Source organism: Chiloscyllium punctatum, chromosome 29, assembly GCF_047496795.1.
Source record: "Chiloscyllium punctatum isolate Juve2018m chromosome 29, sChiPun1.3, whole genome shotgun sequence".
In the NCBI taxonomy this organism is placed as follows: Eukaryota; Metazoa; Chordata; class Chondrichthyes; order Orectolobiformes; family Hemiscylliidae; genus Chiloscyllium; species Chiloscyllium punctatum.
Window position 1 is genome coordinate 76,346,207 of NC_092767.1, and position 121,896 is coordinate 76,468,102.

A 121,896-nucleotide genomic window follows, 5' to 3' on the forward strand; every position below is an offset into this window, starting at 1 on the left:
TCTGGGTCCTCTGCTGTTTGTAATTTTTATTAATGACTTAGATGAGGGAGTCGAAGGGTGGGTCAGTAAATTTGCAGATGATACAAAGATAGCTGGAGTTGTGGACAGTGAGGAGGGCTGTTGTCGGCTGCAGAGGGACTTAGATATGATGCAGAGCTGGGCTGAGGAGTGGCAGATGGAGTTCAACCCTGCCAAGTGTGAAGTTGTCCATTTTGGAAGAACAAATAAGAATGCGGAATACAGGGTTAATGGTAGGGTTCTTGGTCAGGTGGAGGAACAGAGGGATCTTGGGGTCTATGTACATAGATCTTTGAAGGTTGCCACTCAGGTGGATAGAGTTTGTAAGAAGGCCTATGGAGTATTATCGTTCATTAGCAGAGGGATTGAATTCAAGAGTCGTGAGGTGATGTTGCAGCTGTACAGGACTTTGGTTAGGCCACATTTGGAGTACTGTGTGCAGTTCTGGTCGCCTCACTTTAGGAAAGATGTGGAAGCTTTGGAGAGGGTGCAGAGAAGATTTACCAGGATGTTGCCTGGAATGGAGAGTAGGTCGTACGAGGATAGGTTGAGAGTTCTCGGCCTTTTCTCGTTGGAACGGCGAAGGATGAGGGGTGACTTGATAGAGGTTTATAAGATGATCAGAGGAATAGATAGAGTAGACAGTCAGAAACTTTTTCCCCGGGTACAACAGAGTGTTACAAGGGGACATAAATTTAAGGTGAAGGGTGGAAGGTATAGGGGAGATGTCAGGGGTGGGTTCTTCACCCAGAGAGTGGTGGGGGCATGGAATGCGCTGCCCGTGGGAGTGGTAGAGTCAGATTCATTGGCGACCTTTAAGCGGCATTTAGATAGGTACATGGATGGGTGCTTAATCTAGGATAGAAGTTCGGCACAACATCGTGGGCCGAAGGGCCTGTTCTATGCTGTATTGTTCTATGTTCTATGACACTACTCTGTGCCACAAGAGCCTTGAGTGGTTTGGTGCAAACAGTACAGGGTACCAGTTGGATAGACATTATACCCCCTACCACTGCACCATAAGAGTCCCCAAGAACCTCAAGATACTTAGTTAATAAGTGATTTCCACCTGTTTATACTTAGCCTTGACAATGTCATTAACAGAAGTAGAGATATGCTTCAGATGAGAAAAACCTGAATGTTTCCATTAACCTTTTTTTTATGTCCAAGTTATTTTTATTTATTTAAAAAGAGTAGATAGGAAACGCTAAGAGCATTACATCAACTTTGAAATTTGCATCACAGGGTGGTTAAGAAGGCATTTAGCATGTTTGCCTTCATTGCTCAGACCTTTGCATATAGGAGTTGCGATGTCATGTTGGGGTTATACAGGATATTTGTGAGGCCTGTTTTGGAGTACTATATGCAGTTCTGTTTGCTCTGCTTTAGGAAAGATATTATTAAATTGGAGAGGGTTCAGAAAAGAGTTATTAGGATTTTGCAGGGAATAAAGCGTTTGTGTTATCAGGAGAGGGTGGATAGGCCAGCACTTCTTTCACTGGAGTGTAGGGCTTTGAGGGATAACCTTATGGAGGTTTATAAAATCATGAGAGCCATAGATTAGGTGAATAGCAAGGGTCTTCTCCTTAGGGTTGGGGAGTTCAAAACTAGGGGATATAGTTTCAAAGTGAAAGGAGAAACTTTTTAAAAAGTCATGAGGGACAATGTTTATACACAGAGAATGGTTCAAGTTTGGAATGAACTGCCAGAGAAAGTGATGGATGCAGGTGCAGTTACAACATTTAAAAGATTTTTGGATTAGCACATGAATGGGGTTACGGGGATAGGATGGGATACTGTTCAGAGGTTCAGCGCAGAATGGACTGAATAGCCTCTAGCTGCACTGCTGGATTCTATGGAGATGGCATGGTGGGCACAGTGGTTAGCACTGTTGCCTCACAGTGCTAGGGATCCAGGTTCAATTCCAGCCTCAGGCAACTGTCTATGTGGAGTTTGCATGTTCCCCTTGTACATGTGTGGGTTTCTTCCAGGTGCTCCAGTTTCCTCATATAGTCGAAAGATGTGCAGGTTAAGTGGATTGGCCATGTTAAATTACTCTTAGTGTTCAGTCTAGATGGACTATCCATGGGAAATGCATGGTTACTGCAATGTAGTGGAATTGATGGGCTGAATGGCCTGCTTCCACACTGTAGGGATTCTATGTAAAGGAAAGGTTTGGAGACATATGGGCCAAACACAGGCAAGTGGGATTAGTTTAATTTGGGAACATGGTCCACATGGACCAGTTACACTGAAAGGTCTGTTTCTGTGCTGTGTGATGCTATAACTCTCCACCCCAATCTTATGCTCATGTCCATACACTTACCTGCAGAGATCATTAGTTTATAATCAAGAAAAGGAACCATGATATACACCTTCTTTCTAACAAGTGAAGGTTACTAGGTCAGGCTGAGGAGAATATCAAATTGTAGTATTGTTAAGGTGAGAGCATGCATCTCCCAGGTTTTTCTTCAGTGCAGTGTTATATGACAGCTGGTTTTACTATCAGCTGTGTTTTTATGCAAAACACATAGCCTACCTCTGTAAGAACTTCTTGCCCTGGCCAACCTTCTTTTATCAATAAACATTATCAGATTAGCTAGTCATTAATAGAATTTTATGTGTTGCAGATATTTTCCATCTCACTTGAAGTTTGATAAGGAACAAAGGAAATAAGATATTTATGGAGTCTGTCTACATAACAATTACAGTTAACCATTTTAAAAATGCTTTAAGATGCGAAGTCTAATTTTGTATGAATTGGTATCACTCTAATTTCTGAGAAGTTTGTGGGTTTCATTCTCACACCATAGTTTGGATTCTTTGTTGCACCAAAAGGTTTAAAATGCCCACATACTCCAGAAAAGAGGTTACATTGACTGAGTCCATTTCACAGAATTAATTCTGAGACTGCAAAGCAACTTAAAGTATCAAGTTTCTTTATAAATGTTCTTTAACTTTTTTTTAGTTTTTGAGAAATTTTAAAAGTATATAAGGAATAAACAACCTCCAAAGCATTTTTAGAACAATACTCCCATTAGAACGTTTTTTTTAAAACCTAGGAACAGAGTGAAACCCAGATAGTATGTGTCTTTTGGAAAATAGTATTTTGGACTAGGTTATGCAAATAATCTTGAGACATGAAACATGCTAAATGTAGCAAATTTTGGAGGGTAATGGTGAGTTAGAAGCTGTGGTTTACAACCCCTCCATCACTGGGGTTTTTCATGCTTCATGTCTGGATCTGTTCTGGCTTTCATTAATAGAGATTGTTTGCCATGATCAGTCAACAGCTGTCATTGTTATGGCATCATTATGGCTATAAAGACAAACTAGGTGGACAGTATGTTTTTTCACTCAGCAATTGCTATGACCCAAAAGAGAAAGGCAAAACCACGCAAAAAAAGTCACCTTAGAATCTCAGTTATGCACTTCGTAGCAGCCATTTCAGAAACCTATTGCTGGAGACTTGAAAACAAAACAATTGGCATGGAGGATACAACAGCAGGAAATATAATCACACAATTCATACCAAGTAGCAGGCTGCACAAATTAACATAATCTTTATAAAATTATACTTCAATTCTGTTAGCCCTGCCAGGAAACAGTATACTTGGGATTAGGATGTGAAGATGCAAAGTGAAAAAGGGAAAATTTGAAATGTTTGTACCTTGGCTCAATGATTAGACTCCACTTCAGCATTAATTCTGTACTGGAGGTCATATTATAAATACAAAAAATGTGTTATTTTAATTATTTATAAGCAAAGCCTAATTGGACCAGAGTAGCAAAGCCTAATTTGGACTTCGTAAAAGATGATTATTTTTAAAGAGTGAACTGTCCTGCCTATGAATACTAGGTCTGAAAGCAGAGAAAGTGAGGGCAATTGTTTAATAATTTTGTGGCTTGCAATATCTGTTAGAAATGCCCAAAATACTTCAGTAAAACTAATTATGTAATGCGGTGATTTTGAATAAATACAGCAGCCATTTTGCACACATTAAATCTTCACACAGTGTAATGAAATTAATGGCAGATTAATCAGTTTTTGTTTATGGCATTGGTTGAGACAGGAATATTAACATGCTAACCATACTGCTTAATTTTAAACATTCTCTAATTTTCATTTTTATATGCTTGTCAGCTCAGTGTACTTTTTTTTAAACCATTGTGTCAGAATGCTATGGGTTTAAGCTCCACCTCAAAAATTTGATACCATAATTTAGACTTACACTGAAATGGCACTGAAATATAGAGTAGGTGCTGACCTTCTGGTGATACATTAAACTAAATTCCCGTCTGTTTTGTGAGGTGTGTAAACAATTCCCTGTGCGCTGGAAAATGTTAATACATCAAACATTACACTGTACATGAAAACATAAAGGGTGGCACGGTGGCTCAGTGAGGCACTGCTGCCTCACAGCGCCAGGGGCCCAGATTCAATTCCAGCCTCAGCCGACTGTCTGTATGAAGTTTGCACATTCTGCCCATGTCTGCGTGGGTTTCTTCTGACTGTTCTGGTTTCCTCCCACAATCCAAAGATGTGCAGGTCAGGTGAATTGGCCATTCTAAATTGCCCATAGTGTTCAGGGATATGTTAGATGCATTAGTTAGGGGTAAATGTAGAGTAGTAGGGGAATGGGTCTAGGTGGGTTACTCTTCAGAGGACCAGTGTGGACTTGTAGGGCCAAATGGCCTGTTTCCACACTGTAGGGATTCTATGAGTTTGGTCGTTGTTTTGTTTCAGCTGTGAGAGCTTACAGTGTGTAACTTGACTGTTGCACTTCCTACATTGCAACAGTGACTATGCTTCAACAGTTTGAAAGGCAGTTTTGGATATCCTGAAGTCATGGATGACACAATTTAATGCAAGTCTTTTCTTCCAAAGACTTAAATGAGGGAGATGGTGAGACAAAATAATTAGGATGAGAGATCCAAAAGATAGCAGTTCATTATGGACTAGAGATAATGGAAAATTAAAGGGTCTATGGTTGAAGTTGAACAAGATGTTGCCACCTTTCTTAAAATTCAGCTGTAGGAAATTGCTCTCATTTAAGACAATATGTAGAAAAATCAAAAGCTGAAAGAAGATAATTTCTTTGCTCAGAACCACTTTCTCATATTATATTTGTTTAATTCTGGAAATTTTAAAATGCCTCTGATATTCTTGCCTGTACTATTCCACGTTTAGGTTAAAATTCTTATTCTAATTCAGCTATCAATTTTTAAGTTATTTTGCATTTATTTATGGCCTTTTGTCCTGTTTTGCTGTGCCACATTTATGAAACAATCTTCAAGATGTAACCTAGCCATACAACTTAATATTTAAAAACCACTTAAGTTTTTCTCATCTGTAGACTTATTTTTCCACAATGCTCTTCCCCTTTAGGCTTTGGATTAGCCTTGTTGGATGTCTCTGCATGTATCTCATATCTGCTTCTTGTAGTATGGTGAATGGAACAATAGAGTAGGGGACTGTATTCTAGATAAGATCTAATTTTTACATTGTGAAGCCCAATATGGCTTCCAAAAACTTACACTGTACTATCTGATTATATCTCTGAGTGTTCTATTTGCCTGGATTTACTCTGGATCCTTTTTTCATGTCTCCATTTTTCAGTCCATCTTAATTCTAACAGAAAATGCTAAATTTAAAACAAAAACCTTTTTTTTAAAACAACCTGTTCAGAAATGTTATTATACACCTCTGGAATAGGTGAGACTTGAATCCAGGCCTTGAAAAGGTAGGGATACCATGAATACACCACAAAACTCATGAGAAAGTGCTTCATACTTATCAGTAAAGTATTTCAGCTGCTAATTTTCTGCCTAATTATGCAATCAATTTGAATCATTTTATACAATCCCATGGAGCTGCTGAAACAAGAGCTATCATTTGAAAGATTGATTTGAATTTCAGGAGATGCCTTTTGCAGCAATATTCTGGCCAAAAAAAACTGTTCAATCCGAAAGGATGCCAACAGTTTTAAGTGTCATCAACAGAAAGGGGTGAGCTCCTCATTCTCACTGCACTCTGGCTGAACAATTTTCCTCTGAATCCCTATTGGCTTTTTGTATTTTGGTGACTATGTAATTTGGCAGTCTCTAGTTATGATCTTTCCCACAAAAACAAACATTCTGTTTGCATCCTCTGTATCAAACCATCTCATAATTGTAAATACTTCTACCAAGTCAGGCCTCTCTTTTTCAACACAAAAGATTTACAAAGATGTTGTTAGGGTTAGAGGGTTTGAGCTAAAGGGAGAGGCTGAATAGGCTGGGGCTTATTTTTCCTGAAGCATTGGAGGCTGAAGGGTGATCATAAAGAGGCTTATAACATCATGATGGGCATGGATTGGATGAGTAGCCAAGGTCTTTTTCCCAGTGTGGGGAGAGTCCAAAACTGGAGGGCATAGGGTTATGGTGAAAGGGGAAAAATTTAAAAGGGACCTAAAGGGCACCTTCGTCAAGCAGAGGGTGATGCATGTATGGAGTAAGCTTCCAAAAGAAGTGGTAAAGGCTGGTACAAATACAACATTTAAAAGGGATCTAAATAGGTACACAAATTGGAACGATTTAGAGGAATATGCGCCAAATGCTGATAAATGGGACTGGATTAATTTAGGATATCTGTTCAGCATAGATGGATTCAGCATAGACCAAAGGATCTGTTTCCATGCAGAAGCCTGAGCATCCTACCCATCCACACTCCAGCACATAGCGTGTGCTGCTTGACATCAAGGCTGCATCAAGAGTGGCAGCAAGGCACCTTAGCAAGACTGGAATCAGTGAGAATCAAGGATAAACTCTCCACTGATTGGAGTCACACCTGGCACATAGGAAGATGGTTGTAGTTGTTGAAGGTCAATCAGTTCAGCTCCAGGATAGCTCTGCAGGAGTTCATCAGGGTAGTGTCCTGGCCCCAGCCATCTTAAGCTTGTTGATGCTTGTTTGAGCTTGGCAACCACCAGCTGCTGTCTGAGTCCTGCAATTGCTGGCTGCAACTTGCTGGTATGTGCAGAGAGGAGTCAATTCTTATAACCTGACAAGTTACTTTTTTAATGTATTAAACCATGCACTCATTTCTTATGCGTTCTATTACAAACTAGAGCTTATATATTTTCGCACAAATTTAATTAACAGCCTATTTATACACCCACTCAAGTCCTCTAACACTCTGAGTAGGGACCAAGCAAACATTACGACAACAGATGAATGGGCACCGCGCAACAATCACCAGACGGGAATGTTCCCTCCCATTTGGGGAACATTTCAGCGGACAGGGACATTCGGTCTTGGGTGAACATCCTCCAGGATATGCAACAACACAGAGTGGCCGAGCAGAGGCTGATAGCCAACTTCAGTACCCATGAGGATTGCTTCAACCGGGACCTTAGGTTCATGTCACACTATAGGTGACCCACTACACTATACACACTCTCACACACACAAGCACACAAACACACACTCTTACACTCCCACAGACCCTCTCTCGTGCACGAGCTCTCTCTCAGACACACACACATACCCTGCCCATACTCTCACCCACCCTCACAGGCTTATACTCCATCACACTTGCTCACACATGCTACCAAGCATGCACACATACAATCTCTCTCTCTCCCTCTCTTCTCACACACACACACACACACACACACAAAGTCTATGGGGTGAATTTGCATTTGCAGAATTGTATTTGCAGATACATTCTATTTTTGCTGGTGGTCAATGCAAGCAGTCAATCCATATAACATTTGATAAATTCTTACTTTGGAAATAGAACCAGTCTGACTCAGGATTGGGATACAGACAGACTCTAACTTCACACCTTTAATACATTATCTGCACTGATATGTCATTTTTTAAAATAAAAACCTTTAATAAATAAAAACTTTTTAAATAAAAAGTTATCTCGAGAATGTGACTTAAAAGAAGTTCTGGGATTTACATATTAATGAACTGAAACCTGCAACACATTCTAAAAGATGAAAGACTTAACAGCAATCTAGCTTTGTTTGCTATATCATTTTAATTGCATGACACTAGAATCTTTTGCTATAAATTCTGTGTCTTATGATCCTGCTCCACTAGTTACTTGATGAAGGAGCAGTGCTCTGAAAGCCAGTATTTCCAAATAAACCTGTTGGACTATAACCTGGTGCTGTGATTTTTAACTTTGTCCACCCCAGTCCAACACTGACACCTCCACATCATGACTCTGAGTAGTCATAGAATATAAAAGATCTGGATAACTGTTTGGCTGCTGCTGAGGAAGGCTGATGCTGGCCACACACTGCTCTCTCTCCCCACATCTCCCTGATGCAGGGTTTTACTTTTGCGATGGTGAGTCTATAGAGTTGTCGTTGCGTGTATGCCTCGAGGATCTTCTTTTATTCTCTTTCCTTATTTTTCTTGAGTTGTGGTGTCTTTTTTCCGTTGGCTTGGGCTCATCTGTTAATTGCATGTCTTTGCCTTATTAGCTGCAGACCAAGGAGCTAGGTAGCATTACCTCATTGCCACTTGTTCAAATAAGGCTTCTGCATTACTTCATCTTTCTTACTTTTCTGAAGAATATGGTTGGTACCTGGAGTTCGGTAATTCTCAGTTCACAAACTGTTTTCCCCTGTGTGTCAGCAGTTTTTTTTAATACTGAGCATCCCTAGCCCCTGTCAATGATCGGCACTGCTGTGTTCTGCAGCCTCTTGGCTAACATCTCATTTTGAGGAGTATGTCTCTGACTGGTCCTCCATCTCTTTCTGTGCAACAGCCTCGCTAACAAACTGCTTCATCAGTGATCTTCCCTCCATAATAAAGGTCAGAAGTGGGGATGTTTGGTGATGATTACATAATGTTAAGAACACAGGAACAGGCTCTTTGGCCCACCATAGGCGCAAATAAGGACTGCAGATGCTGGAGATCAGAGTCAAGATTAGAGTAGTGCTGGAAAAGCACAGCAGGTCAGGCAGCATCCCTCATTCCTGATTAAGGGCTCTTTCGCCCACTATGTCTGTGCTGACCATGATGCTGTTCTAAACTAAGTCAAACTGACTACACATGGTCTGTGACTTTCTCTGCCTGTTCACATGTTTGTGTAAATGCTTCTTAAACTTTGCTTCATAACTTCTTCTATGGCCTCCCTGGTAGCCTGTTCCAGGCACCTACTACCCTCTGTTAAAAAAAAACTTTCCTTGCACATGTCCTTTAAACTTCCCCTCTCTCATCTTAAACCTATACCCTCTAGCATTTGACATTTTCACCCAGGGATAGGGACTATGACTATCCACCCTATCCATGCCCCTCAATTTTATATACTTCTATCAAGTCGCCGCTCAGCCTCTGACCCCCTAGCGAAAATAATCCAAGTTTGTCCAACCTTTCCTTGTTCACCACCATTCACAACTCCTCAGATATTAAAGCAGTCCACATTCAAGATCTGAACAGCATCCAGGTTTGGACTGACAAGTGGTAAGTAACATTTATGCCACACAAATGCCAAGCAATGACCGTCTCCAATAAGATCCAACCACCGGTCTTTAATATTCAGTGGTGATACCATCACTGAATCCTCCACTGTCAAATGTGGGGTTTACCATTAATCAAAAGTTCAATTGGATTCACTATATAAATATACTGACAGGTCAGAATCTGGGAATACTGCAGCAAGTAACTCACCTCCTGACTCCTCAAGGCTTGTTCACCGTTTAGACGGCACAAGTTAGGAATGTGATGGAAATCTCTCTGCTTATCTGTACGAATACAGCTCAAACAACATTCAAGAAGCTTGATATCAAAGCAGCCCACTTGATTGGCACCACATTGAGAAGCATCCACTCCCTTCACCTCTGACACTCAATAGCAGTAGTATGTATTATTTACAAGATGCACTCCAGAAATCCACCAAAGACCCTTAGACAACACCTCCCAATACCGCAACCACTTCCGTCCAGAAAGAAAAGGGCAGCAGATATATGGTAAAACCACTTGCAAGTTCCCCTCCAAGCCAATCACCATTCTGACTTAGAAATATATAACCATTCCTTCACTGATTCTGGGTCAAAATTCTAAAATCCCTCCTCTCAGGCATTATGGTTCAACCAACATGGACTGCAGCGGTTCAAGAAGGCAGCTCACCACCATCTTCTCAAGTTGAGATGGGCAATAAATGCTGGCCAGCAAGTGGTACCTACAAACCACGAGTGAATTAAAAAAAACTGTGACAGACTTTGCGGATCCAGCATTGGATTACAGTCACCTCAGAGCCCATAACAACAGAAGAGAACAAAGTCATCCTCAATTCTGAGTGACTGCCTAAGAAGAAGATGACTGATGAAGTCCAAAGCAATAACACTATCTTAAAATAAGTAAATAATATATCTTGTGAGTTGTTTAGGAGGGATGGGCATGTCATTGTACAGCAAGATGAAGTAAAGGTAGATATGGACATTAAAGATATTTAGAGTAGCCACAGTTTGAAAATAGTGTAACAGGCTCAATAGATGAAAACTTTTAACACCACAATGATGTCTCAGATCATAGTTGTTGCACTTTATCCTCTGTCTGATCTCAGAGATGTTGCTATTTAGTCTGAGACAAATTGCTATGAGACAAGGGAGCAGGAAAAGAATCCTGCAGCTATGCTTGCTGGAGGACAAGGGTCGACATATTTCTAGTGTGAGTTATTATTTCAGAAAGATTTATTTGGACACATCTTGATTATGGCCAGAGGTGGTGCAATATCTCAGTATGCAACCTGTCAAGGCTCTGAGGAGAAGGAGCAGGCAGTTAACCCTGATGGTTCACACCTGGCTTGTGTATATCTTTTGTGAAATTCCATCAAATGTAAAATAAATATTACAAGTTGTACTTTCTGTTCCTGTCACAGTATTTATTGAAGCAATTTTCACAAGCGTTAATTAAAATATGCAGTTTTTTTTCTAAATTGTCGACCAACTTCCACGACTCACACCTATGCTCTTAATTCATTCCATGCTTCCACAATTGTCAGCCTCCTTTTAAAAAACATTCTAATTGTGTGAATCTAAGCAAGGCGGTTAGTAGGCTGTTTAACCATTGAGGGTATCACTTTTTTTTCCTGATTAAACTTCCATTTGACCTGAATGCCTTCTCACTCTTTCCAGGAGAATCATGTGGAACAGGAAATCTGCCCAAATTTTGCCCCGTTTCTAGTAGAGGTGTCTGTATTTTTGATGCTCTACAGCAATAAGAAAGATAACTTTAGTATATCCAAGAAAACTTCATTCATTCTTACTTAGTTATAATACAGAGGACCCTTAATGCATCTCTTTGTTGACTGCAATTCTGCATGCTGGTGTCATTCTTTCCTCCATTTAGTTCTGATTTTGTCCACTCATCTATTCCATCTTTGTCCTGACTTATTCTTTTGATTGTGACCATTTCCATTTTATTGTTGCCCACACAAGACACTCACTCTCTTTTCCAATAATCAGACATTCTCAATTTCCACTGCTTCACTGCAACTAAAAGTTTGCAAGATATTGGAGCCTGGTTTTCCTTTAGTTCCTGATTCAAATGAACTAATTCTTCACTCTGTCCAACTGATTCTAAGGGTCCTTTGACTTAGCCACATTTCAAGAGCTGTAATCCTCTTTTGATCACCCTATTTAGGGCCCTGTTCTCACTCTCATATGATGCAATACTGCAAACCAGCGATGTTGCAAAATGCTTTTCCGAGTTCAGGCTGATGTTAGATGAATGGGAGCATTATCAAACAAAATTTGATACCTAGCCACGTAAGAGTATTCGCACAAGTGACAAAAATCTCGATTGAGAGGTTGACAGTAAGAAGCAATTTCGGAGAGTTAGAAGTGGAGAGATCTGGGTAGAAATTTTAGATCTTCGAGCCTAGACAGACATGCCAGTAGGACAATAGAAATAATAGATGTAATAGAATTTGAGAAATTTGAAATCTCAAAGTAGTCGAAAAATTTGGAAAAGTAGGGATGGACAAGGCCATTGAAGAATTTAAATAATGACATTAAAATTTTAAAATCAAGGTGCTGCTGGACTAGGGGATAACGTAAGCCAGTGCTTACATGTAATGCATATTGATTTATGGGTGAGCAGCACTGGATTTAAATTTGACATATCAACATAGTATTGTCATAGAGAGAGTATGAAAATCCCAGTGTCACCAAACAACTGACATTTATTGACAACTAAAACTTTATCTTTCAGCAATTTCATATTTTAGGTGTACCTTAATTTCCTCCACATTGGAGATTTCATAGCTGCATGTGGGACATTTGTTCATCTCTTGTATTTAAGTATTGAGTAGTCCTGATGAAGATTCGGTTGATGTTAGGTGCAAATTGATACATCTCCCAATCTCGCCCAATGATGTTTCATATCTCAACTGTCAGAGAAGCTTTGCCTCCAGTCTGACATTTCCAATCCCAACCTAAACAATCTTGTGACCCAGTCTGAAGGAGTTCATGGATGGGATGTGTCCAGGACTAACAGTCCTAAATCTGCTGAGATTTGTGGAATCAAATCAAAGTCTTTTCATTGACATTGCAGTGATGGATATCATGTTTCAAACAGGCATCTATTGCTCCAAAAGCTGTGAACTGCAGTAGAAATAGGCCAAAGAGGTTGGGCTTCAGGACCCCTTCTGAAAAGATTACTGTACAAGATTGTCAAAATATGTCCACCCTGTGTTATGTGACATGGTCAAATTGAAAAAAAAGGTTTGGCATTCCAAACTATGTATAGATCCCCAGTGTGCTCTCCACCCATGTTATTCAGTCAACCAGCAGTTTTGGTCTCATTTTCTAAGGACCTGCTGGGACTGTGGTAGGCCAAGGATGTGGTATTGCTTGGGCTTGGGAGTAATTGGCCACCACACCCCTCTACCACACAATAGGACTTGTTTAGGGTGGATAGAGTCTCTCCTTAGAAGGTCCCACAAAATCCCTGGATTCTGCCAGAAGGGCTTCAAGTTTCTGACCCCTATGAATTAAGTCCAAAACAATATTATACTAAATAGTAATCATATTTTTCCTCCAACCATTAGGAACAGAATAGTGGCTATCCAAACTTGTTAATTACTTCTGGGAAAAAAAGTTGATTTCAATTGGTTAGTTTGGGATAGATTCCAGAATGTCTGTATGTTTCCTTTGGAAAGTCGTGGAAGTTAATCCACAGTGCTGTCTGGACTCACTTGGCTTACTTCTGCTCCTAATTCATATTTTTGTATGTTTAAACCTGATTATTTGGAATATGTACTTAAGAAGTTGGATCCCATTTTTTAATCTTACACTTCAGTATAGTACTGAGGAAGCGCTATATTGTTGAAAGTGCCATCCTGCAGATCAGATGTCAAGCGTTTTTGCCATCATTTTTTCCTGTGGTTAGGTTGAACATTTTCAGATTCTAGAATTCTGTCCTGGCCAACATTCTTCCCTCAAGTGGTACCACAGATTAATTGGTCAATCATCTCGTTGCTGTTTATGGACTCCTGCTGTGTATTAAAGTGCTGCCATGCTTATCTACATCATAGAAATCCCTGCATTTTAAAGGGAGAACCCTGTGCTTAAAATTTATCTTTTTTGATTTTTTAAAATTTACTTTGTCTAATATTTCCTCTTTGGCTCAGAATTCATTTTTTTAAAAAATGATATCTCTGTAAGAGACATTTAGGCAGTTTTATACATTAAAGTCAACATGAAAACAAAATGGTTGGAAGCTTATAAAGGGTCTGAGTGATGGGAGCTATGGCGGAAAATGTGGCAGAATTGCACAAGAAGTCCAGCAAGACCTATCTCATGGTCAAAAGCAACTCTACGCATCTTTTAAGTAAGTTCTGATGTCGAGGTACAATTCTTATTATGTGATTTTTAACTTCATACATCCCAGTTCATCTCCGACACCTCCAAATCAATTCTTATTAGGCAGCAGCAACCTGCCAGTTAAGGGGGTTTATTGCTGGTGAATAACTTTATTAACTGTACGACTCACCTCATTAACATGCAACTTCCTATTTTACAACTTGCAGCAAAACAAATTAGATGTCAAGTAGACTCAACAGAGCGGGTACCCACCCAATGACTTCAGCTTGTTATTTTCTCCAGAGGATCTCCATGTTTGACACCAGGCATCAACATCTGGATGTAGGTTTGTTCACTGAGCTAGAAGGTTCATTTCCAGACGTTTCGTCACCCTACTAGATAACATCTTCAGTGGGCTTCCAGGCGAAACAATGCTGATAATTCCTGCTTTCTATTTATATGTTTGGGTTGGTGATGTCATTTCCTGTTCTTTTATTTTCAGCGGGTGGTAGATGGGGTTTAACTCGATGTGTTTGTTGATAGAGTTCCGGTTGGAGTGACATGCTTCTAGGATGTGTTGTCCCAGTTGAAGTGGTGTCCTTCCTTAACTGTAAATAAGGATACTAGTGAGAGAGGATCATGTCGTTTTGTGGCTAGTTGATGATTATCTATCCTGGTGGTTCGTTTTCTGCCTGTTTGTCCAATGTAGTGTTTGTTACAGTTCTTGCACAGCAATTTGTAAATGACATTAGTTTTGCTTGCTGTCTGTATAAGGTCTTTCAAGTTCATTAACTGCTGTTTTAGTGTGTTGGTGGGTTTGTGGGTTACCATGATGCCAAGGGGTCTGAGTAGTCTGGCAGTCATTTCCGAGATGTCTTTGATGTAGGGGAGAGTGGCTAGGATTTCAAACACATTGAGTTAGACCCCATCTACCACTCCCTGAAAAAAAGAACAGGAAATGACATCACCACAGGAAATGACAACACGAACACAAAGAAACCCAAACATGTAAATAGAAAGCAGGAATTATCAGCAGTGCTTCGCCCAGAAGCCCAATGAAGATGTTACCCAGTGGGGTGATGAAACGTCTGGAAATGAACCTTCTAGCTCAGCAAGCAAACCTACATCCAGAATCTCAACCTGAGCTACAAATCTTCTCAAAACCCGCTAAGGCATCAACATCTCAGGACACGCTCCATGGACCATCCATACGCATCCTATGTCCATAGACATTGAAATCCAACATGTGGTAGCCTTTAAGAAACCTCAAGGCACATCTTACAGTAGGTTTCTGCACTTCAGTTCTGCACCACAAAGTGCAATGACAACCATCATTATAAGGCTGCAAAAAGGACACTTTAAGCTCAAGGATGCATGTCTGGTCTATACATTTGCTGTCCTAGCACTCACTCACTTTGACATTCCCTAAATGCTCACAACAACCCTGCCTTTTCATACCTGCCTCCTCTTTTTGTGCATTGCTCCTCTGCCAGAGCTCACAGTATTGCTCTATTTCCTATGTTTAGTGCATACATAAAGCCAGGAAGCTTATGATGGCTGTCAGTAGGGTTCAATCAAGCGAATGGAGATGGCTCTCACTCAGGAGTTCCTGGCACAGTAAGTCAAATGCAGCCTCTACTACCAGTCAGGGGCTTAGACACGGTCAGACAACTGCTTGGAGTAGTCAGAGTCAGGATCCTCTTCATTTGAGAGGGGAGGAATTGAATGTCAGATGCCCACCACCTGTCTTTATTTTTCCTGGATTAATGGTGCTGGAAGAGCACAGCAGTTCAGGCAGCATTTTTCCTGCCTAATTACGGGCTGTTTTCATACTGAAATGAGAAAGCGAGACAAGAAATTTAGGAAAATGAAAGTGGGTGTCATGGCAGTTACTTTTAATGCAGATGAGGACATGAATTGAGTGAGTAGGCAGTGCAGAGAGCATGCACAGATAGTGGTGAAAGGGGTAAGGATGGCTGACAGAGATTGAGAGAAGCTGTTGCAGGCCATGGTGAGGGTGATGGAGCATAACTCTTAATGGTAGGTGGGTACAGTGTCAGATATGGATTGAGTGTAGGGTATCAGAGAGAAAATGGTGGTATTTAGACTGGAAGAGTGAATAAGATGATTGGTTTTCCTCCTACGTTGCTGCGCGTTATTCCTTGTAGCTGAGACCACACTAATCCACATGATAATCTCGAACTACTGTGGCATAGTCTGGTGTGGTGGCCTCCATTGTCAGTCCCCTACATATGGACATCCTGGGTTGCACACCTCATCCAGTAAGACCTCCAGGTCCCTAACCATAAAGAGAATGGCCAATTTTCCCTTGGCTGCCTTTTCCATGGGAAATATTAGGAATTGTGCAGAGCAGCTCTGGACTAATATTGCTTACCTAGGTGCACAATAGTTGTTTACAGATGGCACTGATGCCATGGGTACTGGTACTTTCCAGGATATCCTGGCAGTAGCGAGTTATTCTGGATACAGTGAGTGGTAGAGTCAGGCTAGAATTGGGCAAGAAGAGCACCCTAAGGGAAGAGTGAGTAGTTAATGTCGCAGGTTTGGTAAAGTACGGCGAGAGATCTTGCTAGGCCTCACAGAGAATATTCCTCTGTGAAGCTCACCAAAACTGACTCTACACCAAAAAACATGAGATTGAGTCTTTTGAGTACAAAGCATGTCTCTGCTACACATGACAAGGGTAAACATTTTGGGTTGTGGGTTGGATCCCTGATGTTGGAGTCAAATTGGGAGGGTGGGGGGGTTTATAAACCCATGCTGTATGGGAATTAATTACCCAGTAGTGACTTTCCCTGAATTGGCCAATTAGTGACTGCAAGATCAGCTTGTCATCCAGGTAAGAATAATAGATAGGACAATAGAAGTGTTCAGGTCCAAAAGGAACAGAAACCTGCAGTTCAGGTAAGAGAGAGAGGATGCTTCCATCTTGAAGCACCATCCCTTCAGCTTCAAAGTTTTAAATTAAAATATGCCCTCAGTAGCAGGGTCATCATGTGGATTGGTTCCCTACAAGTGCAGCCAGGCAAGACTGGAAAGCCTCAGAGCCTGTCTGGAATACTAACCCAGTCTGCTCCTGAGATGTCATCTCCAGGTAGCTGGCCTATGTATTTTTTAAACTAACCTGTCCAGAAATGTTATTACACACTTCCTCTGCAGATGGGACTTGAACCCAGATCTCTTGGCCCAGTACTAGCAATAGTACAACTATGCCACTAAGTCCCAGACAGCTTGTCCAGACAGATGCTGGAAAATTCCAGTTAGCCTCTGACAATCTATCTTAATAGGCCATTTATTTAATTGGCTACTTGCCAATTGCAAGTGGATAGACCTGCTGATCACCATTCCCATCTCCGGAAACATGATATAGGAGCAGACGGTACTGCCAGACTGTCAAACTAATTTTCCATTCTCCATTCTTGACTCTATCTTGGGGCATAAATCCTGTCTGAAAAACGTGTTGCTGGAAAAGCGCAGCAGGTCAGGCAGCATCCAAGGAGCAGGAGAATCAACGTTTCGGGCATGAGCCCTTCTTCAGGAAATCTTGTCCAAAATTTCAGCTTTGTTTCAATTGTACAGTGATCTCACCTGTGTCAGAAGGTTGTGATTTCAAGAGCCTTTAGGCACAAAATCTAGCCAAACACTTCCTTTCACCACTGAACCACCCAATTTTCTCAACTAACTTTTTCAAATAACATTATTTCTCTTGCTGATGGGCAGACCACCAACGTTTTCTAATTAAATGTTAATTTCTATTAGCACAATAAGAACAATAATCTAGATGTAAAGGATATATACAGCAGTATTTAACTCTGTGCCAAGTTTAATTACATAAAAACAAAGTTTACATTTTTATGATTTATAGAGATTTACAGCACGAAAACAGACCCTTCAGTCCAATTTGTCCACACCAGCCAGATATCCTAAATAAATCCATTTGCCAGCATTTGGCCCATTTCCCTCTAAACCCTTCTTATTCATATACCCATCCAGATGTCTTTTAAATGTTATAATTGTCCCAGCCTCCAACACTTCCTCTGGCCACTTATTCCATAAAAGCACCATCCTCTGCAGGAAAAGGTTATCCCTTAGATCCCTTTTAAATCTTTCCCCACTGACCTTAAATCTATGCCCTCTAGTTCTGAACTTCCTCACTATGGGGAAAAGACCTTGTCTATTTACCCTATCCATGCCCCTCATAATTTTTAAAGTTTCTATAAGGTCACCCCTCAACCTCCAATACTCCAGGGAAAATAGCCCCAGCCTATTCTTTCTCTCCCTATGGCTCAAGCCATTCAACCATGGCAGCATCCTTGTAAATCTTTTCTGAACCTTTTCAAGTTTCATAACATCCTTCCTATAGCAAGGAGACCAGAATTGCGAGCAGTATTCCAATAGTTGCCTCACTAGTGTCTTGTAAGCTGCAACATAACCTCCCAATTGCTATACTCAATGCACGACAAAAAAAGACAAGCATACCAAAAGCCTTCTTTACCATCCTATCTACTTGCGGTTCCACTTTCAAGGAACCATGAACATGTACACCCAGGTCTCTTTATTCAGCAACACTGTCCCTTTCCCCACCAGTGTCAGCACCTTCAGTCCTGCTGTCTGGGAATCTTTCTTCTTTCCTTCTAATCTTTAAGCAATATTTCAGAGCTTATTTTTGTAAAACAGGTTGCTAGCCACCTTTCCTAAGTCTCCCACCATGAGTTGACATCCATGCCTTTTTTAAAGTAATGGCATATTTAACGACAATGAATATCTTGTAGTCTACACTTAGATTTTCTATTTTGGTCTTTAGTAATGCTACAAAAGGACCAGTCAATACACATTTTTCCCATAGCAGTTCAATAGGCAATATCTTAATGAGTTAGATCATTTCTTTCTGGTGCTAAATTTTCAATTTCACAGCTTCCCATAATGGAATTGGAACTTACACCTGCTAATTGCTGGACATTTGTGGGAGTCAGTGGCGTATTGGTAATACCACTGTGACAAAGGTTCAAGTTGCACCACAGGAACAAGTGAAAATTAAATTAAATTTATTAATAAAATCTGGAAATGAAAGCAGTTTTTGAATAATGGTGGTCACAAAACTACCATTGATTGTTTGGTTAATTAATGCCCTTTGTGGAAGAAAATTTGTTGTCCTACTTGCTTTCACTCTGGAGTCTGATCTAGGTCAATCCAATATGGTTGACTCTTAAAGGTCATCTGAAATGGCCTAGCAACTCAGTGGTATCAATGCTTCATAATCAATCAGAGAAGCCTTGCATATTATTTAAATGGAAACAATGCCCTCTTGAATTCCCCAGCTGAACTTGCCTTCATCGCACTTCCAGGTTGTGCATTCCATTAACTGCTCACTGTTTGAAAAATACTTTCCTCATCTTGCATTTGCTTCTTTTGCAGAGTACTTTAAAACATCTCCTCAGGTTCTCAATCTGGGCGAGAACAGTTTCTCCTTATCCACTCTATTCTAACCTCTCATGATTTTGAAAACTTCTATCAAAACTCCTCTTAGCCTTCTCAACTCTCAGGAAAATAGCCTTAATATTTTCAATCTTTCTTCATAACCGAAGTGTCTCATTCACGGAACCATTCTGGTAAACCTTTTCTATACTCTCTCCAATGCAAAAAAAAGGAATGAAAGAGAGTGGATCATCTGGCATCAACCTGGTCACTGGGAATAACAGTGTACACTTAGAATAAAGGATTTTGGAAAGTCAACAGCTAACAGCTGGGGGCTTGTGCCAAACTAGGGACATGGTCAATCCGTATGATATCGTATCAAATCCAAGAGAGCACTGTCACCTCCTGGGTGCGCTCATGGCTCAGGATAAATATCCTCCAGTGGTGACATTGCAGTGCGGTAGATAAGTGGGATCCATGTCATGGTCCACAGTAAAACAAACATCCTGCAGATTACCATCTACTGCACCCCACTTCCTATCTCAGCAAACGAACCAGTGTCCTTCATGTTGAACATGTACTGGAAGAAACATCAAGGGTGAAAAAGACCAAAAAAAATGAATGTGGTCAAGTTTCAGGAATTCACAGCGATATCTCTCATTGTGTTACGAGATCTGTTCTACAATACACAGTGGAGCACTTTAATCTTGCTCTGATTTCCACTGATTGCGACCAGAATTAATACTAGGAAGAGGTGAGATGATAAGATAGTATAAGGGGAAAAGAGGAAACTCTGGTTAGTGGATCCAAAGCTGTCAACCCATATCTAGTTCATGGTACCCAACGTGAAGTTATTTATAATAAGGCTTTCTGAGAACTAAGGATTATCTCACACGGTGACATGTATGATGTTTAATAGGCTAAAAGATATTGGATGAATGGAATATCTAATCATGAGCACAACTCCGAGTTGAGCATTAGTAAAACCTGGCCAGTCTTTGCGATGGGCACTAAAAGCTCTGAAATCATTTGAGAGACAATCAATCAGATACTGTAGTAGAGAAGATAATGCTTTTCTAGTGAACAATGAGCAACCTAGGTCAAATGACCTCTCTTACCTATGATGACTGATAACATGAAGCAAATTTTAGCTGAATGCAGGGAAACTCAATGGAACACAGTGTAAAACTGACTGGTGAGAAACCAGCCTTACATCACATCAGTTTTCAAGGTGCCGGTTAGATTAAAACCGCTTCCATGTCCCAGAATTGGATTAATTTACTTTTAACTCAATTTTATCGCTTGATATCAATCTTTCCTCTCACTTTCCTCAAATTCACCATTATGCAATGGGGAGTTGATTGATGGTTATTCTTCATCAAGTGTAATGCAAGGTTCTATCATGCCCACCCAAGAATTTTATATGTTTGAATAAAGTCACCTCTCATTCTTCTAAACTCTTATGAGTTCAGGCCAAACCTAATAACCTTCTCCTCATGATAAAATCTCTCCATACCCAGTATCAACTAATGAACGTTCTGTGGACTGCCTCCTATGCGATTATATCTTTCCTTAGATAAGGGGCCAAAAACCATTCATAGTAATCTAGATATGGTCTAACTAGTGCCTTGTATACTTTTAGAACAAGTAGTACTATTGGTTGTCTATCCTAACTGCCCTTGAATGTATTGAGTCAAACACATCATTGTGATTTTGCTAAAAATGGCACATTTTCTTCCTTAAGGGATATTTATAAAACTCTATCTGGTTTTTGGCAATCAAAAATACTTTTACACTGGAAACAAGCTTTCAATTTCAAACTTATTAATTAAATTCTATCTGCTATTATGTTGGGATTTGAATTTATGTCCTTAGGCATTTGACTGAGCTCTGGATTTTTAGTCAAATAACATTACAACTACACCATTGCTGCCTCATAACAGCTACTTAGAATGGAGGATGGACATTAATGGTATCATAGCAAACAATAACAAATTGGGAAGGAGTTAGAAGCAGGATTAGGCTATTTTTCCCACTGAGCCTACTGTGCCATTCAATATCGTCACTGATCTTGCAGATGGCATCAACTGCACTTTCCACCTTGTCTATCAAAATTTCCAAATGTACATGCGTGGTTATTGACCTGTTGATTTTTCATGTTCCCCCGACGAGGATGAGGAGGAAGAGAGCAATTTCTTGTTACTGATAGATCAACCAGGATTGAAACTCTTATATGCAGGGCACAGCAGCCCAAATCCTTGCTTTAACTCATTCTCTCTGGGGCACATTTTATGATGCGATGCCTGGCATTGAAGCTAATTTCAATATAGTTGCAAATTCTCTAAATGTTAAATGGCTGCTGCATAACTTGATCAATTCTGCTGGTCTTAGTGTTAATCCTAGTGAGATGGCGCCCCCTACTGCACATTTAACTCTAATATCAATTGTCTTCTGTACATACTGTATTTACAAGACAAACTTGTACAAAATGAAGGGTGCATGAACACCAAGCAAAAGATAGAAGCTAGAAAAACTGACCAAAGGAATAAGATACTTACTCTAACTATAGGAGGAAAGTGAGCAACAATACATTGAGAATGCTTTGTTTCTTTGAGTGACAGGATAGCACCTCTTTAGCTAAATCAGCCCATCTGTCTCGTGACCTCCTTTATCGTTCATATTTCCTTAAGTTTTACAAAGTCTGGGCCTACTACTTATGGACAGGTGTGGGTATTCACTTGTTCATACCCTCACCATAGTCAATTCATCAGCTTCTCAGCTATTTTACCCGATTTGCTGATGCCCTGCAGAACATTAAAACAAACATTCCAAATAAGGTGACTTTCTTTTTGTCAGAGGATCTTAAGTACTTGGCACTCTCTTCCTCAAAAAGGTGGTGGAAGCAAAATCATTGAGTATTTTTAAGGTAGAAGTGGATAGGTTCTTGACAAGCAAGGGGTTGAAAGTTATGGGGGTTGGCAGGAATGTGCAGCTGAAGTTACAATCAGATTGGTTGTGATCTTATTGAATGATGAAGCAGACTCGAACGCCAAGTGGCCCTATTCGTGCTTTTAACCTGTATGACTTCAGAAGCTGTGGTGGTTCTCTTTAAAGGATAGTTGTCATGAAGGGATTTGATGAGAATGTTTAAAATCATGAATAGTTTAAATGTATTAAATAAAGAGAACTTATTTTCAATAGCTGAAGAATCAACAATGAGAGAGTATAAATTTTAGATGTTTAACAAAAGAACCATATATAACTTCAAAACTTGGCTTGGTCCCATTTTTTGAATTAAGCAAAATAAACATAGCCAAGTTGGAATGCAGTTCCAATTATAGAGGAAAGGTTCTGAAGAAGGATCATTCAGAGGAAGGGTCACTCAATCCAAAATGTTAAATCTGTTTGTATTGTTGGAGAAGAAGTTATACAGGCAATCCATGAGTTACAAAAATGTTTCCTTTAGGATTCCATTCGCAAATCGAAACACAATGCAGGTCAATGGAAAGCAGCTGTTCATAAGAAAGGGAAAGACTCACATGTTAGGTCTGAAAATTACAACCATGTACAGGATCGCATTCACATACAAACATTTGTAAATCAATCATTCATAAATTGGAGATCCCTGTAATTCAATATTGAGGTTAGCAATCTGTTCAGCAGCTTTAGATGAAGCAGAGGGAAAGGTTGGATGTCATCAGGAATAGATCTCTCAGGACAGGAGTTCATTATGTGGGCAATTGTCTGCCCTAGATGGCCACATTCACAACTTGAACTGTTTCTCACCTTCCTCTTGAGGAGCAAATGACAACTTATCTCAATAAATAAAACATTCAAGGCTAAAAAAAGTATATTTTAGTGGCTAAGAGCAGAGCAGGTAATGAATTTAAAAACTCATCTGATAAAATCATCAAAGTCTGAGGTTATCCTAACAGAGTTCAATATCTCATGTAAAAGAATATCTAAGGAACCAGTACTGGAACATCACAGACAATGGAATGTGGAGTTAGAGAGTCACAAAGTCATTTAGTACAGAAATAGGCCGTGCAATACAAACAATCCATGCCGATCATAATCCCAAACTAAACTAGTCCCCCCTGCCTGCGCTTGGCCGATATACCTCCAAATATTTCTTATTCATGTACTTATCTAAACGCTGTCACTGTTACCCATATCCACTACTTCCTCTGGAAGTTCATTCCAAACACAAACCACTCTCTGTGTAATAAAAGTGCCCCTCATGTCTTTCTCCACAGCCTGTTTTAAATGTTTCTTCTCATTTTAAAAATATGCCCCCTCGTCTTGAAATCTCAAGATCTGGTAAATCTCTTCTGAACCATCTTCAGTTTAATAATACAATATTCTTCATATTTCAGGGACGCCAGAACTGGTCACAGTATTCCAGCAGAGGCTTCACCAATGTCTTGTACAACCTAAATCTAATGTCCCAATTCCTATACTCAACGGTCTGAGCAAGAAAGGCAAGTATGCCTTTTTAACCAGTCTATCTATGTGTGATGCAAACTTCAAAGAATTATGTACCTGAACTTCAATGTCTCTCTCAAACACTGCCCAAGATCCTACTATCAAAGTTTGTGAAAAGAGTTGTAGCACGGGTGCTCGTTGTTGTGGTTCTGTTCACTTAGCTGGGAATTTGTGTTGTAGACGTTTCGTCCCCTGTCTAGGGGACATCCTCAGTGCTTGGGAGCCTCCTGTGAAGCGCTTCTGTGATCTTTCCTCCGCCATTTACAGTAGTTTGTCTCTGCCACTTCCGGTTGTCAGTTCCAGCTGTCCGCTGCAGTGGCCGGTATATTGGGTCCAGGTCGATGTGCTTATTGATTGAATCTGTGGATGAGTGCCATGCCTCTAGGAATTCCCTGGCTGTTCTCTGTTTGGCTTGTCCTATAATAGTAGTGTTGTCCCAGTCGAATTCATGTTGCTTGTCATCTGCGTGTGTGTCTACTAAGGATAGCTGGTCGTGTCGTTTCGTGGCTAGTTGGTGTTCATGGATGAGGATCGTTAGCTGTCTTTCTGTTTGTCCTATGTAGTGTTTTGTGCAGTCCTTGCATGGGATTTTGTACACTACATTGGTTTTGCTCACACTGGGTATCGTTCTGGTGAGTTGTTGTCTGAGAGTGGCTGTTGGTTTGTGTGGTGTTATGAGTCCTAGTGGTCGCAGTAGTCTGGCTGTCAGTTCGGAAATGCTCTTGATGTATGGTAGTGTGGCTAGTCCTTTGGCTTGTGGCACGTCCTCGTTCCGTTGTCTTTCCGTTAGGCATCTGTTGATGAAAGTGCACGGGTAGCCGTTTTTGGCGAATACATTGTATAGGTGTTCTTCTTCCTCTTTTTGCAGTTCTGATGCATTGCAGTGTGTTGTGGCCCTTTTGAATAGTGTCTTGATGCAACTTCTTTTGTGTGTGTTGGGGTGGTTGCTTTCGTAGTTCAGGACTTGGTCTGTGTGTGTGGCTTTCCTGTATACCTTTGTGGTGAATTCTCCATTCGGTGTTCTCTGTACCATCACATCTAGGAATGGGGGTTGGTTGTCCTTTTCTTCTTCTCTAGTGAATCGGATTCCTAAGCACTCAATCATAGCTAGTCTAGTTGCCTGTATCTCAGAATTCGCCTCGACCATGTTCTCTTTTTCCAGTGTGAATACTGATGAAAAGTATGCATTTAGCACTTCCCCTATCTCCTCTGACACCACGCACAACTTCTCACTCCTATGCTTGATTGGTCCTAATCTTACTTTAGTCAGTTTTTTATTCCTGATCTACCTATAGAAAAGCTGAGGGATTTCCTTGATCCAATCTGCCGCCGACTTCTCATGTCCCCTCCTGGTTCTTTGCTCTCTCTTTTGGTCTAACCTGGGTAACTTGTAACTTTCAAGCAAGCACCCTAACTGAACCATCGCATCTCATCCTACCATAAGCCGCCTTCTTCCTCTTGACAAGAGATTCAACTTCCTTCGTAAACAACGGCTCCCGCGCTCGACAGCTTCTCCCTGCTTGACTGGTACATGCTTATCAAGGACCCAAGGTAGCTGTTCCTTGAATAAGCTCCACATTTCAATTGTGCTCATCCCCTGCAGTTTCCTTCCCCATCCTATGCATCCTAAATCTTGCCTAATCACATCATAATTACCTTTCTCCCAACTCTTGCCCTGCGGTATATACCTATCCCTTTCCATCACTAAAGTAAACATAACGGAATTGTGGTCACTATCACCAAATAGCTCACCTACCTCCAAATCTAACACCTGGCCAGGTTCATTAGCCAATACCAAATCTAATCAAATTCACAAAATGATAAATACATTTTGCTTGAACATGTTGAACAAATTCTTCACCATCTAAACATTTAACACTATGGTAGTCACAGTCAATGTTTGGAAAATTAAAATCACCTACCATTATAATCTTATTACTCTTAAATATATAAGATCTCTCTACATATGTGTTCCTTGATTTCCCTCTGACTATTGGGAGGTCTGTGTACGATCCCTTCAAGATGATCATTCCCTTTTTATTTCTAATTTCAACCCATATATTTTCACTGGACAATTTTTCAGAGATAGAGTAGAATAGAAATATCTTCTCTAGTTACAGCAATAATGTTTTCCTCAGCCAAAAACGCCACTCCCCTTACTCTTTTGCGTCTTTTTCTATTCATCCTACAGCAGCTGAAACCTGCAACACTGAACTGCCAGTCCTGTCCATCCCTCAGCCAAGTTTCTGCAATAGCTATGATGTCCCAATCCAATGTTCCCAAACATGCCCTGGGTTCACCAGCCTTACCTGTAAGACCCCTTGCATTGAAATAAATGTAGTTTAATTCTTCAGTGTTAATTTGCTTTCCGACTTGCTTTCGACTTATCTTTTCTAATTAATTTTTTGGATTCCAAACCATTCTTATCTACCTTTCTATTTACTGCACTTAAGATCCCTCCAACACTCTCTCTAACAGTTTACAGTCTCCCTTAATAGAATTAGCAAATCTTCCCACTAGGATATTGGTTCCTTTCAAGTACAGGTGAAATCCATTCTTTTTGAATAGATTAGATTACTTACAGTGTGGAAACAGGCCCTTCGGCCCAACAAGTCCACACTGCCCCCCCGAAGCGCAACCCACCCATACCCCTACATCTACCCCTTACCTAACACTACGGGCAATTTAGCATGGCCAATTCACCTGACCTGCACATCTTTGGAGTGTGGGAAGAAACCGGAGCACCCGGAGGAAACCCACGCAGACACGGGGAGAATGTGCAAACTCCACAGAGAGTCGCCTGAGGCGGGAATTGAACCCAGGTCTCTGGCGCTGTGAGGCAGCAGTGCTAACCACTGTGTCACCGTGCCGCCCAGGAAAGAATAGGTCTTTCCTGCCCTAGAAGAGATCCCAATGAACCAAGAACCTGAATTCCCGAACATTACACCATTTCTTCAAAGTTAAAAATCACACAATACCAGGTTATAGTCCAACAGGTTTAATCGGAAGCACACTAGCTTTCAGAGCACCAGTCCAACACCGGCATCTCCAAATCATGACCATTTCTTCAGCCATTGATTTATCTCTTTCATCCTTTCATTCTTTCCCATATTTGAACTTAAGTTCAGATCCAAAGTGGCAGCAGAGTAGGACACTTCAGATGGAACCCGCCTGCTCCGTCCATTTCTTTTTCTTATATTTTCTCTTGTGTATTTTCTTCCCTTCAAGTCTCTTCTTTCGTCTCCCTGCTACGGACTCCTGACCTCAGGGTCAGTACAGATCTGACGAGGAAGTCTCCCAACCTGGTGGAGTGATCTCCTGGCCTGTCGTGGCACATTCTTGGCCTAGCATGGTGGTCTTTCGGCCTGGTGAGGTGATTTCTCAGCTTAACATGGCGATCTCTCAGTGTCCAAGCATTGCAGTCTCCTGGCCTGGCATGGAGGACTTTCAGTGGTACATAGCGGTCTCTCAGCTCAACATGGATTTCCAGTCTCAAAGTGACTCCTGGAAGTGTAGTGCCACCGTGGTTAAGCTCATAAGAAAGAGTGTAATGTTTGAACTTTCAGCTTTATTCCTTTATTTCTTACTTAAAACTAAAAAAGTGTCACTGTTCAATAATTACTGTAATGCTTAACTTTTTACTTAGTTCTTTCATTCTAATTTGTACTAAGATTGTGTACCTAGCTACTTGTACATAAGATGGCACCTTGTGTGACGATATTATACACTTTTCACTATACTCCTGTACATTTATACTTGAGTACATGTGACAATAAAATCAAAATCAGCTTGGCACCAAGAATTACTGCTTTTGAGGTTCTGCTTTTAATCTTCTACCTAATCTCATATTCGTTTGTAAAGCCTTAATCTTTTCCCTGACTATGTCATTCCTACCAATGTGTACAATAAATTCCAGTTTCTCACTCGCCCCTTAAAACATTTCCTGGTGCCAAGAAAGCAACACAATATCCTAGATTCATGCTCACTGCCACAGAATCTCCTACCATTGACTGGTGAGTCCCCTATAACAGTTACTCTTTTAAATTGTGTCAAATCTCACCTAACATAAGATTCATTCTTAGTGCCCAAGATCTGACTGTCTTTTCTATTTTCCTCCAAATAACTATCCCATTCAACAGTACTCAAAAACAAGTATCTGTTTGAAGGAAAAGCCACTGGAGGCTTCTGAACTACCTTCTTAGCTTTCCTGACAGTCATCCATCTATCTGACTGATCCTGCAATGTAAATAATAATGTTAATAGTATAAGGACCAATTAACAGAAAACAAGCATCTGAAGCACCATTAACTATATGAAGTATTGGAGAATAACTTTATTTTAAAACATTTGGCTTTGTATCTTAGGTGTTTCAGAAGTGAAACTTTCCAAGTCAATATCCAAGCATTTCTTACTATACTCACAATCTCTGGTTCAGAATAGACGCAAGGATAAAATTTCTTCTAAACTACTTATCCATTCAGTTAGCGATCCCATCAAGAGTGTTTATTATTTTGCTGGTAACCAAAACTTGCTTGTAAATTTGAGCTACATTTTGTCTTGGTCCTCAATTCATTTCATCTCACCCCGGAGGTCCATTGTTCACAAATGAAGAATGCAAAACCAATCTTACTATGAATTCCAAGGATTTATTTCAACCGTCAGTTGTAATTGTGGAATTCCTCAGAATTAAACAAATGTCTTGAAATGCTTCACAACATGTCTGCATTGTAGTATAGAATGACTGAAGTATTACAGCAGAGGTGGAGGTCAGTCTATTATTTCTGCTCTGGTTCTTTATATAATCATTAAATAAATGGACATAGTGCCTTTCTTCTACCTTTAACCTATACCCTGCATGTTGTTGAACTTTATCTTCTATTTTCTCACTATCAACCACCCCACTTCTGCATTCCTCTTGGCTCTCAGTTGTATTTTCTTTCTGACATTTGTCATAACGAGACTGTTTCAGTTTATTTGTCATCATCAGCAGTTTCTCACAGATAAGGATGACTCTCTTCCACTCTCAGTGGCTGTACAGACCAATGCAGCTACCACAGGCTCAGTTACACTTGGTGCTCATGGGAAGCGCTGGGTGGGTCATTGGTGTGGTCGCACACCCCTTTCATTGCTTTCGCCTAGCTTCCATTTTTCCTGAAGGCAAGTCTGGAGGTGCTTCCCACATGCTCCTCCTCCACTTTGGATAGTCTTGGTCCACGGATTCCGAGGTGCCTGAGGGAATGCCACACTTCGTCAGTGAGGCCTTGAGGGTATCACTGAAGCACTTCCTCTATGGACTTGGGGTTCACCTGCCATTTCAAAGCTTGGAGCAGAGAGCCTGCTTGTGGGATCTCATGTTGGTCATGTGGTAGACATGCCCAGCCCATCATAGCAGATCAAGGACGGTCAGTGCCTTGATCCTGGGGATATTGGCCTGACCAATGACATTGGTGTTAGTGCATCTTTCTTCCTAGAGGTTTATCATTTATCATTGAGCTTGGATGACTGAAAGGTGATCGTATAGAGGTCTATAAAATCATGAGAGGCATAGATAGGGTAGATAGCCCACAGCTTTTCCTCATGGTAGGTGAGTCTAAAACTTGAGGGCATAGGTTTAAGGTGAAGGGGAGAGATAAAAAAAAGGTTCAGAGGGAAAACTGTTTTACACAGAAGGTGGTGAGTGTCTGGAACGGGCTGCTAGGGTAGTAGTGGATATGAGTACAATGTTATCATTTAAGAAACATTTGGACAGATACATGGATGGGATAGGTATGGAGGAATGTGTACCAAACACAGGCAAATGGGACTAGATAAACTGTGTGAAAACTGGGCAACATGGACAAATTGGGTCAAAGGGCCTGTTTCTGTGCTGTAACTTCTATAATTCTGTACTGTCTGTAATCCCTTTTTTAATCCAAGAGCTCTAGAGTCATTTGTACTACCTTTTTCTTTTTGAGGGAATAAACTTTAATTGTACATGTACCATTTCTTGTTGAAAGGTGGCCCATTGTTTAATAATAGTTATTTTCTCACTCCAACAATTTCTATATGTCCTACCTAGTCCTTCACTATATTCCTCAAATTTCAATGCTTGCAAGTTTCATATGACCTGCAATATTTGAAAACGTTCCCTGCATATAAAGATTTAAATCATTTATCCATATCTGGAAAAGCACAGGTACCAATACTAACCTCTGACAAACCTTCCTCCAACCTGAAAAATATCATTATTCTGTTTCCTGTTACTCAGCCAATTTTGTATTCATTATGCTATTGTCCCTTTTATTCCATTATTTGTAACTTTTCTCACAGATTTGTTGTGTGGCACACCACATCCACAGCATTATTCTCAGTGACCTTTTCTGTTCCATCTTCAAAAACAAACTCCATATTAGTTAAACTTGATTTTCTCTTTAGAAATCAAAATATTTTTCATGTGACTACTAATTCAATCTTAAATTCTAGTTTCTAGAACCTTATTCACCACTGAATTTAAACTGTTTTGTCTATTATTGCTAGGCTTAGGGCTATTTTAAATAAGGGCATAACGTTTGAAGTTCTCCAGTACTCTGGAGTTTAGAACCTGAAAGGTTACAGCCTGTACCCCTGCAATTTCCACTCTCACTTCCTTAGTGCATTTCATTCAACTTGCTTTATCAACTGCCATGTGTATATCCAACACTATTTCCCTATCAATTTTAAACATTTCTAGTGTAAGATTTACCTCCATTGTCACCATGGCCTGTGGTAAGGAGAGATATAAAATATTAATTTAATACTTCAGTCATTCCCTATGCTTCCCATTGTGTTTCCTAATCATCCCTACACCTCTATCTACCAAACTTTTTATTATCTATATGCCTCTGGCAGACCTTGGATTCTTATGTTGTCCATCAGTCTTTTCTCATCATCCCTCTTCACTTGCCTGATAGAGGGGTTAGGAATGGGTAAAGAATACAAGAATTCGATAGGAGCCTGTGACAGTTAGGAGAGATTGAATGACAAAAGAAAAGTCAATACAACCCACAAGACAGTAATTGTTCAAATAAAGAAATGGAGCCAGAAGAGGTGAAAGTGGGGAATACAAGATCACTGTTAAACCCCACCATCTAAAACAAAATTAAACAGAAAACTGGGAAGGGGGGGGGGGGGGGGGGGGGAAGCATCACTACACTCAAATTTTTGAATTTAATGTTAAACCTAGCAGGTTACAAAGTGGCAGCTGAAAGATAGATGTACATTGAGCTTCATTGGAAAAATTTCATAAGTCAACCACAGCAAAAAAAAAAATCAGAAATCGCATGAAGAATTAAAACAACTGGTCGATGCCAATGTGTAAGATCCCAAGAACCTCATATCACCCCTTTCCATCTCCCCCTTTCAGAATATTCCTGTCTATATTTCTTTTTATTCAATCACATGATGTGGACATTTATTGGTAGGCCAGCATTTATGGAACAGCCCTAATTTACCAGAGGGCAGTTAAGTGTCAACCACATTGCTGTGTCTGGAGTTACATGTAGGCCAGACTAGGTAAGGATGGCAGATTTTCTTCCTTTAGGAACATTATTGAACCAGATATTTTTATGACTTTCAACAGTGGTTAGATTGACTCAGTGTATATTTCCCACTGCCTCAGGAAAGCAGCCAGCATAATCAAATATCCTTCCCACCCCAACTATATATTCTTCTATTGGACAGAAGATACTAAAGTTTGAAAACATGAATAAACAGTTTTAAGAAGTTACTTCCCAATTGTTATTAGACTCATGAGCTGATAATAGAGTTGTGCTTTTTCTGCACCTTCTCTGTAGCTGTAACACTATATTCCGCATTCTGTTCTACTACCCTGACATACTTACGTATGATTTGTCTGGGGAGCACACAGTACAATACTTTTCACCGTATCTCAGCACATGTGACAATAATAAAATCGTAATTGTTGTATTATGCTAGCTTTTAATGAAATTTTTATTGAATGCAAGATTGCAATTTTCAGACATAAGATTTCAACCCATGTGCTCAGAATATTGTGTCACTAAAATAGTAATCCCGACCAAGACACAAACTTCTTTTTAAAAATTCAATCACAGGATGTAACCACCACAGTCCAGACCAACATTAACTGCTCATCCCTAGTTACCCTTGAGAAGATGGTGGTGGTGACCTGCGTTCTTCAACTGCAGCAATCTGTGTACGTAAATCCACAATACCTGAGAGAAAGAGACAGTTGCAGGATGTTGTTTCAGCAAGACTGAAGGAACAAAAATGTAATTCCTAGTCAGGATGGAGAGTGACTGTTTGGGGAACTTGCACCACTGCATGTTCGCCTAGTTACCTTCTTTTAAAAAAGTATGATCCATAACTTGGTTCCAAGTTCCACATTCTCACCACTCTCGAAGTGAGAAACTTCAATGGATCGATTAGCGAATAATCTTATATTTAAAATCACCAGTCTGTTCTGCTTCTAAAGTGGAAACATTCTCGTTTTTTTCTCCAAATCTTGATTAGGCTACCTTCCAGCCTTCTCTTTTCCCCAGAGGAAAATAATTCATGCTTTGTCCAATTTTCCTGAACCGTTACGATTAACATGAATGTGCTTTTTTTTTTGCATTTTACCCAATTCCTCTTTTCTCAATAATAGAAAGCAAAAGGCGTCAAACTCACATGAAAATAATTAACTTACAAATCCATCACTCTTGACTTCACGTGTAATTATAGCATCGTGCTCATCCAGGATAGGGGGCAGCAGCGGTACTGAAGCGCCTACTAGGTCTGCTCTTGGTATATTTAATCGTCGGCGACACTTGGACCACCTAATGTTTATATTTACGGCGTGAAGGAGAAACTGTTCTCCAGTTGATTCGACCAATCTTTTGTCAATTAATAAGATTGACATCGGCCTACGACACTAGTCACAGCATCAATGCGGTAAACTGGCGAATTCATGTCTAAAATATCAAAAACAGGTATCTCTGATTTCCATCCTTTAAGTCTCCGATTCCCCTGCAGAGAGGAGGCTCGTCAGGATGAACCTCCCTCGAATTTCTTACTATTTGAAACTTAAGTGACCAACGCACGATGATATTGAATATAAAAGAGAAATGCAGGAGGTTTGAAAGAGCAAAAATAAACATAAATCGTTGGAGAAACGCGGCAACATCTGTAAATGCCGAGTCCAGGGTTCCTTCAGAAAAAATTGCTGTACAAGATGTGGGGGGAGAGCTTTAGCAATCTGGATTTATTTCTTTCACCACCTTCACAACTGAATTTTGTGAACAGAGTTGGGGGGGTTAAAAAAAGGCTCGAAGGTGCTTTCCGACTCCTCCAGTCGATGCCTTGCTCTTTTCCCGCTCGTGTAGCCGCCGTTGTATTTTGAACTACCGTCGCTCGCGGCTCCTCCAATCGCAGCTTCTCCTCCCCTCCCCCATCTCGCCGTTGGGGGTCCGCCCAGGTATTACCCCGCCCACCTGGCACGTGCGGGCCCACAGACTGTCCCCCGAATTATTTTGCCGCGTTTTTGTTTGGAGCCGCTCGCGGCGCTGCCGTTGCCGTTTGAATGCTCGAGCTCGCAGTTCCAGGGGGATAGGGATGTACAGCACGGAAGCAGAACCTTCAGTCCAACCCATCCATGCAGACCAGATATCCCAAACCCAATCTAGTCCCACCTGCCAGCACCCGGCCCATATCCCTCCAAACCCTTCCTATTCATATACCCATCCAAATGCCTTTTAAATGTTGCAATTGTACCATCCTGCACCACTTCCTCTGGCAGCTCATTCCACACACGTACCACCCTCTGAGTGAAAACGTTGCCCCTTAGGTCTCTTTTATATCTTTCCCCTCTCACCCTAAACCTATGCCCTCTAGTTCTGGACTCCCACACCCCAGGGAAAAGACTTTGTCCATTTATCCTATCCATGCCCCTCATAATTTTGTAAACGTCTATAAAGTCAATCCCTCAAGCTCTGACGCTCCAGGGAAAACAGCCCTAGCCTATTCAATCTCTCTCTATAGCTTAAATCCTCTAAACCTGGCAACATCCTTGTAAATCTTTTCTGAACCCTTTCAAGTTTCACAACACCTTTCCAATAGGAAGGAGACCAGAATTGCACACAATAGGCAGCATCCAACGAGCAGCAAAATCGACGTTTCGGGCAAAAGCCCTTCATTATTCCTGATGAAGGGCTTTTGTCCGAAACGTCGATTTTGCTGCTCGGTGGATGCTGCCTGAACTGCTGTGCTCTTCCAGCACCACTAATCCAGTATTTGGTTTTCAGCATCTGCAGTCATTGTTTTTACCTTGCACACAATAGTCCAACAGTGGCCTAACCAATGCCCTGTACAGCCGCAACATGACCTTCTAACTCCTGTACTCAATACTCTGACCAGTAAAGGAAAGCATACCAAACACCTTCACTATCCTATCTACCTGCGACTCTACTTTCAAGGAGCTATGAACCTGCACTCCAAGGTCTCTTTGATCAGCAACACTCCCTAGGACCTTACCATTAAGTGTATAAGTCCTGCTAAGATTTGTTCACCCGAAATGCAGATAAATACCTAACATTTATCTAAATTAACTCTATCTGCCACTTCTCAGCCCATTGGCCCATCTGATCAAGATCCCATTGTAATCTGAGGTAACCTTCTTTGCTGTCCACTACACCTCCAATTTTTGTGTCATCAGTAAACATACTAACTATACGTCTTATGCTCACATCCAAGTCATTTATATAAATGATGAAAAGTAGTGGACCCAGCACCAATCCTTGTGGCACTCACGCCCAAAGTCCGATGTGGTTTTAAAATTAGACAGTGACCACCGACATTGCGAAAGATGTGAGATGCACGGAGAAAATGGGTCAGTTTAAATTTGAAAATGGAAAATATCAGAGCGTGTCTGCTCCGGTTGTCAAGCGTCTATCTATTCCGACCTCATTTTATATCATGGGATTAGAATGAGTAGATACTGAATGAAGTGATTTTTAACTGAACATCAAATAGAGCAAAAACAGAAATTGCTGCAAAAGCTCAGCAGGTCTGACAGCATCTGTTGACACAAATCGAGAGTTTGTATTACCCTTGTTCAGAGCTGATGGTAGCTAAGAACTTTTTTTTACAGAAGACAGGGGCACGATGCAGAAGATAGAGGTAACTTGACATCTCTATCTCTATTTCGGGGGTAGACTGGCTTCCAATATTCACTACAAACCCACCGACCCACAGTTATTTTGACCACATATTCTCACACCCTGCTCCATTCTCTCATTTAGTCCCATTTCCATCACATCTTTGAAAAAAGGGCTTCTGAAATGTCCACCTTCTTCCTTAAACGAGGATTCCCCAGCACCATAGTTTACAGGGCCCTCAGTCATCTCCCACATTTCAGCCCTCAGCCCCTTTCTTCCCTCAACAATGATTGGGCCCCCCGACACTTCACCTACCATTCCACCTGCAATAGCATCCAGAGGTGGCCATTTCGCTGGAGCACTGCAGCAACCATGAGACAGAGATTTTGGCCAGGGAACTAGGTGGTGTGTTGAAGTGTCTGGCAACTGGAAGTTCAGGGTCCTTTTTGCAGACAGAACATAGGTATTCTGTGAAATGGACACTCAGTCTGTGCTTAGTTTTCGCAATGTAGAGACCACGTTGTGAACAGCAAATGTAGTGGACTAATTTGAGTGTCGTACAGCTTCACCAGCAGGATGACAGAACTAGACACATATTCCACTCCCCTCCCTTGTCAGCCTTCTGGAAGGAATATACTCTCTGGCATACCCTGGTCCACTCCTCCTTCTCTCCCAACATCTCCCACAACTTCATGACATCTTCCCCTGCCAACACAGAAGGCGTAACACCTGCCTGTTTATTTGCTTCCTCATCGGTATCCAAGAAACCAAACACACATTCCAGGTGAAGCAGTGCTTTACACGCACTTCACTCAAACTACATTTGCTGTTCACAACATGGTCTCTACATTGTGGAAACGAAGTATAGGCTGAGTGTCCATTCCACAGAATACCTATGTTCTGTCTGTAAAAAGAACTCTGAGCTTCCACTTGCCAGCTACGTAAACGCACCACCTAGTTCCCTGGCCAAAATCTCTGTTCAATGCTTGCTGCAGTGCTCCAGCGAATTTGGAAGAACAGCACCTCATATTCCCCTTGGGAACTCTACAGCCTTGTGGACTCAATATCAAGTTCAACGATTTTAGAGCTTTGAGGTAGCATCTCCCATGCCCTTACCCCAAACTCCACACACCAGCCTTGTTATCACATAGACCGCTATTACTCACAACCCATTGTTAGCCAGTTATAGTTCCCAATTGTTGCTATTCATTCTCCTAGGCTGATCGTTATCCACTCTTTTGTCAGTCCAGCTATTAAGTTAAAAAATCACACAGCAGAGTTATAGTCCCAACATGTTTATTTGGAAGTACAAGTTTTCGGAGCGCTGCTCTTTCAGATGGAGTAGGATCATAGGATACAGAATTTATAGCAAAAGGTCATAATGTCATTCATTGAATACTGAACAAACCTAAATTGCTGTTAAGTCTTTCATCTTTTAGAATGCGTTACAGGTTTAGATTCATTAATATGTAAATCCCAGAACTTCTTTCAAGTCACATTCCTGAGATAACGTAAGGTTTTATTAAAAAAAGGTGACATCTCAGCTAAGACAATGTATTAAAAGTGAGGTTAGAGTCAGTATGTTTTCCAATCTTGAGTCAGTCTAGTTCTGTTTCCAAAGTAGGAATTTATAAAATGTCACATTGATTATAAAAAATATTGACTGCCTACAGGTTGTGTGCTTTTTGAACAAAATAGGTATCAATAGGTAACAAAATAGATAATATATCATATCAGTATATGACACTATGATCTTTTGCTATAAATTATGTGTCCTATGATTGTACACCAGTAGCTACCTGACGAAGGAGCACAAGCTTGAATGCCCAAATAAACCTATTGGACTATAACCTGGTGTTGTGTGATTTTTTAACTTTGTCCATCCCGTTCCATCACCGGCACCTCCACATCAGCCCAACTATTCTTCTCTCTCTTTGGCCCTATGTCCACCCATTGTTTAGTCCTTAAACCCTCCCACCACCCTACCTTCTGCATTAAAATCAACTTTTTCTTAGCTACTATCAATTCTGACAAAGGGTCATTGGACCCGAAAGGTTATCTCTAATTTATTTCCATAGATGCTGCCATACCTGCTGAGCTTAATAAGCTGTTTTTGTTAATGATTTCCAGCATCTGCAGTTCTTTCAATTTTTACCAAATAGAACAAACTAGAAAGACACCTGATAATTTCTTCACTTGTGACATTTTTGGCAGAAGCTGTCTCAAGAATTGATGTTTTCAGTCACCAGTATTGTGTACCTTATGAAGCTGCCTCATCCCAGAATAATTTGATTAGCTACATGTCCATCATTTCATGATGCTAGAAGATTAACAGAAACAATAAAATAATATTTGAGAAAATTGGAATGGGCATTTGGGATAAACATGTCTTTTTGTTTCTCCAATCATCATGAGCAGGAGAAGGATTTTTAAAAATTGAGAAAGTAATGTCTGGGGAGGTCTGTGTTTGCACACAAGTGACAAAGTGAGTCCAGAAAAAGAAATTTCATTTCTTTGGTGATTACTGAAACTAAGTCATTGACATGCAGCATAGAAGTAATCAGTCTGCCTAGTGTATATTTGCCAGTTCATTTGATCCTATTAACCCTGGCCTTTTAAATATTTGTTTTTGATTATTTATTTACTTTTTGCTATTTGTTATGTATTCTGCTTGTCATTTTTGATGGGACATTCCATATGCTAACAAAACTTTGCTTTAAAATGCTCCCAATTATCCTATTGTTAATTATCTTAGTTTTATGTGTTCTGGTTACCAATCCAGCAATTTCATTTTTCTTATTTGCTTTATAAAAAGTCTGAATAATCATGTAACACGATAGACTATTCATTTCTCATAATCTTCTCTGCTGTAATTGAAAGAAACCTAGTATTTCTATCTGTCCTTTTATATAATCCCCACCTGATTCAGAATCAATTACCTTAGTGCAGTCCAGGGATTTAAATGGAGACTCCTAAATAAATTGTCGATGTTTATCCTTGATTTGGGCTTCAGTGTTCCATCTCCTTTCAGCTAATTCAGAGAGTTGAGTCAGAGGAGTTCTGGAGCGGCACGGTGGCTCAGTGGTTAACACTGCTGCCTCACGTCACCAGGGCCCCAGATTCGATTCCAGCCTTGGGCAACTGTCTGTATAGAGTTTGCACATTCTCCCCGTGTCTGCGTGGGTTTCCTCTGGGTGCTCTGGTTTCTTCCCACACACCAGAGATGTGCAGGCCAGGTGAATTGGCTGTGCTAAATTGCCCATAGTGTTAGGTGCATTAGTCAGAGGGAAATGGGACTGGGTGGTATACTCTTTGGAGGGTCGGTGTGGGCTTGTTGGGTCAAATGGCCTGTTTCCACACTGTAGGGAATCTAATCTAATCCAACCTTTATAATGAGACCAATGGTGGTTCTGCTTGGAGTACATTATACAGATTTTAAGAGTGTACACAGTGGACAAATGGGCAATAAATATTCTGTATTGGCCCTGTGAGCATTCTTGATTTTGTGTGTTGAAATTAGAACATGTTCTAAATATGTTTATTTGGTTCCTAATTTCACCTTCCATTCTTATGAAGTTACAGTGCAGCTATCCATGATCTTAACCATGACTCAACCACAGCAGAATATGTTAACTTCACTTGTTTGAACCCATAATGGATGCTCAAAATCAAAGGCCTTGTGAACTGGAGCCTTATTGCGTGGATCAGGTTAGTGCATTGTGTGGAATATGTGAACATGGGGTCTGTTAGCTCAGTGGACTGGATGGCTAGTTTACATTGCAGAGTGACACTAACCACGTGAGATTACTTCCAACACCAGCTGAGGTTACCATGATAGAGTCTCCTTCTCAATCTTTCCCCTCTTTTGATTTTTTAAATAGATGGGGAGGAGAGTTCACTCATTACCTTGACACTTGCTGGTCTTAACAGATTTACTATCTTTAAGTTCATGATCTGTCTGCTTTCTAATTGAATAGGCTGAGGTTGAGTGCTATTCCTGCTCCCTTGTGATCTGGCAAAATAATAAGGGAATGGTAGTAGAGGCAAGGTTATGCCAACTTTCATTTAACAATTGGACAAATCTATATCTTTTCCTTGTTTTTCACTGGAATGTGTGTGATCTCCACTTGGCAACATGTTGTTTTCAGTAAGTGATTGCTGTGTTTCAAAGGAAAATATTAAAATCACTGTCATAGAGTCATACAGCATGGAAATAAACCCTCCAGTCCAGCCATTCCATGCCAAAAGTAATCCCAAACTAAACTAGTCCAACCTGCCTGCTACTGGCCATATTCCCTCCAAAACTTTCCTATTCATGTGTCTATCCAAATGCTTTTAAAACATTGTAATTCTACATGCATCCACCATTTCCTCAGCAAGTTCGTTCCACATGTGAACTACCCTATTAAAAAAAAATGCCTGTTATGTCTTGTTGAAATCTCTGTCCTCTCACCTTCAAAATATGTCCCGTGGTCTTGAACTTCCCCATCTTAGGGAAAAGACACCTGCTATCAACTCTATCTAAACCTCTCTTGTATTTTATAAACTTCTTATCAGGTCACCACTCAACTTCCTATGCCACAGTGAAGAAAGTCCCAGCCTTTCTTTAAGACTCAAACCTTCCATACCTGGCAACATCCTGGTAGATCTCTTCTGAACCTACTCCAGCTTGATTATATCCTTCCTGTAACTGGGTGACCAGAACTAGACACAGTATTCCAAAAGAGGCCTGACAAATCTCCCGTATTATCTCAACATAATGTCCCAACTCTAATATTCAAAGGACTGAGCAATGAAGGCAAGTGTGTCAAACACCTTTTTAACCACACTGTCTATATGTGACACAAACTTTAAAGAATTACATACCTGCACCCCTAGGGCCTTCTGTTCTACAACATTATCCAAGGCCATACCATTAATTGTATAAGCCTTACCCTTGTACTGACAGAATGGACTGACAGAAGAGACACAACAAACAGTGAGACAAAGTATCGTACCTCTGATAACAAGGAAAAGATAAACACATAACCTCAACACCAATGAGAGGGAAGCACTGAAATCACTAAGAAACAATAAGAACATAATCATACTACCAGCAGACAAAGGCAGAATGACGGTCATCCTAGACAAAGCAGACTACATCCAAAAAGCGCAACAACTACTTACAGATACCAACACCTACCAAAAGAGGGAGTTTGACCCCACCCCACAGCTCACCAATAGGATAAACAACACACTGAGGAACCTACAAAAAAACGGACACATAACCAGGTTTGACCTAAAAAGAATGAAACCTGAAAGCAACAACATTCCCAGATTCTATGGACTACCTAAAGTGCACAAACCAGACATCCCACTCAGACCCATAATATCACTACCAGGGACACCATCACACAAACTGGCTAAAGAACTACAGCAGAAACTGAAACACCTGATCAGCGGATCCAGACACTCTATACAATCAACACAGGAATTCTTGGACATCATCAGAAATATACATATAGACAAGAAAGAAACCGTGGTCTCATTCGATGTAACGGCACTGTTCACCTCTATCGACAAAACCCTAGCCAGTGAAACAATAGCCAACCTGCTGGACATACAGAACAGACAACAGGATGTTGAACCTATCAACAAAGACGGCATACTCAAACTACTGGACCCGTGCCTCACAACACACTTCACATTCAACAACCAAATATATGAATAAATCAATGGCTCACCCATGGGCTCACCCATCTCTGGACTCACAGCAGAAGTGGTAATGCAAAGATTAGAACAAACAGTCTTACCGCAAATTCAACCCAAACTCTGGGTCAGAGATGTGGATGACACCTTTGTAACCATTAAAAACACAGAAATAGAGAACACACACTGGATCATCAACGCCACACTCACAGGAATCCGATTCACTAGAGAGGAAGAAAAGGACAACCAACTCCCATTCCTAGACGTGATGGTACAGAGAACACCGAATGGAGAATTCACCACAAAGGTATACAGGAAAGCCACACACACAGACCAAGTCCTGAACTACAAAAGCAACCTCCCCTACACACACAAAAGAAGTTGCATCAAGACACTATTCAAAAGTTGCATCAAGACACTACTGCACAACATACTGCAGTACACCAGAATTGCAAAAAGAGGAAGAAGAACACCTATACAATGTATTCGCCAAAAATGGATACCCATGCAATTTCATCAACAGATGCCTAAGGGAAAGACAACGGAACGAGGACGTGCCACAACCCAAAGGACTAGCCACACTACCATACATCAAGAGCATTTCCGAACTGACAGCCAGACTACTCATAACAGCACACAAACCAACAGCCACTCTCAGACAACAACTCTGAACGAAGGACCCGATACCCAGCATGAGCAAAACCAATGTAGTGTACAAAATCCCATGCAAGGACTGCACAAAACACTACATAGGACAAACAGGAAGACAGCTAATGATCCGCATCCATGAACACCAACTAGCCACAAAACGACACGACCAGATATTCTTAGTAGCCACACACGCAGATGACAAGCAACATGAATTCGACTGGGACAACACTACTATTATAGGACAAGCTAAACAGAGAACAGCCAGGGAATTCCTAGAGGAATGTCATTCATCCACAGATTCAATGAATAAGCACATCAACCTGGACCCAATATACCAGCCACTGCAACGGACAGCTGGAACTGACAACTGGAAGCGGCAGATTCAAACCACTAAAAATGCCGGAGGAAAGATCACAGAAACGCTTCACAGGAGGCTCCCAAGCACTGAGGATATCACCTAGACAGGGGACAAAACGTCTGCAACACAAATTCCCAGCTCGGCGAACAGAACCACAACAACTTTTCTATTATATACTACATATAATGATCCAGAAATGTATATGCAAGGGAAAATATATCTTTGAGAGGTTTGCATGTTACTCAATTCACTTAAGGTAATTTTATGGCAAACTTTGTGCTATGATAATTATAGTTCTTCTGAAGTATTATTTTGCATTGCCTTTAGGCCCCAGCCACTGTGTATTACATCCCCAACTTTATCACTGCTTCAGAAGAAGACTATCTGCTACAGCAGGTATGTTACTGCATTTTGATTCTCCAACAATGACAAACAAAATTAAACTTAATAAAATTAACTGATATTGATGAATGCAAAGAGACATATGTATAATCTGTCTTATTTCACATTGTTGACAAAACTCATGATTCCCTCCGGCACCAAGCCTCAGTCGAGTTGGCAGGGTGGTTAACCTTTTAAGGACTGTTCTCACTTAGTGTCATACATGCGCTTACCAGGAGGTTCCCGAGAATAAAAATATGATCCCCTTAAGTATACTGAGGCTGTTGTAATTTCCTTATGGCCATAGTGTTTGAGAACAAACAAAAATTTGCAAAATCCACAAATTTATCTTGTTAATTTTCATATTTCATCAAAATATAATTAATTAATGCAGAGAGAAAATGTAAGACAGTGTGTTGATAATATTTGTCCTAGTACTGATCTTTTCTATGGTTTCTCTTAAATTTCTCTTAAAATCCTTTCTGGATTTTATTATTTTTACCCTGTGGTAAATGAGAAACCAAAAAAAACTTACTTGAACTAGCAAATGACCCGCATTCCTTATTCTTGTTCTGACGCTGTATGATGAGTTAGCCAAAGGAAAAGGCCTCCGAATAGTTCCAGAGATTTAGGGGAAAGGATAGCAAAGATGATTCTCAATAGGAGTGAAAGTGATAGGGTAGTTGTCATGGGGACTTCAACCTTCCAAATATTGACTGGAAATACTTTAGTTCAAGTACTTTAGATGGGTCACTTTTTGTCCATTGTGTGCAGGAGAGTTTTCTGACACATTATGTAGACACGCTAATTGTGGAAAGTGTAAAAATAGATAAATCTCCTGGGCCGGATCGAATTTATCTTAGGATTCTCTGGGAAGCCAGGGAGGAGTTTGTCAAACTTTTGGCTTTGATCTTTATGTCGTCATTGTCTACAGGAATAGTGCCAGAAGACTGGAGGATAGCAAATGTTGTTCCCTTGTTCAAGAAGAGGAGTAGAGACAACCCTGGTAACTATAGACCAGTGAGCCTTACTTTGGTTGTGGGTAAAGTGTTGGAAAAGTTTATAAGAGATAGGATTTATAATCATCTTGTTAGGAATGAGTTGATTAGGGATAGTCAACATGGTTTTGTGACGGGTAGGTCGTACCTCACAAATCTTATTGAGTTCTTTGAGAAGGTGACCAAACAGGTGGATGAGGATAAAGTGGTTGATGTGGGTGCATATGGATTTCTGTAAGGTGTTTGATAAGGTTCCCTATGGTAGGCTACTGCACAAAATACGGAGGCATGGGATTGAGGGTGATTTAGCGGTTTGGATCAGAAATTGGCTAGCTGAAAGAAGTCAGAGAGTGGTGGTTGATGGCAAATGTTCATCCTGGAGTTCAGTTACTGGTGGTGTACTGTAAGGATCTGTTTTGGGTCCACTGCTGTTTTTCATTTTTATAAATGACCTGAATAAGGGCGTAGAAGGATAGGTTAGTAAATTTGCGGATGACACTAAGGTCGGTACAGTTGTGGATAGTGCTGAAGGATGTTGTAGGTTACAGAGGGACGTAGATAAACTGCAGAACTGGACTGAGAGGTGGCAAATGGCGATTAATGCAGAAAAGTATGAAGTGATTCACTTTGGAAGGAGTAACAGGAATTCAGAGTACTGGGCGAATGGTAAGATTCTTGGTAGTGTAGATGAGCAGAGAGATCTCGGTATCCATGTACATAGATCCTTCAAAGTTGCCAGCCAGGTTGATAAGGTTGTTAAGAAGGTATACAGTGTGTTAGCTTTTATTAATAGAGGGATCAAGTTTCAGAACCATAAGGTCATACTGCTGCTGTACAAAACTCTGCTGCACCTGCACTTGGAGTATTGTGTGCAGTTCTGGGCACCGCATTATAGGAAGGATGTGAAAGCCTTGGAAAAAGTTCAGAGGAGATTTACTAGGATGTTGTCTGGTATGGAGGGAAGGTCTTACGAGGAAAGGTTGAGGAATACGAGGCTGTTTTCATTAGAGACTTAATTGAAACATATAAGATAATCAGAGGGTTAGCTCGGGTGGACAGTGAGAGCCTTTTTCCTCGGATGGTGATGGCTACCACAAGGGGGCATAGCTTCAAATTAAGGGGTGATAGGTATAGGTCAGATGTCACAGGTAGTTTCTTTACTCAGAGAGTAGTCGGGGCGTGGAACGGACTGCCTCCAATACTTGTAAACCTGCCAACTGTACGGGCATTTAAATGGTCATTGGATAGACGTATGGACGAGAATGGAACAGTGTAGATTAGATGGGTTTCAGATTGGTTTCACAGGTCGGTGCAACATTGAGGGCCAAAGGGCCTATACTGCATTGTAATGTTCTATGTTCTATTAACCTCAACTGGTTTGAAATAACCTATAGCTGTGGGAAAATAACTGACCACCTAAGAAGAAAAACAGCATGGAATCTTTTTACACAGTTTTGATTAATGTAGAGAATAGGTGCATTATATAAATAAACATTTTGTATTGTGAGATTGTCACTCCCAAATTATTTGGATGACTTGAGAAGTTGAAAACTTTGCGCTTTTCGCTATCTTCATCTGTGACTTCCAGGTTTACAATTCACCGAAACCCAAGTGGACTCAATTATCAGGAAGGAGGCTGCAGAACTGGGGTGAGTATAGACCTGTGTGATGTGAGCAAGTGTGCATAAAACCCTCCTTTATTATATATGGAAGTGAGAGTAATATTAAAAGGTGTGGAAGCATGATGGAATTTGATATATTAATCCTTTTTCAACATAACAAGATGCCTTAGCCCTTTGCATTGGAATTTATGAAAATAATTGTAAGTGTAACATAGGTGTGCACATTGACTGTTGGGTGCAATTCATATGAAGAGGACTATGTTTACAGGTGACTTTAACTGTTACTGTAAAGCCTGATTAATGTAATTACCCCTTGAAGGGTGTCACTTGATTCACAAATAGAGCTCATATGCTTAGACAGGAATAAACACTTACACTGTTAAGTCCACATGTAATTGGAGCCATTTTCCATTTACAATTCACATGAATATGGAAAACAACACAGGTTGCACTTGGAACAATGAGTAGCAAGCTCAACCTGATAATTAAATTCCCCTTGAACCCCCATGTTTGCTTCTTCCTTGCACTCCGTTGCAAGCCCATCAATACTGAGCTTCCACACACTTTGAATTTCAGCTTCACCTTCTAATGATATCTCCTGATTCATAGCCCCACAACCTAATCATGCCAAACATTGCACTGCATTGTCCCACTGTTAACACTAGGGTGGTTGTGACCATCAATAACCCACCCCATGAAATAACTGCACAAAGCTAGTATCCCATCACCAGGTCAACCTTTATTTCTTTGTGTACAAAGCACTGGCTGTAACTAACCAGCCCTGAACTGAGGAGATTCTAAATCTCCTGGTTATATTGGTCAGCCAGGGCTCTCTTGACTGGGGTTGTTAACCTGAGCCAATCAAGGATCTTGTTGTCAACAAGATCCAGCTGATTCCAATCACTACATCCCTCCCCCACTAAGTCTGGGGATGTAGTGATTGGAGTCAGGTCTTTCTCTTGTAGCCTTTCTTGCGACATTTTCATCCCAGATTTGGTTCTTCTGACTCGGACTCTGACTCGGGCGGTGTGTACGACCATAACCTGTCTCTTGTGTCAGGAGTTACCTGGGAGAGTTTCCTCCTCTTCTTCCAGCAGTAACGCTATCAAGGCTGCATCCATCTCAGTCTTGGGACCTGACCTTGCATCAACTTTCCTTTGTGCCCATACAGGGCCATTTTCATGGTTCCATCACCAAACTTCTTCCCCTGAATTAAATTGTTTCTCTCACTTGGAGGAGGCATGTAGCCGACATTGAAGTTCCTGTTGCTGTTACCCCCTACAAAGTCTGGAAATATCAGGTTTAACCTGGTACAGAGTCTTCTTCCTATTGGCAACTCTGTTGGAGCTATCCCTGTTGTTGTGTGTGGAGTGGTCCTATAATCAAACAGGAACTGGGACAGTTTGGTATCAAGTGACACTGTAGGCTGCTTATTTAAACCTGCCTTCAACATTTGGACAGCTCTTTGCACCAGACCACTGGACAGTGGATACTATGGAGCTGTCCTTATGTGCAAAATGCCATTTGATTTTAGGAAATATTCGAATTCTGTGCTAGTAAATGATGTCCCATTGTCTGTGACTAATACTTGCAGGAGACCATGTAGTCGGATGACCCAGAACTATAAAGAAAATCCAGGTATGACTTCTACAAAGCCATCAGTGATGCCAAGTGGCAATACCAGACAAATATAAAGGCCTAGATCAACCATACTACTCCTGCCACCTGTGGCAAGGCCTAAACAACATTACAGGATGTAAAATGAAGCAGAGCAAGATAGCGAACAAAGACACATCCCTCCCTGATGTGTTCAATGCTTTCTATGCTCAGTTCAAATAGAATGCCTGCAGTGCGGTGCAACCTGCCCCGACAGCCCTGGATGCACCTGTGCCAACTGTCACTGCTGCAAACGTTAGATTGGTCTTCTTGGGAGTCAACCCAAGGAAAGTGATGGGCCGGATGGAGTCCCCAGCCAAGCACTCATATCTTGTGTGGACCAACTGGCAGAGGTATTCACCAACATCTTTGACCTCTTACTCCAACAAGCTGAAGTCCCCATCGACTTCAAGAACACCACCATCATCCCAGTACCTAAGAAAGCATATGCATCGTGCCTTAATGACTACTGCCCTGTACACACATGATTGTTGCCGAATTCCAAACAAGTGCCATCTACAAGTTTGCTGATGATACCACTGTGGTAGGATGGGTATCAAACAATGATGGGTCAGAATGCATAAAGGAGATAGAGGGGTTGGTGACATGGTGCTATGAGAACAACCTCCTTCTCAACATCAGCAAAACTAAAGAACTGATTGTTAACTTCAGAAAGAAGGGAGAACATGCGCCTATCTGCATCAATAAAGCTGAGGTTGAGAGGGTGGAGAGTGTCAAGTTCCTAGGAGTGACAATAACCAACAACCTGTCCTGGACTTTCCACGTAGGTGCGATGATCAAGAAGGCACAACAACACCTCTTCATCCTTAGCTCAGGAAATTTGGCATGTCCACAAGTGCCCTCACCAACTTTTGCAGCTGCACCATTGAAAGCATATTGTCTGAGTACATAATGGCCTGTTATGGCAACTGTTGTGCCCAGCACCGTAAAAAGCTACAGAAGGTTATGTGAACAGCCCAGACCATCATGGAAGCCAACCTTCCATCCACGGACTCCATTTACACAGCCCGTTGCCCTGGAAAGGCTGCCAACATCCTCCAAGACCCAACACACCCCAGCAATGCTCTCCTACAACCTCTTCCGTCAGACAGAAGTTGCAGAAACTTGAACACACACACACACACACCAGCAGGTTCAAAAACAGCTTCTTCCCTGCCATTATTAGACTGACGAAAGGACTCTAAATAATGCTGATCTTACTAGGCACTAGGCAAGATCAACATCAGTAAGAACAGTATACCTCTATCCAAGTGTTTTGTTCACCCCATGATCTGTATGTCCTTGCTTACTATGAGCTGTGTGTACTGCTCGTAAACAAAGCTTTTCACTGTACTTAAGTACATGTGACAATAAATCAATCAATCAAAGTGTAATGCTGCTGCCAGGACAATGAAAGGTATTAGTGCCTTCTAGAATGCAGGATTGAAATGCAGAACTGTATTGCAAGTGGGGTTGTAACATGTCATGAAGGAGTAGTGATAGTAGCGCATGTCCTATGCCACCCTCACAGACAGGGTGTGCGGGTGGTTACTGCCCAAGGAGCATTGCCATGAAATGTGGTGATTGCTGTCCAAGATGAAACTCCAAAGGAACAAGCAGTGAGCTGAGGTCACCAGGTATCCGTTCTGACTTCCATGTCATGAATTCTGACTGTCTAGTTTATCTCTGGCATGTTGAAGAATTGGAAATTGAGATTGGGTAATAATGGCAAGCTAATGATTTTAAATAGACTTCTTGGCACTCACCAGCAGGATTTTCATCTAGCTGTTCAAATTTTAATAGCAGTATCAGTTTTGCTTTTCTCAATATTGAGAAACAAATTTCTACCAACCTTGCCATATTTTCCCAAATAATTCACCAATATCCACATCATTCAGGGGCAAGGAAGATTCCATCTTATGTTTAAGCTATGATGGTGAGAGTTATCGAATTTAGATGATGCAATGTTGCTATAGAATTTCATCTGTAAGTAATGAGTAAGTGCCTTTGGAGAATGAGGAAGAAAATAATATATGAAAATTGAAGTTGCTGGAAAGGCTCAGCTCAGATCTGAGTTCAGTTTTTCCAGCAATTTTTGTTTTTGTTTCTGATTTCCAGCATCCACAGTTCTTTCCATTTTTATATGAAAATTGAATTTTGTACAATTGTGGTTATTGTTAGTCAGTTTTCCTGATCTCTTGCAGGTGGTTTACCTCACTCAAGGGGAATGCTTGCTGAAAAGCTGCCCGACTGGCTGGTTAAATATGCCCAGAAAATTTCAGCCCTGGGACCTTTTGCAGGACAAGTTGCTAATCATGTGTTGGTTAATGAGTACAATCCTGGTGAAGGAATAATGGTACTGGTATAATACAATAATAATTGGCTTTTGTTGAACAATGATAATAATTATAGTTTGTCTGAATCCCTTAATTTTAACTATTATAACACTGCTCAATAACACAGTAACACTGCTCAATAAAACAATTCAGGGAGTGCAGATGATGCTGGAAAGTATCTGCCATCTATCTTTTTCCACTCTTATACTCTTGTACTTGCTTTTTCTTTTACACTCTGTGTTTCTCTCCAGCTCTCTTCTTCCATCCTCTATCATTTCATGCTCATTTTGCTCTTTATTTTTAATTTATTTCTGTTATCTCTGCTGGTTTATTTCTTCCTTAATATCTCTCATATTGACTCATTTTCTTTGTTAATTTAATTGTGAAACTTCTTGGAAGAATTTACTTTGAAAGTGCTGTATAAATGCAAACTGCTGGCAAATTACTCTTCATTCTCTTGTTCTCTCCAGTCTCCACCTATCTCATTCTCCTCCCCTTCACGCTGCTGTTCACACCATTATAGATACTGGGTAAAAATTTAAGATGTAATCTAAATATTGGACAGAGTATTAAATTTAGTTTTAAGAAAAGCACTGACTAACATTAGCTATTTTACCTGACAGCACCTTTGGAACATTCTTCTATATTAAAGGTGTGACACAAATGCAAAGTTTTATCATGACAAGTAAGCATAACAATCCTTGTTAAAATTATCAAGCTGTCGATTGAAATCAGATTCTTGTCTTTATAGCCTCATGAGGATGGGCCTTTATACTTTCCAACAGTTACCACTATCAGTCTTGGCTCTCAAACTCTATTAGATTTCTATCATCCCATTGAAAGAGAGGATGAAGAGGTGAAGGTTAGTAATTTTAATTCTGATTTATACAGTATTGACATGTTTTTAATTAATGCAAAGACATTTTTGTTTTTTCAAATTCCATTTCCCATTGATTGGAGTGCATGACAAGAGTGTTGTTGGGGGAATTGTGCAACATGACTCAATGAATGGAAAAGGAGTATGAAGGTTCTTCTAGAAAAATGTATCTGCTGGTTACCTCTGATGGTATAATTAATGATGGATTGCACTGATGGTGTAGCCATCATCTTGGCTGTAAATAGGAGAATTCTCAGCCCATTTCTACTGGGCAGCTATCATTTTTGTCATTGCTGGCCTGAGCAGATGCTGCCCAGTATGGGGAAGCCCTGGCTGGAAAGTGAAAACAAAACATATATGAAATCTCCATGGATAAAATCAATCTTCTGTTCAGTCTAGCTGTGACAATAAACTGATTAATGTATTTTACGTAAAGGTAGGATATCAGCATAATCAGATACATGCGACAGAGATATAATAAGGGCTAAATCACTTGCTTCTTGAATTACCCAAGATAACCCACAGAAGTACCAGTCTGAATGTTTATTTAAATATAAAATGGATGTCAAAGAAGCATTACTTAGCCAATCATGTCAGTACTGGTTCCAAAGCTTCATCTGGAGCTTGGAAATTTATTTCTCAGCTCTTTTTCTGAATTCTTTTCCAGTCTTTAAAATACTTATTCAGTTTTGTTTTAAATGGTGCTTATCATTTTCCCTGTACAGCCAGTTGTGAACCATGACATGTTCTATTAACTTTCAACATGTAAAGTATTTTTCAAAAACACCCAATTTTTGTTTACAATTGCTTGAGTAAAGCAGGAAGTAGATTGTTTGTTGAAGAAATATTGCTGTCCCATTTAAAGAGAGACCTGAGTTGTTCATCTCTTGCCTCCGCATCTCTCTTGACAGCTTTGACTCTTTTTGACTGTCATGTGTGATATCATGAGTTGCCTTCTTGAATGTTCCTCCAAGTTGCATCCCTTTGAGTGAATGTCACCGATTCTTTTCATTCACTTTTTATTGAGGACTGTTACACTACCTAACATCTTTCTTGAGGACCATTAGACAAAGCTTTCAGCAGTAGATGGACTGAATTAGGAACATAGTTGGGAAATGTGTTGAAGTGTAAGCAAACGGTTTTGGTGATAAGGCAAATGTGAGATTGGAAGCTCAAGTCAGCATGAAGGATGCAAAAGTTCTGAACAGTCTGATTCAGCTTTACTGTGGCCAGAGAAAACGATCGAGCCTTTGGCTAGAAAGTTATGTTTGTGGTGGTGTGCGAAGACACTGGCTTCAGACTTTTCAATCTTTAATTGGAAAAAACTTCTCATTCAAAACTGGCTGTTAGATGAGCAAATGACAAATTGGAGACCGTGGAGGGATTGAGTGAAGTAGTGATCAGCTGGTGTGCATATCAATGATCAAATTAATCTGTCATTACTTTTGGGTGGGAGCAGAAGTAGGTCATTAAGCCCACTGAGTCTGCTCTGCCATTCTATGAGATCATTGCTAATTTGATAATTCTCAACTCCACTTTCCTGCCTTTTCCTCATTCCACTGGATTTTTTTGCTGTTTAAAAAGTTCTATCTATCTCATGCTCAATGACCCAGCCTCAATAACCTTTTAAATAATTCTACAGATTTATTACCCTCAGAGAAGAAATTTTTTCTCATCTCTGACTTAAAGCTGCAACCTCTTATTGTGACACTAAACCTCATGTCCTAGACTTTCTCACAAGGGCAAACAACTTTTCCACATCTACCCTGTAAAGTCTCCTAAGAATCTTGTATGCTTCAACAGGTCAGTTCTCATTCTCATTCTTCTAAGTTCCAGTGAGTACAGGCCCAACACAGTCAATCTCTTCTCAAAAAAACTCAATCAAGTTGGTGAGATATGATTTTCCCCACGCAAACCCAGGCTGCCTGTAACTAACAAGTCAATTTGGTTCCAAATGTGAATAACTCCTGTCTCTCAATATCTGCTCCAGCAGCTTCCCCATCACTGACATCAGCCTCACTGGCTTGTAATTGACTGAAATATCTTGGTTTCCCTCCTTAAACAAAGGAACAACATTGGCCATTCTCCATTCCTCTGGAATTTCACCTGAGAGCAGACTGGATCTGTTAAGATACCAACTATTTCCTTCCTTGCTTCCCACTGTTGCCTGGGATAGATCCTACTCAATGACCCTGTGATTCCATTTGGCCCTATGGACTTATCTACCTTAATGACACCCAACACTTCCTGCTTCATTATGCTGACTTACCTGAGAGTATTCACACGCCTTTCCCTAACCTTAACATCTCATTACTCACTAAGGACCTTACCGATTTCCTCTGGCTCCACATGTAACCTCCCGTCTTTATCCTTGAGTGGACCTACTCTTTCCCTAGTTTAGATTAGATTAGATTCCCTACAGTGTGGAAACATGCCCTTTGGCCCAACCAGTCCACACCGACCCAGATCTATCTAATGCACCTAACACAAGGGGCAACTTAGCATGGCTATTCACCTGACCTGCAATTGTTGGAAAGCTAACTATAAGCAAATTAGGCAAGAATTGGAGAATGTGGATTGGGAGAGGTTGTTTGAGAGTAAATCCACATCTGACATTTGGGAGTCTTTTAAGGACTGGCTGATTAGAGTGCAGGATTTGGGAACCACGGTTGATAAGGGTAATTATCAACTGAATTTAAAAAAGGAAGCATACCTAAGGTCCTTGCAACTAAAAATAAAGTCCTTAAAGAAGACAGAAGAAGTAGAAAGGAGCCCAAATGGGGAGTTAGGAGGATTAAATGGGGCTATGAAATGTTCTTGGCCAGCTGCGTTAAGGAGAATCCCAAGGTATTTTACACATATATTAGAAGAAAGAGGGTAAGGGGCGACATGGTAGCTCAGTGGTTAGCAATGCTGCCTCAGGACCCCAGGTTCGAATCCAGCCTCGGGCGAATGCCTGTGTGGAGTGTGCACATTTTCCCTGTGTCTGCGTGGGTTTCCTCTGGGTGCTCCGATTTCCTCCCACAATCCAAACATGTGCAGGTCCAGCCTTGTCCTTATGTGTAAATATCCAAAAATGTGATCACTATTCCCAAAATGCATTTCTACCAACACCCACCCTACCCCCTCCCCCCCCCCCCCCCCCCACAACTGAAACTTTGATCGCCTGGCTGGGTTCATTTCCCAACACTGTGGCAGTTTGGCCCCTCTTTCATTCGACTATCTACATATGGTTTCAAAAAAGCCCTCCTGGACACACTTAACAAATTGAAGTTCACTTGTAAACTTTCCTACTTGTCATAGTTCAGCCATTGGTTCAGGTGAATTTATTAAAAGAAAGGCCAAGTCGATCTCGGATTTCATCGTTCATTCAGTTGGGATTTCTATCTGGATTCTCTGGAATTTTGTGCCTTTGAAGAGAATAAAGTTCTGATGAATTAGAGTGTTGCTGCTCACGATACTGCCTCATATATGAATTTATCAGTTTGATGAAACACTGATGTCAGTAGAACCAGATATGTGTCCAAAAGAAAGTCAGTCCATTAGCAAAGGTAGGAGAACGTCAGGACTGCACATGCAGGACATTCCTGATGATGAAACATCGACTCTCCTACTCCTCGGATGCTGCCCGACCAGCTGTGCTTTTCCAGCACGACACTTTTGACTCATTGGGAGAAGTAGGAGAAGATTACAGGGGGAAATAAATTAGACAATAAGTTTCCTTCACATTGCATCTTATTCCTCCACCATCGTTTTACAGGTTTATTCTCCTCAGACCGAAGAAAACCGTTATCTTCTGTCTCTTCTTCTTGAACCACGTAGCCTTCTGGTGCTGCAAGATGACATGTATGTGAAGTATCTGCATGGCATCAGGCCAGTGAGAGAGGACATTGTCACAGAGAAGGTTGCCAACCTAAAATCATGTAATGCAAAACTTGGAGCGGTTTTAAAAAGAACTACAAGAATATCCCTGACTATTCGTTTTGTGCCAAAGGTTTTAAAAACCAAGATATTGCTGGGGAGGAAGTAATGGCATTTTTTTGTATTTAAATAGATTGTAGTATCATTTTATTTGTCTCCTTCCTGAAAATCTAGCTTATTTCATAGAATATAGTTGGAGATGTACCTCTGTATTGGTGCCTCTTTCAATGGATTTTCCTCACACAATAAAAAAAATCCTGTCAGTTTGTTCTGTTATGAAAAGAATCAATATAGTGTGATACTGCTCTTACTATGTCCTGACATCAGTTGCAACATCAGTCCCTGAGTAGTGGCGAGGAGCAAGAAGTTTTCCCCCACCTCTTCCGATCTCTATTGCCCCATCCTTCCACCAGTGAAGCCAGTATTAATAACTTTACTGTTAAAATAACTTCGCTCTTCACAGGCTCTTGCTGATCTGTATATTTAAGTTCCATACCAAGCAAGTCTGTGTCTCAGGTGATTCAGGCACTGTTAGAAATTGGTAAAGGGAAAGCTACATACAACTTTCACAATCTCCTGAGTTTTAAAATCAATAAAAGAATGTGTGTGTATTTTAATAAAATTGCTTTAGCTATTGCTGTACACAGTGCTTGCTTTCTAAATTACAAATTAGGACCTGTATATTGCATTATGCCATTCGTAATCAGTTGAAATGAATAAATTCTACATTATTTATTCTGGAAAATATCAGTAATGTTTGAGCTGTGATTATGAAAATGGAGTGAATAAATGTAATTTAGTTTAAACTGATTAAATACACACATTATTTAAATTTTAAGGTGTTTTGCCCCACCAGCCAATAAACCACTTCTAATCAGTGAGATATGAATTTCCCTTCAGTCGATAACAGGGTTGAAGAGAAAGTTCTGCAGCAGAATGGTCAAAAAAAGCAGTTCCATTCAAGCAAGAGACTCTCCTGGATAGATTCTCATTCCTGGAAGATTTATCAAAAAAAAATTGAAATTTGTTTGCTGCATTGTGTTAAAACTAGAATTCGGTGTGTTCAGTTCAAGTTGGCATTAAGTTTTAGATTTTCTTTGAAATCCTGACACTCCTGCTTGTCTTATGGTGCCATCTTTAAGATACAGACAAGTGAGCAGGTCATAGGGACACAGGAAGGTACAAAGTTCTGTCATTGGACTGTCCATATCAGGTAGTCTTCGTCTACGTGATCGGAACACTACCAAAAATCTCAATGCCTCCAGGACAAGGTAGAAAATTAATTCAACTAATCTTTATTTCTGAACACTGTAAGTAACATTACCTGAAACAAAAACATGCTTGGATATTGGTTAAAGATAATATTTAGTTTGGCTGTGAGTCTCCTTTCAGTAGATTACTGACACTTATGAATTCAACCTAAAAGCTTCAGAATAGGTTTTTGTATGAGAATCCCAGAGCATCCAGACATCATGAGTTTGTACTTCAGGCTGAGTTAAGGCTCTTACAGGAGGGCAAAACGTTGAAAAATAGACATTTTACAGTATTTAGCAAATGAAAAAGAATGATGCATACCTTATCTTATGAGAGACTTGTGAGATGCTTTCCTATCCATTTGGAACATATTACCAAGAATTGGGAGCCTGCCTTTCTCTGATTGTCTGTTTTTAAGAAACCACATAATGAGCAGAACACCTAAAAGACTATAAAGTAGGGTTATTTCTGGGTTATTTAAATCCATGGTGATGGAATGCAGAAAAAATCCAGTTGGAACAATAAAGACTGTAATCTGGTATCAATACACAGACAGCTGTGTGCTGGTGATGAAGAAAAAAAATAATTTTCACCAAGTTAAAGCAGAGTTCACTTTAGAAATAGCAATGCTTGGCACTACTAAAGATCCACCAGAACAACTGAGCCTTTACTTTGCTCAAATCAGAAGAATTAACAACTCAATTGAAGAAGCAATAAAGCCGTTCAGTGAAACAAGTCCATGATTGTTGAAGGGAGTTGCTGTTCAGACTATTTGTACAGATCAGAAATATAGGGAAACTCTGAGCCAGGAAATGAGTCACCTTGTGGTGCTTGTGCGCGCCTGTTTTGTTCCATTTTGGGAAATGCATGTGGCAACTTAGAAAACTTGCAAAACGTAAGCTGAAAAAAAAACCTGACAACCCAGAAAAAGGCCTGATTGTCATCATGTGGCTTTGTAACTCAAGCTACTGATGAACCCAACATTCCTACATAAAAATGTGAAAAGCTGGGTGGATCTAAAAGTTGAAGCTGTGTCCTAGGTCGCAAATATCTAGGGGATCTGAGGATTTTCAGTCTTTTAGTGATACTTAAAGAGACCAGCCAGATGGTCATACCAGAGGAATCTAAATATTCACTCTTCACAGTTTACAGGAACTTCATGGTTTTAATAACTAAATAGAAAAATTATGTTCACTGTAAATGGGAGTACAGGATTCTTATCACAGCTAATTTTATTCCACTATTTCATTTTTTTCCACAAAAGCCTCAAATCAGCAATTGAAACAAATGATTTTTGAAAGCAGGACCAAAGACAGTATGGCCTCGTCCTTGAAATACTGAACCCTCCTTTTGAATAATATTCCATGATAGTGATTTTGTGGCATTTTAAAAGTGGCAAAATTTATTTTTCAGAAAATAGCTAGAAAAAAGTGTCAAGTTATAATTTCTGAGTGACTAAAGTCTGTTATTTTGAGCAAAAGTAAAGTCACCCAGACCATAGGGCTGCTCTTTTATTAGAGAGAGAGAGAGAGACATCTGCTGGTGATTTAACCTGAGGGTCACCATGCCTCAGGTGAGAGGAGAGGCTGAGAAGAAGAACCGAACTACAAAGATATTTTTGATGAAAAAAGTATAGTTTTGAAATTTTTAAAGTGCTTCATGGTAACCTCATCCAGTGCAGGAATTGAACCCACACTTTTGGTGTCATTCTGCATTGCAAACCAGCTGTCCAGCCAATTAAAGGTACTGAAGATTTGGACTCATTCAATGTTTAAAGGAGATGGAGGATGAAGTGCAGGTGGGAATGATATTAGAAAAATTAAATCAAGATTAAATAAACATGAATTATGAATTCAGTTGTGCTAGGAGCCAAACTCAAAAGATGATTGAAAAAGAATTAAAAGGAACACAATAACAAAACCACTTCTCATCTATTTTTATTTACAGGCTGCTTAAAAACAATATTCACCATTACAAGGTACTGATCTGTGGCACTCAAAAATATTCATTAATGCAAAATATACTGCTCTTGAGATTCTAAAATTAGGTTTGTGAATCATCTTTTCCTGGTATCATCTGTTAAAATATTTTTCAAGATCCTAGTTTATTTAACGAGAAATGGCACAGAATTTGTACACATGGGGTTTAACCAGGATCCCACTAGTAGCTGGTGATATGTCAATATCCTTGTGATCAGTAATAGAGTTGAAGACAAAGTTCTGCAACAGAGTGGTCAAAAAAAGAAAGAGTTCCATCCGAGCCAAGGATGCTCCTAGACACATTCTCTTTCCTGCAAAACAGAGATAGTATTGAAAAAAAACTTTAAATTCTGCTTGCAGCATTCCACTATCGATCAGTTACAATCATGAAAATTGTGTTGGATTTACTTCTTTGACTTCTCCACTTGAGATTTTGTACTCAACAAAGTGAGATCAATAGTATTTGCATCAAACATTCCATTTAGCAACAATAAGTTGCTTGACAACAGTTATGTAGGAACATAAAAAATAGGAGCTGGATATGGACATTTTGTCCTTCTGGCTTGTTCCACCTGTCAGCAACATCATAGCTGATCTCCCATCTGAACTCTACCATTTTGCATTACACTCACATCTTTGACTATTGCAAAAAAAATTGTTAGATTTTCATCTCGTGCTCATCAGGACAATATGTAAGAATTACCAAAGTGAACAGAAAACAACATTTATACTTCGAGAGAAGATTGCTGATTGATTGCCAAGGAGACTGCTGATTGGTTGCCAAGTTGACTGAGATTGGTAGATGCTTTGTTTAAAAAAATGTATGGTGTAATAATGATTGATAGTTAATTGCCAAGCTTTGTTAAATTTTAAACCAAGCAAACTGACTGCTTAGTCAAGGCAGAAATTTATCCAGAAAATGGCTGTCAACTACTTTATTGAGCTACAGGGCCCTTGTGTATTAACATATGGAGTTTCTGTTGCTACAGGGCCCTTGTGTATTAACATATATAGTTTCCGTTAGATGCAAGTGCGTCACACTGTTAGCCCAACTGCAATCATAAATTTGTTGTCAGCATAATTCTTTGTGCATAAATGAATGTTTAATAAATAAAAGCAGGAAGTGTTGAGAAATTCAGCAAGTTTGGCAGCATCTGTGAATTGAGAAACATAGTTAATGGGCAAATATTCCCCTGAAAAACATGGGCATTGATAAGTCAGTTGGAAAAATAGAGAGATAGGCAGAAATGAGATTCTTGATGTTGAGAAATAAAAGATTCTCCAAACAAGTTTTCAGTGAGACGAGAACCTCACTAGTGAGTGACAAGATGCCTACTTGGATATATTCATATTATTACTGAATCTTATTGACTTCAGGTGCAGTTTCCCATTCTGCCACCTAACAAATAGAAACTAGGTGGAGACAATTTCTGACTTTAAAGTCAAAATGGGTACACGATGACTCCAGGTCTTTACTTTGGAAAGCAGTTACCAACATCTTTGGGCGTTCTTCATGGGCAATGACCACATGCACCCCATCCATGTAAATTGGCATGGGACATATACCTCACTGTACCACCATGTCTCATTTCTGACGCACAATGTGGATCTGCACCTCCTTGCTTCTTTTTAAGGCATTTTGGCACCTTTTATTGTAATGCTGCTGGCAGGACACTTTAAGCAGGGACAGGCACCAACCCTGCAAAATGGACCAAGGTGGATCTCATTTTGCACCTACTTGTATGCACTGAACATTGCCTTAGCTTGCCTTTTTGCACTTTGACCCCCTCAGCCAGAGCTTAGAGGTTCATATTTCTGTGTAGCCTTGCCACTTTTGTGCGGATGCAAAGCTAGGCAGATTATCATGGTTGCCAGCAGTCATCAGTAACAGCTTGGACACGTTACTGTATAGTTTCATGCTGTATCAATCTCATACCTGCACGATGTGCCAGCAGTGTACAACAGCAAACACTTTCCACATGCTTCAGCCAAATGGCCATCTCTCAAAGTCTAAGCAGGGGGGAATCCCAAAATTTCACACAACCAAGGAAGCCTTCAGTCAGGAAAACCAACAAAGTATGCAAAGGGCATTGTCCAATATCAGTCCAGTGGTTTGACATGATGTTGTCCTGTAGGGACAGTCAAGGTCAAAGGTTTGTTGCACTACAGTCCACGCCACAGTCATTCCTGCAGATGTAATGCAACCAGTCCAAGGAGTAGTGGAAAGTCAGTCAGGGAACAACACAGACATCATTCTTCAAAAGAGAGGAGACTGTACCTGCAGAGAATGCCATAAAACTTTCACTTTGTTTGAAGCATCCATTTTCATCAAGGAAGTGATTTGGATTAAAGGAGTCTGGAGTCTCCCACTGGCTGGTGGCTTTCAGAACGGAGGAAAGTACAGTAATCACAAAAGTGCCCTAAAATGGAATCATTATAAGATCAGACAATGCAACAACAATTTACATCAATATTCAGTTTAAGCCCCATATAGAATGATATTTTAAAGTGCTAATGATGATGAGAATTTCAACCATCGTCAAATATCTCTTACTTTGGATCACTTTGTTATTATCAATGGTTCATTTCAACCTCAGGCACTGAAAACAGAGGAACTAGTCACTCACCTTGTGTGTTTTTGTGAGGCTGGTGCAGAATGATGTGCATATTGTCACTAAATTTCTGAAGTAATTTCTTATATGATGGTTTAACAGCCAAAGGTATCATACAACCAGGAATGTCATTATATAGATTTGATTCTGACCTTAGGAATCAGGTATCCTCTGAATTCTACATCTTTTGTCGCCATATGTGGAATATTCATAGGAACAATGTCGATGTATCGCTGAACCTCATGAATGACAGCATCTGTGTAAGGCATTTTTGCTCGATCTTCAATAGCAGGTCTTCGATAGGATCCAATCACCTCACAAATCTCTTGATAGATTTTCTCTGTGCGGGAACGTAATTTAACAATCTATTTTAGAAAAATGTATTTACCTTACAAGCACCTCCAACTTCAGTCTTCTGTAACACTTCATAGATTGGTCTAAATTGCAGTATTTCACTCCCATTTCACAGAATAGTCTCATCCAATCACAAATATTGATTGTTTGCAAGCTAGTTTGCTTTTCTTTATGTAAAAAGAAAACTATGGGTTTAGCCATTGACTTCAGTCCAAGACTAAGTCCACTAAGCTTTTCTTTTCAAAGTTTTTACAAGAAGGGAGGATCAAAGGCTAAGTAACTGCTGATTTAAGGTGAAATATGATGAAGATTTATAATATTTCATTATTGTTTGAAAATTTGGTTTAAGGGAACAGTTGGAACAGTTACTGGAGATTTAACATCAGGATTCTCATCCAACTTGAAACTTTATCGCATGATTCTCTGACAGGCAACAGAAGATCCTGATAGATGGGGTGATCCTGATGTTCTGGACCAAACTAAACCCCCTTCAAAGATATCATGGAGATAGTCAAGATCCTTTAACTTTTATCTTATTTAAAGACAAGTGTAAGGTGTTGTGTTCCAGATGTAATTTGATTGGTGACACTAGTCAGCTTTAAGCAAAACACACTTTATTCTTACCTAACAGTTAAAATACAAACAAACGAAGGAATAATTGGTATAACTTTAACTCTGTTGGAAAACTTAACAAAATAATAGATTATCTAACTTCTAAACAGCAACTGTTCCAAGATAGCAACATCCCACAAACACACCCTTGGTAAAGTCAGCAAAACAGATTGTATCAAAACCCCAACAACCGAAAGCTAAACTAAAAACCCTGGTTCTGTGGGAACCTGACTCCACCCATTCATTCCGCTTTTAGCGTTCCAACTTTTAAAGAAGTCCCAAGGCCTTACAAGCTGTTTATTGTATAGCCATAGACCAGGAATCTTCTCCCAAACTTTGAATAGACCAGGAAGTTCTGTACCTCTGTCTCAAACCTCTCAAAACAAAAACAGGAGAGAATACATCTGAGAAGGGGTGTCTTCTTCCCAGAGGACTGGAAGAGGATGCCACAATACCAGACCCTGACAGCCTGGACTGAGGTCAGGACCTGAGTTGTGAGGACTCTAAGGTCTGGAGGAGTGGCCAGCAGTATCACATGAAGGTCAGTAACCTGTTCCCCTCTGTCAGAGTAAGAGTCACATTCTTCTCTCTGTCACTTCATTTTCTCTAATCTCTGCTATTGTACCGCCTCTCACTGAGGCAAATGCTTTGACTTTAACATGTTCCCTCATTTGTTGTTGCTTCCTTTCTCCTCCTCCCCCCCCCCCCCCCCCCCCCACCGAAAAATAAATCTTACCCTGCATGGTAGCTCCAATGCCTACTCAGTGCCCAGGATACCTTAACGTTTTTTGACTACCTGCATAAGTACCTAACAGCCATGCCACCCACTTGCTCTCATTCCAGGAGAAGACAGTAGAGCAGACAGAGGCCAGACAGGTTCCTCACTCACTGTGGAGAGATTTCTATCTCTCAGAGAAGTCCAGATCGCTCCAGCATGGATGCTAAATCATCAACGTCCCACCAACCAAAAAAGTACCATTCTTCATAACACAGGAATGCTCATGATAACCCCACTGTCTCCTTCATTGTACACCATTTCTACTGGCTTTTTCAATCTTGTGTCAAGCAGGTACCAGTAGAAGGTACAACCTCAATGAAGAAATAGCTGATTCTATCAGAAACCACCTCCTTGGTCTCTGAGGAAGACAGCACCGAGGCCTCAGAGGAAACATCAGTAAGGCTGTAGCCTGCAACCCTCACCAGCTCAAATATGATACCTTGATGGAAATGTTATGCTGAGAAGGTTTGGGAGCACAAGCTGGTGAGCACCTAACTGCAACAGCTCTGCAGCTGGCCAAGGAAGAAATGCCCCAGGATGCTTACACTTGAGGATTACACACCTGCTCAACCCTAGGTAGAGGATTTTGTGGTGTTAGCAATCAAAGATTTCAGTGATATGTACAGGAAAGAACAGGAGTGGCAGATAGGTATGTGGGAGGCAATGGCCTTCATAACCCAGAGTCAGCAGGAATGATGCTCTGCCATTGACATCTCGCAGTCTCTGGAATGCAATTGTATGAATCCCTTGAAGTAGGGGCTGCTTTGGACACCCTGAAAATCTATTGCAAAAATGCGCAAACTTGCATTCAATTACCTTGGCCTTTGGTCCTCAAGACAGGAAACATTGAGACAGGAGGACAGAGACCCTGATTTGCACTTCAGTGGTTCTTCCTCACAAGGACTGAGAGGTGCAAGAAGGCACTCATGCTAGAGGAAGAATCACACACAAACGTCTCAGAAGTCTCCTCTCAGACACTCCAGAGGTGGCCAGGCTGTATACCACTCTGCTTGTTCCTCTCCAACTCTTGAAAGTAGAAGATGGGGAGCATCCATCTGCACCTCCTCAGCATGTATGGTCTCAGCAAGACCTAACACAAAAACCTCTGGGGTTGCCCGACCAAATCTCCAAGGTGAACAGGCTCAACTGTTGAGCAGAGCTGCATCCATCCCAGCTGCAGAACATGGGTCAACAGCAAGACATAATGGGAGGGAAAAGAACAAGCAAACCTTTTCAGGGCACTTTGGTGACAGCGTACTTTTACATAAGGTATCACTTGGAGTTAAAGAGTCATAGAAATGTACAGAACTGAAACAGACCCTTTGGTCCAATCATCCATGCCGACCACATATCCTAAATTAAGCTAGTCCCATTTGCCAGCATTTGACCCATTATTCCTCTAAACCCTTCCTATTCATACATCCACCCAGATGCCTTTAAATGTTGTAATTGTACAAGCCTCCACGACTTCCAGTGGCAGCTCATACCACACACACACCACCTTCTGTATGAAAAGGTTTCCCTTAGGTCCCTTTTAAATTTTTCCCCTCACACCTTTAACCTATACCCTCTAGTTTTAGTCTCTCGCCTTCCTGGGGAAAAGGCCTTGTCTATTCATTTTGTCCATGCCCCTCATGATTTTATAAACTTAGAGAAGGTCACCCCTCCACTCAGAGAAAATAGGCCCAGTTTATTCAACCTCTTCCTATATCTCAAGTCGCCCAACCCTGGCAAAATCCTTTTAAATCTTTTCTGAACCTTTCAAGTTTCACAACACCCTTCCTACAGTAGGGAGACCAGAATTGCATGCAGTATTCCAATAGTGCCTTCACCAATTTCCTGTACAACCGCAACATGTCCTCCCATCTCTTATACCCAACTCTCTGACCAATAAAGGCCAATAAACATACCAAATGCCTTCTTCACTATCCTATCTACCTACAACTCCATTTTCAAGGAACTATGAACCTGCACTCCAAGCACTCTTTGTTTAGCAACACTTCCCCAGACCTTACCATTAAGTATATAAGTCCTGCCCTGATTTGCCTTTCCAAATTGCAGGACCTCACACTTATCTAAATTAAACTCCATCTGCCACTCCTTAGGTCATTGGCCCATCTGATCAAAGAATGCAAAGTTCCCTGAGGTACTTCTTCACTGTCCATTACGCCTCCAATTTTAGTGTCATCTGCAAACTTACTAACCATATCTCCTAAGTTCACATCCAAATCATTTATATAAATGACAAAAAGCAGTGGACTCAGCACTGATCCTTGTGGCACACCTCTGAGCAAAGGTCTCCAGTCTGAAAAGCAACCCTCCACCACCACCCTCTGTCTTCTACCTTAGAACCAATCCTGTATCCACATAGCAAGTTCTCTCTGTATTCCATGTGATCTAACTTTGCTAACCAGTCTACCATGAGGAACTTGTCAAACGCATTATGGAAGTCCATCAAGATCACACACATCATTCTGGCCTCATCAATCCTCTTTGTTATTTCTTCAAAAAAATTAAGTTAGTGAGACACAATTTCCCACACACAAAGCTGTGTTGACTATCCCTAATCAGTCCATGCCCTTCCAAATACATGTAAATGGTGTCCCTTCCGATTTCCCTCCAACAACTTGCCCACCACCGATGTCAGGCTCACCAGTCTATAGTTCTCTAGCTCTTCCTTACCACCTTTCTTGAATTGTGGTACCATGTTAGCCAACCTCACCTGCGGCTATCGAAGATACAAATATCTCAGCAAGTGGCCCAGCAAACACTTCCCTAGCTTCCCACAGGGTATTAGGGTATACCTGATCAGGTCCTGGGGCTTTATCCAACTTTATGCGTTTTAAGATACCCAGCACCACCTCTTCTGTAATATGGAGATTTTTCAAGATGTCACTGTTTTTTTCACCACATTCTGTATCTTCCATATCCTTCTCCACAGTAAAAACTGTTGCAAAATACTCATTTAGCATCATCCCCTTCTCCTGCGGTTTTACATATACGTGGCCTTGTTGATCTTTGAGGGTCCCTATTCTCTCCTTTAGTCTTTAATGTATTTATAAATCCCTTTGGATTCTCCTTAACCCTATTTGCTAAAGCTATCTCATGTCTCCTTTTTGCCCTCTTGATTCCCCTCTTACGTATACTTAGAGTCATAGAGATGTACAGCATGGAAACAGACCCTGCAGTCCAACCCATCCATGACGACCAGATATCCCAACCCAATCTAGTCCCACCTGCCAGCACCCGGCCCATATCCCTCCAAACCCTTCCTATTCATATACCCATCCAAATCCCTTTTAAATATTGCAACTCTACCAGCCTCCACCACATCCTCTGACAGCTCATTCCATACATGTACCACCCTCTGCGTGAAAAAGTTGCCCCTTAGGTCTCTTTTATATCTTTCCCCTCTCACCCTAAACCTATGCCCTCTAGTTCTGGACTTCCCGACCCCAGGGAAAAGACTTTGTCTATTTATCCTATCCATGCCCGTCATAATTTTGTAAACCTCTATAATGTCACCCCTCAGCCTCCGATGCTCCAGGGAAAACAGCCCCAGCCTGTTCAGCCTCTCCCTGTAGCTCAAATCCTCCAACCCTGGCAACACTCTTGTAAATCTTTTCTGAACCCTTTCAAGTTTCACAACATCTTTCCGATAGGAAGGAGACCACAATTGCACGCAATGTTCCAACAGCGGCCTAACCAATTTCCTGTACAGCAGCAACATGACCTCCCAACTCCTGTACTCAATACTCTGACCAATAAAGGAAAGCATACCAAACGCCTTCTTCACTATCCTATCTACCTGCGACTCCACTTTCAAGGAGCTATGAACCTGCACTCTTTGTTCAGCAACACTCCCTAGGACCTTACCATTAAGTGCATAAGTCCTGCTAAGATTTGCTTTCCCAAAATGCAGCCCCTCGCATTTATCTGAATTAAACTCCATCAGCCACTTCTCAGCCCATTGGCCCATCTGGTCCAGATCCTGTTGTAATCTGAGGTAACCCTCTTCGCTGTCCACTTTTGGAGTCATCTGCAAACTTACTAGCTGTACCTCTTATGCTCGCATCCAAATCATTTATGTAAATCACAAAAAGTAGAGGGCCCAGCACCGATCCTTGTGGCACTCCACTGGTCACAGGCCTCCAGTCTGAAAAACAAGCCTCCACCACCACCCTCTGTCTTCTACCTTTGAGCCAGTTCTGTATCCAAATGGCTAGTTCTCCCTGTATTCCATGAGATCTAACCTTGCTAATCAGTCTCCCATGGGGAACCTTGTCGAACACCTTACTGAAGTCCATATAGATCACATCTACTGCTCTGCCCTCATCAATCTTCTTTGTTACTTCTTCAAAAACCTCAACTCTTCTAAGGATTCACTCACTCTCTGCTACCTAAACCTGACATATGCTTCCTTCTTTTTCTTGACCAAAACCTCAATTTCTTTAATCATCAGTATTCCCTACACCTACCAGCCTTGCCATTTACCCTAACAGGAACATAACATCTCTGGACTCTAACTCATTTTTGAAGGCTTTCCATTTTCCAGCCATCCCTTTACCTGTGAACATCTATACCCCCCCCCCAACCCACTTCTGAAAGTCCTTGCCTAATGTCATCAAAATTGGCCTTCCTCTAATTTAGAACTTTAACTCTTACATCATGTCTATCCTTTTCCATTATTATTTTAAAACCAATAGAATAATGGTCACTAGCCCCAACTGGCACCTCAGTCACCTGTCCTGCCTTATTTCCCAAGAACAGATATCCCTGCAACTTCATCTGCAGATGCCTAGCAGACAAACAATGCAACAAGAACATGCCACGTCCCAACACACTAGCCATGCTACCTTATATAAAAAACATCTCAGAACTAACAGCCACACCTCTCCACCACTTGAATTCATGACAGCCCATAAACCAACACCCACGCTCAGACAGCAACTCACCAGAACAAAAGACCCTATACCCTATATGTAATTTACAAGATTCCATGCAAAGTCTGCACAAAATACTATATAGAACAAACAGGCAGACAGCTAGCAGTCTACATCCACGAACACCAACTAGCCACTAAACGCCATGACCAGCAATCTCTAGTAGCCACACATATACATACATGACAAGGACCACAAATTCAACTGGGACAACATAACGATCAGAAGGACAAGCTAAACAGAGGACAGCCAGAGAATTTGTAGAGGCGTGTCACGCATTCATGGATTCCCATCAACAAACACACAGCCCTAGACCCAATATACTGGCCACTTCAATGATCTACCAGAACCAGCAACTGGAAGTAGCAGGAATGGAACCAAATGAATTCCAGAAGACACAGTACAGCACCACTTCACAGGAGGCTCAAAAGCACAGAAGGTATCACTTAGACAGGGGACGAGACATTTGTAAATCAACTTCTCAGCTCGGCAAACATATCCACAACTATGGCAACCAGCACCCAGGATAGAAATCTTTACGCAAACTTTATTCCTACCCCCTCTGATGGACTGACCTCCTTGAACAAACTGACCAGACAGCCTCAGTCAAGAAGCATCCAAACTCATGACATGTCCCAAACTGTATTGGCCATAGCCCGTGGTCTAGCTACTATGAAGCTATTGGACTGATGTGACCCACTCCTGGGCTGCTATATGTTTGTGTAAACACTGCTGGCACATGGCGTAGGTGTAAGATTTACATAGCAAGTTGTGGTACAGCAACGTATTCCACCCCACCTCACCCCACCCTTGACCAAGAACTGCTGACCAGCAAAAAAAAGTTGCCAGGTTGTTACTAATTGACACAGAAAAGAAAGCAAGGCAATTCATGGATGATGCAAATACACATGTAAATGCTAAGCAGGCAAGTGCTAGGTGGGCGAACAAGCCAGCTGAGATAGTATCTAAAGAATGGCGATTCATGCATTGATGGATGTGGTGCAGGTGGCAGTGTGACAATGGAGGAGGGTGGAGGCACAGGTGTCATTAGTAAGCTGGCTGAGAACTCACAGCAGAGGCAACAGAACAAAGATAGACTCTCAGTTATACCTTGTATTGCTTAAGCTGTTCAAAATGGTGCCGGATTGTGTTAACAGTTGAAGTTGCATACTCCCTTTGTCCACATACATTGGCATCTAATATTTGCCAATTCTTCAGCATCCTCATAGTACCTCTCTGATCCACTGTCAAGATGTTTCAGAAGCTCAGACCTGCATTGCAGGGTGCACCCAGCACTGAAATGCTGCAGAGAGGAAATTTTGAACACAGATAGAGACACTGAACTTATAGTTTGGACCAGGCCGCATCTCAGGGCTGCTTGAATTAAACTGAATTGAATGATTTGAATTGAACGATTGCCACTTGCATTTTACAGTAAAATACAGTGAAAATCCATGAATTATTTTCAAATAATACTGCTTACCCTGAATATGTGGAAACTTCACCAGAATCTGGATAGCCCATTGCAGTGTTGTGCTGGTTGTTTCAGTTCCAGCCAGAAATAAATTTATCACTGACATCAATAAATTCTCATCAATGAATTCTGAGTCAGGTTTGTGTTTCTCCTGAAGGAAAGCATATCAAATTTACTTCAAAAGCTTAAAAAGCCTTGTACAGACTTTAGTTTATGTTTGTCAAAGACAAATTGTGCCTTTATGCAAATTGAATTTTTTTAGCTGCTTATATATAATGCCAGTGGAGTATTAATGACAAGTTTCCAAAATGTGGGCCTGTTTTGTTAGCTGGTAATAACCTAAGTTTAAGCCTGTTGGATTCACCAGATCAACCATGTCTTACTGGCAGGAGATAAGACACAAAAATTGGAAACATAAAGATTCAGATTTGAAAGTACTTTCAATACCTCATCCATCTTAATAAGGAAACTGTCGATGTAATCCCTGGGGAAATCTTTCTGTAAACTTTCTCTGTGGCTTTGGATCATTTGATTCACAAAGGTTTTCAAGTCTGCCATGTTTTGGAGTATCTTGTGATGAGACCCAGGCAGGAAATTCATGATCTTTGGGAAATTATTGTACATCTGCAAAAACACACAATATTTTCACTAATAAGTTAGTGCTTCTGGCAAGCAAGAGGCAAAAGGTTAGTGGTGAACAGTTAGTGGGATACTGTTTCAAAAACAGTTTTACCTCCTGGTCTGGTGATGATCAATTGGGATTCAATCCTGATTGAAGATAGGGAAATTTAAGAAAGGTTTACTGGCTCATCTTCTTCACATTGGTTAAAATAAAGGTGTGATATGAGACTACATTATAATAAAAAATTGATGGGATTTCAGCAAGCAATCTCTTGGCACAGAGGTAGAGGATACCAATGTATCCAGCACATCTGGCTAAAGTTAGTTAGGAATGCTCAAACTTGTCTTTTGTATTTACATGCTGTGTTTTGCCATTGTCATGAATGTCATGACCTTTCATTAGTTATTTTAACGGCCACCACTATTCACAATTATATATGGCATGACTGCAGATCTTTAATTTGATCAATTTATTAAATCATCATTTAGCTATCTACAGAATGCTATTTAAGTTGTTTAACATGCGTTTAGTTCAGCACATGGAACCCTTACTTTAGTATGCACGATGTTGCTTTGTTGCCTTCTTGAACTGCTGCAGTCTACATCCTGTTGATAACCCACAATGTCCTTAGGGAGTGAATTCCATGATTTTGACCAACGACAATGAAAGAACAGTGATATGTTTCCAAGTCAGGATGGTGAGTAGCTTGGAGGGAAACTTGCATAGGTTGGTGTTCCCATGTATCTGCTGTCCTTATCCTTCTATATTGAAGTGGTTGTGGGTTTGGATGGTGGTGTCTGAGGATTTTTGGTGAATTTCTGCAGTGCATCTTGTAGATGGTACACACTGCTGCTACTGAGCGTCAGTAGTGGAGGGAGTGGATGCTTGTGGCTATAGTGCCAATCAAGCAGGCTGACTTGGTCCTGGATGGTATCAAGATTCTTAAGTGTTGCTGGAGCTGCACACATCCAGGCAAGTAGGGAGTATTCCATCACGCTCCTGACTTGTGCCTTGTAGATAAGGGACAGGCTTTGGGGAGTCAGGAGGCAAGTTACTCACCACAGTTATCTCAACCTCTGACCTGCTTTTTTGCCCATGGTGTTTATGTGGTGAGTCCAGTTAAGTTTCTGGTCAATGATAACCCCCCAGTGTGTTGGTAGTGGGGGATTTAGTGATGAAAACAGCATTGAATGTTATGGGGCAGTAGTTAGGTTGTCTCTTATTGGTGATGATCATAGCCTGGCACTTGGTGTGAATACTACTTGTGATTTGTTCGCTCAAGCCTGGACGTTGTCCAGATCTTGCTGCACTTGAACGTGGACTGCTTCAATATTGGAAGAGTTGCAAACAGTGATGAACATTGTGTAATCATTGGTAAATATCCTAATTTCTGACCTTGTGTTGCAAGAATAGTCTTCTTAGACATCTTAGAGTCATACAGCATGGAAACAGACCCTTCGGTCTAACTAGTCCATGCTGACCATGTTCCCAAGCTAAACTAGTCCCACCTATCTGCTCCTGGCCCATATCCCTCCAAACCTTTCCTATTCATGTATGTATCAAATGGCTTTGATAAAGCAAGTGAAGGTGGTTGGGCATAGGGCACTATCCTGAGGAATTCCTGCAGAGATGTCCTGGAGCTGAGATGACTGACCTCCAACAATCACGACCATCTTCCTATGTGCCAAGTATGACTCTAACCAGTGGAGAGTTTGCCCCCACTACCCACTAATTCCAGTTTTGCTAGGACTCCTTTATGTTATACTCACTCAAATGCAGCTTTGCTGTCAAGGGCTGTCACTCTCCCCTCCCCTCTGGAATTCAGCTCTTTTGTCCATGTTTGAACCAAGGCTGTAATGAGGTCAAGACCTGAGTGGCCCTGGTGGAACCGAAACTGGGCGTCACTAAGCAGGTTATTGCTGAGCAAGTGCTGCTTGTTAGCACTAATGATGACACCTTCGATCACTTTACTGATGACCAGGGCCAAGGCAGAGCACTCACTGAAGATGCAGTTCCATTGTTTGGACTAGTCTGGGAGCCCTGCAGCTATATTCTGGACAATGTGTTACTGGATGTTCCTAGCATGTTGTGCTTTGCACCAGTGCAGCAAACACCAGTGTGATGTGTTGATTGCTAAGGAAATTGGGGGAACAGAAGCAATCTTCCAAGAAGGATGATGAGGACATTGGAAGGTTGAAGCTCTCTTTGTGCATGACAGTGCTCAGCTACATCAGGTGTTACAAATCAGATGGGACTTGATTCACACTGGATGCAGTGGATGAGAGCTGAGTCCAGCAGCCACAGAGGACCACAAAATAAGGATTGGTCATCATGCTCGCATTTGGTATGTATGTGGGGCCGAACCGATCCTCCATTCGTTTTGTATGTATTTGTTTTTGCTGGCTATAAGCAAAAGCTCATGTTTGTAATTGTCCAATCGTTGCATTTCTGTAATGATCCCATACTGGACAACGATAAGATGCAGGTTGAGAGTATGGTGTTGGAAATTACAGGCAGCATCTGAGGAGCAGGAGAATTGACATTTTGGGCAAAAGCCTTTCATCAGGAACAATAAGATGTGGGTCTACATTGGGGATAGAATATAGGTGACTCAGGGTGACAGGATGGGATGTGGCTTAGGACAGGTATACTGTGTGGTCTGGTGGATAAACACAACTACGATGAGAGATTGGGGTTGGATGTGCAAGGGAGTGTCAATCATGGCTATGTGCCGTGAACAGTACAGTTTGATGGCTGTTGTTCCATTACATTACCAGTAATAAGTATTGCCAGATTGCCAACATTTGGCTGGGTGTACGGCAGCATTTTAAAGATGGCATGAATGAAAGAGATACCAGTCTCTTGATGGATATCTGGTAAGTGGCAAGTTCTTCCAGTAACAGCGTTTAGCAGAATGGGGCCACAATCAGGGCAGCATAGGGTAAGTAGTTAATGAATTGTGTTTGGTAAGATGCAGTTAGAGATCTTGCTAAGCCTCACGAAATGAAATCCTCCATGCAAGTTCCATTTGTCTCCCATATATGTCCTCACAATTTCTTTATTGAATCAATATTTGAATGTAATCTGGAAATGTATCTAGTTTGGAAATAGTTTCAATAACATTACAATTGCAAAAGAGTTAAAGTACCTGCACTCCAGGTTTGCTGAAAGCATTGCTAATTCCTTCCGTTCTTTCCATCAATGTTAGAAACCTTTCATCTTCATATTCAAATCGGTCTCCAAAGACAATGGAACAGATGATATTTGACACTGTGCATCTCAGCAGAAAATCTGGGTTAAATGGGAGCTCTGATATCATTGAAAGAGAAGGCAAGTTACAGAGTTATATAGTGATATACAAGCAACTCAGAGGCAGACATTAACAATTAATAGTTATTAAAAATAAGACAACCCTGTGTTTTAAAAAAAATGTCAACAAGCTGTTTGATAATGGGGATATCACTAATGAATGTGATTGTGTTCTCATTCAATTGCCATTTACGTGCCCTCTCAGTGGGGGAGGGGGTGAGGTAACTCATTGCAGTTGGGGAAAAAGTCACCTCCGCAGTCCAAGAGCTAAGCATATGGTAGTGACCTCATCACTCATGCTGAAAGCATCCAATTCAATGAATTAAGCCTCAGATATTCTTGATCTTTGTGGTTCATTTACTCACTGTTAGTGAGAAGCTGAACCGTGAGGAATCTCCGGTTAGCTAAGCAATGTATCTTCAGTGTATAGTTGCTTTTAAAATACACTTACATCTTTCTCTAAAGCATGATTTCTGCACCCATATTTGCCTCTCACTGTCTCATTCAATAAAGTACTCAATGCTTTCTTTACATAAGGAGTGCTAAATTAATACAATCTGTTCACATTCAGCCTCCAGCAGGTAATAACATAACCACAACTGAGGTGAAGTTTAATTTTAACCTTTGGAATGTTGTCTGAAATCTCCGATCTCTGCTAGTAGCAAAACAAATACAGTACTTACATCTTCACAAATCACTATTTTCACTAGCCATTATGTGTTTAAACAGATACTTGCCATCTTTGATCATCAGCACTTAATTCTTATTTGACTCACAGTGTTTGTGAGATACTGTGCAGAAGTGGTGCTGTGTTTAACAGTTCAAGACCACTGGCTGCAATTCAATGATGTACCTTGGTTTGTGTGATAGCACCCAATAAAATGTGTATCTTTATCATAAATTTACATTTCTAATGAAGATCTATCTGTTTGAAAGCATATTGAGATATAGAGGAATCTGGGTGTATTTATGCATGATTTGCAAAACATTAGTATACTGGTACAACAAGTAATTAGGAAAGCAAGGGAAATTTAATATCAAAGTGGCAAAGTATGATTCAGTTATACAGGGCACTGATGAGACTGCATCTGGATTACTGTGCGCAATACAGGTCATGTTATTTTAAGGAATTATGTTGCATGCAATTCAGAGAAGATTTACTGGATCAATGCCTGAGTTTTGGAGTTTTATGAAGAAAGGTTACTCAAGGTTAAGCTTGAACTGCTGGAGTTTAGAAGAGTAAGATGTGACTTGATTGAAACATATAAAGACCCTAAGGGATAGACGTAGAGAGATTGCTTCTTTAAGGAAAATCTAGAACTATTGGTCACTAGTGAAAACAAAGGTAAGGCAACCTTTGCTTTCTCTCAGGGGTTTGACAGTCTTTGGAATTCTCTTCCTAAAAAAGTTGGTTGAAACAGATCCTTGAATATGTTTAAGGCACAGTTAGATATATTCTAGTTCAGCAAGGGTGGTTAAAGGTGTAGCTGTGCTACTTTAAGTGCTTGTCTGGAATTTGGAAAATTTAAATCAGTTCATTTCCGGTTTCCGTCCTTCTCTCGCCTTCACATGGTCCCTCTGATTTTTCCTTTCCTTCTTTGACTTTCTTTCTATTTCCAAAAACAGACAGTCCACCAATATCCATGACAAACCTAGCAACACCCACAGTTACCCTCAACTATACTTCCTTACACCCTATTTCCTGCACAGACTCTATTCAATTCTCACAGTTTCTCTGTCTCTGTTGCATCTGTTTCAATGTTGCTAGTTTCCACCTGCATGCCTCCAACCTCCCCCATCTCCTTTTTGCTCAACCAAGGATTCCTCATATTGATAAGGACCCAACTCCTGCACTTCTGTCCTCACCACTTCTTCTCCTTCCCCGAACAGCAATACAGTTTCCCTTGTCATCACTTTTCACCTCACTAATCTCCAGCTCAAAGTATCATCCTCGACTATTTCTGCCACCTCCGGTGGAGTATGACCACCAAACACATCTTCCCCCTCACCCCCACTGTCAATATTCCACAGAGGTGCTGCCTTAACGATACTCTGGTGCACTCCTCCATTACTCCAAGCAGGATTTATGACTACTTGGAAAACCATAATTTGATTAGAGATAGTCAGCATGCCCTGGTAAGGGGCAGGTTATACCTCCAAAACGTTATTGAATTCTTTGAGGATGTGACAAAATACAGTGATGAAGGTAGAGCAGTGGATGTGGTGTACATGGATTTTAGCAAGGCGTTTGACAAGGTTCCACAGGGTAGGCTCATTCAGAAAGTAAGAAGGCATGGGATATAGGGAAATCTGGCTATCTGGACACAGAATTGGCTAGGCCATAGAAGACAGAGTGGTGGTAGATGGGAAGTATTCAACCTGGAGCTCAGTGACCAGTGGTGTTCCCCAGGGATTGGTTCTTGGACCTCTGCTCTTCGTGATTTTTATAAATAACTTTGATGAGGAAGCAGAAAGGTGGCTTAGTAAGTTTGCCGATGACACAAAGGTTGATGGAATTCTGGATACTGTGGAGGGCTGTTGTAGGTTGCAACGGGACATTGACAGGATGCAGATTTGGGCTGAGAAGTGGCAGATGTAGTTCAACCTGGAAAAGTGAACAGGAAGGGTTTGGAGGGATATGGGCCGGGTGCTGGCAAGTGGGACTAGATTAGGTTGGGATATCTGGTTGGCATGGACGAGTAGGACCGAAAGGTCTGTTTCTGTGCTGTACATCTCTATGACTCTATGAGAATGCAGATTGAGATTACAGTCAGATCAGCCATGATATTAGTGAATGATGGAGCAGGCTGAAGGAGCTGAAAGGCCTAATCCTACTCCTAATTCATATGCTCATACATTGGTTCGAAGTTTTGAAAGACAGTATTTAAATGCAAGTCTTTTTTTAAACTTAAGAGATACAAAATGACAGGGTTTTTTTGTTTTTATAAAGGATGAAAGTATATAAAGACCACAAGCAAAACTAATGTCATTTACAAAATATCTTGCAAGAACTGTAACAAATACTACATTGGACAAACAGGTAGAAAACTAACCACTAGGACACATGAACATCAACTAGCCACAAAAAGATATGACCCTCTCTCACTAGTATCATTACATACAGATGAGGAAGGACACCACTTTGACTGGGACAACACATCCATCCCAGGACAAGCCAAACAAAGACATGCACGATAATTCCTAGAAGCATAGCATTTCAAACGGAACTCTATCGACAAACATATTGACTTGGATCCCATTTACCACCCCCAGAGAATAAGAACAGGAAATGACATCACCAACCCAAGGAAACCTAAACACATAAATAAAAAGCAGGCCATACCACCAGTGCTTCAACTGGAAGCTCACTGATGATGTTATCTAGTATCATGACAAAACATCTGAAAACGAACCTTCCAGCTCAGCGAGCAAACCTACATCCAGTTTTAAAGACATTTCAATAAGTTCATCAATAGGAAAGGTTTGGAGGGATAGGGGCCAAGTGCAGGCAGGTGGGACTAGTTTAATTTGGGAACATGGCCGGTGTGGACTGGTTGGACCAAAAGATCTGTTTCCATGCTATATAACTCTAAGACAAATTTGTTTCTGAATATTATTTTACTTTTGTCAGAAACCTTGTTTGTTCCTGATAGCTGTAACCAGGCACTGTGCTTCTTCTTGAATCCGCTCTTCAATACTTCTTTTTCCCATTCCAAAATTCTTCAAGGTGCTGAGAGAAAATCTCCGAAGTTGTTTCCATCTCTCACCATTACTGAAGGCAATCCCTACATGAAAGATATTAATATGAGTGAAAATTACCTGAGACAAAATTTTCAGTTCAATAGGTGAAAAAAAATTCTCCTAAAATCCCATCTAAGCCTCTTGACTTTCACTTTACAATTAGGGTCCCTTGTTATTGACCCTTCAAATAAAGGGAAAAGCTTTTTTTTTCATCTACCCTTTTCTTGCCCCTCATAACCTTATATACTTCAATCAGATTCCCTTTTGGCTTTCCATGCTCCAAAGAAAACACCCAAGCTGATCCAGCCCCATTTCATAGCTGCAGTAAAGATACTGCTGTACATTGTTCATAATTAGCCAACATCCCCACTTTCTGATGGAAGAATGGTCATTGATGATGCAGCTGAAAACTGAGGAACTACTGCAGTGATGTCCTAAGATGATTGGCCTTCAATAACCACATCCATCTACCTTTCTGCTAGATATTGCTCCAATGAATGGAGTGATTCTCTCTAATTCCCATTGACTCAACTCCTTTGATAGTGCCCAGTGATTTCATACTTAATTCAAATATTGCGTTGTTGTCAAAATAAGTATCTCACATCTTACCTCTGGAATTCAGATCTTTTGTTCATGCTTGAACCAAGGTTGTAATAACGTTAGGAGCTGAGTGGCTGTGGTGGAACCCAAACTGACCAGCAAAGAGCAGATTATTGTTGAGCAATGTCACTTGAATGCACAGTTGATGTGCCTTCTATTACTTTTCTGATGGCCTGAAGTAGACCGATACAGGTATTTGGTAGAGTTAGCGCTTTCCTATGTTTTATGGACAGGCCATAGCTGGACAATTTTTCACATTGCTGTGTAGATGCAAGTTGATACCTTGTTCTGCTCCTGGCATGCCTTTCTCCATTCTTCATTGAACCATGGTTGGTCATGCAGTTTGGTAATAATAATAGAGCAGGAAATATGCCAAGTCATGAAGTTACTAATTATGGTTAGAGTTGTAGAGATGTAAAGTATGGAAACAGACCCTTCGGTCCAACTCATCCAAGCTGACCAGATATCCCAACCCAATCTAATCCCACCTGTCACCACCCGGCCCATATCTCTCCAAACCCTTCCTATTCAGATATCCATCCAGATGCCTTTTAAATGTTGCAATTGTACTAGCCTCCAACACTTCCTCTGGCAGCTAATTCCATACACGTATCACCCTCTGCGTGAAAACGTTGCCCCTTTGATCTCTTTTATATCTTTCCCCTCTCACCCTAAACCTATGCCATCTAGTTCTAGACTCACCCCACCCCATGGAAAAGACTTTGTCTATTTATCCTATCCATGCCCTTCATGATTTTATAAACCTCTATAAGGTTGCGCCTCAGCCTCCGATGCTCCAGGGAAAACAGCCCCAGCCTGTTCAGCCTCTCCCTGTAGCTCAAATCCTCCAACTCTGGCAACATCCTTGTAAATCTTTTCTGAACCCTTTCAAGTTTCACAACATTATTCCAATAGGAAGGAGACCAGAATTACACACAGTATTCCAAACGTGGCCTAACCAATGTCCTGTACAGCCGCAACATTACCTCCCAACTCCTGTACTCAATACTCTGATCAATAAAGGAAAGCATACCAAACACATTCTTCACTATCCTATCTACCTGCAACTCCACTTTCAAGGAGCTATGAAGCTGCACTCCAAGGTATTTTTGTTCAGCAACATTCCCAAGAACCTTACCATTATGTGTATAAGTCCTGCTAAGATTTGCTTTCCTAAAATGGAGCACTTTGCAATTATCCAAATAAAGCGCCACTTCTCAGCCCATTGGCCCATCTGATCAAGAACCCATTTTAATCTGAGATAACCTTCTTCGCTCTCCACCACACCTCCAATTTTGGAGTCATCTGCAAACTTAATAACGATACCTATTATGGTCACATCCAAATCATGTATATAAGTGACGAAAAGTAGTGGACCCAGCACCGATCCTTGTGGCACTCCACTGGTCACACGCCTCCAAATCTTGAAAAGAAACCTCTACCACCACCCTCTAACTTCTACCTTTGAGCCAGTTCTGTATCTAAATGGCTAGTTCTTTCTGTATTCCATGAGATCTAACCTTGCTAACCAGTCTGTCGTGGGGAACCTTGACGAACGCCTTACTAAAGTCCACATAGATCACATCCACCACTCTGTCCTCATCAATCATCTTTGTAACTTCTTCAAAAAACTCAACAAGTTTGTGACACATGATTTCCCATGCACAAAGCCATGTTAACTATCCCTAATCAGTCCTTGCCTTTCCAAATACATGTACATCCTGTCCCTCAGGATTCCCTCCAACAACTTGCCCACCACCGAGGTCAGGCTCACAGGTCTATCGTTCTCCAACTTGTCCTTACCACCTTTCTTAAATAGTGGCGCCACATTAGCCGACCTCCAGTATTCTGACACCTCACCTGTGACTATCCATGATTCAAATATCTCAGCAAGGGCCTAGTAATCACTTCCCTAACTTCCCACAGAGTTTGAGGGTACACCAGATCAGGTCCTGGGGATTTATCCACTTTTGTGCATTTTAAGACATTCAGCACTTCATCCTCTGTAATGTGACATTTTTCAAGATGTTACCATCTATTTCCCTGCATTCTACATCTTCCATGTCCTTTTCCACAGTAAACACTGATGCAAAATACTCGCTTAGTATCTCCCCCAACTCCTGTGGCTCCACACAAAGGCCACCTTGCTGATCTTTGAAGGGCCCTATTCTCTCCCTAGTTACCCCTTTGCCCTTAATGTATTTGTAAAAACCCTTTGGAGTCTCCTTAATTCTATTTGCCAAAGCTATCTCAGGTCCCCTTTTTGCCCTCCTGATTTCCCTCTTAAATATACTCTTATTGCCTTTATTCCCTAAGGATTCACTCGATCTATCTTGTCTACATCTGGCATAAGCTTCCTTCTTTTTCATAACCAAACCATCAATTTCTTTAGTCATCCAACATTCACTACACCTACCAGCCTTTTCTTTCACCCTGACAGGAATATGCTGTCTCTGGACTCTTGTTATCTTATTTCTGCAGGCTTCCCATTTTCTAGCCGTCCCTTTACCTGTGAACATCTGCCCCTAATCAGCTTTTGGAAATTCTTGCCTAATACAATCAAAATTAGCCTTTCTCCAATTTAGAACTTCAACATTTAGGTCATTCCTTTTCCATCACTATTTTAAAATTAATAGAATGATGGTCACTGGCCCCAAAATGCTCCCCCACTGACACCTCAGTCACCTGCCCTGCCTTATTTCCCAACAGTAGATCAAGTTTTGCACCTTCTCTAGTAGGTACATCCACATACTGAATCAGAAAATTTTATTGTACACACTTAAATTCCTCTCCATCTAAATCCTTAACATTATGGCAGCTGCAGTCTATGTTTGGAAAGTTAAAATCTTCTACAATAACCACTCTATTATTCTTACAGATAATGGAGATCTCCTTACAAATTTGCTTTTCAATTTTCCACTGACTATTAGAGATCGATAATATAATTACAATAAGGTGATCATCCCTTTCTCATTTCAACCCAAATAACTTCCCTGGATGTATTTTCAGGAAAATCCTCACTGTAATACTATCCCTTATCAAAAATTCCACTCCCCCTCCCCTCTTGCCTCCCTTGACCTACTCCCTTTCTATCCTTCCTGTAGCATTTGTATCCTGGACCACTAAGCTGCCAGTCCTGTCCATCCCTGAGCCACATTTCTGTAATTGCTATGATATCCCAGTCCCATGTTCTGAACCATGCCCTGGGTTCATCTGCCTTCCCTGTTAGGCTTCTTGCAATGAAATAAATGTAGTTTAATTTATCAGTCCTACCTTGTTCTCTGCTTTGTCCCTGCCTGCCTTGACTGTTTGACTTTTGTCAAACGTATCAGTCTCAGATTGATCTCTTTCCTCACTATCTCCGTGGGTCCTCCCGTTACTTAACTAGTTTAAATCCTCCCAAGCAGCTGTAGCAAATCTCTCTGCAGTGTATTAGACGCCTTCCAATTCAGGTGCAATCTGTCCTTGTACAGGTCACTTCTACCCAAGAAGAGATTCCAATGATCCAAAAAAGTGAATCCTTCTCCCATAGTTCCTCAGTTATGCATTCATCTGATCTATCCTCCTATTCCTATCCTCACTAGCTTGCAGCACAAGGAGTATTCCAGATATTACTACTCTCGAGGACCTGCCTAAATTCATGCCTAACTCCTATAATGTCCCTTCTGAACCTCATCCTTTTCCCTTCCTATGTCATTGGTTCTAATGTGTACAATGACCTCCTGCTGGGCCCTCTCCTCCTTGAGAACATTCTGCACCCTCTCTGAGACACCCTTGATCCTGGCACCAGGGAGGCAATACACCATTCTGATTTTTCACTGCTGACAACAGAAATGTCTGTCTGTACCTCGGACGAGAGAGTCCTCTAACACAATTGAACTCTTGGAACCCGATGTACTCCTCACTGCATTTGAGCCAGTCTCGAAACCAAAAACTTGGCTGTTCGTGCTCTTGTAAATTCCTCATTTCCTCTAACTGTCACTCCAATCAATCCAATCGATCTGATAGGATTCGCAAGCAACGGCATTCATTGCAGATATAATCCTCAGTAACAAGTAAAGTCTCCCTAAACTCCATATCTGACAAGGAGAGCGTATCACTCTACTAAAAGCTAGTTTTGCTTCTTTCAATCTACAGACCCAGAAATTAGCACTGTCTTATTCCTCTATAAAACGCTGCTACAGGCTAACTTAATGCTTATGGCTTATATTTTTAAGTTTAATCAAGAGACATATCTCAATAAAACACATAATCAAGAAAGAATTCTATTGACGTTGATTACCCACAGTGACTTATGGGTGCCCAGTTTTGAGGTGCTGTTCGAAATTTCTCTCATTTGGTATGGCCATATGCCACAAAATTCAATGGACCATATCCTCAATGTGTAGATGGGACTTCATCTCCACAAGGACTAAGCCAAGATCATTCCTTCTAAACCCTCTTGTTAGTTCCCTCGCTATTTGCTGCAGACCCAGTCTAACAGTTATTTCCTTTAGGCCTCACTTCAGTCAGTAGTGGTGCAACTACTCTTGGGGGACATCAAAATCCATTCCCCACCAAAGTGCATTGTGTAGCTTTACCACCAACAGTGCTTCTACTTGATGCTTAACATAAAGGAATACTGATTCACCAACTCAGGGGACAGCGTTGCAGCAGGGTGCACTAAATGGTAATAAACAGGAAGTTTTCTTGCCCATGATAACCTGATGAATAAGATTCTTGAGTTCTGGAGTCAATGTTGAGGACTCCCAGGACAAATCCTTCCCTCCCCAGTGAAATACTGAGGGATTTTGGCAATATCTTTAAGACAAAGATATTAAATCAAGTTTCATTCAATGTATGTGGTTTTGAAAAAAACAGGAAGTTAAATTGTGGGTTCAACTTCCACTACAGGATTTGAGTAGACAGTCAACTGACACTTTTTAATGCAATAATGAGGAAGTAATGTCCCTTAGGTGCCATGTTAAACCCAGGATTTTATGAAAAATCCTAAATGTTTTCTCGTGGTTTAACCAATATTTATCTCTTAACCAACATCACCAAAAACAGTTCTTAACTTATCATTGAACTTATTACTTATTGGCTGCCACATTATTCTGCATAATGGTAGTAAATATAGTTCCATAAGCACACAGTTCAGTGGTTATTAAAATATTTGATATAACATGAGAATAGAAAAGTTGCTTTGTAAAAGCATGTACCACAAGAATGAAAGTAAACAACTGAACATCCCGGTTTTTATTTTCACTTTTTAAAATTAACAACAAAGCACCATAAATTTAGCATTATCACCGAGAAATGAGGGAAAAGTCAAAAGAAAGGCATTTGGTAAGTCCCCATGGCTGCTGCATATTTGGGTTCCTCACAGCATCTGCATCCAGCACAAACTCATGAAGGAAGCGGCAGAGGCGAGGTCGAGCCCAATACAAGACTTGGCAGCATCAATGGTGGCTGCATTGGTGAAGTATGCCCAGAGTGGACTCTTAGCAGCGGAATCCAGTTTGGGCCGGTGCAGCACTGGTGATGGCTGTGTTGGTGAGGTGCAGTGAGGACTCCTGGTGGCAGTAAGTGTTGGTTAAGGTAAGGTGGCCCCAGAGAGTGACAACTCTGGTTCCAACAGGTCAGCAAGGGGACTCTTGGCTGGCTACTCCAAGCCCATGGCTGAGTATTTAACAAGAAGGACTGTAAAGTTCAACTTTATTTCTCTATTCTTCTGTCTTTTATGTTCTATGTTTTGGTTTATTTTTCTATGTTTTAAGATGTGCTGGAGAGTGACAACTCTCTACATCACTTTTCATTGTATTTTGTAACAAAATACATGTGATAATAAATAAATCAAATGACCTAATATACAAGCTCAATGGAGTAATGGCCATCTGTGTTGTATGTTATTTAAGTAAATGCCGAAACCTTGTGGGGATATAAACAGAAACAGTAAATTGAACAGAGAGTAAACAGGTTTCTCACCGTAGCCATCTGAAATTTTTTTGAGGATCGGTAAAAGATACCTGCCGCTGAAATCATACCCTCTCTCAATCAAACCTTCTTTCAGAGTCTCAAAGCCACACAACACCACTACAGGAGTGCCACCAAACCAGAGAGTGAATACTGGACCATATTGCTTGCTCAGCTGTAGAGACACAATAAATAACAACTGTTAAAAAGATGCTGAACCATGGACAGCACCACAATATCTAATAACCCAACTGTATTATCCAACATATTGAATGAGCGAGAGACCTACAAATCTGTTGTTCAGAAAACAGCTGGCCTTTTAAACTGTGGGGAGACACATGGTTAAATCTCATCTTGGTGTTGTCCAATGTCCAAACACATGCATTGCCAGCCAGATAAGCTGATTAACAATCCAGCAGCAAAAATCCTGTATTGTCCTTTTTTCCTCACCTGTGTCTCAGAGACTGGTTATGTAGAGTCCCACACAAACTCAGGGCATCACAGCTCAGGCATCTTTGATTCGTCCAGTTCTAATTTGCACGGATCAATTTACTTAGAAATTCAGGCATTTAGCAGAGTACAGAGTTTATATTTCTTTTTTTGGCTCATTAGAATCAGGAATGTTAATATTAAAGAATGGAATATGTCATTTGATGTATCCAGTTCTAATTTTTGACATTGCCTGTTGAGGTATGTGATGATGCTGATCCTTTAACAAGGTTATGTTGTCCTTGGCTATTTATTCCCAGGGAGTTCATAAAAGCAGCAATTCCAAAAGGTCTGGCTTTCGATGGATTTTAAGGCCAATTTGATTATAGCTAACAGATACTGCCTCAGGCAAAAGGCTTTTAAGTTTAAAAAAAAATTTGTAAAATGAAAGGGGAGTGGCCAGTTCTCCCAGCTCAGCTTCTCTGGTTTGATTTGGTTTTTGGCAGTCTGGCTATTCACTAAAAGCAGTCAGGCAGTTTTAAAGCTGTACCCAAAGAAGCAGGTCCACGCTGATCCTCTCTCTCTCTGCCATTTCTTCTAGAAGAGCCTGTGTTTGATTTTACCTTTTGTGCCAAGGGGTGTTTAAGGGGATTGTTGCAAGTATTGGGAACAGCATCATTAAGTTGGGATGATCTGTTGAGTTTTCAGATATGATAAGTTATTCAGTATTCTGTTCTCTTTTATTTGTGTTTCATTTGGTAATCTTGTAAATACATTCTGTTTTATTTAAAACTAAGTGGTTTGACCAGCTACATCACTGTACACCTGGAATATCCACTGTACACCTGCTTAAAACAACTCACAAATATTTGAGAAGATTTGTAGCTCAGGTTGTGGTTCAGGTTGTAAGTTTGCTCAGTGAGCTGGTAGGTTTATTCTCAGACATTTCCTCACAATGGTAAGTAACATCATCAGTGAGCCTCTATTGAAGTACTGTGTTCTGTCTTGCTTTCTATTTATGTGCCATCCTCTGTCAAGGTGGGTGATATCATTTCCAATTCCTTTTCTCAGAAGTTGGTAAGTGGGATCCAAATTGATGTGTTTATTGATGGAGCTCTGCTTTGAATGCCAGGCCTCTAGGAATTCCCATGCATGTCTCTGTTTAGCTTGTCCTAGGATGGAGGTGTTGTATCAGTGGGTGTGGTGTCCTTCTTTGTTTGTGTATAAGGATACTAGTGATAGATGGTCACGTCTCTTGGTGACCACTTGCGAGATTTACTTCTTGCTTTTGAAATGTAATGGGAAACATTGGATTGTTTTTCTCTATATCGAAAATCTTATTTTTTTCATTCCCTCCATATTCTTCAAACTTTCTCACTATTTAGGGAAACTTGATAGAAGTCTATAAAATTATGAGATGCATAAATTGGGGAAAAAAGATTCTGTCAACCTTGAGTTGAAATGTCTAATATTAGGGGGCATGCATTTAAGCTGAGGGGGGAAAAGTTCAAAGGAGACATGAGGGGCAAGTGTTTCTTTTACACAGAAAGTGGTAGGTGTCTGGAATTCACTGTTGGGGGTTTTGGTGGAGACCGATACTATAGGGACATTTAAGGGGCTTTTAGATAAGCACATGAATATGCTGGGAATGGAGGGATATGGACCAAAGACAGGCAGAAGGGATTAGTTTGATTTGACATCATGTTGGGCATGTCATGGGCTGAAGGGCCATTTCCTGTGCTGTACTGTACTATGTTCTATTGTCCATGTTCTTTATACTATGGAAAAATTATAAATCACACAATACCAAATAAACCTGTTGGACTATAGATTAGATTCTCTACAGTGTGGTACAGGCCCTTTGGACAGTAACCCACTCAGACCCATTTCCCTCTGACTAATGCACCTAATACTATGGGCAATTTAGCACGGCCAATTTACCTGACCTGCACATCTTTGTGACTGTGGGAGGAAACCAGAACACCTGGAGGAAACCTATACAGACACAGGGAGAATGTGCAAACTCTACACAGACAGTCGCCCAAGGCTGAAATCAAACCTGGGACCCTGGTGCTGTGAGGCATCAGTGCTAACCACTGAGCCACCATGCCACCCATTGTGAGATTTTTAACTATGTCCACCCCAGTCCAAACCAGCACCTCCACATTATGGAAAAATTAAGTCATCATTTTCAGCACAATACTGTACTTCCCTGGGAGTGCTGGTGAATCCAATCAACCAGTCATTCCTGAACACTCTTCAGCAACCCTGACTAAGAAATAGACTATAGTTAAATATTGAGACCATGAAAGGTGCGATGTAAATAGTATTCTTTTATCCATTAAAGACAATGTTGGGTTTGGCTGTGCCACACTCTTAACAGGTCACTATTGCTCGCTATGCATAGAGTTTTACTTGTCAAAAGTGTGGCGCTGCAGGAAAGTCGAAGTTTCCAGTATAACTCTTCATCAGGAATGAGCAGTCTGACTGGGGTTCCTTGATTGAGGTCCGCTGGGGTGAGATCGCCATTATGGATTTCTACCTTAGTAAGAGTCAAGACGGAAGAATCATTTGAATTATTTAATGGAACACAAATTCTCCTTACCTTGATGAGAGATTTGTGAGGAGCTTTTATATCCATTTGGAACAAGTTGCCGACAATCGGGAGTGCAGGAGGAGCTGGAGGAAGTCTGCCGTACTGGGGCCGTTTCCTTTTGAGAAACCACAAAGCCAGCAGGACACTTGCCAAAGTTAAAAGCAAGGTTGTAACTGGAATGCTGGAATCCATGGTGATCGCGTAAGAAGTGAAAATGAGTTCCTGGAGGAGCAAATAAAAACTGTGTTCTGGTTCCGATATTTGGAGAGCTATCTGTCAGAGAAGACTAAAACGTAAAGTTTCACTTAATTAAATCATAGTGCGATTAATATCACAATCAGCAACGCCAGGAGTTTCAAGAATTAAGAACCCATCAGCACTGCAAACCTTCCTTCACTCCAATCAAAATGAAGAGGACTAAAATAAAACTCGGTTAAGACAGAAAGCTGTTCGTTCCATGACACTCGTCGCTTTCGTTTTTTTTGTACAGTTCAGAATTCAGCCAATAACTGTGCCACCCTACAGTCTGTCAATGCTTTTTTTTCCCCCTTACAGCCAATATGAGCATGCGTCGTCTCGGAAAAGTTGGCACACCCTGGAAAAAAAAAGTGACCACCCAAAAATAACGCTGATTGTACGATGGTGCTTTTATTACTAAAGCTCTCAATAAATCCAACAACCCTGCCTGTAATGGAGGGGTGACTGCACCAAACAATTGAAAGTTTGCAAATGCGTGCAAGATTGAAATGCATAAGTATAAAGATTTTTTAAAGCTAGGTGTGGAGACAAGCCCCAAAATTGGGAGGGGCCTCTACTCGAAGGCAGGTTGGGTTTTCTTTAGAGATTACATTCTTTTAATGTTTTTTGCATTTACATGTGCAGGTAAAATGACAAATTTCAGTCTGAGCAGGCAGACCCAGCCTGGAATATCCACACTGTATTTAAAAGCCAGACCGGAATAACACTTAGATTAGATGATTTAGATTAGATTAGATTACTTACAGTGTGGAAACAGGCCCTTCGACCCAACAAGTCCACACCGCCCCGCCGAAGCGTAACCCACCCATACCCCTACATCTACATTTACCCCTTACCTAACACTATGGGCAATTTAGCATGGCCAATTCACCTGGCCTGCACATCTTTGGACTGTGGGAGGAAACCGGAGCACCCGGAGGAAACCCACGCAGACACGGGGAGAACGTGCAAACTCCACACAGTCAGTCGCCTGAGGCGGGAATTGAACCCGGGTCTCAGGCGCTGTGAGGCAGCAGTGCTAACCACTGTGCCACCGTGCCGCCCACAATGTGGAAACAGGCCCTTCAGCCCAACAAGTCCACACCGACCCACCGAAGCGCAACACATCCATACCCCTACATCTACCTCTTCACTTAACACTACTTAACTCTCTGCAATCCAGGAACACCTTCCTTTTGCCTATCATCCCCATCCTCTGCATGACATATTAGAGAGCCTGCAAATGGCAGTGTCATGGTTCAGCAATGCTTCCTAAAGGTGCTGCTTTGAGGAGTTTGTAAATTAGAGGTGACCTTCTGTCCAAGAGATGGAATAGGGATCTGCCCAGAGTCAGTAAGATAGCCTGGATAAAGCTGGCTGCAGCAAACAGTCCCTCTGGTGACCACTATAGCATGACTGGACAAGTGCTCCACTGTCTACTCAGTGTTTTGTGCCCCAGTGAGAGTGAGTTAATATTACAAGTTTGCTAGTGCTCATGAATGCCACATACCAGATTGGCTTCCAGGCATCTCCATCATATGCCTCATTGCAATCCATGTCTGTCAATTCATTGCACCTACCTGTGTTGTGTGGCTTACACTGGGTAATACTACTTCTCGCCCATCTGCCAAGGCTCACATTTAAAAACCTGGCACCATTTGCAACAGGGCATGGACACTAACCCAGAAGCTTGCATATGCAATGATTTTGCCAGTATCAAATACATGTATGTATAGTCAGGCACCACACCCTGATGTAGAATTCCAATGACACCTTACACAAATGAACTACAGATGTGCAAGAAAGAAGTGCACAATTGAAATGGAATTCAGCAGGGGTAAGGGAGGGATTGAGGGAGAGGAGGATGAGGGGATGTGATAGCCCCTACAAAGCCCAGGGGGAATCATTAATTTATCTCCTTTTGGGTCTTCCTGACTATGAGTTCCCTTAGTAACAGGCAATGGCCTGCCCAGTTGGAACTCATCACCTGAGCCCAAAATAAAGCAGACGCAGCAGTGCTTGGACCTGACATTGTGCACCAGTTGAAGGATGCTCAGGTATGTGATGGAATCTTGTCTGCATGTACCCCTGCTCAGACGAAATTTCACATTGGCCCCAAAGTCCTGAACCTCTCTTGGGAGCCTGCACCCCACAACCTGAACCACCTCCTGAATGTATGTACTATGAATATGAAAAACAAGTAAACCCAGAGGGGTCTTATGGCAGTGTAGCAGTGACCCTACCTCTGAACCAGGAAGTCCAAGTTCAAGTATGTTACATCTCTCAGATCAGGTTGATTAGAAAATACATAAAGTAGACTCAGGTGTTGGATCTGCCGAACTGTCTGTGTTGGATTGGAACTAGCCTATGTATGCCACAAGTAGTGGCTCTATTTTGGAGTTCAACAATAAAAAAATTTTTAAATATTTTGGTGATGCTGCACCATGGCTCTGTGGTTAGCACTGCTGTCTTACAATGCCAAGGACCCAGGTTTGATTCAAGCTTGGGCCACTATCTGTGTGGAGTTTGTACATTCTCCTCGTGTTTGCATGCAGTTCTATTACAGTCTAAACATGTCAGTTAGATGGATTGGTCATGCTAACTTGATCTGAGGTGTCCAGGGATATGCAGGCAACATGGATTATGCATGGTAAATGAGGCATAATGGGTACAGGGTAGGGGAGATGGGTCAGGATGAGATGGTCTTCAGAGGCTCAGTGCAGACTTGATGGGCTGAATGGCCCTTTCTGCACTGGAGGGATTCTATGATTCCGTAATGTTCCTTTCCGTTGAGTTTACTGAGTTATTACAGGCATGAAGAGGGAGGATGGATGAAAAAGAAGGGCAAGGGAAATGATGGGGGGGAAGCAGATGGGTGGTCAGTGAAAAGGTGAGGGGATGATGATGGGACCACTGTTTTCTTTCCCTTCCTATCACACTCCCATGTCCCCATCACAGCCTCTCCAATCCCTCATCAGCCCTTTCTCCACCATTTAGTCCACAGTCCTTCACTCTGCCATTACAGTTCACATCACGTATAAAAACAGGCCAAGACTCAGGTGTCCTTTGTCTGGACTCATGCCTCCTTGTCTGATGCTGTTAATTAATGTAACTAATTGATCCCCACCATTTTTCATATTGGCAATAAACCTTCACTTAGATGTGTGTGTGCTGTTCCTAACAAGCACATATCCACAAATTTTGAATTGGTGCATAGTACACATGCATGTGGTGTCATTAGAATTGGCCCATTTAAAATGGTAAAGGAACTGCAACATTCAGCAGCTCAGGCACCACCAATTCCCTGACCTTTCTCCAGAACTAGGGAACCAACACATCACATCGCCAATCACCAAAACGTTACGTGGAACAAGGACGACACCACAAAAGCTGGGTTCAAGATGAAGACCTCATATGGATTTCAGATATGCACATTATATAAAACTTGATAGATTCCCATCGCCTCTAACTGCTTTACCACATTCAGTTGCCTTTCATTCAGAGCCCTTTAACTCATAATCTCCTCCATACCACATTCTTCTTGCAAGTATGACAGAGGGTCAATTGCAGCTCTGGGGATTCACATGTTTATTCCGAAAATGCGGCTGAATTGTGCACATACCCATGCTAATGTCTCCTAATGCTTATACATTCCACACATGTAGAACACACACAACCATGCATGCATACCCTGTACCCATTATGCCTCATTTACCATGCATAATCCATGTTGCCTGCATATCCCTGGACACCTCAGATCAAGTTAGCATGACCAATCCACCTAACTGACACATGTTTAGACTGTAATGGAACTGCACACACAACATGCATGCATACACACAATGGGTGGCATGCCAGAAATCAGAGTGCCAACAACATTTGAGGTACAGGTTGCCAGACTGGTAGGGGCTCACGGGACATATGCATCTGTGGAAGGAGAGATTAGATAGTTGCAGCCATCTAGTGAAAATTCCTCCAAGCAACTATTCCCAGCAGCATTTCAAAGTCTTTGGTAAAGGTGTCATTTTGAGATACTGACAAATCTTTGTTTTTCTTAGTATCTTTTGGATCCCATTCAAAATACAGTCCAGACAAGGACGAACCTCAGTAACCCCTGGCCTACCTCGCTTGCTGCACATAAACACACCTTTTTCTCGAAGGTTGCTCATATTATTTAAGCATTTAAGTCTTGTGTAAATGTAGGAAAATGGCAGAAAACTTAAACACAAAGAAATTTGAGAGTATTTGTGCACGAAACACAGAAAGCTGGCACACAGCCGCTGCAGATAATCAAGAAGGTTAATGGAATTTTGGCCCTTATTTCAAATGAGTTAGAGTATACAAGTAGGGAAGATATATTGCAACTGTACAAGGTGCTGGTGAGGTCACATCTAAAGTACTGTGAGCAGTTTTGGTTCTGTTATTTAAGGAAAGATATGATTTTATTGGAAGCAGTTCAAAAAATGTTCATTAGGATGTTCCCAGCAATGGAGGAATTGTCTTATGAGCAAAGGCTAAACAGGTTAGGGTTCTACTCACTGGGGTTTTGAAGAATGAAATGTGATCGCATTGAAACATATAGAATTGTTGTGGTTCTGTTCGCCGAGCTGGGAATTTGTCTTGCAAACGTTTCGTCGCCTGTCTAGGTGACATCGTCAGTGCTTGGGAGCCTCCTGTGAAGCGCTTCTGTGCTGTTTCCTCCGGCATTTATAGTGGCCTGTCTCTGCCACTTCCGGTTGTCAGTTCGAGCTGTCCGCTGTAGTGGCCGGTATATTGGGTCCAGGTCGATGTGTTTGTTGATAGAGTCTGTGGATGAGTGCCATGCCTCTAGGAATTCCCTGGCTGTTCTCTGTTTGGCTTGCCCTATAAAGGGACAACACTACCATGATTGGGCAAGCCAAACAGAGAACAGCCAGGGAATTCCTAGAGGCATGGCACTCATCCACAGACTCTATCAACAAACACATCAACCTGGACCCAATATACTGGCCACTACAGCGGACAGCTCGAACTGACAACCGGAAGCGGCAGAGACAGGCCACTATAAATGCCGGAGGAAACAGCACAGAAGCGCTTCACAGGAGGCTCCCAAGCACTGAGGATGTCACCTAGACAGGGGACAAAACATTTGCAAGACAAATTCCCAGCTCGGCTAACAGAACCACAACAACGAGCACCCGAGCTACAAATCTTCTCCCAAACTTTGAACATATAGAGTTCTTCAGGGATTGACAGGATAAATGCTGAGGGAATGTTTACCCTCATGGGAGAATCTAAGACCAGAGGACACAGTCTGAGAATAAAGGTGCACCAATTTAAGTCTGAGATGAGGAGGAACTTCTTTCAGAGGGTTCAGAGTCTTTGGAATTCCTTACTACAGAGAGCTGTGAGGGCAGAGTCCTTGTGTATATTTAAGGTTGAGATAGATAGAGTCTTGATAAATCAGAGAATCAAGGGTTACAAGGAAAATGCAAGAAAGTGGACGTGAGGAATGTTGGATCAGCCATGATCCTACTGAATGTTGGAGCAGGCTCGGGTAAACCAACCTATTGCTCTTCCTGTTTCTAAAACTATGTACAAATAATAAAACAATTAAGACAAGTACACTAATGAATTCCTCACACACATTTATTACATAGGCTGTTCAAAAACAACATTCACTAATCTTCATGAGAATTAAGAAGACAATAAAATCATTCAAAACTGCACATTATATACAATTTCAAAACAAGCAAAGGTATTTTTTTTGGGACTGAACCTTACATTTTTTTGGCTAAATGTTAAGGTTTATGGAGGAATTCTTGCTGCATAGCGTACTGAGATTATTTATCATATCTTACCAAACGTGCCTCATTAACTTTAGTACCCTGCCCTAATATCCAATTCTGTCCCCATCTTACCATGCACCATTCCTGGAGCAAAGTGCCAGTCAGTGGATACCCACTGAAAGACCACGATCCCTGGCACTATTGCCATTACTTAAAAGGCAGCTGTGTGCCTGGACAAGCACTGATATTTTGAAGCTGTTCTACTTGGTTAAGGAAACAATCTGAACATGTCAGAGAAAGGAAAGATGGTGCCTCAATGGAGACCCAATTGAGGGGGTGGTGCAAAGTAGAAGCATCTTCTTCCTGGTGGGCCAACAGACCTTGTTAACCTGGTCTGATATCACCATCCAGGTCCATGGAGCTTCCATGGTACAGCGAAACAGACAGCAGTGCCATAAGGAGGTAATGACCTTCTCTGCTTTGCCAGGATAAGTACCACACTCTTCACTTTGCTACCTTACATTCACTATCTCTACTACTGCAACCACCTCTGACCCAGGTTCATGCTCTACCTCTTTCGTTATTGCCTACAACATATTTTCAGACGCACTCTCCCCATCCTCCCACACTATTAAGCCTGCCTGGCCTCTGCACTGCTACCCACCCACCTGAGATACGGCACTACCTTTTGATCACCTGCACGAGCACTAATGTCTGTGCTGTCCACTTTAACAGATCTTACTATAACCCATATCACTCAGCCCCTAAACAATTCTGCCCATTATGTTCAAATTTGTGTTATATTCAGTCACTTCACATGGTCATCCTTCGTTAATACAACATTTCACTGGCTTTAAGTATCTGTTATGATGCCAGTAGAAAAAAAAATTAAATATTTAATATTTAAATATATTAGTGGGCGGCACGGTGGCACAGTGTTTAGCACTGTTGCCTCACAGTGCCAGAGATCTGGGTTCAATTCCCGCCTCAGGCGACTCTCTGTGTGGAGTTTGCACGTTCTCCCCGTGTCTGCGTGGGTTTCCTCCTGGTGCTCCGGTTTCCTCCCACACTCCAAAGATGTGCAGGTCAGGTGAATTGGCCATGCTAAATTGCCTGTAGTGTTAGGTAAGGGGTAGATGTAGGGGTATGGGTGGGTTGCGCTTCAGCGGGTGCGGTGTGGACTTGTTGGGCCGAAGGGCCTGTTTCCACACTGTAAAGTAATCTAATATTAAAAGCCTATTTTGACAAAGATCTGATAAACTTTTTAATTACACATTTCCATTATCACACGTGAATTATTGTGAATTCTAAACTACTTCATTGTATTTTTAAAAATGAATACTTGACTTCATTGCTATAACAAAATACTGCAGATACTGGAAGATTGACATAAAACCAGAAATGCAGGTCTAAAAGCATGTACAGAGAGAGAAACAAAATTAATGTTACACATGGATAACCATTTACCTGTATTATATGAATTTAATTAAGCTATTCCACCTTAAAATTAGTGTTTTTCACCAAATGCTGTTGTTGTAGGTCACACTCGTGGCAAGTTAGTAATTTCTATAAACAGTTGGTATTGTGACTGTGAGAAAGGTACTCATCCTGTGTGCTGAAGTTTGATCTTCATTTAGATTGAGTGAATTTGTTAAAAAAGAACACAGAATATGTATATTCAAGCTTAATCTAGAATTTATAAAGAAACTACTGAAGCTCTAACATCATCTGCTATAATTCAGTTGATACAACACAACGGGTGTCCTGCTTGAGTTAACGAGAAATAGCACAAAACTTATACACGTGGGGTATATGCAAGATTCCACTCGAAACTGATGAGATGTTAATATCCTTGTGGTCAATAACAGGGTTGAAGACAAAGTTCTGAAGCAGAGTTGTCAAAAAAAGGAAAAGTTCCATGCGAGCCAAGGACTCTCCCAGACATTTCCTCTTCCCTGTAAAAACAGATGTTATTAAGCAAAAAACTCAAAAGTATTTGACTGTTGATTGCTTTAACATATGTAGCATTATGAATAGGGGGCTGAATCTGTTTCTGTACTTTTTGTGCATGAATCTAATTCTTATCAAACTGGGGGAAATAATGAAATATGCCCATGACCCTCAATGGGACAGTTCACACCATTGTTCCTCTGACTAAACCATTAATTTTGATTGAAATGCCTTACCACACACACAATATAGATATGATTTGGAGGTGCTGGTGCTGGACTGGGGTGGACAAAGTTAAAAATCACACAACAACAAGTTATAGTCCAACAGGTTTATGTGGAAACACTAGCTGCTTCTTCACCAGGTGGTTGTGGAGCGGTTCTGCTCAAAAAAACACTTGCACACTTCATTGATAAAGTTCACAATTTCCAACTTTTCCACAGTAAGTAGTTCAGTATAAATCCAAGTAACTATCGAGTCCAAACTGAGCAAGTTTGTAACTCAAACCTCTCTTCTCCCATGACTTCTTTGAATGTTTTAATTTATATGTGCAATTCCATATTGTTTCTGAATTCTACTGTTGTTATGGGCCACCATTTCTCCCAGTGGTATTATTCCCACAGATATCAATTCAAAATCAATTTATACCAATTTAAAGATTATTTCAAATGAAATCAGATCTTCAGCTAACTACTCACACTCAACCTGGTGTGGTTAACTTGACTACTAACATTTCAGTACATTGCTCATTCCAAAGAACAGAAATGCTCTTTATAACAGCGGAGGTTTTATGTCATATAGCAGTCAGACTGCATGATAGCCAACCTGTCTGTGAAATGATAGGGATTAGTCTTGCTTCTTCATTTGTCTCTCAAAAGCATATTTACTACTGACCGGAAGGTAAGAAAAACTTCAATTAGACAGAAATGAGAAAGAGAGTCCATACCTGCAGAGAATGGCATGAAGCTTTCACTATTTTTGAAACATCCATTTTTATCAAGGAAATGATTTGGGTCAAACGAATCTGGTTTCTCCCACTGGCTGGTGGATTTCAGAACTGAGGAAAGTACAGGAATCACAAATGTGCCCTAAAACAAAATTCCCGCAGTTCAGCAAGGAAAAAAGCAAAATTTACATTTGTAACAAATGAACGCTCGAAAAACATAGCAACATGAGACAGGGAAGTGAAATTAGAAATCATCAATCTTGGTGATTTAGTGTAACATCATATTTGATATTGATGCAAGAGAGCAAATCTGATTCTTGAACTTAACTGAATTATTTGATCTTAACCAGAGTGGCAATGGACTTGTTACATTTGAACTCACTGTCGCTGAGAAAAAAATCAGCTAAATTTTCCCAAAATCAGCTTGGTGTCATCTTTCTCAAGTTTCATGGAGATGTTCCCTCTGTGAAGCATTATGAGTTTTCAAATGTTATCTCCCCAAATATCATCTCATTATCTATGCACCATGCCCCTATACACACCATCATCAATTCTCCAACTCGCTGTAGATAGACATACTCACCATAGAACATAGAATATTACAATGCAGTACAGGTCCTTCGGCCCTCGATATTGCGCCAACCTGTCATACCAATCTGAAGCCCATCTAACCTATACTATTTCATGTACGTCCATATGCCTGTCCAATGACGACTTAAATGTACTTAAAGTTGGCAAATCTACTACCGTTGCAGGCAAAGCATTCCATACCCTTACTACTCTCTGAGTAAAGAAACTACCTCTGATATGTGTCCTGTATCTATCACCCTTCAATTTAAAGCTATGCCCCCTCATGCTCACCGTCACCATTCTTGGAAAAAGGCTCTCCCAGTCCACCCTATCTAACCCTCAGATTATCTTATATGTCTCTATTAAGTCACCTCTCAACCTTCTTCTCTCTAATGAAAACAGCCTGAAGTCCCTCAGCCTTACCTTGTAAGACCTTCCCTCCATACCAGGCAACATTCTAGTAAATCTCCTCTGCACCTTTTCCAAAGCTTCCACATCCTTCTTATAATGCGGTGACCAGAACTGTACACAATACTCCAAGTGCGGCCGCACTAGAATTTTGTACAGCTGTAGCATAACCTCATGGTTCTGGAACTCAATCCCTCTATTAATAAAAGCTAAAACACTGTTTGCCTTCTTTACAACCCTGTCAACCTGGGTGGCAACTTTCAAGATCTGCGTACCTGGACACCAAGATCTCTCTGCTCATCTACACTACCAAGAATCTTACCCTTAGCCCAGTACTTTGCATTCTGGTTACTCCGACCAAAGTGAATCACCTCACAATTGTCCGCATTAAACTCCATTTGCCACCTCTCAGTCCAGCTCTACAGTTTATCTATGTCTCTCTGTAACCTACAACATCCTTCGTCACTATCCACAACTCCACCGACCATAGTGTCATCTGTAAATTTACTAACCCACCCTTCTATGCCCTCATCCAGGTCATTCATAAAAATGACGAACAGCAGTGGACCCAACACTAACCCTTGCGGTACACCACTGGTAACTGGACTCCAGGATGAACATTTCCCATCAACCACCACCCTCTGTCTTCTTTCAGCAAACCAATTACTGATCCAAACTGCTATACATCCCACAATCCCATTCCTCCGCATTTTGTACAATAGCCTACTGTGGGGAACCTTGTCGAACACCTTGCTGAAATCCATATACACCACATCAACCGGTTTACTCTCATCTACCTATTTGGTCACCTTCTCAAAGAACTCAATAAGGTTTTTGAGGCACGACCTACCCTTCACAAAACCATGCTGACTATCCCTAATCAAATTATTATTTTCTAGATGATTATAAATCCTATCTCTTATAACCTTTTCCAACACTTTACCAACAACTGAAGTAAGGCTCACTAGTCTATAATTACCAGGATTGTCTCTACTCCCCATCTTGAACAGGAGAACCACATTTGTTATCCTCCAGTCTTCTTGCACTATTCCTGTAGACAATGACGATTTAAAGATCAATGCCAAAGGCTCGGCAATCTCCTCCCTGGTTTCCCAGAGGATCCTAGGATAAATCCCATCCAGCCCAGGGGACTTATCTATTTTCACACTCTGCAGGATTTCTAATACCTCCTCCTTGTGATCCTCAATCACACCTTGTCTAGTAACCTGTATCTCAGTAATCTCCTTGACAACATTGTCATTTTTAGAGTGAATACTGTCGAAAAATATTCATTTAGTGCTTCCTCTATCTCCTCTGACTCCACACACAACTTCCCACTACTATCCTTGATTGGCCCTAATCTTACTCTCATCATTCTTTTATTCCTTAAATACCTATAGAAAGCCTTAGGGTTTATCCTGATCCTATCCGCCAACAACTTCTCATGTCTCCTCCTGGATCTTCTGAGCTCTCTCTTTAGGTCTTTCCTGGCTACCTTGTAACCCTCAAGTGCCCTAACTGAGCCTTCACATCTCATCCTAACATAAGCCTTCTTCTTCCTCTTGACCAGAGATCCCACTTCGTTCGTAAACCACGGCTCCCGCGCTCTACAGCTTCCTCCCTGCCTGACAGGTACATACTTATCTAGGACACACAGTAGCTTTTCCTTGAATAAGCTCCGCATTTCTAATGTGCCTATCCCCTGCAGTTTCCTTCTCCATCCTATGCTTCCTAAATCTTGCCTAATCGCATCGTAATTGCCTTTCCCTCAGCTGTAACTCTGGCCCAGTGGTATACACCTATCCCTTTCTATTACTAAAGTAAACATAACAGAATTGTGCTCGCCTACCTCCAAGTCTAACACCTGGCCGGGCTCATTACCCAGTACCAAATCTAATTTGGCTTCGCCCCTTGTTCTCTACATACTGTGTCAGGAAGCCCTCCTGCACACTCTGGACAAAAACTGACCCATCTATAGTACTTGTACTATAGTGTTCCCAGTCAATATTTGGAAAGTTGAAGTCCGCCATGACAGCTACCCTGTCTCTCTCACTCGTATCGAGAATCATCTTTGCTATCCTTTCCTCTACATCTCTGGAACTATTCAGAGGCCTATAGAAAACTCCAACAGGGTGACCTCTCCTTTCCTGTTTCTAAATTCAGCCCATACTACCTCAGTTGACGAGTCTCCAAACATCCTTTCTGCAACTGTAATACTGTCCTTGACCAACAATGCCACACCTCCCCCTCTTTTACCCTCTTCTCTGTTCTTACTGAAACATCTAAATCCTGGAACCTGCAACAACCATCCCTGTCTCTGCTCTAACCATGTCTCCAAAATGGCCACAACATCGAAGTCCCAGGTACCAACCCATGCTGCAAGTTCATCCACCTTATTCCAGATGCTCCTAGTGTTGAAGTAGACACACTTCAAATCAACTTCTTGCTTGCCGGTGCCATGCCTGAAACTTGATTTTGGATCTCCATACTCTCAACCTTTTCTATACTCGAACTACAATTTTGGTTCCCATCCCCCTGCTGGATTAGTTTAAACCCACCCCAATAGCCTTAGCAAATTCCCCCCCAGGATATCGGTACCCCTCTGGTTCAGATGAAGACCATCCTGCTTCAGATGAAGACCCCCCCCACCCCAGAAAGAACCCCAATTATCCAAGAATCCAAAACCCTCCCTCCTGCACCATCCCTTTAGCCACATGTTCCACTCCTCTCTCTCCCTATTCCTTGCCTCACTAGCACGTGGCATGGGCAACAAACCAAAGACAACAACTCTATTTGTCCTAGCTCTAAGCTTCCATTCTAGCTTCCTGAATTTCTGCCTTAGATCCTCATCTCTCTTCCTATCTATGTCGTTGGTGCCTAAAATATCCAGGCATTCATAGGGTGGTAGAGTCATACTGCACAGAAACAGACCCGTCAGTGCAGCCAGTCGAAGCTGAAAATAATCCCAATATAAACTCGTCCACCCGCCTGCTCCTGGCCCATATCCCTCCAAACCTTTTCTATTCATCTATCTATCCAAATGTTTTTCAAACGTTGTAATTGTAATCCTCCACTTCTTCAGGAAGTGCTTTCCACACACTCTGTGCAAAAAACTATATCTCTCCTATCTTTTTAAATCTCTCTCCTCTCACCTTAAAAATATGCCCCTGGTCTTGAAATCCCCCATCCTTGGGAAAAGACAACTACCATTAATTCTATCAATACCTCTCATTATTTTATAAATTTCTATCAGGACGCCTCTCAACCTCCTAAGCTCCAGCAAAAGCATCCAACCTTTCTTTATAACTCAAACCTTCCATACCTGGCAACATCCTGGTAAATCTCTTCCGAACCCTCACCAACTTGATAATATCTTTCCTATAACTGGGTGACCAGAACTGGACACGGTGTTCCAGAAGAGGCCTCACCAGTATTCTGTACAACCTCAACATGACGTCCCAACTCCGATACTCAAAGGACTGACCAATGAAGGCAAGTGTGCCAAATGTCTTTTTAACCACCCTGTCGATATGTGATGCAAACTTCAAAGAATTATGTACCTTCACACCTCGGTCCCTCTGTTCCACAACACTACCTAAGACCCTACCATGAATTGTATAATCCTATGTTGTACCAAAATGCAATATCTCGCATTTGTCCAGAATGAACTCCATCTGCCATCTTTCAACTCATTGACCTATTTGATCAAGATCAGTTTATAATATTAGAAAACCTTCTTCACCAATTTTGGTGTAGTTCGCAAACTTACTCACCATTCTTCTATATTCACATCCAAATCATTTATATAAATGATAAACAAAAGAGGACTCAGAATGGATCCCTGTGGAACACCGCTGGTCACAGGCCTCTAATCTAAAAAGCAACCCTCCACTATTACTCTCTGTCTCCTGCCATTAAACCAATTGTGTATCCAATTGGCAAGCTCACCCTGAATTTCATGCGACATCACTTCACTAATTAGGCTACCATGCAGAACCTTGTCAAAGGCCTTACTAAATCCAAATAAACAGCATCTACTGCACAGCCATCATAATCTTTTGGTAAGTTCTCAAAACTCAAATCAAGCTTAAGAGACATGATTTTCCTTGCACAAAACTAGAAACAGTCCAATTCGTCCATGTCAACCAGATATCTGAAATAAACCTAGTCCCATTTGCATTTGGCCTATATCCCTCTAAACCCTTCCTATTAATATACCCATCCAGATGCCTCTTAAATGTTGTAATTGTACCAGCCTCCACCACTTCCGCTGGCAGCTCATTCCATACATGCACCACACTCTGCATGGAAAATTTACCCCTTAGGTCCCTTTTAAATCATTCCTTTCTCATCTTAAACTTATGCCCTCAACTTTTGGACTTCCCCACCTCGTGGAAAAGACCTTGTCTATTTACTCTATCCGTGCCCCTCATGATTTTATAAACCTCTATGCGGTCACCCCTCAACCTCCGATGCTTCAGTTCCGGACACTCTCAACAAATTTAAAGCACAGTTGTGCACAAGGTTAAATACCATCAATCCAGAGCTGTCCTGCATGGTTCACCCCTCTTTCCTGCAGGTAGACGTAACATTTGTGTGGTCTCTGTATCTTAGTAGTTGGCCTTGCAAGACATCTTTGATGCTGCCTGACCTGCTGCGCTTTTCCAGCAACACATTTTTAAGCTCTGATCTCCAGCATCTGCAGTCCTCACTTTCCCTTGCAAGACCTCTCCTCTTCCACCTCTGAGAAAGGACACAGATCCCTCACAGCAAGCACAGACAAAGCTGCTTCCTGCATCCTTCACCAGCTCAGATACTGACACCTTGGCAGATTTGTTAGCTAGGTTAATCTGGAGAACCTGTGGTGAGCACATCAAGCTGCATCTACACAGCTGGCCGAGGAAGGAATGCCTCAGGCTGCTGGAACTCAGGACTGCCAGAGAGCAGCTATTTGATCAGCTCCAGGCAAGAGAGAATTCCACAGTGTCCCCAATTAAGAACACAATAGAAAAAACAAGCTGATGCAGGAGCAGAAGGCAGGTTTGTTGGAGGTACTGGGCAAATTGACACAAAGGTTATTTGTACAATGCTGCATCTAGTATGTGAGTGTTTGGCTGCTTCATGCAAGGGTTAGCATCTGCCATAGGAGTCAGGTTCAGCATCCTCAGCATATGCTGTATCAATGCTCACTCCATTGCTCCAACAATTGATTAGGGATAGTCAGCATGGCCTTGTATGTGGGAAATCGTGTCTCACAAACTTGATTGAGTTTTTTTGACCAAAAAGATCGAAGAGGGCAGAGAGGTTGATGTTGTCAACATTGATTTTAGTAAAGCTTTTGACAAGGTTCTGCAAGGTAGATTGGTTAGTAAAGCTTGCCAATTGGATACAAAATTGTTTTTATGGTAGGAGAGAGAGGGTGAAGGGTTGATTTTCTGAATGGAGGTCTGTGACTAGCAGTGTTCTGCAAGGATTGGTGCTGGGTCCAGTGTTGTTTGTCATTGATATAAATGAATTTTGATGAGTATTTAGGGGCATAGTCAGGATGTTTGGGTCAATTGGGTCAATGGACCGAGGAGTGGCAGATGGAATTTAATTTGTAATAATGCGAAATATTTCATTTTGGTAAGTTGAACAAGGGCAGGACTTACACAGTTAATTGTGGGGCCCGGAGTAGTGTTGTAAAATAGAGAGACCTAGATTTCAGGTACATAGTTCTTTGAAAATTCCGTCATGGATAGACAGGATGGGTAAGAAGGTGCTTAGCGTATTTGCCTTCATTGCTCAGACCATTGAATATAGGAGTTGGGATATCACGTTGAGGTTGTACAGGATGTTGATTAGGCCACTTTTGGAGGCCTGTGTACAGTTCTGGTCACCCATAAACTGGAGAGGGTTCAGAAAAGATTTACAAGGATGCTGCGAATATATAAGCTTGAGTGATAAGGACAGGCCAGATAGGCTCAGACTTTTTCATAAGGTCCTAACCTTATAGAGATTTATGAAATAATGAGGGGCATAGATAAAGTGAATAGCAAAATACCCTTTTCCCTAAGGGTAGGGGAGTTTAAAACTTCTCCTGCATCACCACATAACTGTTCTTCCACCAGACTAAATTCATCCCGTTGTCTCATTGCAAAAGAAATTGGCCTAACATCCAGATAGATGTGTTTTTAGTACCCTGACTGATGTACCTATAGAACTCTGAGTGGTTGCATCTGGCCTGCAGGACTCACTGTTGCCAAACTGCTGGAGTGGAATCAGATGAGCCCTTTAACTGATCATGGCATAACCCGCACTAGGCCCTCTTGATTTTCACACTTGGCCATTCCCTTGAAGCACATGCAGCGTGTTTGCCACATAAACTGCTGGCATATGCTGAAATTGACAAAGAATGGTGCCATATATCAACATGTTCAGCCTGCCCGTGCCCCCTACATACACACACACACATGACCAAAGAACACAGAACATTACAGTGCAGTACAGGCCCTTTGGCCCTCAATGTTGCCCCGATCTGTGGAACCAATGTGAAGCCTATCTAACCTACACTATTCCATTGTCATCCATATGTTTATCCAATGGCCCTTTGAATGCCCTTAAAGTTGGCGAGTCTACTATTGTTGCAGGCAGGATGTTCCATAGCCCCTGCTACTTGAGTAAAAAAACTACCTCTGACATCTGTCCTATATCTATCACCCCTCAGCTTAAAGCTATGTTCCCTCATGCTAGCCATCACTATCTGAGGAAACAGGCTCTCACTATCCACCCTATCTAATCCTATGATTATCAAATATGTCTTAATTAAGTCACCTCTCAATCCTGTTGTCTCTGTAACGAAAACAGCCTCAAGTCCCTCAGTCTTTCCTCATAAGACCTCCCCTCCATACCAGGCAACATCCTAGTAAATTTCCTCTGAACACTTTCCAAAGCTTCCACATCCTTCCTATAATGCGGTGACCAGAAATGCACACAATACTCCAAGTGCGGCTGCACCAGAGTTTTATACATGACCTCATGGCTCAGAAACTCAATCGCTCTACCAATAAAAGCTAACACACCGTATGCCTTCTTAACAACCCTATCAACCTGGGTGGCAACTTTCAGGGATCTATGTACATGGACACCAAGATCTCTCTGCTCATCTGCACTACCAAGAATCTTACCATTAGCCCAGTACTCTGAATTCCTGTTGCTCCTTCCAAAGTGAATCACCTCACACTTTTCTGCATTCAACTCCATTTGCCACCTCTCACCTAGTCAGCACTCCAAACTGTAACAAGCTGCCTACCTCACCCTCTGTACTAAAAAGCAGTACAAGGCACAGCAACTGGCAGCATTCAAATAAACACAAAGTAAGCAAGCACTAAGAAAGTAGACTCAGAGCAATAAGATATACTCTGTGTAGGACACATGAAATTTGTGTGTTCCTGTAGGAAAAGCGGCCGGCAGAGGCACACAACTCATAAATGTTCTCGAGCTGAAATAAAGTTCTAAAGTGGTGTGTTCATTGGTCTGAAAATGCAACAAAATTATGTTGGTGATTTGGCAATGCTCATTGGCTTGTACAAACGGTGGGATATGACAATATCCATAGGCCATGCAAGGACATTGAGGTGAAAACAGAGTTTGATGAAGACCTGAAGAACTAAATAGCAAGCTGCTGCTGCCAAGTAACCAGTCCTACTTTCATGTCAGGAATTAGCACTGTCTAGTTCTTTGTGGAAGTGGAGGTGAATTAGAAGCCCCATAGAAATGAGGCAAGTTTGATTAGATTAGATTCCCTACAGTGTGGAAATAGGCCCTTCAGCCCAACTAGTCCACACCAACCCTCTGAAGAGTAACCCACCCAGACCCATTTCCCTCTGACTGATGTACCAAATACTATGGGCAATTTAGCATGGGCAATTCACCTGACCTACACATCTTTGGACTGTGGGAGGAAAGCGGAGCACCCGTAGGAAACCTACGCAGACACTGGGAGAATGTGCAAACTCCACACAGACAATCACCTGAGGCTGGAATCGAACCTGGGACCCTGGTGCATGAGGCAGCAGTGCTAACCACTGTGCTACCGTGCCACCCCCAAATGGCTAATAATATACAAATACATGGTCATCACTATTGATTCAAAACTCAACATTCAAACCCTAAGGGGAGATTTGGAAATAAATTTCTCAATGTTCAGTATCTGTTGCTTGCACTTTCACCGTATTTTCCCAACTTTCTTGGTCCCATGCTTAAGAGTGTGGAAAATTTGGCCCTATAATTCTGACTCCAGATCATTAAGCATTAAAATTGCTTTTAAGAGTGAGTGTCTGGGTGTTAAGTGAGGACCAGATCAGATGTTCTGATGCTTTTCACTGTGAAATAACTTATGGTGTTCAGATGTGAGGTACACAACGAGAGTCAACATCTTCGGAAGGCAATTGACAAAATTAAGTAAGAGCTTTTAAAAATAACTTTGAAACTCAGGATATCATCAATTATGTTTAAAATCTGACTGTGTTGATTGTTAATTTGCCTTCCTTATTGAGAGAATGTTTGCAGTCTACTGGATATAATAGCACCTTGACTCCATGACGCAGAACACTTCGAAACTATTTATACAAAATTTGAGCCAGTTAGCCAGACATCTCAGAAGAAGTTGGTTCAAGCTCAGTTCCAGAATACATTTTGAACCCTTTCTAGATTGACTTCTTACTCTATTTTACTGGAGCAAAGTAGCAGTCACATATGGTTATTAAATTTCAAAAGTAATTAATTATGCAATGGTTTGATACCCTAAGGTGCTGTATAAATAATGTTGGATGTAATAATAGGTTTCATTCTGACCTTAGGAATCAGATATCCTCTGAATTCTATATCATTCGATGCCATATGTGGAAGATTCATGGGAATAAGGTCAGCATATCGTTGGACCTCGTGAATGACAGCATCTGTGTACGGCATTTTTGTTCGATCTTCAATAGTCGGACATCGCGAGGATCCAATTACCTCATCGATTTCTTGATGAATTTTCTCTGATGGGAGGGAAGACAATTTCACAATTATTCTATAACATATTTAGTTTACAACCATGTACTCAACTTTTGTCATCTAACAACTTATACGCATATCAATTTTACATTATCAATTCAAAAAGAAGTCTTATCTAATTGCTGAGCCGATGGAAGATTTAATGGTTTTAAAGCAGTTTTTTAACCATTGGCCTTCGTTTAATGTTCAGTGGAATAAACATAGGTTTGTAAAGCCCACAGAAGGAAGGCAAGATTAAGGTGTCGTAGAAACATAGAATCATGAAGAGGCCCTTCGGCCCATCAAGACTGTACCACCAAATAGAGACACTAATTCCGCACTAGTCCCACTTTCCAGCACTAGGCCCATACACTTGAATGTTATGACATTGCTAGTGCTCATCCATGTATTTTTTAAAGTTTTTGAAATTACTACATCAACCATCCTCCCAGGTAGTGCATTCCAGACTGCCACCACCTTCTGGTTGAAAAACTGTTTCCTCGAATCCCCTCTAAACCTCCAACCTTAAAATTATGTCCCCTTGTTATTGACTCTTCAACAGACGGGAACGGCTGCTTTCAATTCATCCTGTCCATCTGTAAATGCTCTGCGCAGTTCATGACATTTGCCCCCAGTATGGCAGACAGGAGTAAAATGAAATGTTTCTGACTCTTACCACTCCAACTGGGGGCTGGACTGGTTTCAGAGGTGACCCTTCATGGTAACTGACTGTGCACCACGACAAGCACTGTCAGCTTTTGAAGATGGTGTGGTTGCAAGGAATGCCAGTAAATTCTGGAAAATCCGCTGTGTGGCAAATTGTCCTCGGTAAGATGGGGCAGAAATTAAATGAGACAAACTCCATCGGGACATGGAAACCAATTAATGAGGCTCTTTCCATAAGTTACGGCAAGGAAACTTACAGGCCTTATGGCAAGAAACCCTCCAGGAAAATTGAAGTAACTCAGACTTAGTATAGTACCTTTATTTGCTTACCCTTTGAATTGGAACATAACAAAACATCACCTCTTGAGGTAAAATATTCAGAACTTCCAGTGGTCTGATTCTTCTTTTCAATAGAGTCATAGAGATATACAGAACGGAAACAGACCCTTCGGTCCAATCCGGCCGTGCCGACCAGATATCCCAACCCAATCTAGTCCCACCTGCCAGCACCCGGCCCATATCCCTCCAAACCCTTCCTATTCATATACCCATCCAAATGCCTCTTAAATGTTGCAATCGTACCAACCTCCAACACTTCCTCTGGCAGCTCATTCCAAACACATACCACCCTCTGAGTGAGAATGTTGCCCCTTAGGTATCTTTTATATCTTTCCCCTCTCACCCTAAACATATGCCCTCTAGTTCAGGAGTCCCCGACCCCAGGGAAAAGACCTTGTCTATTTATCCCATCCATGCCCCTCATCACTTTGTAAACCTCTATAAGGTCACCCCTCAGCCTCCGACGCTCCAGGGAAAACAGCCTCTCCCTATAGCTCAAATCCTCCAAGCCTGGCAACATCCTTGTAAATCTTTTCTGAACCCTTTCAAGTTTTACAACATCTTTCCGATAGGAAGGAGACCACAATTGCACGCAATGTTCCAACAGCGGCCTAACCAATGTCCTGTACAGCAGCAACATGACCTCCCAACTCCTGTACTCAATACTCTGACCAATAAAGGAAATCATACCAAATGCCTTCTTCACTATTCTATCTACCTGTGACTCCACTTTCAAGGAGCTATGAACCTGCACTCTAAGGTCTCTTTGTTCAGCAACACTCCCTAGGACCTTACCATTAAGTGTATAAGTCCTGCTAAGATTTGCTTTCCCAAAATACAGCACCTCACATTTATCTGAATTAAACTCCATCTGCCACTTCTCAGCCCATTGGCCCATCTGGTCAAGATCCTGTGGTAATCTGAGGTAACCCTCTTCGCTGTCCACTACACCTCCAATTTTGGTGTCATCTGCAAACTTACTAACTGTACCTCTTATGCTCGCATCCAAATCATTTATGTAAATGACAAAATGTCGAGGACCCAGCACCGATCCTTGTGGCACTCCACTGGTCATAGACCTCCAGTCTGAAAAACAAACCTCCACCACCACCCTCTGTCTTCTACCTGTGAGCCCGTTCTGTATCCAAATGGCTAGTTCTCCCTGTATTCCATGAGATCTAATCTTGCTAATGAGTCTCCCATGGGGAACCTTATTGAACGCCTTACTGAAGTCCATATAGATCACATCTACTGCTCTGCCCTCATCAATTCTCTTTGTTACTTCTTCAAAAAACTCAAACAAGTTTGTGAGACATGGTTTTCCACGCACAAAGCCATGTTGACTATCCCTAATCAGTCCTTGCCTTTCCAAATACACGTACATTCCTGTCCCTCAGGATTTCCTCCAACAACTTGCCCACCCCGAGGTCAGGCTCCAATATTTGAAGAGGAGTTTTCATGATTGTCCTGATCCATCATTATAAGGAAACATGTCTTTAGTAGTACAAAGTCCTTATACCTATTGTCTTTCTCAATGTCCCCTATCCTGAGGGTTCCTTAGGTATTCATGTTACTGCCTCTGAGGAAAGGCTATCCCTTTGACTTGATGAGGCCTGCTGACAACCTTTGTGCCTTGTGAACTAAAGGGCAAGACAGCAGCAATGTGGACCAGATATTTCTGGCTGAGGGGACAAAGCACAAAAAGACAGACAAGGCAATGCAGAGCAGGGGTGCTGTGAACATCAAGGTAGGCTTAGAGTGAGTGAGCACTAAAAAAGCGAGCAAAGAGCATGGAGATGCATCCTGGTCCAGTCCATAAGGTAGGTATGTGCTCCAGAGCATCCTTACTACAGCATTTCACTGACAATTGCCACTGCAACTTTGGAGTTCAGATAATTCCTGTTAATGGATCAGAGATGTGCCATGAAAGTTCTTAGAGGCTGGCACATGTTGGGGTGTATGTGGCCAGTGCCCATGGAGTGCGCCCTGAGATATCAGTGCCTGGTGTCCAAACTGGAGTTCATTTGGTTAGCTGAATCTGTCAGCTGCTCTGCCTTCTTTGTTAAGTTTTCCTGACATCAAGCTTGAATTTGGTAAGATGGCAGCGTGAATATTAATGAGGCAAACTGGGTGTTAACAATAGTTGATGAACTGGGCGTCTTTTAATAATAAACATCAATTAGAAACTCACTGCGCTCTGGCTAGGATCTTGTCATGTCTGTTGTGAAAAGCATAAAAGGTGGAGCGGAATGATCTCAACACTGAAATTTGTCACTGAAATTTGTCATACACCTAGCCATAGTCCATGTTACTCAGACTTCTCAGATTCTACCCATTGGGTGACACTGGAGCAAAGGTGAGTCACTGATGCTGGAGGATGATACTATTTGTCTTCTAGAGGGAGTGAAACAAAAGAAGAAAGTATTAACTGGACACGTACACGGAGGTTACTACTCTCATTATACGAAATTGGATTTAAAAATGACTTGGTAAATGGAAATGCTATAGTGGGAGCAATGAAACAAAATCAGTTCTTTTCACAGAAATTTATTTTGGGAAATGACCGGCAGGTGCAAGAATATCGGCCTCACCAAAGGTGGTGGAACCACCAGTGGAAGTAGAAGAAACTGAAATGTTATAGGTGGAAAGTCCTGGATTGCTTCTTGACTTCATCTCAGGCCCATGGAACTAAAACAGGAAGAAGAGAAGTGATGATACTTACCCTGAACCTGCGGATATTTTGCCAGGATCTGGATAGCCCATCGCAGCGTTGTACTAGTTGTTTCAGTTCCAGCCAGAAATAAATTCATTGTCGTCATCAACAAGTTCTTATCATTGAATTCTGAATCAAGGTTGTGTTTCTCCTGAAACAAAATAAAATCTACTTATAAAAACATTAAAGCTCCTTGTGTTGTATGTAGTCATTTATTTGTAACACTAGTTCCCAAATAGTTTTATTTGGACAGTGATAGCCTCAATGTACTGGTGTTTCATTCACCAGATCTCTGTTTTCAAGAAATCATTAATTTTCACTAAAGAAGATATGAGTGTTGAAGAATGCAGTTATGAAAAGAAAACTACTCCAAGTACCTCATCCATCTTGATGAGGAAACTGTCGATATAATCCCTGGAGAAATGCTTCTGCAAACTTTCTTTGTGACTTTGAATACTTTTATTCAAAAATGCACTCAAACTTGATACATTTTGGAAGATCCTTTTGTGAGGCCCAGGCAGAAATTCCATAATCTTTGGGAAGTTATTGTACAACTGCAAAATAAACAATACTTTAATTATCAAAATAGTCCTTCTGGACAACTCGTGTCAGTAGTTAGTGTGGATCAGATACCTTAAATGGGACATTGGATCAAAAACACTGTCACCTGATCTAGTACTAAACAAGCCACAAAAAGGGATATAGAGAGAACCATCTCTTCCCAGCCAGGAGTTAGGAAGAAAGGATTTAAGGTTTCCATTGGAGAAAAGGGTGTATTACAGGATTTTACAATCATGAAAAGAATAGTTAGGATAGTGATTAACTTAGAAATAGAGGAAATCAGTATAAAGTTCACATGGCTTGGGTGACAAAATCCCACCGCTTACTCAAACTCAACTCTCTTACTCCATCTGAAGAGGATGGTGGACATGTAGGCTAGGCATCCATTGAAGGTTTGAGGGTTCATTTAGAAAGCAGTAGCATCATCCTGCTGGGAAGCCGAATTGGAGATTGTAAAAACATTGAGTATCACTGATGGATTATAATTTTATGGAGGCAGGGATAGAGAAGCATCATGTCATATGAGAGGGAATTTCTTTTAGAATATTCTATATGGACTGAAATTATACTGTTTAAACTCAGGGTCGAGTCTTGCTGGGTGGGGTGCATATAGGCTGTAATCGGGACAGCCAACTTTCAGAAATATTTGCAGGAAACTACAGCCGGTAGCCAAGGCAGTCTCAGCAACAATAAAAACAGAAAATGCCCTCCAGCCCTTACCCCTCACTCCCCCTCGATCTCAGGGCTCGTTCCATCCCCCACATCCTCTTATATCCCCTTAAGCTAAACTATATCTTCCCAAATAACTCCATGACCGAATGCCAGACTATGTCCCTCCTCCCCTTCAAAGTAAATAATTTCTAGGTTGATGCATCTCAAAAGAGAATTCTTGAGGGAACTAAGTAGTAAATCTGAATGCATAATGGTTTTGTTCTGTTAATGTTTTTACAGTATGTGCAATAAAGTTCTGTTTCCTTACCAAAGTAACTGAAATCTTGTGGTTTAGTTCTGTTATATAAAACAAGATATGCTATCTTTTATTGGTCAGGGTATTGAGTACAGGAGTTGGGAGGTCATGTTGCTGCTGTACAGGACATTGGTTAGGCCACTGTTGGAATATTGCGTGCAATTCTGGTCTCCTTCCTATCGGAAAGATGTTGTGAAACTTGAAAGGGTTCAGAAAAGATTTACAAGAATGTTGCCAGGGTTAGAGGATCTGAGCTACAGGGAGAGGCTGAACAGGCTGGGGCTGTTTTCTCTGGAGCATCGGAGGCTGAGGGGTGATCTTATAGAGGTTTACAAAATTATGAGAGGCGTGGATAGGGTAAATAGGCAAAGTATTTTCCCTGGGGTGTGGGAGACCAGAACTAGAGGGCATAGGTTTAGGGTGAGAGGGGAAAGATATAAAAGAGACCTAAGGGGCAACTTTTTCACACAGAGGGTGGTACGTGTATGGAATGAGCTGCCAGAGGATGTGGTGGAGGCTGGTACAATTGCAATATTTAAGAGGCATTTGGATGGGTATATGAATAGGAAGGGTTTGGAGGGATATGGGCTGGGTGCTGGCAGGTGGGACTAGATTGGGTTGGGATATCTGGTCGGCATGGACGGGTTGGACCGAAGAGTTTGTTTCCATGCTGTACATCTCTATGATTCTATGACTCTATGACTGTAAGAGATTTGGATTTATTTTTAAATGTTCATGGTCCCTAACTAGATTGTAACACTTCCAATATCCCAAACAGTTCTTCTTTTTAAGTGAAGGAATTAGTCCTGACACTGGTTTTAAGTTTACTTCTCACTAATTGTCCTCTTCTAAGGCTTAGGTAAAAACAATGACTGCAGATGCTGGAAACCAGATTCGGGATTAGTGGTGCTGGAAGAGCACAGCAGTTCAGGCAGCATCCAAGTAGCTTCGAAATTGACGTTTCGGGCAAAAGCCCTTCATCAGGATCCTGATGAAGGGCTTTTGCCCGAAACGTCGATTTCGAAGCTACTTGGATGCTGCCTGAACTGCTGTGCTCTTCCAGCACCACTAATCCCCTCTTCTAAGGCTTGTCTGCCTTAAGTTGAAATAATAGTCAGAGCTCCCACAAGACGGCAACTACCTAATATTTCAGATCCTAGCCTAATCATAATTCTGTCATGGTGCTACCGCCATTAGTCTTGGGTTCATTTCCTTCTAGCCCCACCCTCAATCTTGACCATGCTTGTGCCAGTTTTGTCATGTGGTACCCAGCACTAAGGCAGATCTGACCAAGCAATTTACATCTATCAACCGGGAATTTATCACTTTGTTTCCGAATTTGCAACTGATCTAATCTTTTTTTTAAAACCTTGAGTTTCATCCTCTTTCTCACTGAGCATCATTTAAAAATCTTGACCAGTTTAGAGTTAGGAATGAAGTAACTAGAGGATACTATTTAGCCCCGTAGCCTATTCCATTTGTTCCATGACCAGATTGCAAATAACTGCTCCAAAAACCTCAATAGCTTTGTTTAGTAGAGATCTATCAACTACAGATTTAAACTATCAATTGACTCTGCATCAACTCCATTTAGGAGGAAAGAGCTCCAAATGTCTACCACACTTTGCGTGTAGAAACATTCCTTAATTCAATCTTGAAAGGTCTGGCTCTAATGTTTTGGCTATGTCCTGTAATCCTAGATTCTGCAGTCAGTGGAAATTGGTTTCTTACCATCTACTCTGTCAGCCCTTTAACATCTGGAAATAATCCTTAACCTTTTAATTTCCAGTGAACACAACTCTAATATATCCTCAAGATTTAACCTTTGGAGCCAGTTATCATTTTAATAAATTCGCACTGGACTCTAGCCAAAGCCAATATATATTAATTAAGGAATGATTAATAGAACTGCTCACTAAGTGAAGTCTAATCAAGGCTTTGCATAATTAAGTGTCACTTTCTACTTCCTTGTATTCTAGTTCTCTCTAAGGGCCAGCATTCAACTTTTGATAAGGTTTATGTTTATTGTGAATGTTTTTAATGACTTATGTACAGAGTTTCAGAAACACTATGACCTAAAAGAAAAGCATAGTAATACCTGCACCCAGGGGCCACTTAAAATTCGGCCATTGTCTGCAATCATTTCCAATAATGAGAGAAATTCCTTATCTCCATATTCAAAGCGATCTCCAAAGACAATGGAACAGATGATATTCGATGCTGCACATCTCATCAGAAAATCTGGATTAAATGGGGTCTCTAATACCATGAGAAAGGTCGGTTAGGAAGGCACCAGCAATCCAATGCAGACAAATATTTTATTGACATTTAAAACTCAGGGGTAGAATTTTCTTCTTCCTGGTGTGGTGGGAGTAATGGCAAGAAAGGTGGGAAAACACAAAAAGAATGAAAGAAATTCATTAAAGAAAATAATCATGATTTTCCCCTCATGCTTTAAATGGTGACTTCGAAATCTCGAGTGCTACGATCTCATTTCTATGCATTTGCATGTCATTAAAATCCAACTCACCCCATGATATGTCACTTCCAATTCTCCTCTCTTCTGCTGAGAAATTAGACTGAGTAAATTCCCATCGGTTACATCAGGGCAGGTACCTGGCAGCTGCAGCTGACTGATGCTTGTCCAGGTCATCATGCATCTGCTTCTTCTGAACAACGTCCTCGCATGGTCCATGGCCACCATCTACCTGAACCCTTCATCCACACAGGTCTGCATTGGCACACCACCTGCTTCACCACATCACGCCTGCTTGTGAATCAACTCAGATACCATTTCAGCTGTTCACTGCTTTACTTTGGAGATCAAGGACACCTATGATTTGAATTGCTTCTGCCAGATCCCTTTGCATGTGGGAACTGTCTGCATCCACATGGGATGCTTATGCATTCACGTTGACACAAACATCTTATCGTTTTTAGCATGCTTCCTGAGTAGTTACCACTTTAGTGCTTACTTGAAGGCTGCCAGCCTCTGTCCACTTCAAATTACTTTCTTACTGCACATTGATGTCATTCCTGACTTACAGGCTTTCAAGGCCTATGTGGGGTTATATTGCTTTCTTAGCACACAAGGTCTTAAATGCTGGTTTACAGTTTGCCAGCCTCTCTGGCTTGCATTGCTTTTTAATGCACAGGGAGCTTGTGAAGGAGGGAGGACTGAACAGTCAGTCAGTCAGGGTCTGGACATGTCACTGTGTAGCATAGTGCCTATGTCAATATCAGACTTCCACCATGGGCCAGTGGTTTATGTAGCAAACACACTGCATATACTTGAAGCACTGACACTATGTGAAAGTCATGGGGGAGGTGAAGAGGGACTACAGTAACATCAGAGTAATGGTTCATACAAAAATACCACAGGGAGTTGTCCATAGTCAGTTAGACACCTCATTCTTTTTGAATCCTGTTATTTATCTCCTTGCAAACAGAATTGGGCCATAGTTAATCCTGTAGGTCAAATGCAAGCAGTTGGTGATTAGAGGTAAGTCAGGCAGGGTGCTGTGGTCCGGCGATGGGCTGTGGTCATTCGGCACTCTCCTATCAAATCAATCAGGGGAGTAGGCTGTAGTCAGTCATTTTGTCAATAATGGTCAGTGGATTTATCGGTGCAATCCTTTGAATCTTGGGGAAAGCAAGCAACTGAAGTCTAGTTATGAGCATCTTTGTTCCTTGTCTCTTGAGGGATTGGTCACTGTGGTAAGGAGCAATGGTAGATAGCTCCGGAACATTGCCTGCTTCACTGTCATGGTCACCAGTGCAACATAGCACCACAAAGTCTCCATCATTCAGCTATGGTAGCAAAATTGATGAAAAAATATAGAAAATGTAATTGCAATTCACCGATTTACTAATAAATTACTGTTCTACTAACAGAATAGCTTTCTTGTTGATACTCAGTATGGTCATTCTTTTAACTTTTCCATACCTGAAGAGCAAATAGCATTTGCTCTGATTATAATTATATCATGTCTGAAGCTGTAGATCATCAGCCAGATTTCACTTGGCCTCATAAAATGGGAATTTCTCAATAATCCAGAACTGTTCATGGGCAGTGTGCCTTAAATCTTCATCAATGGGGCCTTTGTAACAAGCAAAATCTCTGACGATAAATGCAAACCAGTTCCCACATCATTGAATCATCCAATGTGATGTCCTGATGTCACAACAGTTGGGAAAGTACAGAGGTACTCTTGCCCCACTATTCCCATGATCTTCACAGAAGTTAGAGTTAATCAAATTACTCAAAGTTCCTGATTTTTATGTCTGATGAACCCGGGTTAACAGAAGACACTGGCCAGTTTTCTGCACTTACTACTATTTCTGTTTATTTTGAACTCGAGGCAAACAAAATATGAATCATCAACTTATAATTCTATCTTCTTAGAGCCCTATATGCAGACAGATAGATCAACCAAAAATCAGGTATGATGGGTGGATAAAACATATTAGGGGAACATCGTTCAAAAGCATCACCCACAGGATTCAATGAGGTGTCATTTTGCTTCTTTAGAGTCCTTCTGATCTATACTCTTCTTTGTAAATATATTCAGTTCTTTACTGCCAACAGAGGCTGTCGACAGATTAATTATTCAGTTTCTCAGTTACTGGTTAGACACACCAGCTTTTAGGCAAATGGTGAGTGAGAATAGCTAGTTATCTTCTAATTCTTTGTTACATTTCCGCAGGAAGAGAGTGATACCACCTTGTAAGAGTCTGGAGTCGTTATGCCCCTGTTCTGTTCACACAGAGATTGTCCACCAGCCCAGCAGCCAATTAAAGCAGTTTCGTCATGCTGAGCATTCCCGACTCGCACAAATTTGTCCTGATTGAAAACAACCAACAAACTGTCTCTGTACAAAGCTGCCTTAAATATATGTCCCCAGTGCCAACAAGTCCAGCAATCCTCCCCCACAATTTGAACAAAACAGCAGTGTCAATACAACTCACTATGAGTTTCCCTAACTCGTTCTAAAACTGCAGCATCTCCTTCCCCAATTTCCTTGGTGTAGAGCAGTATTATTTTTCCATTTTGGTTCACAATCCAAAAACAAAAAAAAAATTAAATGGATTCTTTAAACTGATGACCTCTATAGTTTGCTGTGCTGGTGATGACTGTCTTCCAAGGTGACTGGAATTATACATCAACTCTGCTTTGTTAAATTAACATTTGTTGTGTCTCAAGACACATCTTAGATTACTGGAGATTGTATTTTAAATTAATTTTTAAACTGAAGTCATCATGTCATACCTGATCTTACATGTCTGTTATCCATTCCCACTCATATCTGTTAATCACCCTCATGTTTCCATAATTTGAGGCTTGTAAAAATATAAATCTATTTCTATTTATTGAAAATAATGCATTAGTAATTTAGTCAAACCTTTTTTTTCTCTGAAAGCTTTAACTAGAAACTGTGCTTCTTCTTGGATTCGCTCTTCAATGCTTTTTTTCCCCATTCCAAAATTCCTCAAGGTGCTAAGAGAGAATCTCCTGAGCTGTTTCCATCTCTCCCCACTACTGGCAATAACTCCTGCAAAAGAGATATTAATGAGTGAAAGTTAGCTATGCTGCATTTCAATTATATGTGGACCAAATGTGCTTAATATTTGGAATCTCTTTTCTCCCCTTTCCCACAGCTGCCAACCATACATCATCCATATGGCCATTCTTCCAGGTGGACCAACAGAAGTCTGTAAACTCTAGAAATATTAAATAAAAACATATAGAAATACTCAGCACGTCTTGCAGTGACAATGGAGAGAGAAACTTAAAAAGTTAGAAACGTAATAGGATTTGCGTAAGAGGCAGAATGGTGGCCCAGAGGTTAGCACTACTGCCTCACAGTGCCAAACACATGGATTCGATTCCAGCCTCAGGTGACTGTCTGTGTGGAGTTTTCACATTCTGTGTCTGCATGGGTTTCCTCCAGATGCTCTGGCTTCCTCCCACATTCCAAAGATGAGCCAGTTAGGTGAGAAATGCAGGGTTACAGGGATAGGCTGGGAGGTCTAGGTGGGATACTCTTTGGAGGGACAGTGTGGACTTGATAGACCAAATGGCTTGCTTCCAGACTGTTGGGATTCTATGATCTTCTATGAAGTTGAAAATCATAGATAGGAAAACAAAAAGGGAAGTCTGTGATGGGCTGGAAGGAAAGCAAGATTAAATGCCAAAAAGATTTATAGTACAAAGACAAACAAAATATCTATCTCAAGGTCTAAGGTCAGAATCCTAAATTGCTGCTTTCAAAATGCAAAGGGACATCAAAGAGAAAAACAAGTGAGGAAATAACAGCAAAGAAAAAATAAAATGTTGGCAGAGAATGTTGTTAGATTCAATATTGAACCTTGAGGCTGTGCAGAGTGTCCACTTCAGTAGATTAAATGTTTTTACTCAAACCTGCGCACATTTGTTGATGGCCCACTCATGACTTCATCTTGACCTAGTCTGATACTTAGTTCTGAGGGAATCCTGCGTTGTCAAAGTGTTGTCCTGCAGAAGAGGTACTGAATCAAGGTGCTATCTCCTATTTTGGATTCAAAAAGAACTCTGGGTTTGTCCTCAACTGAATCACCAGAAACAAAATAATTTCCTTCAGGGCAAAGTACAAAACTGAAAGCATTGTGACAGAATGGCACTAAACTTGGAGATGCCAACTTGATTCAATTGGCAACATACTTCTCTCCATTTGCGTAGATGTATCTGCAGGACAGAACAGATAGAGACATTTGGATCTCAGGCCACTGCAAGAGTTGTTTGTCCATCAGTAAGCCTTTGTGTGCCCCTTTTTGTTGATACCTCTCTAATTTCAATTTGCTGAAAGTGGCATTTTCACAGTACAGTCCCTGGTTATTGTGGTTTTTAACAGCAACAGTTGGCTTGCATGTATATAACTTCTACATAGGAAAGGTTCCAAGACACTTCTGAACCATAATCAAGACAAAAATTGGCACTAAGCTAAACAAGCTGATGTTAGGATGGATAACCTGGTCAAAGATAGATTATTTTGAGTATAAGAAGCAGATGCACAGTGGTTAGCACTGCTGCCTCACAGCACCAGTGACTTGGATTTGATTCCACCCAATGACATTTACACATTCCCCCCGTGTCTGCATGGGTTTCCTCCCAGAGTCCAAAGATGTGCAGGTTAGGTAGATTGGCAATGCCTAAATTGCCCATAATGTCCAGGGATGTGCAGGCAAAGTGGATTAGCCAGCCGAAATGCTGGATTGCAGGGGTGCCATGGTCGGGATGGGATGCTCTTCGAAGGGTCAGTGTGGACTTGATGGGCTGAATGGCCTACTTCCACACTGTAGGGATTCTATAATTCTAAGTCAGAAGACTGTGGATTTAATCTCTCTCCAGAATTTCAGTGTATAACTGAGAATAACATTTCAGTCCAATGCAGAGAGAATTCTGTCTTTAGGCAGAGTTGTGGAGTTAGGGTGTTAAACCCAGGTCAATCTGAATGTGAAAATCCTACTGAATTATTTGAAATGTAGGGGTATCCTAGCCTATCCTTCAACCATCTCTAAAATCAGATTACCTGATCATTTATGCCAATGCTCATTGGTTGCCATGTATGCTTTAATAGCAGTGAATATATTCATTGGTTAGGATTTTAGAAAAAATGGAAAAATAAATTTTGTAAAAGCCAATGTTATATTTCTATGATAGGTCGGACGCAGGTAGTTGAGTTGTTTTATTTCAACAAGGTAGCAGAGAATTATCACTATCGCTGAATGAATTAGGCAGAAGTTAAAGTAAATAATTTCTAAAAGAAAATCTATATAAATATACATAGGGAAAGGTCATGGAAGTGAGATAAATCCAACTGACAATCTAGCAGTGGCTACAGCTCAATGGCCCAATGACCTTATCATCTGTTGTACATTCCATAACTCCAAATGCTCAAATCTTATGAGACCGAAAGCGTGGCTGTTAGAGAAAAAAAACAAGTTCTCACCGTAGCCTTCTGATGCTTTATGCAACAATGGAAGAGGGTACCTACTGCCAAAGTCATGCCCTCGCTCAATCAGCGCTTCTTTAATAGTGTCAAAACCACATAGCACCACTGCAGGGTAGGTACCAAACCAGACGGTGTACACAGGGCCATATTGCTCACTCAGCTGTCAAGACATAATAAATAAGCAATGATTGTTAAAGAGAGATGCAGCATCATGAACAATATCAAAATGTCCATTGACACTACTGAATCAAATAATTATTTGAAGGCAAAAGCAAAGTTGCCATAGTCCCAGAAGACACTAGCACTGCTCTCTCATTTTAGAGAGAGAGAGAGAGAGAGAGAGAGAGATAGTTGACTGATTGCGGTTTAAGCTGAGGGTCACCACACCTCAGGAGAGGGTAAGGTTGAGAAAGTGGGACCTTGCTTTCAAGAAGTTAGCCCAGACCCTAACTTTGCTAGCTGTTTTCAGCAGGTGTACGGTGGATATTCCAGGAGAGAATCAGCTGGTCAAACCACTTAGCTTTAAACAAAACAGAATTTATTAACAAGTTTACTGAATGAAACACAAACAACAGGAAACAGAATACCGAATAACCTAACCTCTCCGAAAACCCAACAGATCATCCCAATTTAATGAGGCTGTTCCAAATACTTACAACAATCCCCATAAACACCCCTTGGCACAAATGGTAAGATCAAACACAGGTTCTTAAAGGATAGAAACCAGAGACAGAGTACCAGTCAGGATCTGCTTCTTTGGGGTGCAGCAGCTTATTTTCACACTGCTGCTAAAAAAAACAAAGCTGAGTTGGGAGAACTCGCCACACTCCTTTCATTGCGCAAGTGTCTTTAAATCTTGAAAGCCTCTGTCTGAGGCAGTATCTGTTAGCTATTATCAGATTGGCTCTAAAACCCTACATCCCAGGCTTATCGGAGTCTGTGTCAATTAGGACTTCTCTTAAAAAACCAAGGATTGTATAACCCTGTGAAAGGAGCAGCTTCGTCAAATTAGTCAGTGGATGGAGTATGACTCAGTAAAGTTTATTACTCAGTAAATTGTCTATTTAAATAGCACACTCCAGCAAGCAGTCTGCAAAGTCTATGTGAAAAGAATCTCAATAAACTACAAGAAATAGAACTTTTAACGGAAACTACAGCATTGAGTGGGTAGCTTGAGTAAGGAAGTGACCCACCCAGCACACTCACCTCAGAAATGGTGCTGGAATGTGCAATTCTCGCTCATTTTTTAGGGGAAGAGAGCTGGGCCTATCCAGGACACAACTCTGTCGGATTCGCCAAGTGGTGAGGAAGGCTGGTTAAAAGGCCCACCTTAGTTCTCTGGCACTTTAAGTATCATGCTGCCATGTGCTCACCCCTCACACCCTACTACACATTACACCCACTCCTCATGCCCCAACTATTCTGGCCCCCATTTCAACTTCAACAGCCTCCTTGTGCTTCCTTATCAATCCATGTCACAGTACTCACTGAGATTTATAGTTGCTGTGCCAAATTAGTGTCAATTCATGACTCCTACCTATCCACATGACTCAGTAAAGTCTACTTACTCAGTAAATAGCCTATTAAACAACACACTAAAGCAAACAATTTGCTATGTCTATATAGACAAGCTGAGCCAACTTAGTGTCAATTCATTCCCTCCAGTCATTCCTCCATTCCATATTGCCCTTATGCCAATATATCCTTTGCCCTTACGTAGCCCAGCATCAACCACAGACACTGCTGGGATTAAAAACGAGTATTTTGCATCAATATTTCTGTGGAAAAGATCATGGAAGATATAGAGTGTAGGGAAATAGATGGTGACATCTTGAAAAATGTCCATATTACAGAGGAGGAAGTGCTGGATGTCTTGAAACGCATAAAGGTGCATAAATCCCCAGGACCTGATCAGGTGTACCCTAGAACTCTGTGGGAAGCTAGGGAAATGATTGCTGGGCCTTTTGCTGAGATATTTGTTTCATTGATAGTCACAGGTGAGGTGCCGGAAGACTGGAGGTTGGCTAATGTGATGCCACTGTTTAAGAATGGCAGTAAGGAAAAGCCAGGGAACTATAGACCAGTGAGCCTGACTCGGTGGTGGGCAAGTTGTTGGAGGAATCCTGAGAGACAGGATGTACATGTATTTGGAAAGGCAAGGGCTGATTAGGGATAGTCAACACGGCTTTGTGCGTGGGAAATCATGTCTCACAAACTTGATTGAGTTTTTTGAAGAAGTAACAAAGAGGATTGATGAGGGCAGAGCAGTAGATGTGATCTATATGGACTTCAGTAAGGCGTTCAACAAAGTTCCCCATGGGAGACTGATTAGCAAAGTTAGATCTCATGGAATACAGGGAGAACTAGCCATTTGGATACAGAACTGGCTCAAATGTAGAAGACAGAGGGTGGTGGTGGAGGGTTGTTTTTCAGACTGGAGGCCTGTGACCAGTGGAGTGCCACAAGGATCGGTGCTGGGTCCTCTACTTTTTGTCATTTACATAAATGATTTGGATGCGAGCATAAGAGGTACAGCTAGTAAGTTTGCAGATGACACCAAAATTGGAGGTGTAGTGGACCTCAGATTACAACAGGATCTGGACCAGATGGGCCAATGGGCTGAGAAGTGGCAGATGGAGTTTAATTCAGATAAATGCGAGGTGCTCCATTTTGGGAAAGCAAATCTTAGCAGGACTTATACACTTAATGGTAAAGTCCTAGGGAGTGTTGCTGAACAAAGAGACTTTGGAGTGCAGGTTCATAGCTCCTTGAAAGTGGAGTCACAAGTAGATAGGCTAATGAAGAAGGCATTTGGTATGCTTTCCTTTATTGGTCAGAGTATTGAGTACAGGAGTTGGGAGGTCATGTTGCTGCTGTACAGGACATTGGTTAGGCCACTGTTGGAATATTGCATGCAATTCTGGTCCTGCCGATCGGAAAGATGTTGTGAAACTCGAAAGGGTTCAGAAAAGATTTACAAGGATGCTGCCAGGGTTGGAGGATCTGAGCTACAGGGAGAGGCTGAACAGGCTCGGGCTGTTTTCCCTGGAGCGTTGGAGGCTGAGGGGTGACCTTATAGAGGTTTACAAATTTATGAGGGGCATGGATAGGATAAATAGGCAAAGTCTTTTCCCTGGGGTGGGGGAGTCCAGAACTAGAGGGCATAGGTTTAGGGTGAGAGGGGAAAGATATAAAAGAGACCTAAGGGCCAAATCTTTCACGCAGAGGGTGGTACGTGTATGGAATGAGCTGCCAGAGGAAGTGGTGGAGGTTGGTACAATTGCAACATTTAAAAGGGATTTGGATGGGTATATGAATAGGAAGGGTTTGGAGGGATATGGGCCAGGTGCTGGCAGGTGGGATTAGATTGGGTTGGGATACCTGGCCAGCATGGACGGGTTGGACTGAAGGGTCTGTTTCTGTGCTGTACATCTCTATGACTCTATGACTCTAAATAAAATAAATTCTAAGTAATTATTACAGACTTCACTAAATAAGGGAAGTCCCATTCATGAAAAATCCATCCAAAACATCTAAACATCTCTATGACTCTAAGCATTTAATCCCTTATAAAGTCAAATATTAGTATTCATAATCTCAAATCAAAAACATTTAATGCTTCAATAATCTCAATAAGGTGTTAATCGAACTGAATTTACTGATAATAGGTTCTGGAAAGCAGGCAAACTTGCTATAAAGGTGATGCATAGGAGTGTCACCAAACATTTTAGAAAATTGCTGGAACAATTTATTTCTGGTGACACTAACAGGCAAGCAGTTTCTAACATTTTATAGACAGCACAGTTAAATTGACAACTTAATGGTGCTACATACATTAATTGCCCTTATGAGTATTCATATCTATACCACAAAGTCATGGATTAAAAGCAGCTCCCGGGGCAAAGTGCGGGTAAAATTCATGCACTAATTCAAATAACTCAGCTAATTTATCATTGTTGCTTATGCACTTCCCTCTTTCCCTTAGCAGCAAATAAGGAGCTGCTGGAAATTGTAGTGGAATTTCTGAAGGTGGGGCCTGTCTACCACTTTTAAAGTTTGTCCCATCTGCACAAAAATCCCAGCCAATATGTTTTGACATTAAGTTGCCAATTACAGTATTGAGTTTTACTGTGTCTCACCTTAAAAGATCATCAACATTTACTAAACCAGTCTAACAGTTTAAAATGACCCTTGGATGAATCCCCAGAACAGCTGGACTCTGTAAATTGACACCATAGTCAAAGGAAAAGGACTGAAAATGTTAGTTGGAATCAAAAAGTCATTTTCATTATTTATTCACTTAAAAGAATAGAAGTTCTCCTTACCTTGATGAGAGATTTGTGAGGTGCTTTTACATTCACATGGAACAAGTTACCAAGAAGTGGGAGGGCAGGAGGTCCTGGGGGAAACCTGCCTTTCTGCACCTGTTGCCTTTTAAGGAGCCACACAACAAATAAAATAATTAAAAAAGCAAAAAGTAAAGATTTTTCTGGGTCACTTAAATCCATGGTGTTAGTGTAAGAAAGACAAAAAAATTTCCAGGAGGAGCAATAAAGGCTATAACCTGGTTCCAATTCTTGGAGCACTGTTTGTGAGTTGGGGTGCAAAATAGAAAATAACTTTCACTTGATTAAAGCTGAGTTGTAAACAACAAAGCAACACTTTAATAATAATTAAAAACCTGTCTAAACAGCAAATCTCTCTACACCTAGCTTAATTGAGGGGAATTAACGACTTGAAAAAGACTTGCATTTATAGCTCCTGTGACAAACCCGAATTGTTTTACAGCCAAAAGTGTTGTGGTTTGACTTTGTAATGTAGGTCTTAGTCCATGTCCTTGATTAAGTAATAGAAGAACTGGCGTCTCTGTTGAGAGATTTGTACTACAGGTTGTCAGAGGTTATTGCTCTTTACACTCCTGATAATCTGAAGTTAAACCAATAGCTGAGTCATCCTGTGTTCACATATTCAACTGCTTTGTTTCAACCAAAGTCAGTGCCTACTGCATGATGTCAAAAAGGGTGACACTGGAAAAGTGCAGCAGGACAGGCAGCATCTGAGGGGCAGGAAGAACATTCCTGATGAAGGGCTTATGCCTGAAACATTGACTCTCCTGTTCCTTGGATGTTGCCTGACCTGC

At 41.2% G+C, this 121,896-nt stretch overlaps 2 protein-coding genes across 3 annotated transcripts; one reads left to right on the forward strand and one right to left on the reverse strand.

Annotated features, from left to right (window-relative positions):
- The first annotated feature begins 32,531 nt into the window (after positions 1 to 32,531).
- Positions 32,532 to 54,109, forward strand: alkbh6 (alkB homolog 6). 2 transcript variants are annotated; one of them, XM_072549508.1, is made up of 7 exons: positions 32,532 to 32,713; positions 38,453 to 38,584; positions 41,901 to 41,969; positions 44,541 to 44,601; positions 48,435 to 48,586; positions 49,318 to 49,428; positions 53,204 to 54,109. In XM_072549508.1, the coding sequence occupies exons 2-7, from the start codon at positions 38,531 to 38,533 to the stop codon at positions 53,471 to 53,473; spliced, it is 717 nt and encodes a 238-aa protein (XP_072405609.1). In that variant the 5' UTR covers positions 32,532 to 32,713; positions 38,453 to 38,530; the 3' UTR covers positions 53,474 to 54,109. The 2 variants fall into 2 exon arrangements, with proteins under 2 accessions (XP_072405609.1, XP_072405610.1); XM_072549509.1 differs by lacking the exons at positions 32,532 to 32,713; positions 38,453 to 38,584 and adding an exon at positions 42,889 to 42,960.
- A 2,617-nt stretch (positions 54,110 to 56,726) lies between these two features.
- On the reverse strand, positions 56,727 to 121,637 carry LOC140454688 (uncharacterized). The gene is made up of 20 exons (XM_072549615.1): positions 121,082 to 121,637; positions 116,754 to 116,916; positions 114,168 to 114,317; positions 110,864 to 111,024; positions 107,615 to 107,791; positions 107,247 to 107,388; positions 103,337 to 103,524; positions 93,524 to 93,665; positions 92,418 to 92,582; positions 90,375 to 90,429; positions 88,963 to 89,077; positions 84,632 to 84,895; positions 81,610 to 81,772; positions 74,937 to 75,086; positions 71,141 to 71,301; positions 67,818 to 67,994; positions 67,380 to 67,521; positions 59,362 to 59,549; positions 58,876 to 59,017; positions 56,727 to 56,908 (listed from the first exon to the last, which is right to left on the reverse strand). Exons 1-20 carry the CDS (start codon positions 121,262 to 121,264, stop codon positions 56,727 to 56,729), a joined length of 3,210 nt encoding a protein of 1,069 aa, XP_072405716.1. The 5' UTR covers positions 121,265 to 121,637.
- Between the last annotated feature and the right edge of the window lie 259 nt (positions 121,638 to 121,896).

What these genes read in the sequence shown, in the direction of transcription:
- alkbh6 (XM_072549508.1), top strand. Translation starts at nt 38,531, where the DNA reads ATGGATGCTCAAAATCAAAGGCCTTGTGAACTGGAGCCTTATTGCGTG. An exon ending in AAGACTATCTGCTACAGCAG is followed by an intron (nt 41,970 to 44,540) that starts GTATGTTACTGC and finishes TGTGACTTCCAG; the next exon opens with GTTTACAATTCACCGAAACC. An exon ending in GAGAGGATGAAGAGGTGAAG is followed by an intron (nt 49,429 to 53,203) that starts GTTAGTAATTTT and finishes ATCGTTTTACAG; the next exon opens with GTTTATTCTCCTCAGACCGA.
- LOC140454688 (XM_072549615.1), bottom strand. Translation starts at nt 121,264, where the DNA reads ATGGATTTAAGTGACCCAGAAAAATCTTTACTTTTTGCTTTTTTAATT. An exon ending in CTCACAAATCTCTCATCAAG is followed by an intron (nt 81,773 to 84,631) that starts GTAAGGAGAATT and finishes GTGTCTCTACAG; the next exon opens with CTGAGCAAGCAATATGGTCC. An exon ending in TCCTTATTAAGATGGATGAG is followed by an intron (nt 67,522 to 67,817) that starts GTATTGAAAGTA and finishes GCTTTCCTTCAG; the next exon opens with GAGAAACACAAACCTGACTC.